This window comes from Mercenaria mercenaria, chromosome 5 (assembly GCF_021730395.1).
Source record: "Mercenaria mercenaria strain notata chromosome 5, MADL_Memer_1, whole genome shotgun sequence".
NCBI lineage: Eukaryota > Metazoa > Mollusca > Bivalvia > Venerida > Veneridae > Mercenaria > Mercenaria mercenaria.
In genome coordinates this window covers 90,500,963-90,645,141 of record NC_069365.1, presented here as the reverse complement: position 1 = coordinate 90,645,141, position 144,179 = coordinate 90,500,963, and the positions used below count along the sequence as shown (strand labels likewise).

General features: G+C 33.1%; 1 protein-coding gene across 3 annotated transcripts; it reads right to left on the bottom strand.

Annotated features, from left to right (window-relative positions):
• Positions 1 to 51,973: 51,973 nt before the first annotated feature.
• Positions 51,974 to 127,723, bottom strand: LOC123557909 (glutamate receptor 1-like). Of its 3 annotated transcripts, XM_053544272.1 has the most exons (13): positions 127,284 to 127,722; positions 88,472 to 88,600; positions 87,905 to 88,144; positions 77,654 to 77,832; positions 73,210 to 73,263; positions 71,423 to 71,656; positions 70,879 to 70,983; positions 69,354 to 69,482; positions 64,548 to 64,751; positions 62,424 to 63,253; positions 61,941 to 62,118; positions 58,684 to 58,705; positions 55,741 to 56,261 (listed from the first exon to the last, which is right to left on the bottom strand). In XM_053544272.1, coding segments are annotated over exons 1-13 (2,409 nt in total). In that variant the 5' UTR covers positions 127,387 to 127,722; the 3' UTR covers positions 55,741 to 56,259. The 3 variants fall into 3 exon arrangements, with proteins under 3 accessions (XP_053400246.1, XP_053400247.1, XP_045205628.2); XM_053544271.1 differs by lacking the exons at positions 55,741 to 56,261; positions 58,684 to 58,705 and adding an exon at positions 51,974 to 55,312; XM_045349693.2 differs by lacking the exon at positions 58,684 to 58,705 and having other exon boundaries at positions 127,284 to 127,723.
• Positions 127,724 to 144,179: the final 16,456 nt, after the last annotated feature.

The window sequence follows — 144,179 nt, the reverse complement described above, 5'->3', positions numbered from 1 at the left end:
TAAAACCTTTCTACGATGATAAACCATATTAACCATTACAAGAATGTGTCTCAAACAACCGCCTGTAAGACAAAACTTATGTAAAATGGTCTACACAAAAAACCAGTCGTTTGTTGGCTTTCAGTATTAACGTTAGAAGAAAAGCTAACCAGGCGATTTTAATGATTCAGTTTATTACAAATAATGTACGCTTTTAACTGCCACAAAATGATGGATGAGAGAAATTGCGCGTTCACTTCTAACAAAACTGATGACATAGAGCTTAATTTGATCTTTTGCTTTGACACACACTGTCTTTAATTTTGTAGAAAAACGTGTTTTTACTTAAATTATGTCGGGTTGCTCTAACAAGCTGTACGTTGTTGAAAGCATGCATAGCAATTAAGTGTCCGCATTGACATTTAATTAAATTTTAACAATGCACATCGCAAATATTTAATCACAGTTCGTACACATTGCAAATGCTTACCAAAATATATCAAATAAATTAAAACACTTGACAATGTGATATTCGATATCTGAACAATGAGAATACAACATCAACTCAGTATTTTCAAGTTATATGTACATGCATTTTTGACAGGCTGTACTGAAAATTCTTTACCTGGCACATTGAATTAACATTTAAATTGAATAGAGATTTGTAATCATGCATCAGCGTGTACATGATGTTTACCTTTGACATTTCATGATAACTAACTTTTTTCCTCTCATTCTATTCCGAATTCTCAAGAAAAAACAACCTAACAACCTTTATTGAATTTAAACAAAGCTAAAATTAATCAAAGTAGTTTTTAAATTTCAAATGCCTAATTGAACAGTATTGATTAAACGATTTTGCTTAGCGCTCAGAATTGTTAGGACGCATTTGCAAAAACAAATGAATTATGATCCAATGAAAATATGGCTCTAATGATAATAAATGGCACCTTGAACAGAACAAACTCTCGGCACTACACACAGTCATTAATCATGATAATGCAAACGTGGCTTGTGTATGTTAAGTTATTAACATGACCGTTACAAGGAATATCTATACACTTAATAACTGGTAAGGGTAGATTTCCCGGAAGCACAGAGCAGACCAAACACAGCCAAATCAATGTTCAGTATATATTAGCCCAGACTAAAATTGATCTATTGGACACATTATTTTGTACAGACCCTAATTGCATCCTTATTAATAAGATACTGTAAAAATTGAAACTCAGAACGAGTAATACTAAGACCACTTTGGAACGGTAAAACTCTTAATCAAATATGTAAGTATACCTACATTACAAATATCAAAGCCCTAGGCTTTGTGGTTTTTGACAAGAAGATTTTTAAAGTTTTTTTTCATATATAAGTTTATGTAAACCATGTGACCCCCAGGGCGGGGCCATATTTGATTCTATTTGAATAATTTGAACCATCTTAGTAGAGGACCACTAGATGATGTCACATACAAAATATCAAAGCCCTAGGCCCTGTGGTTTTGAACAAGAAGATTTTCAAATTTTTTCCCTATATAAAACATGTGACCCCCGGGGCGGGGCCATATTTGAACCTAGGGAAATAATTTGAACAATCTTGGTAGAGGACCACTAGATGATGCTACTTACTAAATATCAAAGCCCTAGGCCCTGTGGTTTTGGACAAGAAGATTTTTCCCCTATTTTCCCCTATATAAATCTATGTAAACCATGTGAACCCGTCTCCCCCCACACACACACACACCAGGGCGGAGCCATATTTGACCCTAGGGGGATAATTTGAACAAACTTGGTAGAGGACCATTAGATGATGCCACATACCAAATATCAAAGCCCTAGCTACTGCGGTTCTGGACAAGAAGATTTTTAAAGTTTTTCCTTTCGGTTGCCATGGCAACCAGAGTTCTGTATGATATTCATTTCTTTGACTAATTTTAATTAATATCGTGCAAAGAACATTCCTTTGAAGTTTAATCAAAATTGGACTGGTGGTTTAGGCTGGGACGTGTTGAAGGACGACGGACGGACGACGACAGACACCGGACAATCACTGACCACAAAGCTCACAATAAAATAATTATATTCGGACCCATAAATAGTTAAAGTAAGAGATTGGAAGCAATATTTAAAACACTAAGATATAACCAAAGCCCTAGGAAAGGACTTGGACTGATAGCTAGAGCTTACTGAGTGATATTTCTACCGATACACCTGAAGAATCAACATTTCATTGTGCATAGACCGGTCATGATTTGATGTTGATAAAGGCCCACTATACAATGCTACATGCCAACTATCTAAGCTGTGAATTGTGGTTCAAGACAAGAAGATTGTTAAAGGTTTCCCCTATACAACTCTATGTAAAACTAAGTTTGCCCTAGGGTGGGGCCAATATCAACTCTAACCTAAACCTAAACCCTAAATATTAAATCCTAACCCTAACCTCTAACCCTCGAGCGGAGTGATTCCGAATATTTCGAATTTTAATATAAAGTTAATAATTGTTCTAGAATCCGTTGCTGCTTGTTGTTTAAAACAGTAGTCCTCAGTTGCTCACACACTTACACAAAACCAATATTATAAAAAATAAATATGGGACTATTTTGTACACGTCCAGAATATTTGTGTAATGCGGTCACATAGAAATAGAAGAAAAACTCAAACAACGAGAGGTTGAAACTTGGCAATTGATTTATAGCTATAGCCAGTTGCTAAAACACTGGCTAAAATACTTCCCCGTTGCAAACAAACAGGCAAAATTGGCAAAGCTGATTATCAATATACATACAATACAAATGTGCCGGTCAGTCCTTGTTTTTTGTTCTGTCATATACCGAGATTCATGTGGCATGAACATGTCTGCAAGCAGTGTTTTTGTACGTAATGTAACTGCACATAATTTAGGATGATAAATATTAAGTAGATATGGTACCTACCCAATAAAATCTAAGGTGAACAATTATTATTGACCAATAAACTGAAGCCAACATAAAACAGTGCTCAAAAGTGAAAAGAAAACTAAATAATTTAGATAATATACCTAAACGCCTTTTTTACCTGGATCTCTGGAATTCAAACTTCCTTGCTGTTGAAACAAATAATACAACATGGATTGACCGGAGTACATTAAACTATCTTTTATACAAGTTAAAGCATAGCAAAAGTTCCTTCTAGGGCATATCTATATAAATATAAAATGATCATCTTGTAAAGTTTTGGTTGCAATGTTTTATACTGCCAAAAAATTTCAAGTAAGTATTTACGCTGTTATTTAACATAAATTGTTAAATCCAACAACAAATTAAATCTGTTACCACTTTCAGTAGAGTAAATACGGCAATAAGACATTGACCCGGTCAATCCATTACGATTTGATGCGTGAATTTGTTGCGCATAATTAGAGGGTCGCAATGGGGTTTGTTTTCATATATGTACTGTGCATTTCAAGGTAACGATAATATTTAGTTGTTTACATTTAAATTTGCTGATATATGTCTGTCTGGTCGACTGAATGTATGTTATGTTCTTCAAGAATGGAGGAAATAACATATTCGGGTTTAGTAATATGTATTCCACGGAACGCGTTCAGTCAGAGTCGCCTCAATTAGAAAAGAATAGTCTAATTTCAGAGGTTATTTCTAAGGTCACGGAGTTTTATTGGCCAGCTTGTAATGACAACAGCTTTCGGTATCAGTAGCTCAGTCAAGTGTGACTTATTGAACTATAATATTCCTTCTCGAGAGAAGGAATTATAATAAAGCTACAAACAAAACTAGAATATACCATTCAGGGTAAGGACTGAACATATCATAGCATATCGAGAAAATGTAGGATGAGTCTATAGTATTCCTGCTTGTGTAAGACGTTTAGCTTAGATCTTTTGGTTTATTTACATATAAAGTCTAGAAAATATCTTTTATCTGAGAGTAATTAATCTAATCGGCAAATAAACATACTTGCTAAATAGTCCGTAAAATGATGTAGCAGAAAAGAGACACATACCTTTTGCTCAAGTAAATTTAATTTTCATACCTGCGACGAGGCAAATCAGAAATAATATGATTTGCAGAGTACATTTGTCGATGCTTTTCTTCAACTACAGCATTTTTTAATGGACAAATAAAATATTAATTGTCTGCCTATCAAAAATATGTATGTTAATTGGTAAAATTATCAACGGAAGGACAAATACGTATTGATTAGTATACAAAAATGACGCAAGCAAGACTTAAAATGAACTTAATCAACACAACGAATTCAATAACGCAAATATTGAACCAGTCTCAAGCTTTTGTTATAAATATGATGCAATATTATAATAGTGAATACGTGCATTAAGGTAGTTATGCACATTTGAATCAAACTTGTTTCTACAATGTAGAGTTTGATTAAACCCTCATTTTTGTTTTAACCTTCAGCATATGCTAAGACAATTCGGCAAATAAAAAAAGATAGGGTAGTGTGCTTGACTGTTTTGCTAGACTGTTTTGAAAAAAAAAGGACCTCAAATAAGTTTTCATACATTGTAACAGGCACAATATTGATAACGTTACGCGATTAAATTTGTTTCTACACTGTATATTTTAATGAAACTTCTCACAGTCATAAGTAAACCTATAGTATGACTGATTTTAACATAGAGTTTTGAAAGTTGTTACAAAACGGACTTTTGTGTATGTCTGCAGGAATATTGAACTAGTCAACGACTGATCTGATGAACTTCACAATTCTCTTAATATGAATGAGTTATGCGAGATATCATCAGTTTGTTACTTTTTATTTGAGAAATGTTCGGGATTGAAAACTGTAGATTAAAAACTTTCTAACATATTCTCTATCGTGCATCGCAGCATATTTTTGTACCAATCCTAGCGGCAGGAGACATTTGATAAACTGTGCCAACATCGTATTACAATAAGAAACATGTTCCATGAAAGTCCCTTGATTGTTATACGCTGTTCTCAATTATGTTTTGAAAACCTACTTTGTAGAAATTAATAATATTTGTGAATCCAATTGCCCGGGGAACAATTACCAAAGACATCTTTTCGAATTGCTAAAACAACAAGTAGAAGTACAGACAATAAGCTGTAATGGCCTCCTCCATATTCCTGTTGTAGATATCACTTTGTTTTCCGCCTGTTTGTTTTCATGTTTTTCAAAGAGAGTTAGTATATGAACGGGATTTGCATACAGAAGTAGTACAGTTATTCTTGGTGTTACAGAAGAATTCCAAATATACACTAATCTTTCCTATTATTTAAAGATATGATGGTACCATGGAAATCTGTAAGAATCAATTTTGGTGAGGACGAGCGGCGGTCGGAATCTATCCGGACTTTTCATGTTCCTGTCTTTCCACGTGCAGCTACCTACACATAGTATACATGAGAGAAAACTGCATTTTATCACATATAAATTGGTGAGCTTATATTCAGTGAAGAGAGGCATACATAAAGTTTTGAGCATTTAAACAAGGAAGGTGTTAGGGCTACCATGGAATCTGAGCTTGAGGGACAAAGATTTGCAATGAAATTCATGTTTTTAGCGGGTGAAAAAACTTGCTACATTTTTTAAAGGTTGCAGTTAAGTTTTTCTAAAGCCTGCATATCCCGTTCAACCATTTATTTTTCATTGGATATCACAGTTTATGGAGGGCAGGCCAAGTGTAAGGGACAAGCCTATTCAAAAGTAATTTTGAAAGAGAAACTTCATACCCCTCATCTACAGAAAAACTTATCAACTCCTCCTAGCGGCAATTGTTGTCAACCCTCCGTACAGCCCAGATCTTCCTACTTGAAACTTTTATTATTTGTTTCCAGAACTGAGAAAAGCCTCGCTGGAAACAAATATGAGACCCGATCGGCTTTGATTTCAGCTGTAAATCGGAACCTCAGCATTAGGTCTATTTCATGTTTTGCAATGGGAAAACAATAGCTCACAAGAAGACGGCAAATATGTATAGATTAAGGTAGGGAACATTTTGAAGAAGAATGAAAAGTCTTTAAAAAAATTAAACGTTTTCTTTTTAGAAAGGGCGAAATGCCCGCCCTTCGTAAATTTCGCTTCGCGATAAATATGAGCTGATGAGTAGATAATTGTAGCACCTATATTCAAAATACAGTTCATGTGATTGCCAAAATTGATTTAGACTATCGGAGCGTGCAATAGACTTTACTTTATAGGACACTATCTAATAATATTATGAGTCAGGCAAGTTTTAAAAAGGTATCGCTGGGGCGAAGACAATATAATATTGCAGACACGCACGATATATAGAAAAGATCACAAAGCGCTATCCTAAGGATACATTCATCATAGCCAAACAAAATCTTCATTTTTCAGTTAAAAATTTCGGTTAAACTTTCTACGATGATAAAACATATTACTTTTCAAATGAGTGTGTAACAAACCCGCCTGTAATACAAAACTTATGTTAAAGGGTCTACATAGACAACTCGTAGTTTGTCTAACACAGATATGTTGACGTTCTGCATTAACATTTGAAAAAGAGCTAAAAAAGGCGGATTTAATGATTCAATTTATTAAAATAATTTGCTCCTTTTTAACTGCCACAAAATGATGGATGCGAAATATTGCGCGTTCATTTCTTACAAAACCAATGATATACAGCTTAAATTGATCATTTTCTGCCACAAGCAGATAAAAGTTGGGTTGTAGAAAGACAACTCGCACAGTGTTGAAAACATGCTTAGCTAGAAAACATAATCGCGATAAATAGATATTAACATTAAATTAAGTTTTAACAATGCTTTAATTACACAGATCGTACACATTGCAAATGTTTAATCAAAATACATCGAAAGTATTAAAACGTAACAATCTGATTATTCAACCGACTAACTGAACAATTATAATGCAACGTCAGCTCAGTTTTATAAAGTAATTTGTGTAAGCATTTTGACAGGCTTTACTGATTTTTCAAGTTGCACATTGAATTAACATTTAATTTCAATAGAAATTTGTAATGAAACGTCAACGTGTATATGATGTTTTCAATTTTATATCTTGTGATAACTGAAATGTGTGAGTTTTTTGTTTCGTTCAATTTATTCCGAATTCTCAAGAAAAACAACATTTTTTTTTGTATTTGAACATGCAACAAAGATAGTATTAATCAAAGAATTTTTAAGCTTCAAATGTCTAATTGAATTCACTTGATAAGGCCTTTTTGCTTAGCACTCAAAACTGTTATGACGCATCTGCAAACACATGAAATATGATCCAACGTAAATATGGCTCAAACATTCAGTACTTGACACAGGCATTAGTTATGACAGACATATTGCCTACATTTAGTTAAGAGGTTAAATAAAACACTGTTTACATAACAGAAATCAACATTTCTCAGGTACGCGATCAATGGGTTATATTGATTTAAGAGAACAGTCATATTCTGTCCTTGTCGTCAAAATATACAATTACCATACAGTGATCATTTGTACATTATATTAACAAAACACACACATCTATAGCTGATAAGCCTTAATACTTTCATAATTAATTAAGCTATGACACATGTAACCAACCTGCCAAAATAAGAAACTACATTGTTCCTAAACTGAACAACTAAACATTGGTTGGCTAAAGAGTCTCTTAAACGTTAAAATGCCACCTCTTGTGTCAAAAAACTACCGAAGACAACAACACTTCACTCATATAACTGAAATCAATAGTTCTAAAAGTAAAATGTCAATGAACAAATTAATAAAAACGTAAATGGGGCTTGTGTTTGTTTAGTTAAGTGCATACTTGCTTGTTATCTGTTTTATTGTAAATACAACGAATGTCCATACACGAGAGAAAACATGTCTTAATTCTTTAAATATTATCATTAAATTCAGGTTTTATCATGAACACGATATTGACGTAATTTAGGGACCGTACAAGAGCTCTTTGCGAACGTTTATTGTTGTAAATATAATGTGAGTTAAAACTGCACCAGTAACAAGTAAATATGTAAACAATAGACTTTATGGAATGAATGAATTATAGTAGATCGCGGTCATAATAATAATTGACAGCGAAGTTGTGATGTAGAGAGGTAACTGGTTTGTAACTTTAATTTCACATTGATTGAAATCCTCTCGAACTTTGTAAATTCATTGCAGAAATTTGGACAAAGCACGCTGTCTGTGCCGTTCGCCTGCTGCTAAAAGAAAAAATATAAAAGATTCGATGTAAGTCATATTTTTTACTGGTACTGCCAGTTAGTAAGTTCATACTCTTAACAGGTCAGATAAATTTTGTTGGTACTGTAGGAAAAATATAGACATTTTTCTTAACACGAAAATTGCCTTCAGCTATCAAAATTTATACACCGATAACCCGGAATACTCCGAACATGTCATTGTCATAAAATTGTTCCATTTCAGTCGGGTAGAGAATAAGGGTGCATTTACACTTCTAAGTTATAGACCGCTGTAATAGTGAAGCGGTAGAGTGTCTGCTTTAAGTGTGAGAGGTCCTGGGGTCGAGTCCTGGCCAGAGCTGAAATATTTTCATGCCGTTTCACCATACAGAGTTACATTTCCTTGATCACTAAATTTTATGTTATATGAAAATATTAAATGCTCATAACTATGCGTTTTGGTTAAAATATTATTATTCCTTCTCTTGAGAAGGAATATCTTAATTCAATAAGACACACTTGACTGAGCTACTGATGCCGAAAGCTGTTGTAATTACAAGCTGGCCAATGAAACTCCGTGACCTTAGAAATAACCTCTAAGTTAAACTATTCTTTCTCAATCTTACCTACTTATTGGCACATGTGTTTGTGTGAAGAAATCTGACCTTCCTAATTAACCATGAAGTTGCTGTTGTCAAACAAATTTGTGTCTTTAGAGGTATGCTGAGAGTGAATTACATCATTTATTTGGAAAAGTCTAGCAAAATGATGGACCGTTTTCAGTTTGTTTCAAAGGATTATGTTGATCGAAGAATTAAATGTTTTATTAAATATTTTCACACTTAATAATATCAGTATGTCACTTCATTCCTGTAAAGTACGCCACAATAAATTAGCTACTCTGATAAATAAATTGCCTTTATCATCTGATTGTGGTCTTACCATGACCTTCCCAATTAAACCTGTCAGTTAAAAATTATGAAATAAGAATCGGGTTCTTACTGATTTTTTTTGGAATTATGAAGAATGCACCATTAAGAGGCAGTTTGCCAATAACAGATTTAATTTGTTGTTGGATTTAACAATTTATGTTAAATAACTAGCGTAAATACTTACCTGATATTTTTTGGCAGTATAAAACAGACATTGCAACCAAAATTTTACAAGATGGTCATTTTATATTTATATAGATGTGCCCTAGAAGGAACTTTTGGTATGCTTTAACTTGTAAATATATCTATTTTTGAGAAATAATTGGACATTTGCAATCATTTCAAAGCTTTTTTACTTCATACTTAAGTTTTGAAAAATTTAGATACTATCTCTACCTTATTAATAAGTCATGCAGAACAACAACAGCAAGCGGTTGTAAATGTCAAGCAATAAGCCTGTAAACTTAATCTAAGTGGTGGGAAACATAAAAAAAAATGTAAAGTACAAAGAAATTTTCCTTTCCGTGTCGACACCTTCTGATGCAAACCAAAATCGCAATATTGGCAAAGCTGAACTGTGTATCATTAACAAATATAATCTCCTTTTTATTTGACTCTGAAACTTAAACTTCTCTGCTGTTGAAACAAATAAAACATGGATTGACCGAAGGACATTAAACTATTTTTGATATAAAATTAAATCTAGAACTAAAAATACTATTTGGGGTAAGGACTGAACATACCATAACATCTCGAATGTTTCTACTGTGTTCTTGCTTGTATGAGATCTTTTGCTTTGGTCTTTTTTTTTGTTTATCTATATCATTCTAGAGTCTTGACACTCTCAGTTACCAGATTCCAATTAAAGGTCCAATACTAAGGAAAGTGAACATTTCAATTTCTTTTAAAAAGCACAGAAACTATTTCATTTTATTGGAAAATGAAAGTTGGTATGTAGAAATTCGAAATAAATCGCAGTATATGTACAATTATTTTTCTATGAAGTATGAAGAAAGTTAAAAAGACCTGGGGGGTCATTCTGTCGATTCATCTAAATTTCAACATAATACACATACATTTCTTTGAGTTCCAAAGACCTTCTGTAAATTTTGACCTGCCAATCTTCATTATTTAGTGTCTTGCAGAGGTCTATGCACTGGCTATGAAAAAAATTGCCAACTCACTTTCCCTTAGTAATGGACCTTTTAGAAAAATCAGAACATAAACACACTTGCTTAATAGTCCATAAAATGATGGAGCAGAAAAGGGGCACATGTTTTTTGCTCAAGTAAATTTCATTTTTATACCTGTGACGGGGCAAACCAGAAATAATATGATTTGCAGAAAAAATTGTCGATGTTTGTCGTCAACTTAGAATATGTTTAATGGACAAGTAAAACTTATCAAAATTATGTCAATTAATTTGTAAAATAATCTACGGGAGGACAAATCTATATCGATTAGTATACAAAAATGACGCAAGCAGGACTAAACTGAAATAAATCAACAGTACATTCAATAACGGGAGTATTGAACTGTCCGAAGCTTTTGTTAGAAAATATGGTGTAACATCATAATGTCCATTATAGCCAAAGTTTTAAACCTGACTACTCAACTCACAATGGCGAGTCACACAAAACTTTAATTTTGCATTTGTTTTGTGAAAGTAACCGCTTGTATTTACTTATGGACGAATGATTTGTGTAATATACCTATGTAAAGTAACAAAACAATGTCTCAACAAGTATTTTAAACGCTTTTGAAATTGCTTGAATTTATTTGGTCGGCCTGTCCGCGACATTTCATACAAAAAATTCAAATATAACCTGTTAAACAAAATTAAAATACAACTTTATACTTTCAGTAGAACGTAAAACTTTATTTATAATAACTCCTATCTTGCTTTTATATAATTGACATGTTTCATCATAACATGGTACAATAAGATTTTTGTTGAATGTAAATGTGGAAATAACTATTTTGTTTTGTTAGAGACTCGATTGTGTATTTAGCAGTAAAGCTATGACGAACCAAATTGCTACCCTGCAGCTATTATTTCCAACATGTAGTTGTGTGAAATGAGATTTAATATCATTAAAAATTAAGAAAACAGTCACAATTTCTTACACTCTGTAGAATACTTTGCTTATGTTTTAAAAAGCCATAATAAAATAGGAAACATCAATGGTGTTAATTCAGTATACACTTGTATGAAATTTAAAAAGAAAAACACACGTTATTCTTTCCAAACGCTATTGGAAATTATTAGCAAAGACAACCTAGTGTATTACAAGCTTTTTACATTTTGTGCTCTCATTTAGGACAATTTATCACTTGCAATTCTGGCGTATTAATGAGCTATCCCAGAAGTCCTATATTATAACAGCAGCTTTACAAATAAAAGGTTTGATTTATTATGACGAATCCAAGAAGTTGTTATGCTTGTCTGAGCATATGATAGAACATAACCGGTCAATTGCTTTAATGACTAACTCAGACATTTTGATTGTTTGTTTTCAGTCTGACGCAAATTCTTTTACACTGTCTATCGCTGGGGTATGCACTTTGCAACATTATCAACGTTAAGCGAAAAAATAATTCGCTAGAGCGTTTACGATTTTATATACTAGACTAAGTGTAGTCCCATGTTTTAACACGGGAATATTTCTCAATTGAATATCATGGGATGAGGGTTCTAAAATAATGCCTAACTAAGATTCTAAATATACCGGGTCCATCGAAAGCATGTAGACGGTACAGAGTCAACGAGATCATGAAATGAGTTAGTATTAATATAATTGTTATGTGACATGAAATATTCGTATACTAGTAACATGATTCATCATGACATGAATTGTCCATATATCGCTCATTGATCCGAATATTTGTTGATGACAGATATCATTATTTTCTGGACTTTTTTTTTGTTTCCATTGTAAAAACAATTTGTATGTTGGAACCTTGGTCGAAGTTGATGTTGAAAGATGAGTGCATTATCATCTACATACAACCAATAACTTAATTGCAGATATATCTGTACTAATATAGTAATTTGAATCTTCTATAAGACATTGCTCAACTCGGGTTTTCTGAGTTTTAAGAACACAAGATTACTACCTTCATAAATATTATAAATCATATAGGTGAATGCGACAAGATATATATTTAACACGGCTAATGAATCAATATAACTTAGTGTTCTAATTTTTGTAAGTGGGCTATGATTGAAAATTAAACTTTTCGCTTTTATTTTCACTCTTAGTACAACATCAAAACATTTATCACATAGAATTGGGAACAACTTCTGTAAGTTTACGACAAAATATAAGTCTCTCCGTTCTATGTACAAGCTTATGGAATGGTGTGCTTCTTATCGCTGAATAACTCTCATCAAGTAGCAGAAGATTTTATCAGGTTTCCGAGACTAAGATTCACATAGAAATATGCTGTTAAAATTAATTTTCTGCGCAATGGTGTCTGATGACATAGTTAAACTGTTCTTAAAGGGAAAGGCAACATTTTTCTTATTAAATAAGTTAACTTTGTCTGCTATAAATTTTTTAATAATTTAAGAAAGCAGAAGAATTTTCAAAATTTGCTAAATTACTTAGCTCTTAAGTACAACTGACAATAACCTAATGGAATAAAGAAGGATAGTTTAAAATTGTTGGTGGCCTTTTGGAAGTCATCTTGGATTTTTTCAGACCAAACTATGATGCGACACCATCATGTTCGATTTTCTTGCACCTAAGATGTCCTGTAATCATTTCTAAAATAAATTTATCTCGACCTTTCTTTCGTTCAAATAGACACCCCTTCAGACATTGAACTATAACTTTTTTGCATGTTGTCAAACGTGATGCCGTAAGACTGACAGTATATCCGTTAAAGCATTATTGCATTATGAAGGTAATTCTATAAACTTGAATATACGAGTATATTTATATATATACAATACAAAGAAAATTTTAATCATATAATTTATTATTAGACTTATTGTGTTAAATTATCTTAAAATCTAACATGTATCTTTTTCCTCACAACATGAGTCTTTAAACTTTATGACTGCCCCTCGTTGTACAGTTGTTAGGCGAAAGTCTACATTACATTGCATATAAGTAACTACATTGTAACAGAACAGCACTTATAACACGTTGCGTTTTGAATGAGTAACAACACTTTCTGCTCATTTATTTAAACATTTCTTTAAATGGTTGATCAATTGGATACAAGTATAAACTGAGATAAGTCAATAATATCAATTGATCATTCGCCTAGATTAATCTGACCTTATGTCATCGGATGCAATTTAGCTTATAATGCACCCTATGAAACTATTAATCTTCATTAGCGTGACTCCGGTGACTACTGAATCTAATCTAGTCCCGGAAATCAAACGTCCAATCTGTGATGAAAATGTATCAAAATAAATAGCCGTCACACATTTTTCATCAAGTTTCATCCGATACTGATCAATCTTCTCTATACGTCTATTCATGTAGACCGAACTCGTTAGCATACCGGCACTGTCTTGTTGTCAATGACAACTAGCGATTCGTGCGTTACTGTTTATGTAAAGTTCGTGAAATATAAATACCTTTATAATTGCTAATGTTTTTCGGCGACGCCGTCTAAATTCGTTTTCGTTACCTATGCCACGTGACTTCAGTTTGCAAATCAAACTACTTGATAACGCATTATAGATAATTTATCAAAATGGAAGATTTATGCAACACTCTGCCTGATTGGACGAGAGTGTCAATTTCTTCCACTCTGTTGATTGTGCTACGCTGAGTGAAATGTAGACAAAGCGTTTATCCTAAACGACGCTGTTCACAGTTTTAAAGCTAACTTTGGCTCAGTATACTTAGCAAGAATATTGATATATCTCAAAATGATAAGTAAGTTTAATAAATATGATAAAAACCTGTTCAAATACCAACAAATATCAAATTAAAGCTGAATACGGTCTGCGTATCACATGAATAAGTGTGTGATAAGAGTCTTTTATGTAGAGAAGTGCTTTTTAAAAGATGTTTTCTTGTTACAATTGTCGTCTGTATATGAAAAGGTTTCTTGCTTTTGTGACTTATTCAGATTGCATATTAAAATGAGTACTTGTTTGCTTTGATATATTTGTTATAAATTATTTAACTGATTTATTATAATTGAATATTTTTCTTTAGTATGGTAAAAACTATGCAAATATTGAACTCAGTTGAAATCTGTTTCATTATATATATGCTATATAATGACTGAATCTCATTACACTGAAATGAAGGTACGCTGCATACAGTGATATGACTACGGTCAAACTTTGCTTATTATGAAACAGAAATATTGAAATAATTACAATTGTATGTTTTGCTTGACCTTCACTTTTTTATAGGTGTGAAGTCAATGTCCAAAGATTCATGAATAGCGAATATGCATTTGTTAAAGCGGGATCAGTTGGCCTATTTTAGGAATAAATAAAAATAATAAATAAAAAAAAATCCTTTGATTTTTTCTCATGTATTCTAATCAAACTTGATTTGTAGCATCTTTATTAGGCCCGCAGCCAACTTTGTTCAGCTGGGACATTTGACCCCTTTTAGGGGCTACTAGAGCTAAAACTAGAAATGCCTTTATACAGCGTCTCATGAACAGCTTGGTGGATCTTTGTCATACTTGGTCTGGAGCATTATAAGGTCCTCTTCCAAATTTATTTATATAGGAACTTGGGCCCTATTAGTGACCACTATAGCCAAAAGTAGATATGCCTTTCTTCGCATTAACCACTAAAATGTAATGGATTTTTTATCAAACTCGATGTGTAACAATATCGTAAGGTCTCCTGCTATTTTGTTACAAATGGGGATAGGGACCAATTTAGCTAAAATATAAACACGTTTAATGACCTCTTCTCATAAACCGCTTCATGAATCTTCATCAAAGTACTGCTGTAATTATTCGTCTAAGGATAAACGAAACAAAATTGCAACCCTACGAAACCTTTGCGAAAAATTAAAAGAGAACCATTTAAATTATTAAAGTGCGGTGTTTAGTTTTGCAATTTGAAAAATGTTAGATGAAAGATGAATGTTAGATGAAAAATTCATAAACTTCTTTCCTTATTACAATTCGCCGACTATCATTTTTAAAGATATTTCTTGTTCTTATAATATGATTCACGATTCAAAATAAAATACGTTGCATCATTTAAACGGCATGACGTTATTAACATGAATTAACATGATTCCTGCTCTGTTTAAATACGATGGAATAAGAAATAGTCCTAAATAGAAAGTATTTTCATTTTACTTTATCTATACTATAACTTATAAATTATAGTTTGCAAGAAAAGTAAACATTCACTTGTTGTAAATACAGATGGGAATATTCGGCTGTCGATAAAATGTTTGGCGGTAGCTTGGCATCTACAACTGTGGCAATTTTTATGTAAATTAATCAATATAGGCTTGGAAACAAACTGAACCTGTGGAATGCACATTTGCATTTGTTATATAAATTCAGACATGGAGTCCACATGGCACTATCATCCAGAAATAATTATCAAGTGAAACAGCATTTGGGAGAAATTAATTATTTATATGTGTTCGAGGGAGGTGGGATTGGTAGTTTGATTTTCAGAATTTCGAATTTCTACTGTACACTTTCTTGTCAAATATTCTATGATGAGTTGACTAACTAAAAAAAAACCACAATGATTCAATGTTTCTTCAATTTTACATAACCAATCTGAGTGGAATATATAAGAATTCTGTAAATGCCACAGTACTTTATAAAAAAATAGCAGATATTTTATCATGTTAACCATTAATTTTATCATTCTTTTCCAAAAACCAATCATTCTGGTTTTGATTATAATTTCAGCGGGATATCTACCCAACTCGCTATGCAATATACAGGTCGGTGTGTTTTTCTTAAAATTGTTTATAAAACTGAATAAACTCAGTGACTCAGCCATATTATATATATTCAAATCCATAAACTTAAGAACCATATAAAACTGTTGGAGCAACCGTACTGTCAAATAACTGAAGCTGCATATCTCATGGTCAACTTTCTGGCTTTTTGAAGAACGCTAAACATGGCTTTCCTAGCTCGTTCTATCAATACACTGTTCACCTTATCAAAGTTATCATTTCTAGCAAAAGTCATACTTAAGTATACAAAATCATTAACGACTGACACAATTTCCTTATTGCAGCTTAAGTCAGTGCTAGGGGGCGTGAGAGGTGTTGCACCTTTCATTACCCCTCATAAACAGATTCAATCAAACCGAGTCTGCTATTATTCTTCTTTGTTGCATTCTTTGCTTCCAAAGGACCTTTTTACAGATTTTATTGTTATTTTGCTTCTCCTTGTTGAATACAAGGACCTTTGTTATAAATGGAAATTCCGAGTCAAAATGCGCGTAATTTTGTGATTTTATCTCTTAGTGACTCGTTTGATTTTTCTGGTGAATTAGCAGAAATTCCCAAGCTCGGAGAAATATGAAAAGTCAAATTCCGCCAGTATCTGCGTTCTCTGTCTCTGACGACAGCTTTTACGAAAATAATTTAATATTAGGAACCATTTAGCCTGCTAACCATGCATAAGTGGATATTGATGTCCGTTCCCACACTAATCAAGCTCAGTCTCCTGGCGACTTGGGACGTTTAAAATTTGCATCTTGTGCTTATCGTCTATTCATCAGCGTAGCAAGTATGGTTGCAATGTTAACAAATAGTCAAAAAATCGGACAAAAAATATTCTGCGATAATATGGACAACAGTTCTTTTTCCGTGAAACCTGGGGCATGCATTAAAGGAAATGTGTTAAATATGCCCAAGAATTGATTTAGTTCTTCTTTTTGGTCGTTCGTTGGTCTATCTGTCCATCCATCGCATCAGTCGCAAAACTTTAGATCTTGTATTAACTTAGTTTTCAATATAATAATGTTTCCGGTGGCAGCAGATAGCAAACAATATACCTCCCGGTTGTGGAATGTTATTGCTTGGTTGCAGTCACATGTATAAATGAACAGCATAAAATGACACTTTACATACATGACATAGCTTATTTTTATAATAAGGTTGCTGACTTCACATCGCTTGCCCCTCATCGATGTAGGTTCGAGCCTCACTCGGGACATTGAATTCTTCATGTGAGGAAGCCATCCAGCTGGCTTACGGAAGATCGGTGGTTCTACTAAGGTGCCCGCTCGTGATGAAATAATGCTCGAAGGGGCACCTGGGGTCCTCCTCCACTATCAAACCTGGAAAGTCGCCATATGACCTATAACTGTGTCGGTGAGACGTTAAACCCAACAAAAATAAATAAAATAAAATATATTTATACTTCATTCAAGCTAACGCCAGTTAAAGATACTATAATACCCGACAAAAGAATTTGTTTTATTTTTTTTTGTTTTAATTTGAATATTTCTTTTTCCTATTATTTGAAAGTTAAAATGTTTCATGCTTAATTTAACACGAGTTTTATCTGACGAATTAATTGTCACAACCACAACGTCAAACGATCCAATATAAATTTTGTAACAATGCGATTGTAATACTTTCCTCAAACACTACACAAATATTTCCCTTAAAAGTTAATGGTCAGCATTATATATAACAACCAATGATTGTAACAGGGTCATGTACAGAGATACTGATATATCACATTAAATTTTATTAAGACAATTTAAGCGTAGAAAGCTATTTTTCGACAATGCTGAGAACACTTTTCAAGAGATAAATAAGTAAACTGAATCAGTTTGAATTCCAATTAACTCAATTTTAATGGAAATCAAACAATATTTGAGTGAAAATCTATTGCTGAAGAGGCGACGCGTCTACATAAATCCCCAGCATATCAAACGTAATCTTTGAAGCATTTCATTTGAACTTCTGCTTATTTGCTCAAAACATTCTACTTGTTTGCAAATGGCGACAAGAAGAGCTAAATAAGTACAAGACCAGACCTATTTGCCCTTGGTAGAATGGTTTGATGATGAATATTGATGAAGCATTGAGTGAAAAACCTGCAACAAATGGCATAATTTATTAAATGAAAATAGTAGGTACATGTACCATTCGACAGAATGAGAAAGTCAGAATGAGTATAACTTACGTTTTTGATAGAGCCGGTTTTCCCTGTTTGCGATCTTTTAGAGATTAATCTTCATACTCATGTTATTTGGTTCAAGATGGTGGAAAACAGAGTTGGTCAAACCAATGTTAAACCTACCCTTACCTATTATCTTTTATTATCGCTGATTGTTTTTCCTTTTGAGTAGTTTTATTTAGTACAGGTATTTTTTGGTTTAAAAATGCATTCAAAAATACAATATTGTACAATGACTATATTGAACGTATAGGAAAGATAACTGTATTTTTAGGCAAGTTATAGAACACTTTTCAAACAAAACAATGCCGCTAGGTGGTATGGTCATTTTTATCTATATGTATGTTCAATATTTTTACAGTTTCAAAACATTTCGTTTCATCATAAGAACATGACTGTCGGATCGCTTCCTAAAACGCTTGAACGGTTTACAAAATACGTTCTAACAAATGTTTTTGTTGTTACCCTTTAAAAAGAGTGTTTAAATTATTTCGAGTCGTCAAAGAACTGTCATGCAGTGACATAAGTGTTAAACAACGGTTAAATTATTTGTTTTAAAATGTTTAAAAATAGTTGTATATGTAAAAACTCGAATTTTATGAATAATCTTAAAAGAACAAAAAAAAAAAAAAAACAAAAAAAAAAAACATGCTGTCATTATAGAAATGTTTTATTTCTTACTAGATTGATAAAATCTTGCAGTGCCAAAGTAATTGCTTTTAAATGTCTGTTAATGGACTTATTGCATTTTATTACATAATCTTTATATCTGTTTAGTAAGATAATAATCTTTTGACACGCAGACAAAGGTCCCTGGCCACGTGAAATCACGTGAAATCTCACTAGGTATCGCGGTATGCGAGAGTTTGTTGCTAGGGGACATGTAGGTTTCCTGCAATATTATTGGTTGATTTTATTGTTGTCATGAACATCATAAAAAGTCAATGATAACAGTGGACAGAAGAATTTTAACTACGAAATAAGAAGGACATACACTTCTGTTGTTTCATGTCGAGATATCCGACTAGATAATTAAAAAGTTTTAATTAATTCAATTGTGTTTATAGAAATTATTGTTATTATGTGGACATCCTTATATTGCTGTTGAAAACTGAATAAAAGAAGAAACAGAATCTGGATTTTGCTAATTCCCTCAATTAAGCGGACTTAAGCTAAACAAATAATAAATACTCGAAAAACTGAATTTGAGCTAAAAAAGATATTCCCCAAAGAAACTTCACGTTACACGCGCAGCGTAACAGAACGTTGATACCAGAGAGCGTACGTGGTCACTTTTTCAAATATACAAAATATGTAAATATAACTAAAAGTTTATCAAAATGCGCATAAACCGCTTACCAAAATTCTATTAACTTCATAGAAATGAATCCTTTTGACACTGTACAAAAATCAGAATTGTTATTAGCAATAGACGAAGGAAATATTTAAACATTAGTAATTTCATATACAATGAAATTATTGTTCTCATATACTATTTAGAAAAAAGACTACATATTTTGAAAACCTTTTTGAAATACCTGTAATGTAACAAATGTTCAGTCATATTTTGTCACACATTATATACATGTATATTTTCTTTTATACTGCTTTTTATATTGTATATGTTAATTTGAAAAATAAACGGGTCGTTCTACAGTTGTAAGACGATTCCTAAAAGACAAAATCAGAAGTGTCTACATAGGACTGAGAAAAAGTACCAAACATAGGAATAGACACGAACAAAGACACGGCCTCCTCCTCAACACTGCCAATTCAGCAGCGTATGTTTGTGTAAACGATAAGAATTAACATTCACACATAAATCATAGATAAATTTAAACAAATAAAAAAAAAACAAGACCAAAACAATTTATGAAGACAGTGGGACGTAACCGTGAAAGGCTGGTGGCAGGAATCACCACTGGTAGCTTTAATCGGTCAATTCTTAATCAAGTTATCGTCATTCACAAGATAGTGTGATTTGCCCTTAGCGTCTTAATTTAGAACGGAACAGGTATTCAATCTTCTATGAGTATATGTAATGAATTGGCATGTAATCCAGACTCAATGAAATATGAGAAATTAACTGACTTCATTTTCCTTAGGACGACTGTCATCTAAACAAATTTAATAACTGAAACCATTTAGCACTATAATCATGCGTAAGTAGCTATTGATGTTCGCTTATGTTCTCATCAAATTGCTTCTATTTACGGCTTTGGTCAATTGAAAATTGCATTTCGCTTTTATGAAAACCCCGTAAGGACGGAGATGTCTGGGCCACATATAGGAAATTTAAGATGAACTTTGTGTGAATCTATAATAACGATTGTGTTGACAATCCTCCTGGTTGAATGATTGACCAATCAGCTTCTGAGCAGATATTTTGAATGTCTATCTAATATGTTCAGGCCTAAGCGTTTTTGTTCTACCGATATTTTCAAACGATATTTGTAAACCCTCACGATCTAATGTTATGGAGCTCGTCTACAATATCGAATGAAATATTTTCTATATGTATTGATTCAAAACTTAGAAATCAACAGATTAAAGATAAAAGTCTTTAATTTTGAAATGGTTTATTGTTCACCAAGATTTATATTACTCTTTAATTTCGATGTAGCATTTTAATGGAAGTGTATTGTTTAAAACATCTAACTATTGGCAGTAATTTTATTTTAATCTTCTAATTAAAATGTACTTGTTACATTTTTGAAGCAACCCGTCTACAATATTTTTCCGTGACAGCATCTTTTTGTTGTTGGCCTACTTTGCGATGTATGGCTCTATGGCTGGTTTTGGGGTGTTCTGTGCTTCCGGGAAATCTACCTCTACCGTTTGTCTTTCATGTGCATTTTCCATTCAGATTCGAGGCAGGTTATTAAGTATCTTGATATTCATAATGTAAACGTGTGTTTCTAGAGGGATTCTCGTGCTCACGTTGTCTTTACACTCAGTTTTTCATGGAGAAACTTAAATATTTAACAATCTTAAAATGCATATTTCGATATGAAATGGTGTACATTATTAGAAAACACTGATATTATCGCGCTTTTCTCCTATACTCGTATTGATCTTCAAAAGCGCAACTCGATGAATGAATAATTTTATATAGTCAAATCATAGTTTCGTCATGTGACAATGAACAACCATCACGTACTTTTATGTCAGTTTTTATCCAAAACTATGAATCATTTCTATAGATGTCTGATAATTGCAAAAGCATGACAACATTATTCAAACTTCTAGGAAACATAGAGAGCCTGTTGAGTGTATCTACGTTTGTAATAAAAGAAGTAATTAATAATTCTGGACAAACAGTCCTTAGGGATTTAAGTTTCAGGAAATCATTGTCAAAAGTATCTGTTATCAATTACATTTGCAATAATTGGATTGTGAATGTTTTCCTAAAATATCAGCGTTGCCAAAATATGATAGTACTGCCAGGCGTAAACATTAAGTCCAGGGGTTGCGTTCATTTCTAATAATGTTAGGGTATGCTGAAGAGTTCAATCAGCGTAATGCAACATTTCTTAAATCAAGAAATCATGACAGTCCCCTATAACATTAAAACAGAACATAATATTTGAGTAAGATTAAATTTGGTGAATACACATAATACAATAACTGTTATAAATGGAGATTTGAACGCATTTTCAGTTAGTCTTTGTAAATCAATTTACTGATAAAACGTTATAGAGCGATACCTCTCTTTGATCATTATTAAGGTTCAAAATTCATAGTTACTAACTGCTTTGTCATTCAAACGTCATGTATGTTATTAAAATGTGTGTTCAAAGTGTTACCTGTAAAATACTGGACTTGTAAAGACATATAAGACCCAAATTCGTGTTTGAAAATACGAATTATTACTTCTTAGTACCTATGTAAACCGAAAACTAACATGCTTGTATGTCAGCTTTAAAATAGTACACTAGCTACGCAGAGTATAAATGTGTACTACTTCTAAAAAGCTTGAAGTTTGTTTAACAAATGACTGTTCTTCGTGACATCTAATCGTGAATTTATCTAACCAACAGAGTAATATAGTATGTTCATATATTTCGTCAAGCTAAATTCATTGGAGAAAATTTAAACATTTATTAATAAAGTACCGTATCTAAAATAAGCCACTCTAGTGAAAGATACCGATTGGATATTTCAACATCTCTCGAGAAAATATATGAACAAAGAAATTCTTGTTAAAGGTATATTAGATCCATATTTCATATTTCAGTTATGTCATATCGTTTATGTAAACATGAAATTAACATATTTATGTGTATAGACAGAACTATGCATTAGGTTTAATATAGTACACACTGTTTACATGTTTAGATAAACACAGTATAAATGTGTACTAACACTAAAAAAACTGGCTGCTTTTAACAATCATCTGATACTGAATAACAATTATGAATGTAACTTTTTACATTTGAAGCAAATATCGAGCTATAAAGTATTTTATTGAAATATGGCCATGGATTATCTTTAACAATTTTAACGGAGAAAGTCGTTACACTCTAAAAAATTCAGTGACACGTACCAGGGCAAAACATTTTCATTAATCTTATGCTCATCCATTCCAAATATACTTCAAGAAAATCAAATATGCGGCTTTTATACAATGTGGAAATGTTTCATTCATTGAGTAATAAACAACCTTCGACAGACAAGTGAAAGCTACTTGTTCATATAATGCGTGCACTAATATGTCTAGCTATTTAGGCGCCGAAAGCCTCAATGGGTATTGACCATAGCTTATCTGAACAGAAAAGAAAATCACCGAAATTACCCCTAACGGCATCTTTGAAACAGCTGATTACTTTGCTTCTGTTGCACTTGCTTTCAGGCCTTGGCTTAACTCCTTTAATCTTGCAACTATTTGAAACTTTGCGTTCGTGTTTTCTGACGATTAATTCTCTTGCTAGAGAGGAAAGGATTCGATCATTGCATGCACGTTGCGTCATATTTAATTCTTCTTTTGTGCATAGAATAAAAATGAGAATTAAAGATATACCTCAAATTAATGTCTGAGTATTGTCTGCCTTTTACTTAGATTACATTAAATGCTAATTACTATATCGAGACAAAGCAGAGAATGTCTAACTGAATACTGATACATTTCGATTACACCTCCCTGTCGAAAAATAGTAAGAAGGTAAGAAACTGAAGAAACATTTGGCTCTTTTACTTATTCATCTGTCTAAAATGTATATTTTACGGTGCCCAGTTACCACAAGCAAGAGAATAAAAGATTTTACAAAATGATATAAAATCAAACAGCAGTGACACAAACGTGCTGCAGGAATAAAAATTGTGTTCCATTTCGTGTTTTTCAACAGAGCGTTGTCCTATACGACGGAGTTATGTCCCTTGATCATATTGGTGTGAAGTCTAGTTTGTGCATATTATCGTCATTATCAGATTTAATGATTTTAAGCGGAGTCTTGGCCCTTGATTTGCCTAATTCTTTGATATGTACTACTTTTACTATACCACTGGATGGAATTCCACCAAATTGCAGAAGAGTCACAACTCCCAAGCCTGACTGTGTGTATCGTTGGAATGTATGGTTTAGAGATTTTGCATGTAATTATGTTTCATAATTTGTGGCGTTTTACAACTTTTGCATGGTAAATTTTGGTAGGCATAAGTTTTTCGTGAAAGACTCTAATTATCTTTTGGATTTATGAACCACTAAAGGGTCATACAGTGTTTACTCGTCAGACAAAATGCCACTTTATATGCCATAATGACTTTTGCCTAGATACTTTTTTAAGTATAACTATGAATATTGCTTAATTTATTCAACGTGTAATCTAACCGTGTGTAAATATTGCAATTATCTTCACAACATAGACGAATATCGCATTAAATAATTGGGAATTAAGTCGAAACCGAGTCGAAGTCTGACTTTGAATTTACTCTAGTTGCTTTAACAAAACCATGAAAAGATGTAAAATTAGAACAAAAGTTATATAATTTCCTCCGTCTTCCGTCTTATCAACCTCACTTACGTTTACAAAATTGTGGCACAACCTTGGAAAAGTCAGGGAAACTAGCACGACCGGGGAAATCCAAACGGTTTATTGCGCATTGAATCTCACGCTTAATATTCACAGTGTTCATAAGTAACAGGACAGTATTAAGTGCATATCATATTTGCCTTGCGAAACACTTAAATACATTTACACAATGGTAACAGAAAGCAGGGTGTTTAAATCACAAAAAAAGTGAGGTCAAGTCTGAAGTAACCGTTTAAGTACGTAATTAATGCTTTAAAGCTTTTTAAAGACGGATCTTCGAGAAAAAAAAAACATTGTAGATTCAACGAAACGTACCAGAAGGTGAATAACAAAATAGCTCAATCCCAGTGGGCTTGATGAACTGCCTATCATATAGATTTCCACATATTTAAAGTAAAGAATATGTCCTACTGTAAATATGTCAAAAACTAAACGGTTTGTCACAAAACAGGCAAGCCAAATTTAGTTTTTAATCAACCTTTTTTTAAAAATTTATTTCCAAATATAACTGGAACAATGTCATGACCATAAGCTTAACGAATTTTGTAAACCATATATCCATAAAAATAAAAATATTTTTGAATTACATTTGATTTTTAAAATGGAAATTTCAATATTCAATGAAGCTAGATGTACAATAATGTTAACTTTACCGTAAATGTTTATCACTTACTAATTTTTTTATTGCCAAATGTAGGAAAAATAACATATATACATTTAGTATTAGCAGGTTATACTGAGAACTATGTTAAGGAGTTGCAATATTGAATTCCGAAAAAAGTACTGTATATGATACAGACACGTGAGGTTCTGCATTTCTCATGGCGTTTTGATAAAAATTCGAATTTGACACAAGAAACAACTTTAACCAGAAAGTGATATTCTAATATTTTTCATTACCATAAATATATATAATTCATTTTAATACTGTATTGACTGCTCATATTGCCCAACTGTGTTAATTTCAGTACAAGAGTGATGCTATTGAGTAGGAATAAAAAACACAAATAACGTCGTATTCGCCATTGTGCGATTCGATAATAAGTTTCTCTTCTTATAAATGTACTGCTGTTTGCGCAATGGCTACAAAATTGACGTCAAATGTAAAGTAAATTGACATCTATGGAAACAAAAAACAACCTTTTTACCAAAATGATGACGCGTCAAACTGTAAGTATCATTGACAGGCTCATTAAGAATGGAAAATTGGTATGAAACATATCGATCTTTGTGACAGTAATAATGATGTAACACTGGGACCGAAAATGATGTTGATGAATATTTAATAGAGAGATTCTATTACGGGTTATATGTTGTCTAGATGAAGCGACCATTCATTAAAATATAGAAACGATTTTAGGTACGGATAATAATACATTAAATGTTTGCATGTGTCACATTCTTAATATAATTACTGAATAACTCGTTTTCATATTCTATAATTAAGAAGAAATGGAAGTACTTTAAGTGTTCAAAAAAGTCCATAATGTAGCAATATAGAATTTCAGCTGAGTGGATGTTTTTAAATATATACTGTGATTTAAAAGAAATACTTATATAGATGAACATTCATTCATGTCTGTTAAAAATACAGTTAAACTGAAACTCTTATAGCAAAGCCAATGGCTTTGTGGTAACCTAAATATTCTAAATAAAATACCGAGTAAATTGAAATGAAGACTGCCTCATTATAAAGACCGCGTTTCTCCAGAACGAATTGCCTCCTACATCTAAGGTTTCACAAACTCCTTGAAAAAGACCAACTAAATTCTCGCTAATATATCACCTACTGTTTCAATCATAAGTGATCCCATTACTCCCGTAATTAAACTTTTTTCCAAACTTTTAGCATTTGTGTGTGTGTGTGTTATTTCTATTTAATTACAGGGAAAACATCCTATCTAAAGAAATGTCACAATTTTTTTTGTTTACTGCTAGAAAAGACTTCTCATGTAGAGCATAAAATAAAAAAAGTAATAGAGTAAGAATATTATTGACAATCAGATTATAGATTATAACAGAATAAAATTGGTTTATAATTAATCTCATGAAACGCACTACAAGGTGTTTTTGTCACAAATACATATGTCCCCCCCTATGTATACCTTTAGCTCTGGCGGCCATTTTGTGCAGTGAAGCGGAACGTGTTGGCGATATGCACAACTAGGCTTGGTACTAATCACTCCTGTGAAGTTTCGTCGAAATCTGTCCAGCAATTTGACCTGTGAAAGCCGGACAAGATATTTTTATCTTTAGCTCTTGCGGCCATTTTGTGCAGCGAAGCAGAACGTATCGGCGAAATGTCCGACTCGGCTTAGTACTGATCACTCCTGTGAAGTTTCGTCGAAATCCAGCAAGCAGTTTGACCTGTGAAAGCCGGACAACTTTATTTTATTTTTAGCTCTTGCGGCCATTTTGTGCAGCGAAGCGGAACGTGCCGGCGATATGCACAACTAGGGTTGGTACTGATCACCGCTGTGAAGTTTCGTCGAAATCCGGCAAGCCGTTTGACCTGTGAAAGCCAGACATGATATTTTATCTTTAGCTCTTGCGGCCATTTTGTGCAGTGAAGCAGAACGTGTCGGCGAAATGTCCAACTAGGCTTAGTACTGATCACTCATGTGAAATTTCGTCGAAATCCAGCAAGCAGTTTGACCTGTGAAAGCCGGACAATTTTATTCTATTTTTACCTCTTGCGGCCATTTTGTGCAGCGAAGCGGAACGTGCCGGCGATATGCACAACTAGGGTTGGTACTGATCACCGCTGTGAAGTTTCGTCGAAATCCGGCCAGCAGTTTGACCTGTGAAAACCGGAAAAGCTTAATGCGGACGGACGGACAGACGGACGGACAGACAAACGGCGAAGGCAAAAACAGTATGTCTCCCCCACCTATGGGAGACATAACTGCGGCGAAAAGTCAAAAAGTTATTTCCTGCGCAGGGAGTATATTGTGACAATTTGGCACTCTTGTTTCAAAGTGTTTTAATTCATATCAAGCCTTAAAATTTTTAGAACTGTAATTTGCATTTAAGATGTAGTATGTTTGAAAAATATGTCTATATTTTATTATTTCATAGACAATGTTGCGTAGTGTTTTTGTAAGAGATTAGCAGATAATTCATCAAAGATTAAAAAGCAAAAGACTACTCGTAAGGTAACGTCTCTAATCTCTCTGTAATAGACAATGTAACATATTCAGCAAAGAAATCTTAGATATGGTTGAAATAATCTCTTCCGAGCTACCATTAATATGACAGATTTGACAACGAATACAAAAAAAATACCTGACACACCACAGTAAACAGATGACTTGAAAATAAGGTCTGGTTTCGCTATTTTGTGCCTGAAATGGCGGAAATATTTATACCTTGGATTGTCCGAAACCGATTTATATTTATAAGATTTTAATGCTTTATATGAAATTTATTGGGTTAGACGTCAATGTCATTAAAGGATGTTATCATTTGTTTTAAATTACCGACACTTTAGAGTCTTTTTTTCAAATTTAGATCATACGTTATCATTTAGGTCTAGGAAAAGGATCTTACATGATATTTTATAATAAAGAAATAAGAACGACGTATTTGAAAAAAATGTAAATTACAGGAACAAAATGATATATTGTATTACGATTAGAAATGAAGCTTAATATACAATATAGTGGTTTATGTTTAAACTCGATAATATAAACATCCTGTCAGTAAAAGGAGCGTCAGTGGTCTCTTTCGCAGGATTCTACCGTATTTATATATGTATTAATCATAAGCATTTTTACAGAACACACCTGTACCAAATGTTATGATTTGTAAGAAGTAGGTTACCGATTAAAGTATATTTTGCGAATATGTCATTTGTAGTTCTATATATGTTAAATGTATAAATGTTTGCCACTCTTCAGGAAAGGTTAATTTTATTTAATTAACGTTAACATAGATATGACTGACCAGGATTGTCCAGTATGAAATACAACTGTTTCAATGGAATGACTTTTGTCGACAGAAAAGTTTTCCGCTATGATATACACTGCGGTATTCGCTGTTGCCGATAGCAACCTTTCAACATAACTTTGTTGTCTTTTTTATATTAAAAATATTGTATCATTATTCTATGAATACCGTTGGAATAAAATACGTACTGCTTTACGCGAAGTCTATGTCATTTATCTAGGCTAAGCGAACAGTCGTTATAAAACAGAATTAATTGGAGTTCCAATATATCTTCCGACATTTCTTAAAAATATTGTGAACATGAAAAAAGAGAAGCTGATTGATAAAGTAGCATGCTTTATAAATACAATTTAACAACTCTCTATGAAATGAGTGGCTAGCGTGTAACAAAGAGAATATAGTTTAAAAAGGTAACGTCAACACGCATGTCAAGTAACTTTATTGACCAGTTAGAATAATTTTAAGGTCTGTTAGTACAATGACAGGTGCTTAACCTCTTATTATCCCGGTTGAACCTTTGTCAAAGTTAATAATTCAACTTTTCGTACTCTTGGCATTTTTTTGTCCTGCAAAGTTTTCGTGACCGTTTGATGTAGAATTTTCATGATGAAAACAAACATGTAGAGCCAAAAGTGACATGAGTTCTTTTGAATTTTTTATATGAATTGATGCGACTGCAAGTCTTCAGGTATCGTGTAATGGCTGTAAAAAGACTCCCCGTACTTGGATTCAACGTTAGTATATTTTCTGGTCCTTTGGGATCATACTTATTGAATAGAATTCCTTTTAAGCCGGTGTTTGGGGGCGTGAAAGGTGTTGCATATTTCATTACCTGTCATGAACAGACTCAACCTGCTATTACTTTGATAGGTTGCGTTCTCTGCTCCCAAAAGATTTTCTTACAGGTCTTATTTACTATCACAACAGCAATCGAAGTGCCGTGTGGTGACCGTATTAAGTATTTCCGTACTTGGACTCAGTATTGTTATATTTTCTGGTCCTTTGGGATCATGGTGTCCACTCAATACCTAATTAATAGAATTCTGTTTAAGCCGGTGCTAGGGGACGTCAGAGGTGTTCTTTTATCTCCTCTCATGGTCAAACTCAGTCAAACCAAGTCTTCAATTATTTTGCTTGGTTACATTCTAGATTTTCTAACAGAATTTGTTCATACCATCTGATAAATTGATAATATCAGATATTCATTTTTACAATCTTTAAATTCATACTTGAGCATTTTGATCAAACCATTTCCGTCATTTGATTTAATCAAACAAGTAAATTTATCTTTCTATACCTTCTTTAAAACAGCAGTCTTCCAAATATCTTGCAGAAAACTGTTTGCAAATTTATTGTCTGATAATCGTGTAACCATTTTACTGCACCTCACGACGATTTAATTTTTAGATCTTAGATATGTTAAAATATTATCATTATTTCGTTTGTATTTCATTTTACTCACTCATCAGTATCTATTAACCTATTACTATCAGGAGATTACATGGAAAAGTTAAATCGGTTTGACTTAACACATACCGCGTGAGCGCCAGTGCGACCAAACGCAATTATGAGTTACTATCAACGGGCCACAAAGCTACAAAGAACAGACTACATCAACAAATATTTCCAGTTGGCGAACACGCCATTAACAAAGATTTTGTTTTGGTGCGAGAGCAAAGACTAAATAATATATTTCGTTATTTCGTGTTGGCGTGAAATTGGCTTGTGCAGCACATGGTTCGAGTCGTCTGTCATGTACGCCATTGCGAGACAACAAAACACTTAATTTTGTCATGTTGCGCGTGCCAAAGCGCCATCATAAACATTTTGTCGATGGCCTCTTTGGCAGCGCGAAATTAAATGTTTCGTTCTTTTGCGGACAATGTTTCATTGTGGTCCGTATGCAGTTTGTTTTAGCAACATTTATCGCGCGCAGTTTAAAATGCCCTTAATCAGGCACCACACAATATATAAATACTCCGTATCATATGTTCATTTATTTACCAAATAATATGTACCTTCCTTCTGTGATTACACAAAAGATGTGATAATAGTGACGAGGCGACAGCTTGTATGGAACGTCCTTGAACGATGATATGATAATTCATTTTTACACCTTTTGTGATAGACATTTAGAAAGTAACGAAAGAAAAATATCAATAAAAACTATGTATACTATAAAAATATTGTTTCAATGATAAATACGAGGGTTGTTTAAAATCAATGTTGACTTTTGCAGTCATAAGCCGTCTCTTGTTTATAGTGCAATGTAAAATATATCATTGTGTTTTGCAGTATTTGTATAATTAGGTCATTTTTGCTGATAGATGAAGCCCGTAGAACATTTCAATTACTAATCCTACGTATAACCAGCACAATCGCTTTTTAATGTGTCATTTTTTCAATACAACCACTTATTTTCTCTTTAATTGCCCGCTTGTTTACCAGAAAATACGCGAGTGCAGCAACAGGTCAAGGCAATATGTACCGAAAGTATGGCGTCATCAGGACATGGGAGGCGGTGGTTTACAACGTTTAAACAAATTGAGAAGTGCTGTTTTCAGCGCACGTTCTGTCGTCATTGATTTGCAAAGGTAATGGGTCAGTTGTTTTGTAGATATTTTAGGAAAAAAAACAACACAGAATTGTAAATCAATCAAGCCGGCGCCATACGAGTGTTTGGTCATCTGTGTTTCGTGGTACAAACGATACGCAAAGGGCCAAGAATTGCTAATTTCCTCTGTCAAATGTAATAAAAATATAGTATTTATCATCCTAATTTAACGAACATGTACCTAGTTCCTTTAACACGTAAATCATGTTTTTTGTCAGCTTCAGTCGCTGTATCCTGTGATGAAACACACCAGAATGATATGTGTATTCCATAGGGATATTATTGTGTTTTGTACTGCACTATGAGAGAATTTGTACATTGTATTTGTAGATTACGTTGAGATATTGCACGATATTTCTTAGATTAAAATGATGTAAACTTAATCAAGTAATGTTTGTACAAATTGGACGGTCAGTTGTGCAGCTCAGAACATGGCATTTTTGTTGCCAAGCAATGTAATACAAAGCCATTTAGTTGAACATTTTTGAAGACCGTTTGCATATATGTTAAGCGTCCTTAAAGCCGATCGATAAAATAACTTGAGACCTTGCAAGTGCAACAGTACGCGTTTAACCACTACCCCTCGCTCTCCATTCCCTCATATTAATTTTAATGTATATAGATCGTTTCAGGGCCAATCTTCACTTCTTTTTCCTTGCATCTTTTTTTGTTTGTCCTTAGAAGCAGTTCTTTATAATGTTATTAAAATGACTTATTTTTATAGGCCCCTTCTTCATCGGGAGCCCTACCCCTTTTTTAATGGAAAAATTGTTCAAGTTTCAAGAAAATAAAATGAAATAAAAAGGTGTCTGTTGTAAAACTGACTGTATATTGTTCTATTTTTCTCACAGGACTTCTTCTATTTACGTTACTAAATTTCTCCAAACGCGGCTCTTCCTCTCCCATAGGTACCACCGCGTCTCCCATCTCTGCTTGTTCTCATATCGTACCTTCTATATTCTCTCTTATTTCTCTCTGAAAGAAATCGCATACCATGAATTTTGATTCTCCGTTGTTTTAATTAAAGATTTTATCCGCCTAGCAATATATCCTCTCTTTGTTAAGCCTTCCCTTTTACTAATTGCTTTTTAGATTAAAAAAAAATAAGCATAAAAACATTTACAAAGGTCGGACATATTTAAATAATAACTAACATTAGAAAGTTAATGGCTACATTTGACCTTTGATTTCGTACAAACTGGACATGCAGTCACAATCTGACATACTTTCTGAGTTATAATGACCTTCAATACGTCCTCTACTCCCATCAAGTAAGTTTGTGCCGTGGATGTTCAAATCCGTTTCACTTATCTCTCTCCCGTTTCTTCTCAGAAGTTTGTTAGTATTGCGTTCGTCATATTTCATGTATCTTTCAGAAATGTCAAATTATGCATTTCTAAACTAGTAGATATGTATATGTATTTCTAAAGATGTAATGCTTTTTGAAACTGGGAGAACCTAGAAATCATCACTCTACATATCGTTCATACTATAGCATATTGTTGATGGTTTATAATGATAACCTTATTACAACTGAAACCCGGAGTCTCGAATTCCAAGGGATCGAGCGCATTACTTGGCGATTACCGAAATTTGACTTAAAATGATATTATGTGCTCGTGTTTCCAGGATGGGACTTGAAAATATCCGGAATAGCCGGAATTCTGAGATAAACGAGTTGTACATATTGAGCTTCGATTGTATTATTGTAATTATACCAAAACGCAACATATTCATTTCAGGAAACTGTGAAGTTTTACATATTGGTGTGTGATTTTGAAAAATAACAACAGAATCTCGATCGATTGCTGTCACGTTATTCGCAAAGTAATCAGTTTTCTGCAATAACGATAAAAATTAAAACAGTTGCCATCCAAAGAAACTCTCATAAATCTGCATTTATTATGTTGAAGATTATGGAAGGTGCTATCAATAATAAATATAAATAAAAAGAATTTCGTGTCAAATTATTACTTTTCTATATATACTGAAGAAAATAAAACATAATGTCTCATGAAAATATTGCAGATATTTGTACTCTTGAAACGTATTTGCAAATATTTTGAAACCCAGTATAATACGATGGTGAAGCATACCTCTTCTCACTAGTGCAAGTGTACTCTCAACTATATTCCCAACTTCATTGACAAATATTTAATCTTATAGATATGTATGTGCTGGTATGTTCTTTTAACAGTTTAAATTAAAATACGAAATAAATTTCAGCCGACTTCACTTAAACGATATGATAATAAATATGTGTTTTTAAACGTTTTCGAATATGTCGTAAGCATATACATCATTGCATTAACTAGACAAAATATTGCACATTTTACTTACAGGTAATTAGGACATCCAATATTCAAAGGCCTAGTGGGCCAACTAGGGATTTATGTCTCAGTTTCGAAATAAATTTTCCTTTGCTTAAATCATAACACTTTTAACTCAGTTAGGACGAAATCAGAGACCGAAAAAATGTCACTCTGTCTTATTATAATTAAAGGAAATTTGTGTTTATGGGACTCATATACTGCACTGTTGACTCATTTGAAGTACTGGTGAGAGAGTTTTACATATTTCGTTATCTTAACAGAATCATGATGCATCTCTCTCTCTCTCTCTCTCTCTCCCTCTCTCGCTCACGGCTTAGTGTGTCCTTAAATGAGTTAGTTTAGAACGGAAACACGCAATATTCCTTACACAGGCACATAGAAAAACAACTTAAAATAATGATGCAATCAGGGGAATATCTGGTTATTTACATATTTATCCCTCCATGTGCAACCTTGTAATTCTACTTACTTCTATGTACATCTTAACGTAAATATACTTGTATGCAATATTTCAGTGGTAAACGGTATTTAACATACATATATATATACATACTCATAGTTGTCGATGATAATTTTGTTCATTCTAGTCTCATCAATAACGAGGAGTGTTCACAAACCTCTAATAGGCAATTTATTTCGTCTCTTAAATGATATAAATGCGGGTACTTTGAAAATGACCACTTTTTGACATACGATTTTTGCAAGATATCCTAGTTAACTGGCAAACATATTATTCAGAAAAATAAACAGGAGAAAACATTACGAATACTTACTTTCATTCACAATAAAATTTTTGCATGTCATATGCACATTTTTTATCGAACTTGATGAAAGTTCACAACATTATCATGACTCTTGGCGAGTTGCTTTATGCCATTTGAAGCCAGTTGAAATACGGTATACACACTAACATTGTTATCATAAAGATATAACATTCATATAAAAAAAACAATATAAACAAAATAAAAACAATAAAAAAGAAAGGACTTTGATTTACAACCTAAAAAGATATAGAATATTAGATTTGAAAATTTAATCTTTATTGCAAACGCTTTGTGAGAATATTATGGTATTTTAAAGCATGTTGCATTAGCAGTTGGTACTTCTTCAATTAACTTAATAAAATAACTTTATATGACATGAATAATATTTTTATTTTTTTTATTTCACCTGTAATCGGTGTGACGATAAATTAAAGTTTACACACAAATATTCTTTATTTTTATAGCAATACAGAAATACTATTTTTGCGTCCCTGAAGCGTTGTGACGTATGTTAGTTCACGAGCATTATGTTCTCGCGCCTTGTTTAAACACGCCATTATAACAAAGAGTGCTTCTAAGAAAGTCGTTTCGCTTTATTAATGTTATAATTTGCAAATCATGATATGCGAGAAAAATTATAGTGCACCACTGGTTGCAGTTGCAGATGAGAACATCTGGCTCTCGAGTAACAGTCAGTAACAGTAACGATGCTTTTCAATGCAGTAACAAACCTTGAACCGGATATTCCTATCTGCATTTACAATCAGTGGCAGATTATTATGGGTTCAACTGATGTTTTTATTTATTTGATTGACTCTTGCAAGCTTGGTTATATACATTCGTACTCGCAGTTAAAATAAACTATTAAAAGATCATGCAGCATAAAACACGAGTTTACAACGGAGATTTGACTAGGCTTATTTGGATGGAAAGTTTAGTATGATTTCATTATAAAAGCGATAAATCTTTTGCTTGATTGTTTAAAGGTAATTTTAATCACGCTTCTTGTTCATATCATTCTGGTATTTGCTTTTTCACCGTTTAAATGTAATCATCGTGCAGTACAATTTCAAGATTAAAAGTATACAGTGCAACTTCTCTAGAGCGAACACCACTGGGAAGACTGCAATGTGTTTATTGTAGAGGCTGTTGATCCAGAAAGTTTAATTTACTACAAATTTCTCCAAATAGGAAAGACATTATTTATCTTTGTAGACAAGTATTTGCTCCTCAGATCTGACTTTGACAGAGCTAAGATTTTAATATCACACATTTCGCCTTACTTACGATAAAGAATGCACCTCAACACTCGTCTGGACTTATGTCTCGATTAGCGAATAAACAGTTGAAAATGTCAAGACAAAACAGATAAGCATAATCGAGTGTCAAAAGCAGTATTAAGTGACATTAACATGGAAACGAATATATTACAGCCACACCCAACAATTAAAGCATTGAAAATTATAGATATTATGTAGAATGGTTACTTAGTTAAACAATCAAAATGAAATGTACTTACTACAGCAGACTTCTTGTACTGCCAGAGCCAAGAGAAGAATAATTATTATGTCAAAATCTTTCATCCTCATTTTGTACCTTCAACACTTTATAATGAAATTTCCACTGGGAGATATATTTAATTCATCGACTGTGAACAATTCATTCATAAAGTATCTGTCACGTGCATTTCTATTTGCGGACTTGCAAAACCTGTTTAGCCAGTTGTGATCCTCGTGAGCGTTGAATGGAAAGAGGGAACTGAAGGATATGAGAGGGGCTATGCGAAAAGAAATAGAGGTTTAGACATCAAAATGGCTGGTGACTCTAACAAGTGGTATGTTTATATTGATCTTTCTGTCCGCGTCCACTCGTTTGAATTCATAATTCTAAAATTTTCATTTCGCGCATGCATCCGCTAATAAGAAGATTTTACACCATCTATACCTGTAGCCTTAATGCTAATAGAGAAAATCATAAGTAAATGTAAAACATTTACATGCTTATTAAGTTTCGATATCCCACTTTGCTGTAAGATTATTTCCAGAAAGCTATACTTCAGATTCAAACTATTTGAACAAACGAATTGCCAGCGAAACAGGTGAAGTATAATGAAATATTTTTGCAACCATATATTCAAATGGCTCTTGGATGTTATACGATAGATACCAGGAATTTTATCCAGAAAAAGTAAGGACAAACAAGTTTTTATGTATGTATGTAATATAGTTTGAATCACTGATTTCAAATGTATTCAGTTGTGCCATTTGAAATGCAAGAGTAGATTTGCAAAGTGTTTGTTAGGGTTGTATAGAATACTCCGATGAATAATATACAATTATTGACTCTTGAGCTATTGGATATGATTTGATATTCATCGGAAGAGGCGATAGCCGAGGTCAATATTGTCCTCTTCCGGTGAATATCACATCATATCCATTGGCTCAAGAGTCAACAACTGTTTTATTATATGGGTTTATGAATAAGTAACAAATATTTGTTGCAACATTCATATTGAACGTTTGAAAGTAACAATAAATAACTTCCATTGTATTTTTAGAAATTCATGTTTAATGGGGAAACCCCACTAACCATTAAACATGAAATATATTTTGAAAGATGGTGAGCGGTTTCGGCCAATGAAATTAAGGTTATTTATATAACATATAATAAATGTAAATATTTCATTTTATCCAAAGTTGTAATCAACGGTTGATGTGGGAAGAATGTACTGCCAGAAAAAAAGCATTATCTGTACATTGTATTTGTATAAGACCATAATTTAATGCTTCGGTCAATTTTTGTTTTTATTTTGGAACAAATGCTTTAATATAGTCTCGTCACCAGGAGTGTTGCATAGATTGTTGCAATAAATGCATATATTTACCTTTATTGAAGGCGGCTGTACATATCATATTTACATATCAGAGTAGAATGCACGTCACTCTAAACGTTTTTAGTTGATGACGACAAATGCGTCCTCTACTTTTGATACACGTGGAGAAGTTGTCAAAACTACAGGTTGAGAAAAATGTTTTGTTTTTGGTTTATTATGTTATGCTATTGATATATAGGATCCAGTGAAGCTATATATTCCAAGTATAAAAGGTAACTGGATCTCGAGGATGAAGTGAATATATAGAAAAACTATGTGTAAAGGGAAATAATTAAATTCCGTGCAGTGAGCTGTCCCATACGCTAGAACCTTCCGAATACAAGTTTGTAATAAAATAAATATACGTATACATTCGGAATATTTAGAACTTGATTAACATCTGCAGTTTAAAAGAGGTGGTTTCATTTCTCTTTAGTTTGTTCAAACCAAACCATGCGTGTGCCCCCTGGATTATATAAAATATCGTATATACATGATTGACAGGTGTTTACCGCTTCAACACCAAACGATACAATCAAAGGATGATCGTTTCCACTAGTGCATTCAACAATTTGAATTTATTTGCACGCAGTTAAACGTTGCGAAATTATAGATATTAGCAGTGAAAAGATAAATCTGTTTGTTCACACATAAAATGGTTTTTGTCTTCCTAAATGAATAGTACATTTTAATTCTGCATGTCCGATTCAGATAAATGTTTCCTCTTTATATACAATTTATTAAAGTGTACCTGAATGGACATCAATAAATTAAATCATTCATCTGTTTTACTAAAGTATTAAAATTAATGATTTTCAATCTATCCGTTTTAGACTGAAATGCGGGACAATTTCAGTATCACCAGAAAACTTGATATCTGCAATAAAAAATTGACATATTATAACTTCGCTTACAAATTATTTTACATGTGTTTTCTCTTATTTTCTAAACGATTTTCACCCCTGGCATAATTAATTTACGGGGAAAAAAATCGGACAAAATGCCATTTGTTATATTTCATATGTCATAATCTCACTGGATAGTTCGTAAAGTACTGTATAACTATTGAAATATTGCTTTGTTATAAAACGAATCGTGATCACACTGTTATTACATATAAACCTCCATTTGAAGAATTCATGGGAACACAATGACACTCAGTGGTTATAAGACGTTTATCACATCAAATCATCTGATCTAAATACACTAGAAATGTGTACAGTTTGTGTATTTTATACTTTTAGATTTCTTTCAATACATTTATTTGCTCAAAAACAAAAGAAATCCTGGGATCTGTTTGTCAAAAAATAGTTAGGACAAAAGCTTTTTTACGAAAGTCCTTTGAAAGAATTATTTTTCAGTTTTAACGAGAGGCGGTCGGAAAATATCTGGACTTTTCATACTCTTGTCTTTCAACGAGCAGCTATCTACACATGATATACATGAGCAAAATCTATACTTTATCGCTTATAAATCGATTAGTTTATTTTAATGGGAAGTGTTTATGCACAAAATTTTGAGCATTTAAACATGGTAAGTGTTAGGGATATCATGGACTCTTAAGCTTAAGGAACAGGGATCTGGAATTAAATTCCTGCTTTTAGAGGGTGAAAACCCTTGCCACATTTTTCAAAGGTTGCAGAATTGTTTTTCTAAAGCCTACATAACCCGTTCAACTTTTTATAGCTGGGTTTCGCAGTTTAGGGAAGACAGGACAAGCATGAGGGACATGCCTAGGCCAGGGAGGTCCGCTAAGGCAGTGACTGGTGGCGAATGTTGAGGTTTTTGTCAACAAAGATCGCAGAGTGGCATTGCAGGTAGTAATTAATAGCGTCGATAAAGCGTCTGACCATCAGATTTTACAAGCAAAACTAGGTATGAGCAAAGTAAGGTCTAGGTGAGTGCCAAAACAGCTGACAGAAGACCACAAGGCACCCAGGGTGACCATAGCAATAGAACATTTTTTAACTGTGGAAATAAGTTTTTGAACTGTATTATTACTGGGGATGAAATATGGGTCCTTTATGCTGAACCTGAAACAAAAGCTCAGTCAAAGCAGTGGAAATGAGCTGGTTCCCAACCTCTCAAGACGTTTAAGCTGTCAAAAAGTTCAGATATTTTCCAACCGCCCCTCGTATACAAGCTTTTGGAATTTAGATACTATATCTTCGAATACGTGAAATGATTATCAATACAAATGTCTTTATAGGTGTGTCAAATCGGAATATTTTGTTCGGAATGAAAGATACTACAAATTCTGATTTTAAGACAGACATTATGATCAAACTTGTAAACATATTTTGGTGAAAGCTTTATCACTGCATTATTTGAGATTGGTTTGTGAGGCGTGAGAGGAGTTGCAAATACATGTAATTTCAGTACCTCTCATGAACAGACGCTAACAAAATTAGCCTACTTCTGTTTTGCTTGGCTGATTTATATGCTTCTAAAGAATCGTCTAGTAGATTTTGTTGGTAAAACTAAAACTAAATAATTAATAAGACCTTGTTATTGGTTTTCCAGGTAAACAAGTCCCATTGTCAAGTTTTTTACAGTTGTTAAAATTGTGTCTTACTTCTAGCATGTACAACGATTTGTAACAATTTGATCTGTTAACATTTGCTTTCCATATGATGTAGGCGTTAGATTATATATTTATAAACCATTCTGAGGATAATAACGTTATTTAAGAGATAATGATTATATCCCAAACAGTTATTTTTCATTGAATAAAATCATTTTTTGGAGTTTAGATGCGAAGGAATTATATCACGAGGGCTGCGCATCTAAACGATAAACAATGAATTTATTCATGAGCAAATCACTGTTTGAGATATATTATTTCGATTTTAACACGTTATTATGTACGTCCTTGACGATATCCATCAAATATTGCCTGGTTTCTGTTGATTTCTTTTCCAGCGCGTCGCTATGACGTCTAACCCTATGACGTAATAACTGTGTCGTTAGAAAAATTAATTGTTTAATAAAAACACACAGTTTCAGCCTTCTTTGTTTAATAGAAAAACAATCGGGTCGTGTTAGAATATTCAATATAAGCACGTTTTATCTTCTGCAACATTCTGTTACAAACAAATATCTATAATGGTATCCGTAAAATAGAAAAAATACGAATATCAAGTTTTCCAACACGACACAAATGAAAATGTTACAGGCTCGGTTCGATTGAACATGTTCATGGACGGTAGTGGAAAATGCATGTTACCGTTCGCACCCTCTAGCCGTGGGTTGAGTAGAACTCACAATTTGCACATATTGTAAGTTCTAAAATACAATTTAGACATCCGCTGATGTGTTCCGAAGGCTGTGTATATGGTACCTTAAATGATACACTAGAGATCATTAAAAACTGGTTAAAGGTTTGTGTATGCATGTAGAATGTAAGATGAAACCATTAATTTTAAAAATCAAAATATAACAATACCGATGTCTACTATACATACTATACATATGTTCAGTTTCTGTTTAATATATTTTAATACACAAGGTTTATGCATGCACTAAAAATTTGGATAAATTAAGCTTTCTTCGCCGAAGTAATAACAAAAATTCAAGACAGTTGCAATGATAAACGGTAAGAAATATTCTCGCCCCATCGAATGCCGCCCCGCCGAACATAGCCTCGTCAAACGTAATGTTTGCTGTTAAACAAGAGTGTGCAAAATGTAAAGACTGCCGTCATGACTTTAAACATACGGAACATGCAAAGTGCTGAAAATCAATTTCTAATATAAAAAATAATGCTGTATAAAACACCACAATATGATGTCACGTCGGCATATTACCTGGCGCCATACAGTGCTACCACATTGCATCTACTATTTTATAGAGAAGACGCTTCGGAATCAAAATAGATTTAACAGAACAGTGTGTAACACTTAATTCACATGCACCTTATCAATCATTAAGCGCGCGGAATAATTTACTGGAGATCTACGCACTCCTTGACGATTCTGCGGGACGTGTTTTTCCCCGTTTCTCAACACTGTTAAAACACGGTTAAAGCCTTACCCGCACGTCGAAATAACTTATTTGGCGGTATAAATTTGCCATGAAATTGTGCCTCCCTATCTAATCCAGTTGCTGACATAAAGGGTATATTAGAATCGAATTAATAAAGCAAAACATGTTTTAATATTTCTCCAACATACAACTATACGCCACATGTATAATTCACTCGGGCTTCGACTCCTCTTGAAATTTTTCCACAAGCGTACCTTTTTGTACTGTGTCGATCTATTTAAGCATGTTTCTGCTTTATATTATTTGTTAAATAATTCAAAGTAATTATGAAAACGTTCTTGTCTGTTTCTGTTTGTATCTGATAATTAATGAATAAGAAAACATAATACCATATGCATTTGTACATATTCCACCTATCGAATATTTCTAGGTGGCGCAATATGCAAGAGTTCTGCCCGACCTTAGGAGCTTTTAGGACTTTTAGGATATATTTCTCGACGCAAAACAAATAATCTCTTTATTACGTACGTATGTGCACTATCATGTTGATTTAATACTATAATTAAAAAGAACCAAAAGAAAGACATGTTAATTTTCAAACTCTGTGGAGTTTCATTAAAATATTCAATAATTTGTTTTCTGTACGCGAAAACTTTGAAAATTGTGATTTGCCCATATTTTTTCAAATCAGTCTACCAAACGATCAAACACTATTAGTTATAAAGGTTTTTGACGGGATATACGGTGGGCATATAGCCTGACTGTGATTCATATAACCCGAGGCGATAGCCGAGGGTTATATGAATCTCAGCAGGCTATATGCCCACCGTATATCCCGTCAGAAACCTTTATAACGAATTTATAATACTGCAAATTTGCGTATTTGGTCTCAATAGCAACGATTTTCCTTAGTTTGACAAATATTACTATTTTTTTCAATTCCCCATTTGGTGCCTCAATCCGCACCTTGATTTTCGTGCGTTTCCGTAAAAGACGCGGAAACATACGAAGATAACGGTAGGTTTGTGTTTTTTTGGTTGCGGAAGAAATTGGATTTACAAATGGAATTATAAATGTTTTAAGGAAATTTACAGCTAGTTTCGAGTTTCTCGAGTAAGAACTTGGATTGTAGTAAAGGAGAACTAAAGTAAAACTTGCTTATCCGTTTAATCTTCTATCTAAGCTGTTCAGCCTCGGGTCGCGTGTACTTTTAGCCTGAACACGGAAGTAGAGTGAATATGTCATGATGTGCCAAAGAAGTACCAGTACTCACAGTAGCTCTTTGGATGTTCATATAACGTGGAAATCTAGGAAAAATCAAATGTTAGATGTCAGGTCATCTAAGTGCAATCAGATGAAGTTATTCAACATGCTGTGGCTGCATTGAACTAGAAGTCATTTCAGGAACAGAATCCAGGGATCATAAGAGAAATTTATGTAGGTATTTCAGATTATGGCAGATGTTTTAAAATATTCCTTTTCAAAGAGTGGTTCAATTGCTATTCACAGCTAATATTTAAATGATTACACCCGAATATAAACTTAGCTATTCATAGCTAACACTCGAATATAAACTTAGCTAATATTTAAATGAGAACGCCCAGCTATAAATAATGAGCAGTGTCAGTGTCCAGCCATCCGTAAACTGGAAGTTTAACCTGTGTCTTAGATGTCCAGTAACCGGACACATAGCCTGACCTATAGGTTTTTTTTAACCGACCGATAACAAATTTATTGATGACTTTTGTATTGTTCTGTTAAGATATTTTACTATAATTAAAATTAATTTAGATAATAATGTGATACGTTCATCTAACCGATATTTGTGTAAAAATGGTGCTGCTCATAAATTTCTGCCATTGATTTAAAGCGTTCCATTTGTGCTGTTGTTGTTTTAATGTTATGTCGAGAAAATTTGACAAATACACGGTTCAGAATAATGTAAAGTTTCATGCCAATCCCTCTGAAATTTGATTAATTTTATAGAATATCTATGCACTTCAGTCGCATTTAAAAGTAATTTTGGAAAAACATACTTTGTGTGGTCTTTGGAATAAAAAATTCTTTTTATATTTAATTGCAGGTATGTATAGCCAATGATGATGATACCTGCTGGCCAATCACTGCCAAAGAATAACCTATTCACAGAAATATGGCATCTTTCACACATATGGAATGGAACATTTTTGCCAAGATGCTACATAAACTCTGACACCGAGAATATGGCACCTTTCCCACATATGGAATGGAAAATTTTTGCCAAGACGCTACATAAACTCTGACACCGAGAATATGGCACCTTTCACACATATGGAATGGAACATTTTTGCCAAGACGCTACATAAACTCTGACACCGAGAATATGGCACCTTTCACACAGTCATATGGAATGGAACATCTTTGCAAAGACGCAACATAAACTCTGACACCGAACGTACATTACGACTAGTAGGACAATAATGGTAACATAAATTACACCATGTTAAAAACTCTTGTCTTCGGTATTGCTGCAGCCGGTCAGATTTTGGATTTAAAAAAAGTATTTCATGAAGTCACTTACAGGACAGTACCTATTGTCAAATTAACTGTGTCATATGACATAAGCCCTGCTAAGTCATTACTAACACTAAGTATTGTCAACAAATATATTTATTGCTTAGACTTTATGATTTGATTTTTGTCGAAAAACATATGCATAATTTCTGCAGCAGATCCTAGACTAGTGCAATATTATTCTGAGAAAGAACAAATTCATATTTCTGGATGCAAAGCTAATTTTCATTACATACACAGAGTTAGATCTAATCTTAGAATTATTCTGGTAGATGAAATAAATAAGTTCTTTAACCAAAGTAAAATTGAAAATTTTGATATTAAAAGATCGAAACAGTGGTGTCGGTCACACATTAAACCGGAATCCACCTAAAAACCGGAATACACCGGAATACACTTTGCATAACCGGAATACACCTGTATTTTTTAATTTAAAGGTATTTCTGAAGTGTTTTTGATATAATTCAATCATATTTATCATAAATAATTAAAATACGAAAGGAAAATAAAATACGTTCACGCAAAATAATTTTATACGAGATTGAAGTTCGGCGTCCGCGCCGGAAATTTCCATAACCGAAATACACCCATATTCAATAATAAATGGTATTTTTGTAGGGGCTATTGCAGAAAACATTCAAGTATAATATAAAATAATTAGTTTACAAAAGGAAAATGAAATACTTTAACGCAAAACGATTTTATACGAGATTGAAATTCGGCGAGCTTACGTCGCTATGACTAGATACCGGAATGTTGATTATTGGAAATTATTTAATAGTTTCTTCACATTTCATGATGTAACAAATGACGTCACGTACCCGATACGAAAATTGCATGCCAGTACTGTAAAACCTGCTTAAGCGGTCACCTCTAATTAGCAGCCAACCTGTCTTAAGCAGCCTGTGTCTCAATCATTTCCCAAAATGGTCATTTATTCTATAAATTACCTGCATTAAGCAGCCACCTGCTGTAAACCGCCACTTTTCCCAACACCCTTGGCTGGCTGTTTAAGACAGGTTTTACTGTATGGAAAAATGTTGATGTATGTAATTCGCATTCGCCACTTGGAAGAGTATAAACATGAGTATGTAATTCAAGTATTGATGTTTTCAAGCTTCTGTTTGATTTGTCAGTTTGTAATATCTTTACTTTTCAAATATTACACATCATTCTAAAATTCTTGAGTTGAGGTAGTAGGAACTTTTATTCTGGAATTCACTTTTAGACTGGTGTATCCAGTGCCTGGCTTATTTTCATGTTGAATGATTCTATACAGATATTTATGTCGGAACAATGCTGAATTACCTGATATTAGTTGACAAGCGAGTGGGGATATTGCCCATATGAAAAAATTATCTCAATATTTCCTAGGATGGCGTCAAATCAGTTGGACTACTGACTATTATAATCACACGGAAATGGCAGTCATTCCGTGTGTACTACATTATGACACAGTTGTAAATGATGATGATTATTGTTGTTTGAACTTGCTGTAAAATTGGAGCACTTGCACTTTAGCGGTCCCTATAATAATAGTAGTTTAATAATGTCTTAAATATTAAAAGAGGTAACTTTATTTTGAGATGAATATGTTTGGGGGCTGCCGCCCCCACATCTCTGCTTTGCCCCACATCCCCAACTTGCTGCGCATGCGCAATGTAAACTTCCAGGGACCACTAAAGTGCATTCTACCCGTAAAATTTATTATTCTAACACGATCCGATTCATTTTCCTATTAAACAAAGAAGACAGAAAACAGTGAATTATTATACAACAAATCACTGTTCTGATGTCACAGTTATTACGTCATGGCGTCAAACGGCATAGCGGCGCACTGGAAAAGAAACCGATTGAAAACGGGCAAATATTTAATGAATGTCAGCAAGAATCCTTGGTAATGTGTTAGAATTGAAATAATACATCTCAATTAGTGATTTGCTCTTGAATAAATCATTGTTTGTCGTTCAGATGCGTATTATTATATCATTCGGGCTGCGCCCTCGTGATACAATTCCTTCGCATCTGAACTCCAAACAATGATTTATTCAACGACAAATCACTGGATGAGATATATTATTTCTTAATTATTTTTTATTATATTGATTTATTTCAAATTTACAACATTTCACCGAGCACTGGAATACACCTCGCGGCAAGTGCTGGTTTGACCGCTCTTAGTTGAATTAATTTTGTATTTTAAATTTGTTTTTAAAGAAAACTCCTGTTAAAATTTTTTGCTGTTATATTCATTTTTAAAAAAACAATTGTTGTTGTCAATGTTTTTTAATCCAGTCTTGAAATTTGCTCACTGCAGTACAGTAGGCTACTGTATTGTTATTATTAGAAATAAATTTATGAAGTGATACCATTTAGTTATTTGAATTTGTAATGATAGTAAATCGTTTTGTTTATTTAATTAGTTTATACAGACTAAGCAGACTTATCTGCAGTGACCAGTCGTTCAGTTCCTGTTGACAGTGTTGTACACAAGATTAAGTGCTTGTTTAGTCAACTGGTGAATATTTGCCATTATTGGCAAGAAAAATATGACTCGTACTGCTTTGTCTCCTATGAATAACAACAAAATGATGAGCTTTCCAGAAAATAAACTTTATTAAATGTATAGAATAACTCCATGATAGATATGAAACCATCTCAAAGAAGGCTAATCATTGAATTAATTTTCGAATCGAGAGACGTCCGCCATTTTGTTTCTAATGTAAACTGAAAAATGGCCTTACGCAACGGCCAATCAAAATCGATATTCACTTTCCGTATATACCGTCAGTGTAGAGGGGCCCGCTGAAGGGGAAATTCGCTCACGGGGTATACGGTTTTATATAACGTGCATGTTAACCAATGAAAATCTGAGAAATTCATTTGCAGTATTATAATAGACCGTATCTTTTGTATTGGCTAAATGTGTATAGAACTACCTTACGTGAAGGATTTGATTTCATACGTTTACGTGCATGATTTAGACGTCTGATGAAATCATGAATACTAGTTACGGTTATAAACTGCGTATCATTTTAAATTGGATTTTAAAATTGGTCTTTTTTTTTTGTATCGCTTCACTTCCTATGACAATATTGCAATTTTATTACTTTAACATTTTAGCGGCTGTTAGTTTCATTATTTTACTTAGACACTGAACTTTCAAATATAACGGTTTACTGTATTTTATCAGCCCACCTTAAGCAATGACATTGCATACAATCATGAAGATTAAATACATTTTCTTCCGCTTTCAATCATGGCTCAATAAGTTAAATATATCTTTTAAGAGAGGGTGTACATATTTTGTTGCAGATGAGTGCAGATGTTTCAAAATGTGCATTTGATTGAAGTCTGATTATTAGCAGATGTGTTATCTTTTGATTTTAGCAAGTGTTCAAATTAGTTTAAAATGGCCGCCAATTTTAATTTGCCACGCCAATATGTGGCAAAAACAGCAAGTACTTCTGTACATGCTATCTTAAAAATTCTTTCGCAAAAGTAAAGTACTTCAAATTCTCATGCACGCCATACTTTTCAATTTGATTTTATGCCATCAACAAAGCAGCAGTCAACATTAAAAACTTAACTTTCCCATGGGAAATCCTATTTTCCCATAGGAATGCGGTCTTTTCCCATGGGAATGCGGTCTTTCCCATGGGAAAATAACTTTCCCATGGGAAGAACATGTGATAAATTTCCCATGGGAAATCCATTTTCCCATTGGAATTGGAATTTCCCATTGGAAATATATTTGTTTCTTAAAATGATAAATCATTATCTTTTAAACTTATTTCTTCACTAGGCACATCATAACATGACTTTGGAATAAGTTATTTGTCATTTTATCATTTTACAAATTTTCCCATGGGAAACCGTTCCCATATTTTGGCCATGGGAGGACGTTCCTATGGGAATCATTTCCTATGGGAAATATTTCCGATGGGAAGACTTTTAAAATATTCCCATGGGAAATATTTCCTACAGGATATATTTCCCATGGGAAATATTTCCGACGGGAATGAATTCCGGTGGGAATATTTGATATAAAATAAGTCATGTGTACAATTTTCCACAGAAAATACTTTATAAGAAACTGAATATTCTAAACTGAATAATACCTTTTTTAGATATGGAAGTCGTCGATACTATCGTTTAAATTGGCATCAAATTGGAATTCTAACACGGTCCGATTTATTTTCCTTTTAAACAAAGAAGGCAGAAAACAGTTATACAAAAATCACTGTTCTGACGTCACAATTATTACGTCATGGCGTCAAACGGCATAGCGGCGCGCTGGAAAAGAAACCGATTGACGTGCAAATATTTAATGAATTTCGTCAAGGATGTACTTAAAAATCCTTTGTAACGTGTTAGAATCGAAATAATGTATCTCATTCAGTGATTTGCTCTTGAATAAATCATTGTTTGTCGTTCAGATGCGTATTATCACTCGGGCTGAGCCCTCATGATATAATGCCTTCGCGTCTGAATTACAAACAATGATTTATTCAGCGACAAATCACTGAATGAGATATATTTTTTCTTAAATAGAGTATGTCAAATGGGAAATAGAGAATGGTCTTGAGTCTTCTACAGGCGATATTTCTTTTCACATTTAATTTAAATACAGTAATGCAAAATTACATCTCAACCACACTGCTGTAATCTGGAGTTACTACTCATACTAACCCTAATAATGCTGGACACGACTGAGTCTACCTTTGCGGCCAGTGTAAATCATGATGAACTTGCACATCCGTGCAGTCTGATCATGATCTGCACTGTTCGCCATTCAGTCGGTATCCTTTTGTAAGCACCCCGTTTAACAGTTCATTGTACTGTCCAAACTAAAAGATGGACAAGTTCATTACAGAAATTCAGCAGGGTAAGGGCTAAAATAGAGTTTAATATTCTCTCTCTTCTTTGTACGTTCTAATGTCAAAAAATCTCAAAAAAGTGAATAAAAAAACACTAGCTTTAATTTAAATCCTAAAGTGAAAAAAGTGTTCATTAATCGTTCTGTCTCATGACGCTACTTCATCAAATAGCTCCTGCAATAGCTTCTGCGCTGGTACTAGAGTGGTTTTCTAATCATATTCATTATGCATATTTCCTATAACCCCTTTTTGTGTTTAGCATACAATTAAAACAGGGTGAAACTACAAAAAAAAAAAAAAAAAAAAAAAAAAACTGACAAAGGCTCTGTTGAGTATCATCAGTCATCAAACCCCTGTTCAATTTTTTTTATCGTAGTAGTGGCCGAGTCTGCACTGTGAAAAGAAAAGGTCGTGCAACAACACAGTCACGATTAAAACAAATTCACATTAATGCTGGTTTGCTGTCATTATCACATAATAAACATAATTTCAGCAATTCATGAAAAAAAAATTCAAATAATTAGCCGAGGAAATGGACATCATCTTTCGGTTGTTCTCTCCTTCAGAAGGCGTTTATGTAGAATTTCATTAATTGTACTCAACAATTTTCATAACCATATCATCTTTATTGTTTACACTAAAGTTTCGTTTGTGATACACTCAGAAAATACGGCTATTAGTATACAGCAATTATATATATCCGCGCAGTCTGGTCAGGGTCCATGCTGTTCGCTAACGGTTTCTCTAATTGCAATTGGCTTTGAAATATAATAGCATGGATCCTGACCATGCACAGTCTGGTCTGGATCCATGCTGGCCGCAAATGCACTTTGTTGGTTTTCTCATGGTGCGGCTCATACAGTCGACATCGTACTTGCGACCACCTCTATTAAGCGATTTTTTTATTAAACGACCAGTCAAAATCCCTCCCGAACGTTTTCAGTATATAAATTCATTCCATTAAGCGACCTTTTTATTAAACGACTAGCGACCACATTAATGTAGTCCCGACAGGTAAAATATTCGACAAAAGTATCTATTTAGCGACCGGGTACCAAAATTCTACCAGGCATTTCTTCATCTGTGTAAATAGCGAGTATGTTTTGCACGTGACTGAATGCAATTAACCTTTGTATCAGCCAAACTGACAAACAATGTAGCCATAATTTTCACGATTTGTGGACTTGGACAAGTGTTCACGATGATAAAACAGATTTTAAAATCATACATGTATGTTCATAATAAATACAGTTGCATTAGCAGTTAAAAATAACTTTCCTTTTCATCTGACTGAAATTCATTAAGAGACCATTCCATTAAGAGACCACTTCTTAGCAGTCCCTTGGGTGGTCTCTTAATACAATGTCGACTGTATATGTTCCTCTCTTATTAAAATTTTACTGAATTCAAACAATGAATATGGTAAAAATTATATTTGTTTAATTAGAATTTTTTACTTCTATAATATGACTAAAACTCTGTCTAATGAATACTAAAACACTGGGCTATGGTTTATGTGTTGATATCTCAAATTCTAAGTTAATGACTAACTGGCAAATCAAATCTATTTAACTAAATGGTGTACGTATTTGTACATTTCGACGACAAGGGTTTGATACAACTGTACTTGTAAAAGGTTAAATCACAAAACAATTTATCTGTCTTCATGTATATATAATAAAATTTAAATAACACGACTTCAAAATAAGTACATCAAGATCGCCTCGGCTGACATTTATTTTTTCATAACCAATGTGTCCCAAATTTGATTTGGTGGAAAAGAAGACAATACTTTTTTGGTCAAAGTAACCTTTAAGTACGTATGATGAAACACCACGGACATTATAAAAGTTGAAAATATCTTATTCATGAACTTCATATTTCTCTTAATTTTACCTGTTATAACAAGATAACAATTATTTCCCATGTATTTTATTTGTAATATTCGTTATCAATGTAATAATAATAGAATTGATTATCTTTCACAATAAACACTTTGCTTAACCCGAAATTGGAATTTCCATCTGCAAGGTAATAAAAACAACAATGTTACACCTCCTGTTACTCATACTATATTTTAGGAGATCACAAAGGTTAAGTTGAGAAATAACGTCCGGTATCTTGAAGAAGTTTGAGAATTTGGGTTAGCACAGAAGTGCGTGGGAAGTTGTTGAATAATTAAATTTTAATGTGAATGAAAGAGTTTCTGTTTGTATTTCCGACAATTCACAAATTTACTAATTCATATACTTTGAAATCATGTTAAATACCAACATTATGTAAAAATGTAATTGTCAAATGCAGAATCTATCAGCCGTATGCCACTACTTGAATTTAAACTAATTGATCATTACACCTTAAAGTACAGTAAAACGCTGGTAAGAAATCGGAATTCTTGAGAGTAAACGTTTGGTAGCAGAAATGACCATGCATACCTGTAATTATTTCATTTATTTTTTCTTGCTATATGTTTGTAATTAGAACGCCATTTTGGCGCCAATATGGACATTAAGATCAATGTCAAGATCACCAACTAAAAGTTTGTGGAATACTTGCATCCTTGATTCAGAGATTTATCGTTCCAAAGTGATTTTAGTACTACTCGTTCTGAGTTTCAAATTTTACAGTATTTTGTGTAATAAGAAACGTGTTGTTAAGACGCCATTGGGGTCTGTACAAAACAATGTGTCCAATAAATCAATTTTAGTTTGGGCTTATATATACTAAAATGTGATTTGGCTGTGTTTTGGGTTGCTCTGTGCTTCCGGGAAATTTACACTAAACTTTATCATTTTTTTGGTTTACTCAATTCATTACCTCTTATGACCAAACGCAATCAATCCGATTCTACTATCATTTGGCTCAGTTGCTAACTATTGCAGCAGCAGTCTGTAAGTGCCGCTCACAGGCGTTCGCTCGAACCCCCGCTTTGGTTGTAGATTTCTGTTGTAAAGAAGCCATTCAAATGGCTTAAAGAAAGATGTTTCTGCTATTCATATGCACGCCTGTGTAGAGGAGCGCCAGAAGTCTTCCGCAACCTTTATAAAACTTGAATGTTGCTCTGTGTTTGACATAAAATTGTATCGATGTTACCTAAAGCTCAATAAACGAGCCAATATACCAAGCTTAGTAAGAATGAATATGTTTAATCCATGCAATAGGAAAGCAATTGTTCAAGTGAAGTCAGCACAACTATACAAGGATACTAATTAATGTTGACGTTACTGAGTGTACATGAAATACCATTATATCATCCTCTTGGTGTAACATTTCCTGGTTTGATTTCTCAATGTGAGAATATGAAAATGTAATTTGTTACAATAACCATACATAAAGTGACAGTAAATGGTGTCAACTGTGTCCTATAGACATAATCATGTTTAATCTATTTTGTGTAAATTAATCTGTTTACTAGATATGGGATTAAATATGACCGCTTCAAAACCAGGAATGTGTGGTTAAAAATCCTCCCCCTGACCTGACTGCGATACGAATTTCTTATACAGTATTGGTGTGTTTATAGCAGGTCATGAAACACACAACACTCCTTACCCTCCTAGCACAGGCAAGCGGATTTTTATTAAACAGATACATTTGATGGACTTCATAATCACGAAGAAGCAGTATGCATAGCCACACTTATTCCCATAAATGAAATATTGTCTATGACCAACTCATGGCAGTTAAATTATGGCCGTTAAAATAATTGATAAAACATATTGAATATACCAAAGACATCAATAAAGAGATTATGGCTGACAGTTCTTCTTACAGACTAGCTTTCATTGGCTTCAGAAAACAACAATATAACAAAAACAGTCCAGATCATTCAATATTTATTTTGTCATCACTTAGTTTCAGATGTGTAGTATAAATTCCAGATATGTAAAACAAAATGAAATGTTACTTGTATCGGACTAAACAATAATTATATGTACAGTATATACTAGGTCTTACAGATCAAAGATCAACTAAGTGCATTGTTTAATGGTGAGAAGAGTTTTGGATGCTCTAAGACAATTTGTTTAACACAAAATTATAGATTTAAATATAAATGACAAACAAAATTGAAAATGGTGTAAATGATAAAAGAACACAGCGGTTATGTACAGAAAAAAAAGATGCAACAAGGGGTGATCATTTTGTGAAGCATTGGATCGTGTCACAAATCTGCCGTATGATTTTCAGACCATTAAAAGTAGTATTTTAATTAGATATGTCGGTATTTTGCAGACTGTCTGATTCCATTTTACATGGGAATTTGTAGTATGAAGGGCATATTTATCGGACATTCGAGCCGCTGTACAATAGGGATTGATAGCTATGATAAGTTGATATTTGTCAATGTCTGCATTATTTATTTTGCACTTAAATTATTTAGATAAAAGTAATATTTTATACAATAAAAATACTGAATCCGTATTATAAAAATGACATTCGTCTTCCGACATGAAATTCAGACATTCTTTTGTACTTTAAATAATTTATAATCAATTAGTTTTCAAAGGATATCCAAAATGTTTCTTCCCCTATGAAAAAGACGAAGCTGATCTTAGCTCCGTCAAACCTTTTCGTTATAACAAAGTAATTTATCTTCGTTTCGATTAAAAGACAGATGAACGGTGTATATGTGACTTACAATTGAATAAGATAACAAACACGATAATAACTTAAAATTCAGACTGAAGTTTATTAGTAACAGCTGAACTTTTGTTTTTATTTTAGAAAATCAGTGTTTTGTTTCAATACATTTCCCCCGAAATTTTAGAAATGTTTATAGTATTCAAATGAAACATGCACACAAAATTATAGTATTGAAAAAGACATCAAGAAAAACAAGACAGACACGCGTACTTTACAATCAATTCAAACAGCAAACTATAGTCCGCATTTAAAAAAAAAATACAGGCCTATTGTTGACATGAAGTACTGATATTTTATCACGCACATCAAATTTGGTTTTATGGAAGCTGCGTGTTTGGATTGTAGTTATTTCTATCAGTTGGTTAAAGTTGACAAAAATCATCTTAAATTAAGTACTGTATGTATTGCTGTATACTCCCCACCCCCTCTTGAAAATTCTCCCGATTTTCTACTTCAACAATGGTACATTTAAGAAAATGTGTGATGAATTATTTCCAAAGCAATCTGAAAAACTTACAGAGCACAGCATAAACCAAGGAATGTCTGACCTTGCGAAAACTTAAAATGAACCGCGCCATGAGAAAACCAACATAGTGGCTTTGCGACCAGCATGGATCCAACCCAGCCTGCGCATCCGCGCAGTCTGGTCAGGATCCATGCTGTTCGCTAACAGTTTCTCCAATTCCAATAGGCTTTAAAAGCGAACAGCATGGAGCCTGACCAGACTGCGCGGATGCGCAGGCTGGTCTGGATCCATGCTGGACGCAAATCCACTATGTTGGTTTTCTCATGGCGCGGCTCAAATAATAAAAACAATAAATCAGAAAATTACAAAACTACCCCTGTTAGAATCCTGAATTCAAATTAAATACAACCAATTATTACTATAAGACAGGCTTAACGTCAGTTTTCAACTGTATACTACTTCAGAACGGAAAACATTCTAAGTGTGCGTTTTGTGTCGTTGTGTGTCTCCCACCGATCCCCAATCCTCACCTCGATATGCTCTGCGTAATATGATTTATAAATATTTGTTTTGGGATCGGACGAAAAAGGTAGGATGATGAACAATAGAGTAACGTGCACTGTTGCAATAATGGTAATCAAAATATCACAGAACTTCCTAAAGAATCATGGAAAATGACAACCATACAACAGCCATAATGCATTATAAGGTGCAGATAAATGACATGCAATGTCTTTTACTTTGTCTTCTGCTAATAATAACATATGCTCAAAATATACGTCATTGAAAACGAAGCTGGCGATTGAGGTGCGTTTAATGGTTAAGTGAATTTGCAGATATCAATAATCGCATGCCTTTTTAGTTGTTCTACTGCATAGTAAAATTTCGCCACGTTTTACAAGTAGTGTATAAGTGAAAATCAATACGATCGCAAAATATTTTCCTACAAACACAATGCAAACACATTCACTGAATTATTTAACTCAACTCAGTGAGATGTTTCATACCTGATTCGGACATGGACCAAACCCAAGCGTGGTGATAAAAGTTATAAAAAGAGATATAATGACAAATATGTGCATGCTCTCTTCTCATCAGTTTCATAAGGCTGTCTATATAAATGTTCACAATAGCTGTATCATACACTAAAAGTAATATCTAGATGCCAAATACAAGTAATACACCTAATTTTGTTACATAGTTCCAATATACCGTTGTTTCTGTCTAGTTTTGAGCATAATATTTAAATCAAAAAATTTAAATTAAAGAAACCATCGTTTGGAAAATATATACAAGCAACCTACATCTTAAAGTTTATTTCCACAACACAATTACCGCTGTAGTATATTTGTTAATTATACGAATACTTCCAGTGACTTTGTACACTTCACTGAGAAATCAAATAGCTTTACCTCTTTGTAAATCCCGACTGACTGTAGAAAAAGCTGTTAAAAGTGGTTAATTTTATTTCCTTGACTTTTACCTCTATTACAAAACACAGATACCGTATTACCTATCCAAACTACACAGGCAATCGAATAGAGTTAACATTAACTTAGTTTAATTTCAATTTTAATTAAAATTTCAATGTATACACATTCCTCAATTATACCTCCTGTATGCTTTACGTTATTACATTATATTCATAACAAGACTGAAACAAAAACGTATATTTATAGAGAAAAAAAGACGTCAAAAAACAATGTTTCGTTTAAATCCAATCGAGACGAAGTAATTAATATTGTAAAAATATTAATTAAATACCAGTACCATTTTACTTTCGCGTATAGTTTCAAAATATGTGCACAACTTAATAAATTATCTACAAACTATCCAAGATCAATGCAAGTTTCCATCAAAAATACTTCTAATTCACACAAAATACATGATACATGAATTATATAGAAATAAAAAAAGAATATATATAGATAGAAAATGGTCACATGATCAAGGAAAGCTAGTTGGCGAAAGTTCATGCATGACAATACTGATCATTCCATGCCTTCAGAGGAAACTCTCCCTTTCTTTGTCAGTCACACGGGCATGCTTCTCCTATAAATAGAAATATGAATGTATTTTAAGTAGATTATGGTTCAGTAATCAGAGAGGAGTTCATGCACGACAATACTGGTGAGTTCATGCTTTCGCGGGGAAACGTTTACAAGAGCAAGCTTCTCTTTTAAATCATGTTCAAAGAGTTAAAGATATGAATTATATTATGTTGTTAAGTGCCTTGTCTGTTTGTATTCACATATTAAACGTACAAAAGATGTCATTTAAACGCTGAGCAGCAAGGTAGAGCCTGCTTTTATAGATTTTAAACATGCAGAGCTAAAATATTCAGTGGTGACACAAGCGGTTGTAAAATGTATTCATTATGTAAGCAGAACAGGAGAAACGATAAACTTGATATTCTTCATTTGTTATAATAAATGAAAGGCTCAGTTCCAAAGATATACATGTAAATGCAATAAGGTTGATTTATATCAATGTGTATTTATTTATTCAATAACAGCAGCTACATGTACGATGTACAAGCAAACTGAAAATAATGTCTCTCCAAAGCAAGGTTTTAGAAAGACATATACTTGTGTTTTAATTCAATAAAACATAACCAGAATGCAACTATAACATGTAACGTGTCATTAAAGGGTACTCCCAGATTAACAATTCTCTCCTTTATCTGTATTTGACAATAAGTTAATATTAAAAAAAAACAAAACGATGCAAAAGTATTTCCAAACTTATCAAGCTAAAGTCAAAAACATTATCTTTTCAAACTCAACTGGAAATATAATGTTTGAACTACAACAAAATAGAACAAATACGTTTCCATTAATTTTGAATCAACAGTTGAAATAAAGTCGAAATAGCAATAGACATATCGGTAGGATTATAATTGTCATTGAGGAGGGGGTCTATTTTGTTCTTCAGTGCTCATTGTTCGACCAATATTTTGAAGAATATCCATTGCAACGAGCGATCCTCGCACTAATGCCCTCTGAAATATTAAACATTAGTACATCAGTCTTTGGAAAAGCATTCCTGTTAAATGTAAACATATCTAATAAAAGCGGTTGCTGAACAAGCAAACGTAATTATATCTATTTTTTTCTAAACACCATCCATTTTATATGTCTTGAAGACATGTCCTGCTGATTTAAAATCTAGAAACTATAGCGCACAAGGGAATGCTAAATTAGAACTGAACAGAAAACTGCTTAACTCGCAGTGTTTTAGTGTTCTAAAGTAAAAACAAACCCTTCTTATACAATGTTTTATTAAAGCTAACAAAAATTCGAACTTGTCATTTTCCCGAACGATATGCAATAAAGGACTTTTTAGGCGACCTGTGGTTTTCCACTTTTTTATCTTACTTATTTTTATATCAGGAAACAATTCTATAATTGAACTTATGATATCGTCTTTGGAAAAAAAAACAGAAAAAAAAAACAATAGCAATTCAAAGGGTGAACTAGAAAATGCTTTTGTAAAAAAGCGCATGTCTCCCCCAATGCAAAGTCCTATAGGCAAGAAGTCAATAGGAGTCAGGAGCGAAAGTCAAAGAGACACTGATGGTTGGCTGCAATACGGATCATCTACTTGGCATGTCCAGTCATCCCGCTAAATTTCAACACTCGTGGCCTAGTGGTTCTCAAGTCACTGTTCAGGCTCCTGTGACCCTGACCTTTGATCAAGTGACCTCAAATTAAATAGGGGTATTGTACTCTGCATGTCCAATCATCCTATTAAGTTTCAACATTGTAGGTCAAGTGGTTCTCAAGTTATTTCCAAAAAATGATTTTACATGAACAGGCCACTGTGACCTTGACCTTTAATAGACTGACCCCAAAATCAATAGGGGTCATCTACTCTGCATGTTCAATCATCCTATGAAGTTTCAACATTCTGGGTCAAGTGGTTCTCAATTGATCGGAACTGGTTATCAATGTTCAGGCCCCTGTGACCTTGACCTTTATCGGAGTGACCCCAAAAACAATAAGGGTCATTTACTCTGCATGAACAATCATCCTATGAAGTTTCAACATTCTGGGTCGAGAGGTTCTCAAGTTATTGATTGGAAATGGTTTTCCATGTTCAGGCCCCTGTGGCCTTGACCTTTAACAGAGTGATCCTAAAATCGTTAGGGGTCATCTACTCTGCATGACCAATCATCCTACAAAGTTTCATCATTCTGGGTCAAGTGGTTCTCAAGTTACTGACCGGAAATGGTTTTCAATGTGCGGGCCCCTGTGACCTTGACCTTTCACAGAGTGACCCCAAAATCGTTAGGGGTCATCTACTCTTTATGACCAATCATCCTATTAAGTTTCAACATTCTGGGTCAAGTGGTTCTCAAGTTACTGACCAGAAATGGTTTTCAATGTTCAGGCCCCTGTGACCTTGACCTTTAATGAAGTGAGCCCAAAATCGATAGGGGTCATTTACTTTGCATGTACAATCATCCTATGAAGTTTCAACATTCTGGGTCAAGTGGTTCTTTAGTTATTGATCAGAAATGGTTTTCAATGTTCAGGCCCCTGTGACCTTGACCTTTGATGGAGTGATCCCATAATCAATAAGGGTCATCTACTCTTTATGACCAATCATCCTATCAAGTTTCAACATTCTGGGTCAGGTGGTTCTCTAGTTATTGATTGGAAATTGTTTAATGTTCAGGCCCCTGTGACCTTGACCTTTGACGGAGTGACCCCAAAATCAATACGGGCCATTTACTCTTCATGACCAATCATCCTATGAAGTTTCAACATTCTGAGTCAAGTGGTTCTCTAGTTATTGATCGGAAAGTGTTTTCAATGTTCAGGCCCCTGTGACCTTGACCTTTCACGGAGTGACCCCAAAATCAATAGGGGTCATTTACTCTTCATGACCAGTCATCCTATGAAGTTTCAACATTCTGGGTCAAGTGGTTCTCTAGTTATTGATCGGAAATGGTTTTCAATGTTCATGCCCCTGTGACCTTGACCTTTGATGGAATGACCCCAAAAACAATAGGGGTCGTCTACTCCAGCAGCCCTACAACCCTATGAAGTTTGAAGGTTCTAGGTCAAATGGTTCTCCAGTTATTGCTCGGAAATGAAGTGTGACGTACGGACGGACGGACGGACGGAAGATCAGACGGACGGACAGACGGACAGGGTAAAAACAATATGTCTCCTGGGGGAGACATAATAAGCGAATTAAATCAAATGTTAGTGAAATTATTCATTTGAAGCATTGTAATATAAAACTTAATAGTCTTATGAATAACGAGGAATTATTAATTTAGAATCAATTGCTGCATTAAGTGTTATTTAAATATTGCATGCAAAGCTTGAGCATTGTTATGCAATGATTTATTGCAACTGCTTTGGTGTGTTATTTCCTACAACATACACTCGTGATTGTAATCTAAAACTTACATATTTTGTTTCTTTTATAAACCTGTATTAAAATCAAGAAATATGAGAACAAAATAAATCGTCAAAACATATTATTGGAAACGGTATATGTATTTTATACAGTTTTCTCTGTGGTTGATTAAGAGAAATCGGAGCAGACGACACCTGGTATAATGACAATTAGTGCTGTAAACCTGATGTTACGATATAAACGTCTTACTGACATTATGTTATCACCACTGCTAGCCTAAATATTTCGATGTAGTTTACACAATTAATTGTTATTTTGCAGTATGAAGTACTCGAAGTGAATTACAAAACAAATTACAAAGGCATTATCGTTGCAATATATATTAAATAAATAAAAATATTTGTTGCAATAGATATTCCATTATGACATGTGGTTGGCATTATCTGACACTATCTGTTGCAATTCAGGTTGTATTGTCTAACAGATTTTAACATTGACCCCAGAAGCCAATACTTGCGAACATTTGTGCACAATCTTTTTTAAGTGACATGAAGCGGACACCGTTTATTGTCTGTATCTGTAGTGACAGAAATTCATCAAACAGTGGGATATTAATTTAAGAAGCAAGTATATGGCCGTTGCGAAAATAGTCAACGTCAATTCAACGCACGTGTCTTCCTTGTCTATTTTCAATATTATTTCCATATCATGTGTAATATATTACCAACATTCGCTCGTAATATAAATGAACACGCTGCATATGGAGCAGAAATAAAGCAAAATGTGTGTAACACTACTGGATGCACATGCCATTAGAGGGGTCATGAAATTGGCCTTAATTTTTTCAAACGTTTCTAACAGAGTTTTAACAGGTCACCATTAAAAATTCACCCATTACTTCTTACTATATAATGGGATTTTCGTGACCATAGTTTTAATGTCATACATTAAAATGACTTTGATGGCCATGAAAAGCTGCTTAAAATAAACCATTAAAATAAGTTAACAGGCTCCTTAAAACTCCATGAAAAAATTTAATTGATATGAAATTAATGTACCATTAAAAAAGTACCCCTTAAGTCCACATTAATTGGTAAGAACTAATGGGGCCATTAATTTTTTAATACTCTGTTAATGGCCGTTAATTATTAAAAAAATGATTAAAGGTCTCATTAAATATGTCAGATTCAATTTTAATGGGTTCATAATAGTTTAATTGCTATCAAATTAAGGGCCATGGAAATTTGCCATCAGAATAAGACATCTTAAGATAATCAACTTCATATTAATATTTGCCGTATTGATTTAAACTATGTATTACTACACATGTAATAGTATCTATACATATGTACTGTTTTGTAAAATGCTAGAAGAATATTTGTTTTTTTTCTTTTTTCTCTTACTATTTTGTAATGTAAACACATGTAACAGCCACGTACAAACATATGTTATATTGTATCCTTTTCTGTCATCTGTTCATATGAAATGAGAAAATAAATGGATATTGTATTGTATTGAGTTGTACTGAGAAGGGTTTACAGGTACCGGTTTAATAGATCAAGTGACCATGTGGGTAGTTTTAATTATTCAACATTTTAAAATTGACAAACATTCTGACTGGGTTTTTATTGGTACAGACATTGGACATCAGGTGTATTCAAAAAGCAACTGTTGATGACAATGTCAGCGCACAATGGGCAATCACAATTTAGCTCTACTTAGTAGTTTGTGCTCACGTGCATGCACTTAAACAGCTAAGAGCAAATGTTTGAGGGATTGCATCACAAGTAGCTAAACAGCTAAGAGCAAAAGTTTGATGGATTGCATCACAAGTAGCTTCTCCCATCTCCAATCAAGCGTATCGCACTCTTTGATTCATTGAAACGAAGAAGCGCTTGATCTGCCCATGCCCTAAATGAATTTGAATCAGACTGTAAATCTTCACAATTATGTGTACTGTTCACTTCTCTATAAACCTTAGTTTCTACTCAAGGATTGGAAAATTTGAAAATCTAAACTAGTCTGAACACATTTTAAAATGTAAATTCCTTACCCCACCCATTTTCTTATACAAATGCTGATTATTTGGACAAGAAAAACAAAGAACAGAAAAAGTGGCATGCATCAATACGTATTTACCCTTACCAAAATTGTAGATTGATGTTATCAAATAAATTAATACGTTTTCATCCGACTTTCATTGAAATAAATCCGATTTTTGTAGGAACACAATTTGGCAAACATTTGAAAAAAAATGGCGTAACTGCACCAAGGGGAAATAACTTTAATGCAACTAAATATAACATCATGATATATTATAGACGATGTGTGCGTAGTATGTATTTATTATGATTAAAGTCCATTTTAGAACAATATGAGACTGGCATTATAAGCATTCAATAGGAGAGCAAGCCAAAAACCAAAAAGAGAATATATACGAATCACATTTTACAGAATGTAGGATTTAATTGGCATTACATTGCTGTTAAGGGCCATTAAGTTTACTCTTAAATGAAATCGTACACAACCTGAACATTTAATGGGCATTAAGTCAAATTTAAGGGCCATGAATAATCCTGTAAAATTCAAAATATACAGAATTTCACTATTTTTTCAAAGCCATTAACTACTTTAGCTACCAAAGTAAATTTTCAATGGCATGATTCATGGTCAAAAATGGGTATTTTAATGGTATTTTAACACGTAACCCATTAATATTGTGAAACCTGTTAAATAAAGTGATGCAAGAATTAATGGGGTTAAGTAACTTTTTTTCCTATTTTAATGGATATTTTACAGGGTTTAAACCATGTTTAATGGTATGTGCATCCAGTCCTGTAAGGTCTGGCGTGATTAAGAATTAGAAAGTAAGAGAATGTCAACGTTAAGAATCAGAGGCAATACAACGGAAACGAAAGCATTCGATAATTATAAATATACTAGTGTAAAATAATTGATATCTCGTTTAGACCAATGCAGTTCCATTTCCTTCAAACTAATCAAGAAGAGACCGTGTGTTTTGACGTAAGAATTTTGCTCTGTTGGAACCTGACAATAACATTACTTAGGAATAATAAAGTTGTACACGCGTCAAGTTAATTGTTAAGTTCGAAGATTCAAGCTAGATATTTTATGACCCAAACCACGAAAACGTAAACAACATTAAATGGATCCAAGTCTAAACTGTAACTAAGACACTGTTTCTTATTTGATAAAATATTTTCCTCAATATCCACCACCTAAGACATATAGTTTGGTATTGTCAAACACACAGCTGATGAAGTTAATTGATTTTTATATATATTACCTTTTTGACACTGTTTGAAATTTGTTTGGCAAAATATTCACCAAGGCACACAACAGCAGCAACAGCCACACCGCCAACAAGTATGAAGAAAACGCCAGCAACGTTATCAATCTGCAGTTCCGACGTCTCGTCGGTAGATGGCTTACCATGATCCGGACAATTGCGTCGACCCCACCACCTAAGGCATTCAAACAAAAGTTATTCAAATACGATTTACACTTTTACATTCTTTTCTAAAGCCTTAGCAAGTGTCTTAATAACATAAAGTTTACTTAGATCTATTTATTGTACAAACAGAAATTATGTGTTTTTAACTATTATTATAATTCTAAGATCTATTTTATCGATAAATTGCCTTAGCAATAATTGCAAATCAGAAAATGCTATCATAATTGTGTCATTTAATTGAATTTATAATCTACATAGCTCTATCAAAATTACAATTCATTTAAAACATATTTATTTTCAGTCACAACATTTTACCTGTTTTCGAGTTCGTGCAATCGTCCAATATCACTCAGTTTCAAAATCGCCATAGACAGTTCCTCTCTATAAGTGGCGCCAGGTGGTACACCAATACCAAAACCTTTAGGGTCAAATGGTGGTCCGACTTCCATAAAATCACAGTTTTCGATTGTCTTGTATTTATTGACTGTAGTATCCCAGAAAAAAGCGTATAATTCTTCTTTAACCTTTTTAAATCCCTCCTCTGTCGATTTTACCATTGAAGATGGCTCAATTTCAGACATTTGAGCCCACATTTTTGAAAAATGCTCTATATCGGTGTTTTTGAAGAAGGACATAATTCCACTGCTTTGAACAGTTCCATATTTAATTTTTGTTTGGGAGGCTAAGTCAGTTACAGTTTTTATCGGTGTGTTTATTTTTTTGACTGTCAGAAAAGCTGCTAAATTTGCAGTATATGATGAAATAAGAATAAGTGCAAAAAACCACCAAGAAGATGTCAATATTCTTCCAGGAAGAGTCGACGGGGAGGAATCAGTACTTCCTTGTAGTAAAGAGCCAAATACAAACCAAAAGCTCTCTTTAAAGCTTATCGATGGACATTCCTTTCTGTCTATAGTCCCAATTCGTTCAAGAATATATAACACAATACTAACGAAGACAAAGGCACCTAAGGTACAAAACCAGACGGTTGGATGAAGTGGATTAAGAAACTCAAAATAAGATGTTTCGGAGCGCGGCACTTTCATGAGGACACTTATATACCTAGTCATAAATGGCTTAGTGAAGTCAACGGCCGCCTCTCGTTCTGAATTAATACTTAAAGGTGCCACCGACATTGTTGCGTTCTGAAAAGAAGAAAAATCATGTCACTCTCATGAATCGCCGCATCGATTAGAGTACGATTTAATACACAAAATTTTTATGCGTTTATATACGCATTAAAGGACTGCGTTATGAAACGGAAATGACAAATAAAACGGTACACACGAATTAAAGGTCTTCAGGAACTGTCAGTTAACTTGCATGCAGAATACATAAATTCATAAGTCAGTGTCGCCTCACTATGATATTTCTAGTACTGTTATGTTTTATGTCTTTAATGATTTAGCAGTTAAATGCAGTTTCAACAGATAATAATACACATGTTGGTCTTTTATTTTTTAGCATTATTATTCTTAGCGATTCAGTGACGATGAAAAATTTATAATTATATAATTATATGCCTTCAAGGAAACTTATCTCCAATAAAATCTGTAAAATGATCCTCTGGAGGCATAGAAATAATAGCAGACTCTGTTTAATTGAGTATGCTCATGAGAGGTAATGAAATGGGCAACACCTCTCGCGTCCGCTAGCACCGGCTTAAGCGGACCTATATTATACATATTATTTTGAACAGACTCCATGATCCAAAAGGACCAGAACATATAACAACACTGAATCCAAGTACGTGGAGACCAGTTAATACATTTCATTGAACAGGATAATAATCTTAATAAATTAATAAAACATTGATGTAAACAATTACCCTTATTTCAACCCTCAGTTCGAAAACGTTCCCTTGCTATCAACGGGACAACTCTAGTAGTAAGACCATAAACATAAACATTTAATAAACCTTCAGAGAGCTATAGATTCCTGCTAACCATTTAAACGTTCAAGTATGCACAATTGCCATATACTGAATTGATTTATATTCAAATTCATGACCGAAATAAACTCTCATCGAAGAAATTTATTTGGCTGCTAAAATGTTTTTAGAAATTGTTAAGGTGACTCTCTTTGGAATAATGAAAAATATCTGTAAATTATTTTTAAAATGATAATATATAAAGACATTCAGTCCGACTGATTAGATCAATTGTCAGATCATATGTTTGCATATATTTTACATTGGGTTTTTACTAAAAATCCATTCAGCAGAGTAAGCTTACATTGTAACTATAATTCTTGTATAAATTTTGACTTAAAATAACAAAAAAAAATGTTAAGCTGAACAAGAATCTCTATTTTAATTTTTCGTTTTGAAATCAGGAACGCTATATATATATATATATATATCCCTGAAAACAATGCCTCAAAGTGAAAAAGGTATCACTTTATGCATTCAGTTTTGATCTTCTATCTAATTTCACTTACGCCTTGCAAAAGTTCCCCTATCATTCCGTTCCAACTACCGTCCGACATTTTGGTTCCAAAGTTACCATCATGAACCAGATAAATTTGATACTCAAAGTTAAGCATATCTGCCACTTCACGAATCAGATCAACAGCGAAACCTTCGAATCTGTCATTACCGTGGCGCACTTTGTGATCTCTTTTGTACATACAAAATGGCTTTTCCTGCAAAGATAATGTCAAGTTTCATTTCCTTTCAAATTAGATTTGATGGCAACAGCATGCAAATAATGAACCATAAATCATTTTTAAAAAGTCCCTACTGCTTCTATGTCAGAGTTAATGCATTAACATAGAAAAACGAATTTTAATGAAAACCAGCATCTCCCAATGCATTGCTTTTTCATGTGGCGTTATTATTCTCTGGGGTTTATTGAATATTGAGAGCATGACCCGTAATGCATGTCATGAGTTAAAATAATGCATTTTCTATTTAAATGACATCGAAAATTATCTGTCCTGAAGTCATCGTGTATCCGCAGCCTCGCTCGCGAGCGTGTAAGTGTGTGTATTTGAGTTGGCGTGTGTGTGTTCTTTAGCATTCAAAATATGCATTTTTCTTTCAAATAAAATTTCAAAACTCAATTTTGAATAAAATACCTGACATCTCTTTCTCACACCTACGCACAGACTACTACTTTTATCATTCTTACATTTCTATGTTTAGGGATTATGATAATAACTATGATAAAAAAAATTATTTGAAAAGGGCAAAATTCATTATTTTTTATAAACAAACATATATATATATAGTAGAGAGAATTTATACGAACTAAATCACCACCACAATATACCAGACTAATTACGACAAAGCGCCTAGCAGTACAAACGAACTCGCACATGCCACAGCAGTCCACTAACCCAATAAGTTTAGTTTCGGTGCTGCTTTATATACGAGCCCGAATTGTACTACACATTCGTACTGGTTCAATATTTGCATATATATACTCAAATCTCTGTTTTCATGTCTCACAAATCAGTAATGACATTTTAGTCTTTTTAACTGATTGGGACCAGAGAAGCTATATTTTCTCTCTCTGAAAGTTAACTGGATCTCGAGAATACATTGAATATATTGAGATAGTTTGCATTAAGGGATATGATTATATTCAGGACAGTTGACTTTCCCATACGTGAGATCCGCTAGGATACAAGTGTACAAACGAACTCGCACATGCCACAGCAAGTCCACTACCCAATAAGATTAGTTTCGGTGCTGCTTTACATACGAGCCCGAATTGTACTACACATTCGTACTGGTTCAATATTTGCATATATATACTCAAATCTCTGTTTTCATGTCTCACAAATCAGTAATGACATTTTAGTCTTTTTAACTGATTGGGACCAGAGAAGCTTAATATTTTCTCCCTCTGAAAGTTAACTGGATCTCGAGGATACATTGAATATACTGAGATAGTTTGCATTAAGGGACATGATTATATTCAGTACAGTTGACTTTCCCATACGTGAGGTCCGCTAGGATACAAGTTCGCATTATAAATTATTATATAGTAGAGAGAATTTATACGAACTAAATCACCACCACAATATACCAGACCAATTACGACAAACCGCCTAGCAGTACAAACGAACTCGCACATGCCACAGCATATATAAAAGAAATATTCACATAGAAATCAAACCAATTCAAATCAAAGTCATTTCATACAACAGACTTGTAAGTGAACACATATATACGATTTGCATCACTACATTGTATTAATTCAAAGAAAGGAAAAATTTAAAACACTTATCAAAATAAATTTACAGTGCTAGTATTTATCAATACAGTAGAGTCAGTGTACCCGGTTTCGCACTGTACGCGGTTTCGCACACCCAGCAAATTCATGTGCTTTGTGAGAATAAAGCAGAAAATTCAACAATTCTTTGTTATTATTTCACAAAATTGAGTTATTCCCTACATAAATTGACACAAGGGGTTCATCCCCGCTTTAGCCTCGTTCTGGTAGGTGCAGACGAAAACAATAACAATACTAATGGAGACCAGTAGGTTAGCTGAAAAATATTAAATTTTATGAAAATAATGACTAAGCAAACAACAACAAGGTGTAAAATAAATTGAAAAATCACTTTTCCTTCATACATGTAGGTATTTACCTATTACTTTACCGAAATGAAAAATATTTCAACAGATATTGAAGTTCTCCCAACCTGCAAAATGACTTCAACTTGATTGTTTGCTTTACGTTTTTATTAAAACAGAGAACTTAATCGAATGACAAGACTTGTTGGGGTCTTTTGTGATTCAGCAGCTTCTATTGTTTATTTTTGTTTCATGTATTCAGCTGTTTTAGCCTTTTCTGCTTTAAGCAGTAAAAACAGGGTTTGGTCCCCATATTTCACTTTCATAACTGCTTTTTAATTTCACTTTCAGATGTTTTATTGGAAAATACATGTTTAAATTGAATAGAATACATACTTAAAAAGTTAATTGAAATTTTTCTTTTGGGTAAATGCATTACTATCACTGAATTCTATAAATAGCATGGTGTGCGAAACCGGGTACACTTAAATGCAAAAACTGGTCAAAATATGTTATCCGAATCAAGTTCACCAAGAGGTATGACGTCATTGAAGTGGGAAAGGAAAGTAAGCGTGTTTTAAACCAAAATAAGTGTATTTATTAAAGCATGTAGAGGTAAATTCAAATTTAATCATTTTTGACTAAATAGGAAAGTATTCTTAGGAAATGTGTGCGAAACCGGGTACACTGACTCTAAACATGTCTGACGCCAATTTGGTTTGAAGCATGCAAGTTGCGTTCAAGACATTGTGTGCAGTTGAGACTACCTTCAAAATGAATGATAATATGAATAAATGTTTTGTTTTCTTTCCGTTTCCTCTTAGAAAAATATTTATATATTTAACATATTATTCTTCATTTTTGTGAAACAAACAACGTGAAAAAAGGAAAGCATGTATAAGATTAGTGCCAATAAGGTTTACACGCAGAGCTTAATTACATTATATTGCCTAAGGATCCAAGAAATTGCACTGATAATTTAATACTCTACTCATTTCGCAGAAAATTAACGCCTTAAGCTGAGACCGTGATTACTACAGAGTACAATTAAAATATAATCTCATTTAACGTCGTAAAACGTGTGACAGTTCGTAAGAAATGATTGCAAACAATGCAGTGCCATATCACTTCCTTGTTAGCTCAGTATATTTTAACAATATTTTGCTTATAATGCATGTGACTACCTTTATCAATACCCGCACTTCTGATAATAAACACATGGGGCAATCCGAGAGCCGACAACAAATTGTTAGGAATAAACATTTGTGAATCTCCATAAATTCGTACTGCTAGACGCGGTACAAATTACAGCATATTGTTTAATGAAAACTATTGGGATTTGCCTTTAGGGTCAGACACCTATATAAGTATTGGAAAAGGGTTTCCTTACATTGTAATTTTGAAAATTATTCTACACGTGTTAGTATATACAGAAGTGATCGAACTATTATGTTATTGTCATGTAACTATAAAAGGCATCGGTTTAATTTCAAGGAATTTACTTTTCGATCAGAGCATTTTGTATTCTACTACCTTATTAAATAAGTAACTTCGCTTTTAGTTTATATATGGTTTGTATATTACCATTTATTCATAAAGGGTTCCAACTAAGACATATTGTTTTATGTCAAATCAACACATTAATTCAATTCCTTCAAAAATATTACTCTGTTTTATGTGTTTGTTTCATACAACTGTCAGAAATCAATTATAGATATCGGTTTAGCGTATGCACAAAGTTCAGACAAGCGTTTTGATGACAATAGAATATATTCAATGTATGATGCATTGAAAGTTTATACTAATGAACGCTTGTATTCAGGTTCTATTTAAGTGGCAATCGTCTCTTAAAAATCTCTTTGAATCTAAAACCAAAAATGACCGATGGAATTTAACTGATAGCCTCTCGCAATTTTCTCAAATTACTGTCAAGTTCCAGGCTAAACGAGCTAACAGTCTGTAGGAAATAAATTTTAGCCCCTTGGATTGATATAAATGGCAAGTAACCCTTTTCATTGAGCAAAATATTTGTCTTTAAGCGAGATAAGTATTAAATTCGTGATCATTGAGAAGATAGTAAATAATTTGTTTACGAATAGTTGACAGTTTTCTGTCTTGCAAAATTGTTATTACGATAATACACGTGCCCTTCACACAAGTGTTTTGAATATTAACAGACAAAGGTTAAATGTTCGTTTTCCCTAATTAGGAACAAGTCAAACCGTAATACTGTATATTGTACAGTCTTAATTTATTTCTGTTGACTAACAGGCGCACGTACTTGGTTGTGTTTAACGCAATATTGTTTTTCTTAATAAGTTATTTACAAATTTTGATTTTTTTCTTCTTAGATATTTGTCGACGAAGCTCATGACATTGACATATTTATTTGATATTTCCATCTGATATACGAGAATGAAGGGTAAATGATCCAATTTCATCCTTAGTTGAAACAAAGCCAACTTTTACGATGACATAGTTACTAATCCCTTTGTTAACAGGCTTCTCTCAAATTCTATAGGTAAATAAACAAAATTATATTAGCCATGTAGCGTTTAAGAAATAAGAGTCTTCCTAACCTCAATCTGACAATTCAATCAACATAATTGAAGACGTCTTAAAGTTATCCTCAATAGAAACAAATAATCCTAACTGTTAAAGAGTGGAATTCCATGACATGTAGACATGGGAAGTGATAATAATATGTATAAATAACTTACCAGAATTGTCACAACTCTTGCTGTTCTTCCAACCAAGGGGAAAGGATGGGAAATATTACTAGAACTAAACCGTGAAGCAATTTGGAGTCTAGTGTCAAACATTTCAACATCTGAATGCCATTCACCAATCTGTGGAGAAGGAAATAATGCAACCTATATGATGATGGAATGATAGAATGCTCTTTAATTCGTATGGACACTTTTTTCTATCATTAGTAAGTTTTGATTTTGTATTTGTTGGGTTTAACGTCACCCCGACACAATTCAGGTCATATGGTGACTTTGGTGGTGAAGGAAGACCCCAGGTGTCCTTCCCTGCATTATTTCATCACGGGCGGACACCTGGGTAGAACCACCGACCTTCCGTAAGCCGGCTGTATGGCTGCCCCACTGTGTTCCTTTGTTTATTCGTTTTGTCGTCATGTGTTGGTTTTGTGTGTGTGTGTGTGTGTGTGTGCGTGCGTGTGTGTGCGTGCGTGTGCACGTTTGCGTACTGTGGGTTTCGTTTTGGGGAGGCTGCGTTTTTGGTGCGTGGCATTCCCTGTTTGATACTTATCTTTGTTTTTTTTCCTGACATGAAAAATTCAACGCTCCGAGTGAGGCTCGAACCCACATCGGCGAGGAGCAAGTGATTTGAAGTCAGTGACCTTAACAACTCGGCCACGGAATGCCCGCTATCAGTAAGTGGATAGTAAGCACATTTGATTAGGGCGCGACCTCTTACGCATTAATGATCTCTTTGAATTCATTAAGGTAAAAACAAGGATAATTATCCAACAATTTCCATAAACGCAGCCTTCTCAAACACCAACCCAGCACGCGGACGCACACATGACCAACACACACACTCTCACAAAGCTAACATACTAGGACAAAACGAAAAATAAAGGAACACAGTGGTTTGAAGTCTTCAGCATGACTACACGCTGTTGCAAAACGAATTAATTGAAAAAATATATACCCCGTAAGATACTGCTTGGGATACATCCCCATCCAAATGGGGGAAATTTTACAATACTAAAATTAAAATCATCCCTTTTGTCGTAAATAGAGAGATGTAAATCTAGAAATGAAGCAGTAGTATCCGAATTGTTAGTTTTATTTACTCAGAGCTCTCAGGGATGAATAGTATACACCAATTGAGCAAAAAAAGGATTATCCGTATTAAGAATACCATACAGGTAGCGTGATGTGTTATTAAATGCAGTAATAATGTCTGCCTGTGTATCTGGAGAAAAGCCGAACATAAAATCCCTTTCATAACATTATAAAAACAAATTTGCGACAATGGATGCCCAATTTGTTCCAACGGGAATACCAGTTACTTGTCTAAAAACGGCATTCACAAACCTGACGTAAATATTGTTCAATAAAAAGGAAAGGGCTTTACAAACTTTGTCATAGGTTCAAATAGTATAATATAAGTAAGTATAATACTAGTATAATACTAGTATAATACTAGTTAGCTGTTTATATTACGACACGAATAGCTAGCCACCCACTATTCAGTGAATCTGCAATTTACCTGATGTGTTGCATAGCCAGACATTTCAGTCAGGATAATTGACAAATTAATTCTTTTCCCATGTTCATCAAATTGAATCGAACCTGATTTTCCATTGAAGTCGATCTAAATAAGAATATCAATATACAACGTGGTTTTCAAATGAAATTAGTTTTATTATTAATAAGACAAATTGCAAATATATATATATTAATATCTGTTGAGCAGTTACAAATGCATGAATATCTATTGAACTATTACACGAGAAGGATATGTGTTTACTTTATAATGACGTAATAAAAAGAAGAATGCGTCATCGACTGCTTTAAAAAATGATGACATTGAATTAGTTACGACTCACAACTAGAATTTGATGAATTTCTTCCTGCTGAAGTTCTAGTTTGTTTACCGATGTTTGGTTCTATCACGATATGAACTCAATGTAGAATTAGTACACTAAGACACACTCTCTGCTTTTCTAACAATTCAGACGCTGAACATTTTATGTGATATTAATAAAAAACAATCTGTCAAAATGTTAAATATTTTCTCTGTATTTACTTACTGATAAAATCCTTTCAGCCAAACTATTTCTGACGAACTCAGTGGTATTTTTTTCAAATGGCTTATTAACAGCTTCCTGAAGAAGTGAAACAGCATCTTGCGCGAGTGTCTTGTTAAAACTGTCCCTTGTAGGTTGGCCTTTTGGTACTGTGCTATTGAAAGGCATCATGGTAAATACAGTGAAGTTCACATGGATATCTGGAAAATTGTTCATTACGTCTGCGAGTTCGTCACCCTGTGAGAAAAGATATATTTTCTGACATGCAAAGGCATTTAAATATTAAATTGGTGATAAATAGAAAAAGTGGAAAGTCCACTGGTCGTTCAACACGACAAAAACAAAATTGTGGCGGGCTCGGATTGAGCCTGTTCATGGACGGTAGTGGATATGGATGCTACCGCCCAATCCCTCTAGCCCCGGGTTGAGCAGAACTCAACATTTACTCTTGCTACAAGTACAAAAACAATTTAGAGACATTCGCAGATGTGTTCATATGGCGGTGCACATGTCTTGCTTTATAGAATAGAGAAAAGTGGAAGCTTCACAGGTCGCCCAACACGACAAAAACGAAAATGGTGCAGGCTCGGTTTGATTGAGCCTGTTCATGGACGGTAGTGGAAATGCATGCTACCGTCCACGCCCTCTAGCCCCGGGTGGAGCAGAACTCAACATTTGCACATGCTAAAAAGTACAAAAATCAATTTAGAGACATCCGCAGATGTATTCAAACGGCGGTGAACATGAAGCCATATAAAGAAACTTTTTCACATTTCCACTGTTGACAGTTCAAGTAGAAATACAAAACATTGAGGGGTTTGGAAGTAATTACCAAAAGCAGTTTCGTGGTTGAAACATTGTTGCTCACTGATTCAATAAATACAGCAAACAAGTTGTTTTGGCTTCTACGGTTTCCAGGCTTGATACGATTGTAACTTAAATGTTTTCATGTCCTTGCAAGCTAAGCTTGAACATCTTTGGAATTTGCATTCGGTTGTAGTATATAACATTATTCCTGTTACTACAGAACTATTTTAGCTTTGCGGGTATTTTTCATAACGTTTTTCGTGTATATTAGAAACATGCTATAATGCGGGACGGCTAAATAGCAAATTTTTGTAGTAAATATTTGAAGTTCAAGAGGAATGTGATATTACAACAAGTACCTATATAAAATAGTAATAATACTTTTGAGCAATCACCAACGAAAACTACACAAAATCTATGTAGAACATTAAAAGGTGCATTTTCCTTACTTTACTGTACACTTTTTAATTAAATTATAAACCAGATGAAAATATAAACCATTAATAAATTCAGATACATTCTTCAAAAACATCAAGAAATTAACCAGCTAATAAATTATGGACACTGCGCCATGTGACATGTTGAAAAGAATAAGTCTCGAAAATACGACTCTTAGACATAACTTATGTTCAACTGCCTTCGACATTTCCTACACATCCATTTTCACTACCGTCCATGAAAAGGCGCAATCAAACTGAACCTGCAACATTTTCGTTTTTGTCGTGTTGAGCGACCTGTGGAGTTTCCACTTTTTCTATTTTAGCATAAGCATTCGGCGTAAAATTTAATTCATTTGAAATAATGTGCGCTTTTAAACTGTCACAAACTGACGGATGAGAAAAGTTTTGCCTTCACTGCTCTTAAATATGTTGATATAATGAATAATGTGATCGTCTGCTTGATTATACTGATTTTAATGTTTTGAACATTTTTTTCTAGGTAAGATTATTTTGCTTTAAATTATTCTATTGAAATTAGCTTACCGGATCGTAGAAAAACCACTCATACGGCGTTGAAAGCATGGCCAATGAACGTGCCTGCAATAAAAGACTGTATAATTCTATTGAATTTTCACAAAAAAATAGTCATAGATATTTAATCAGACCACTTCGTACCCATTGCACGAGTTATCTCAATTTATTTCAGTTTTGACACAACTAAGTTATTACAAATATAAGATCTAAGGAAAAAGCACACAGCATGAAGTTTTATGAAGTCATCTGCTACGTTAAAGTTTTGCTTGCAGTTTTGCTACGCTTAATTGAGATTTTTTTCCCCAATAATTCAAACTCGTTTTAAGATTCTTGTAGACATTAGCAAAAAAAAAACAACAACAAAACATACGACTTCAATGCATTCATAATGATAAAATCTATAACAATATCCTTTAGAGCGGAGTGAGTTTGTTCATGCGAGGTAATGAATTACACAACACATCACGCCCCTCCCCCACAAGGCACGCCTCTCCCACCACAAGGTGTCCAAGTACATACGCGCATTTTACAGCCTCCATAAGGCACATGATTTCAATGTTTTACTTTAGATATCTCATGAAAAATTGAAACTTAGTTTGGATTCTATATTTCCTTTTTGTTTTCTTAGTTTTCAAAAAAATCTTTCATCTTTAAGTGGTAAAAAAGCAAATGAAGATGTTCAAATGAATGATATTCTAAACTCAATAAAATACAGTGATATATGATACTCTAGTTAAGCTAGACATGACGCCTGTACGCAGATCATCAAATATGCGTTAATCAAAATATTTACGCACCAGAGCTCAAACATCCGCTATTGTGTGATCAATGATCAATAGTAGAGTGCGAGAACTTTTAAAAAATTTGTTAAACAACACACTTCTTTCAACGGTTTATTTATTATTTCGTATTTACGTGAGAAATATTATCAATTTTTCAATATAATTTTATTGTATTAATTAGACAAAAGATAAAAGGAGTTTCATACCGCATCACTAGCAAACAGTTTACTAAAGATATCTGCACCACAGAGTGTGATTTTTGAAATTATCACCAAACCGTTACAATTTGTATGTACATGATGCAAAAAAACGATGATTCTTTTCTTAAGAAATTACATATCTCGCGCAATTTATTTTTAGAACAACGGGCCTAACAAGAAAACATAAAGTGGCAAAGATGTTTTATCAATCAACTTTGGGAAGGGGAGGTCAGATTTCATGTTTCACTATCGGTCTAACAATTGTTATTTGAATCGAATTTAAGTGAAACAGGAAATAAAATAAACGTAAAATTGCCGAAAACAAGCAACGAATTATCAAACATCTATTAACAAACTTATAACGTGGTTAACTTGGAATACCAGTGCTTCCATAGTATTTTCCTTATTGTTAGAGAGAATTGCAAATACTGTTTTGTAAAATTAGCTTGTCACATATTGTTAATTAATTTCTATACTGATCAATTGAAAGACAAAGACGAATTCATTAGTTTACATAAATGGCGCAATCAAATATCAATATTGTATTGCTCAAATATTGAACAATTCTCAGTCTTTTGTGAGACATTGTGATGTAATATTTTAATATTCAATACATCCGCTCAGGATAAAGAGCTATACTGTTTACAGAGGAAATTAATGTGAACGATCAACTTTGAATGTATGAGCGTTTGATCGTATGAGATTATTTACAGTTGGCAAGATTATATAAACCGATAATAATATTTCAATATGTAGTCATTAACCAACCACAAATAATCGCAGATTTAGATTATTTGTTCATACAGACAAATGGCACCAGACCAGAAAGAAAAAAAAAAGATTAAAAATTAAAGGCAATGAAGATTAATACTGTGTACATTTCGAACACAGCTCTAATGTTAGAAAATAGACAATGGTCGTGAATGCTATGTTAACCTTTAGCCCGCTAATTAATTTCTAAAATGGACTGATCTATCATTCAATTTGGGCAGTACCATTTATTATTAGAAGGGGTGTTCACTGAAAATTTACTGACTGAAAAGCGAACAGTGCAGACAATGATCAGCCTGCTCGGACGTGCAGGCTGTCATCTTAGTCTGCACTGTTCGCAAAGGCAAAATCACTTGCCACCAGCAGGCTAAAGGTTACACTAACTCATTTATAAATAAAACGCTGTCCGTCACATTGATTAATTTATCGTGCACATAAACTTACCTCAGACATTTAGAGTATTTTATGTTTTAACCAACACTATAGACCTCTTTGGAATGAACAACCCTTAAAACATCTGATTAAGACGACAACAGGCATGACTGACATGAAAATGTGCGTCACTCGCCGTTGCATCTACACGTATTCGCTGAATGTATACGGTCAAGCGTACCGTTTCATTTTAACAAACATTTAGATAATCATCTGTATTATTACGGTGTTTCTTTTTCGGCTACATGTGCCTAAGGCTACATACTGAACCTGTGTTAGTGACTTTAAAGATGCATAGTACCAATAGTAAACCTTAATGCTTTACAAAAAAGATCGCTTGGAAATGACCATAAAGTTGTCGGTAGTGGCCTAGATTATACATAGGGGTAGAGTATGACATGTCAAACGATTAATTTCGATAATATTTTTTGGTCTTGTGCCAGCGATGCAGACTGAAACCGAGAATTCCTCTAAGGAAGTATGTTTTTTTATATTTCTATTGGATTTTTATTCAGTATAATTATAAAGGAAATGGCAATGCTGTTAAACAAAATAGGATTTAAAGTAAAAGGGACATTTAAATATCTAGTGAAAGGCCTGAATGGCCTGAGTCGGTTAATGATTGATGTACTGACAGTATAGTCTACCAGTTTCAGTTTGTTTTTAGTTTTTTTCTTAAAATTTCATAACACAGCTCGATATTTACCCAAAATATTATATCCGGATACGATTACACTTTTCTCCAGTTTGAACAATATATTTTACAAATTGTGATGATACGAAGACATTTAGCAGCAATTGGCAGTATCTGACATTGAAGTTTACGGTTAAATTACCTCTTATTTAAATCTTTTCATAAAAAAGTTGTTTCGTTTCGCCAAACATAGACGATCTACTTTCGATTTCAAAAACTACAAGAAAATACAATTTAATGTTTCGCCGATTTGTTTATTTCTCGAAAAATAAGAATTAAAATCATTTTTAATATCAGTAGTAACTAAACAAACCAGTAACAGCTTCTTCTTCCGATAATTTATCCGTTTACTGACTGCAAAATTCAACCCACGCAAAGTTTATAGAAATCATACGATGCGTGTTTACGTTCAATGTGGGAGAATTAAGGCTGATCGGCTATGTTACCTAACGCATCCAGACGATTCAGATTTTGTTTTTAAAAAAGCATTGTGTGCGTTTCTGTAATTTTATATACGTTTTTATACGCTTAGAAATTATTAGACATGCGTATTTGCATTATTTCTATACGTACTTTACGCTAATACGCATCTTATCTGGAGCCCTGCTGGAACTATTTTTTGTCTTTCGCTGGATGTTATCCAAGCTTTGTAAGCCTGCGCAATTCTTAAAATGCACATTTATGCTTAATGAGTTACATTCGAGAATTGCACAATTACGTATACAAGTCATAAATATGACAGATTACATCGTATATTGGTCATAGCAAAGGGAATTGACACAACTTAACTTCATTCATGCAGTGAACTGTTTGAAATTTGAGAAATCTAATGGAACTACATCCCTTCACATGTTATTCGGTCCATTTAGAGAATCGTTGGATAGCAAGGACTCGTCAAAAGGCTTTCAGCCTTTAGCCGACTCAATAAAAATGAAAGCCATTTTGTTGACACTGGAAGGAATAACAAACGAAACACGAAATAGTGTATTGAAAAGCTGTATTATTCTGAAAATGAATTTCTCTACTTTTTTCAAAACTAGAAATGAGGAAGGTATCATGATTTACATCTGAAATTTTGACAGAGTATTTGTTTTCAGTAAAAAAATATTTTCAGTATGTAAACGACGTCATAAACACGAAAATGGCTGCCTCTGTCATTTTCCTTTAATTTTAACATTTTTTTCCAATTTTATTTACTTCTAGTTTGGCATTTTACCCGTTATGTTTATATTTTCCGTACGAAATAGTTTATGCAGAAAGCTGGGTGAATTACAATGCATATTAAACAAATTTCAAAAGCACATCAACAAATTTGTTGATTTACATTTGTTTTATTGAATCGCTTCGTCAAGAAGTTAAACAAACGTTCTATACTCAACAAATTGGCAATCTATTTAATTACACTCTATTGTAAGTAACCCCCTACCCCTTCCCGGAAAAAAGGGCGTTAGCTGCATTGCAGCAAGCTTTTATCAGTATATTCAAGTTAAATGACTTATGATATAAATGTTATAATATAAAAATGATCTTGCAAAAACAGAGGATATTTCTTATAATAAAGGCAACATACATACTGTTTCAAGTAAAGTTCCGATATTTCTTTTCTGACAAAAGACTATAGACCTTTGCATGAATACCCGTCGCATATGCACGAGATGATCTCGAACTTGTTTCTCGTCTGCTTTCTTGACAAGGCGCCAGGATTTAATCATCAAATTATGATCCGTGAGAAGCTTTTCTACTACAGATATACCTGTAATGATAAGTTACTTACTTTTGAACAGTGATCAAGCTTTCAGTTTTAATATATTCATTCCCAAGAGGATATGATATATATCTTAACTATATTTGTATATAAATTCTGTAAACAATTCACAAGTAGAAAACAATTCTTCTTTTTTTACCGTGCTTAAATCCACTCCAGTACGAGACTACACAAATGAGAGGCAGGCTTTATTTCTCCGTAACAGACAGTCTAAAAAGCATACTAGATGAAATAGCTCTAGTATAAATCATAATCTGTAATCATGGGTAAGATGTAATGTTATTTGTAAAATATTTCAGTGCATGGAGGTATTTTATAAAAAGGTCATTTAAACATTAGTTTGACCTAGGATGTCGTTCTAGTAGATTTTACAACATGGGATAACACTCTGCGCTTGCAGGCCTTGGATGACCCATGTCTTGCAAAATCCTTTCCAAAAGTAACATCAAAGATCAAGCTACTGTCATAATAGTTGTAAGTATACCAACATAATCTTAGTTTAGAAATGAGTTTTGAACTGGCACTGATATATTAAGTCTTAGCAGAAAAGTTATCTGCATTTAAATTCGTTTTCAGTTGTAATTTGAAACCTCGTTGTTGTTTTCCTGTAAATACAGTGGCAGCACTTTCAACATTGACAGGAAAAAAGTGTGTTGTTTTCTTTTTTTCTAAATGTATATTTTAATTCAAGGAAGTCCACATAAGACAAAAATAGTTGAAGACGTAGACAATTTTCAGAAGTTCTAACACCCCTTCGAATCATTTACTACATTTTGAAGCAGATGTAATTTGACATAATTTTATTTTGTATGCTGGAATGAATGTATACGTCTGTATTTGGATTTCAACTGAGAAATCATAAAACTGACATTTGGTACATTAAACTTGAACGACAATAAAATTAATGATACATGTAGGTAACGAAGATTGAAAGACAAATTCCTTCTATTTAAGTCTTATTACGTATTTCAAATGGAGGGAAATACTGCAATATTTCCTTGGTCATTAATTTTACTACTTAATCGTTATTTCAATTTGTTCACGAAAACGCAAACAAATTCACAACATTGCCTATTACAAGCTTTTTGAATTTATGCTCATCTGAGATAATTTATCACTTTCATTTCTGGCCTTCAATGACAATTATTTATTTATTTTTTATTAGTAAGTCAATATTTACCAGCTCTCGCGGAGACTCTAAAATATGATATCGCCTTTTACAGATAAATGGTTATGAAACATTGATCAATAAAACAAATAGTAGCTAGTAATAATGTATGACTAAGCATACACAGTTTAACAAATCTTTCAAGAGTGAACTTCAGATGCAATATTTTGTACGAATGGCATAGCAATGAGTGAAAATGAAAGATATATTACACTGAAACAAACAAATATCCTCTATGCATGCTTATTTTTATCTTACATGTAAAACAATCAAATTTTCTGTTTGTTTCATGGTTAACAAATTTTATTATTTTACTTCATTTTACCATAACAGTTTCTAACTACTAGACATATTTCTTTCGAATATTTCGGTAATTCACTGAAAAAAACAAACTGATATATCATATGAGTTGCCCATCTTTCATCCGGTTGGAATGTTCATGTAGGTCTTTCTATTTTCGTCCTTGTTTTCAATTACTAGAAATTAATCTGACCTTGTATCATCGGATACAATTAAGCTAAAAACGCTTCCGATAAAATTATTAATCTTAATTAGCGTAACTTTAGTGAATACAGAATCTAATCTAGTCCCGGAAATCAAAATATCGGTCCTTGTTGAAAATTGTATCAAAATAAATAGCCTTCACACATTTATTATGCGATGTTGATCAGTCTCTTCCGAGGCTTCTCATTTTAATTAACACATGGAGTTTTACATTTGATTTGCTACAAACTGTCCGGACATAAAGTCCTTTAAAATAGCATGCCTCCAGATTTGGCTAAAATAATCTTTCTTTCAAATTGAAGTTTTGGTCATATTATGAACATTAGAAAATGAATTTTTGTTTCTAATTTTTTTTTTTTAAATCCAAATCAAGAAAAAAAGATGACAGCGTCGGGAATCGAACCCCGGACCGCCACGGCAATAAAGACATATTCCCGTCCGCTATAGCTGAAATAGTGAATAATGACTTCACGATTTGATATTCATAATCGAGACAGTTTACCTGAAGTAAAAGCGTGAAAAACGTTTTTCGATTTTCATCGTAAAAAGTAGTAAAACCAGCAAATTCTCATTTGTTTCCGTAACATAAAGTTTGTCAGTAATTAAGTTTTAAAGCCTTCTTAAGAAAAATAGCATTTATTTCAATATATCTAAAAAAATATTTTTTTTTGTTGTTGTCGAACGATCTGGAGGCATGCCGCTTTAAAAACTATTTTCCTGGAAGAAGATATTAGACTATTTATAAGCTAAAGGAAAAGAAGTTAACATGTCAAAAATGGAAACCGCACTAATCATAATCCGTTTTAAAAATCATTTCATATCTAAATTGTGAATGTATTCTAAAAGATTTATGGAAACTGAGGTGTTCCCTGATAAATATTCCTCTCCAGAATGGGAAGATCGGAAGAGTACTTGGCTTTGAAAACATATCGATTATTTTCGTTTTACGTTTCAATACATCCATTATTAGCCAGATTTCGTAGGCAAAATGTTTTGTCAGTTTGGCATGTATTATTAATCTATGTCAAACCTTGATCGCTCGTATGTAATATTTCATATTTAAATATGAAAGCAGAATATACTTAATATTATTATCAATAAGATATCGTATAAAAAATCAATTTCATGCTCGCTTTTGCTAATCTTATCAAACAATTGCAGAAGTACAAATATCAAAACAAATCATAATGAGGTCAATAATAGACAGCGTCAATATACATCTGTCAAGGATGTGACGCAATTACTTTTTTTCAACTCTATCTGAGTTACTGTATCCGGGACGATACGATTATGTAGTTGGTATAGTGGTCCTGCACGAGTTGCTTGTGTTTATGATGAGTTACCCTTAATGACCCTCGTCAATTTCCGTACGTACTCTTCGTTCCATATTTAGTCATTCTGCGGCTGTCACAATCATGTGCATTTCGGGAAATACCGGAAGTCCTAATCGGAGAATACATACCCAAACGGATATTACTGATTTTCATTACGGGTCAACAACCTTTATTCAATGATGGCAATCTGAATTTAATTATCCTACATGATTGCGTTAACACTTATGACATGCTCTAACTTATAATAAGTATGTAGTACTGATATGCGAAATACTGATTTGATACTTCTGGTGAAGTAAATAAAATCTGGAAAGTAGATCCCTCGGAAGCACCGAGAACAAGGCAAACAGCGAAAATTGCAGACTCGGTTTGATTGAGTCTGTTCATGAGCAGTAATGGAAAATGCAACACTGCCCACGCCCCCTAGCACCGGCTTAAGCAGTATTCAATCTTCAAATCTAAATGAATTGAAATCAATGATCCCGAAGGACCAGAAAATATAACAACACTGAGATGAAGTCGGGGCGACTTTTTACGGTCGCCACACAGCACTTAACACCCGCTGTTGTGAAGTAAATAAAATCTGGAAAGTAGATCCCTCAGAAGCACCGAGAACAAGGCAAACAGCGAAAATTGCAGACTCGGTTTGATTGAGTCTGTTCATGAGCAGTAATGGAAAATGCAACACTGCCCACGCCCCCTAGCACCGGCTTAAGCAGTATTCAATCTTCAAATCTAAATGAGCTGAAACCCATTTCCAGCATTAAACGGTAAATGAAATATTAAATCTGACATGTGTCAGCATTCTCCGTTTCTGACGACAGCTTCTATCAAAACAAATTTAATAAATGAATCAACTTGGCCCGATATTCATGCGTATAAGTGGATATTGATGTTCGATTTTATACTCATCAAGCTACGTCTCTTGACGACTTGAGACTACATAAATACAATTCTTGTTTGTATATAAAATTGTCAAGTATTTATTCATATTGACATGGATGTATGGTGAACACGTAAAGCCTTTCAAGAATATAACTGTATGCATATTTTAAAGATAAGCTTGCGTAAATCTGAAGTTCAGTATGACTTATTTCTGTTACAGTATCACTCTGAGGCTAAAATAGAAAATGTAGAAACTCCACAGGTCGCTCAACACGACAAAAACGAACATGTTGCAGGTTCGGTTTGATTGAGCCTGTTCACGGACGGTAGTGGAAATGCGTGCTACCGTCCACGTCCTCTAGTCCCGGGTTGAGCAGAACAAAACATTTACACACGCTAAAAGTACAAAAACAATTTAGATACATCCGCAGAAGACTCGTCAGTGTGGTATTCTCTGCGGTTGGTAGCATGGCAGTAGGACATTCTATACAAACAAAACGCAAATTAATGGTGCTCTATTTCTTATTTTTATCCAGATACTACAAATTTCTAATGGTATAAAGCACCTTGTATTATATTGTATATAAATTATAATTAACTTACGGGATAAAGTCACTTTTTGATACAGTATATTTTGATGCCTATTTCACTTCAGCCATGAAAGATTCCTTCTGGTAGAATAAATATAAAAATGATGATGAATTATCGATAGAAAGAGTTTTTCTTTAAATTTAATAGAAGAAAATATCTCTTGGCAGCTTGGGACAAAACATTTAGCTATACAAAACATGCGGTTTGTCAAATAGCGTTCTTACAAAAACGCCCGAGTTCTATTGCTCCAATAAATGATCCAATAAAATGTTGATTGGTCCTGCTATTCCATCAATGATTTTGTATTTGTCTACATGCACGACATGCCCGAAGATTAATAGAAATCGACAAAAGGAGGATAAATTAGCTATAACATGCCAGGAAATCAGCTTTTGTCTATGAGAACAATTTTTGCTTGATTTGTTTCGATGATCAATAGAAACGAAGTTGGTCATGTTAATAAAGAGAAAAACACTTTTCCGAAAATAAGATTTCGAATACTAGCGATAAATTGAACTAATTTTGGATTATAAGAAGTAGTTAATAACTGTAGACACAAAATCTTAAGGGAATTAACTTTCAGAAAACAAATGTCAAACTATGCTTCAACAGATACATTTTCAGTAACAAGATTGTAATGTTCCCCTCAAACGTCAGCAATATAACTAATAATATTAATGTGATAGCCTAATATACCATGCTTGTTTCGATTTATGACATTACTGATTGTTTAGTTGAGGCGTGGGACGCTTATTTCCGACTAGGCTAAATCGCATGACATACTGTCAATTTCCTCAGACCAAAGATGGTATCAAATAGTTATCACCGATAAAAATAGAACGGGTCCTGTTTCTTCCCATAAGTGTGCTGTTAGTTCAAATTCCCAGCTACAACTTATGAGTGACTAAGAAAAGAATGAAAAGCTGGGTATCAGTTTATACCTATTAACACAGAAAATGTTCACAAGAAAAAAAAGTCGAGGGAATATTAATAGATTTCTGTCAAGAACGAGAAGTCGTACAGAAAATTACAACTAATTTCCGTAATCGAAATAAGAAATATTTGAAGCCAAAACATTGAAAAAATGCTAACGGTCTTGACCTACCCCTTAAGTGTATTATATAAAATATAAATTTCCAAACTTATTTGAAAGAAAATGACTGAATATTTATCATGAAAAATATAACATGTACCATCTTGAATAACAAATGTTTCGCTACATCTGCCATCGGCTCAATAACATTTTTTGTCAGACTTAAGTTTGTAAAGTGGATTTTTTTGAGAAGTCATTGAACCCAGTATGAAACTTTTATTATTTATTATTTCGTTATTAGACATAATAATTTACCCGAATCATGTATTTGTTGACAGGAAGAACTGACTCAGTAGCTAAATCAAAACGAGATTTGAAGACATTTTTTTCTGGTGAATTAGTATCTATTACAAGACTCCAGAAAGTATAAACAATCAAAATTGGCAAGTGGCTGCATTTCAAGTTGCAATAAAAATATATAAATATATATTTATATATAAATTATAGACCGAAACCATTTTCCCTCATAGGGCATAATAATATCATTTACATGAAACTTGTCTATAATGTCATCAATTACCCATTTTATACTTTGGGAACATATTGTATTAAAACCTATTTGTTGTCACATAGTAGTCATTCAGTTCGTAAGCCGTAACATTACCATCGTAGGTCGTATCACTTACACTAATCCAATGTTATACTAATTATCTCCCTTGGTCCTTCAGAAGAAAACTCTGTTCTGTCATACGCTATCATTGTATTGTATCAAAAAGAAACATACATGATTGCCATTCAGTTTATTATTATATATACTTACAGCGCCAATCTCATATGAGAGCCCACATAAATCAAGAAGCTTCCCCATCATTATTATTGTATCAACAATAAACATAATTGACATTATCAAGCTCACTCTCTGGACGAATTGGAACGATGACGATTTGATATTTTGTAGTTAACACAATTGTACGCTGTTTAGACTTGTTTATGAGATTATATGAAGCACGCTCAGTGGCCTTTGAGGACAGATATATCCGGGGTATTAAAAGCTGTTAAAAAAGTAACCTTTGTGTGAAACTAAATTTCAGTATGACGCATTTTTAAACACTATTCTGGATGAAACTGCTGTTGTGTTGTATAGAAAATAGCAATCAAATGGATGTTTTAAAATATTGCACTTTAAGCAGTTCAATATGGACATCGTGGTTATGCAATAACACTTACTGAACACTTATAAATCACTCCTTTTAATGTATCTATCAATATCAGAATTTATCTTGGTTGACTTTGAGGGTTTTTCACAAGGCATATTTACCGAGGTCATCTCCGCGATTAAAACGAGGGGCATGGTAAGCATGATATTGTTCATAATAAGTAAAAACAAGAGCACCGCCTACGGGTGTCATCGCTCGTTTGCAAGTGCTGGTCAGAATGTAAGAAAAGTGTTATAGTTCAGAATTTCTAAGTACAAAAAGGGTCATAATTCAGACAAAATGCAGGTAAGAGTTATGGTTCTTGGCCTAGATAGTAACCTAATAATGATTAACATGTGTACAAAGTTTAAAGGCTGTAGATTCTATAGTTTTTGAGATAAGGTGGACCTAAACAAACAAAAAATAACCAAGAAACTCATGATTTTCTAAGTACAAAAAGGGCCATAATTCTGATAAAATGCAAATCAGAGTTATGGGTTTTGGCCTACACAGTAACTCGATGATGATAAACAAGTGTCTAAGTTTCAAAGCTGTAGCTCTTATAGTTTTTGAGACAGGTGGACTTAAACAAAAACTTAAACCCAGAAACTCAAAGTTTCTAAGTATAAAAAGGGCCATAATTTTGATAAAATGCATATCAGAGCTATGGTTCTTGGCCTACTAGGTTAACTAATAATGACAAACAAGTGTACAAAGTTTCAAAGTTGTAGCTCTAATGGTTTTTGAGAAAAGGTGGACTTAAACAAAAAAATTGACCGACGCCGACGATCATATGACGACAATTCCTCGAAGATTTTTTTTTCAAAAATCAGATGTGCTAAAAATGACATTAAGTTACTTATTTTTTATCTTTTAGATATCTATTCCCCTTTTGAACACCAGATAAATTATGTAAATTTGCAATGCAGTTTCTATAGACCATTAGCTTTGTATCGGGAAATACGCACGAGTTCTGCAGCGGAAATATTGCGCGACATTAGGAACGTAATATCATTCCGCTAAAGAACGAGTGCATATTTCCCGATGCAAAGATAATAAATAAACTTTTTATTACATACGTATCTACACGTATAAATGTGATGTAAATATTATGGATTTATTCAATGGCATAAATAAGATTGACAATACTGAACTAAATAAAAGAATTAATGCATCGACACGCATTAAATTACGTCACGCACCCGACGTCACAGTATGGAAAAATATTGACGTTTCTAGTACCATTGTAATTTACGATGAATAGAAAAGAGTATCAAATAACATGGATTACGGCCGCATTTTTAATTGTATAGTTTTAATGTCAATACATACAGTCAATCATTTGCTAATAGCAACCTCTGGACGAAAACCATATGGTTTTTAAGACGAAACATTTTATTTCCAACTTGCATTTGTTTAGTTTATATAAACTTGTGATTAAAGTGTTGCACAGAAATACCTGTGCAAAATACCATCTGTGAACAGCAACAACTGACTCTAATGATTACAAGTTTTGTTCCTTCATTGAATACCTTTGTGCATGTATCATGTAAATAAAACCAGGCATATATATAAAGATTTCATTTTTGTGCTTTCAGTCACGGTTGTACTTAAAACCACCAATGAACTGGGACTACGAGACGCTTCTGACAGCTAGATTCATTTACAAAACATGCATTTTCGGTCTATTATAACGACCATTTGCGCATTAAGGTGACTCATTGGCGTTTCTCGAGTTTGCTCTTTAGAACTACTCGGGATTTTACTTGACAGCGTATTTTTGGAGAAAATAGTTTGCTAGTTCAGATGTTTTACTCAATATGCAAATAGAATGACAATGTGTTTTCATGCTTTTTTAATTAAATTGCTAATTAACCAGCTTAAAAAACAATATAATAAAGATGTTGAATGGGGATACGTAGCACATCTATATATATCTGCACTGTATTATCTAGTCCTGTGTGTGACCGTAATTATCATGTTGAAAATATCAAAGGAAAATTGCCGAACGATGTAGACAGAAATAAAACTACTAGGCGCCTCACTGCTTCAAACAAAAACAGCATAGTTAATGTCATAACATATATTTTTCTGTACAGCTTAATAAATAGTTTCTTATTATGCGTAAGATTTGTAACATTTTACGATTATGTAGAACTTGCAAGTTACAAATGATTTAATGTGCACACGCAAAAATAATTTTATCTTTCTCTGGATCTTATCAAACGTTGTGTCAACCTTATTGACTTGTTTTTTTTATCGCTTCGCGATAAAACGATTCAATCAAACGGTGAACGTCTCTGCTGTTACATACAAGATTTTGTACTTTTTTGCACGCAAAACATTGTTGAAAGTTAATTGAAATCAGCAGGAGAAAGATTAATGAGTTTGTACTTGTTTTGAAATGTGTTTTCGTCTACCTTTATTAAAATTCTTGTTTACGTCTGCATATTCATTACTCGACGCAGCTTTACAAAACGACAGTTAGATATTTAAGTTTTCCATTAAGATAAATATTTATTTGTTAAAAATGCTCTAAATATTTATGTCTGTCTAAGGAAAGCGGTTCCTTCTAAATACTGTCTGAGTTAGTTTAAAACACTTGAAATTTAGGTTCAAACGTACATGTATACGTGTTAACGGCCTACTTTAGAAATATCTGAAAAAGACATTTCTTGTGATTTGTTTCACTTCAGTATAAAGTTAATGTTCGTATCACACAGTGGGACTACATTTCTGATCCGTTTCAGTAATTCAGAAAAAAAATCATGATAAACGTTATATATCATTGGATGCATTCTACCCATTTAATGCGGATAGGAAAGCCATAGTAAAGTTCCTATCATCATCACTTCATCACACTAAATTTCAAGGTATATACTAATTGCTTTAATTGCCAATAGGTCATTCATATTTTTAAGAACAGTAAAGGGATTTTGTAAATGTACAATTTTCACGTAATTATACAAGCGAAATGTGAATAATATCAGACGAGACAGTAGATTCGGCGAACTCTTTCCCTAAGAAAAGATATTAAATCCAGAAAATTCATTGAAATATAGCAGAGTAGTAAATTCTGACACATTTCACGTTCATTCATTCCAAAGTAATTTCAAGCAAATCAAGCGTGCACCTTTTCATACAAATGTAAATAATTCTTCAATCACTTAGTAATATAAAACTTCAACAGACGAGTGAAAGCGAATAAAAAAGTTTACTTAATACTCATATTAGCGCATAGCTAGAAATCATTCCATGGAATGCGTGCAATCTTAAGTCTAGATATTTTGGCGCCGAAAGTCAAAACGTGTATTGACCATAGATCATTTGAAAAGAAAACTTGAATTACCTTTATCATCATCAAAGAAAATACTGACTTCGTTCCAGCCATATCTTTTTACCATGTCCAGTAAGGCTTGGCTGAAATCATCTAATCTTGGAATCATTTGGAAAGTTGAGTTCATGTTTTTTGTCGTAACCCCAGTTGTAGCTAAGTAAGTTATATTTAGTGATTCTGTTGCAAGGGATATTGGTACATCAAAAGGTCCGATTACCGCATGTGTGTTATGATCTTTCAGGTTTTGTATGGCTGCAAAAATAAATGATAATATTACAAATGCTTGATAAACGAGATATATCCGGCATTTGCCTATTCAAATTTCATTGAATGAGAGTATTGAAGGTCAAGGCAGGAAATGCCTAGGTCACATCAATTAAGATGGTCACCTTTTTGTTTTTTGTTGTTGTTTTCCCTTCCTTAATTTACTTATGACCTGTTTTTTAAACTACCCAATAAAATTCAATATAAACTCCTTACTTAACGGGTTATGAGTCGTAAAGATTTCTGACTAAATGTGAAAAAAATACACTACACGAAAACAAATGAAATTTAATTTAAGGTGGAAAATTACATTACCTTTCTTAATTTTGTCGTAGTCCGATCTGGTTTTGCCGAGGTCAAATGTGTTAAGATTGACTGGCACAGAGCCGAGATGTTTTGATGCCATTATAGGATTGATGATATCTTTCCATTGAGCTAAAACAGCTGAAAAATAAAGTGGAATCTATGTCGGACATTTGTAAATCAAAAACCAACCGGATCACTGATAATGAAACTATTAATGTTCTATGTGCTTTGTTTACTTTCCTGAGATGATTTGTTATTAATTAATTTACTGTTGTTTATGTATATTATATAAACAAACAATTAGCACAAAATGACTTATGCAATATGCTTTTCAAATTTACTTTTACTGTTCGTTTGCGGTTCATGTTTGATCAGTTTGAACAAATAAAACTAACACAGTTCTGATTTATATGTGTATAATTATATTCGTTGATATAGTTTGACGCGTTGTTTTCCCTTTATAAAGCATGGATGCTTAAAGTCTGGACAAACACCACGAGACCTAATCAGGTCGATATGCAAGGTCGCCTGTAAGTCAGGTTTATTAACATGTATTTCTGGGGCAGTCTCAAATATCTAATTTAGCTAAATATCATTTGTACCTGGCAATTCAAAGTAGGATCATGATAGTTTTTGTCCGTGAAATCGAATAGTTTGTTAATGTTTAATTCCTCTTGTCAAATATTACTTTCGTTTTAACAACCACATTGACAGTTCACCCATATACTAATAGAACAAGAAAAACAAATCATAAAATACAACCTATCTAAACAATATAAGTATTATTCTAAAAAAGTCTTTATTCTGCAAATAAACCCAAAATATGTAAATATGTAGTCATAACATCTTTTGGAACCCTTCAATTGATCAATGTTTGTAACACTTATTTCTTCATAATGGTTTTCACATCATTGTAACCAAAATTATTCAAGAAAAGAAACTGAAATTTACCAATAATAATAAGCAGTGAAACTACTCCAACGTGAAAGAAGTCTTATATTTGTAATTTAATTAAATTATTTAACAACAATAATTTTAAACATTGAGGCATAAATGGTAGATTATCATAATTAGATATTAACTTAATATGATTATAATATCAATTAAGGCGCCAGATCACTGAGTGCCGCTGCATGACACTTTTCAAATCAAAGACGATAGAAAAACTGACATTCAGGGGTACGAACGGTTTACTTTATAGTCGTAGCAGATATTTACCGCTACATATAAATATTAGAGCCCACCCGTTTAGCTCAGTAGGGAGAGTGCAGATCTATGGAACGCGGGGCGTATATTCTCTGTGACGATTTGATAGAAGACATTCTGTCTGAAATCATCCGTGCTCCGCCTCTGATACAAGTGTGGAAGTTGGCAGTTACTTGCGGAGAAAAGTTTTGTGCTGGTACCGAATTCAAGAACACTAGTTATGTTAACTGCTCGCCGTTACATAACTGAAATACTGTTAAAAACGGCGTTAAACCCACACAAGCATATAGATATTAAGAGGCTATTGGTTTTCTTGCATTTTCCCCGACTTGTTCAAAGAGACCAGTCGCATGGGGTTTGCATCCAGAAGTAGAATTAGGGTAACATTCGAACTAAAACGAAAAGTGTTTTGAAAGGTCAATTGAAGTGGACTCTCTATAAGATTTAGTACCAGTAACAGCTCTTCTAGAGCATACAGATTCAATATTAATTAATAACTGTTCAAGCAGGCGGGAATGTTCTGTGTTGTAAGCTTTCAAATTAGGCACTTCACAATTTCAATTCGATGTCGGACACCCTAAATGAAGATGCGAGTTTATGAAACAGACCACCCAGGAATCAATGCATAGGTTTGAATGCGCACACCCTCTGGAAGGATTTCCAGCACAAATTTTAGTAGAAAATTTCGCAAAAATTGTATATTAGTTGTTTCTTTACAAACCTAATTCGAAGTGGTTCCTGGTTTACCAAGTGAACCGCATTGTCGTGATTTACGTATTTAAGGATGTTAAAATCCGGGTTTGATACATTTCAATCAACAACGTGATTACTATTCTCATAAACATGTTTATTGTAGCGGTTTGAACGTTGCCACTAATTTTGCTCTCCGTATGTTTTATGTTATATTACTTATTGCTGAAACATTTATTTATAAACGGTATTAAGGATTATATCGTAATTATTTAATATTAGAAGGCTGTCTGGAGCGATGTTTCTGTAGTGTTCAAAGAAGTTATGCTTGAATATCACATTTCATTTTCCCTGTTCAGATCCTGAACGTTTTCAAGTTGTTACATCACTTTACGTTTTCTCTTCTACAACAAAATACCTGCATATTCCTGAATACACACATATGCTGTATTTGAAATATCTCAAGTGTGATTGAGATATCATTGTGGAAACCCAAATTTGACATCAAAGTGATATTAGAACTTCAAAGCGATATATCAATTTAACATCATATTATAATCATAAACATTTTGGTATAATAGTAATTATGACAACTATGAAAACCTCACAGTTTTTTTAATTAAATACTGAATGTTGAAGTAATCAAACATAATATAATGTAATATACATGTAAACTTTACTCATAATGGACTTATACAGTCTCTACAAGATTACGCATTTGGAGGAGACTAAGTTCTGAGTTAATTTACATCCATGAAATTTGATTAATTTCTTCTTGGAGTGCAACTATGTTATTGGATCCTTGTTTTTAATGTTAACTTTCTTTATCATGTCTAAAAATACTAAAACTGACAAGCCAATATATTACATGCATTGCCACTATATGACCCTCTGCGACACGTTTTCTCTTATATGTTTGTGCTTATGCGTACATGATGAAATAGTGATGTCAAACATAAAGTAAATAGATGTTGCGAAAAGTAATAAAACTTTTCAAAGTTTAAATCGATGCATCAAGCTATTAGCATACACACATACTAGACAGAGAAAGCAAAACAGTTAGATAACATAGTCCAAACAAACACACTAAAGAACACAGCGTGGCACCACCTTGGAACATTAAAAATACTACTGCAAATTTCGTAGCTTAATATATTATTTATGTTACAGATAATGTTTCACACAATGTCTAGTTCGATAACTTTTTCACAGGTATTATAATTATACCCTACACGAGATTTTTCCGCTGACACTGTTTGACATAAATAAAGCAACCTGAAACAGTTTTAAAATGTAACACAGATAGAAGCACATGTCTCTTTTAACCACATTTATAATTTATAGGAATATTTTGTATGTATTGGAATTGCAATGAAACGATCTCAGTATATGTTAGTATACTCGTTTTAATTTATGTATATGTCTGTTACAAAATTCAGACAAAGTGAAAATAATATGTAAATCTATACCTATGACCTTTTAACAAGTTATTCAGAACTTTCTAATATTTCTAAGTGCGCCTCAAAAGATAATGTCTACCAGAGAATTTTACCAAACACTCTTCCTATAAATCGTACTTTATTAAAGAATGAATCCTTTACAATTTTGTGATAGCAAATGAGATACTTTTATATTAAGGTTTTTTTTTTCTTCTCAAAATATGAAAGTCGACTATGCTTTTGATATTGAGAGAATTTCCTCTAATAAAGGTCACGTAAATTGTGTTGAGTCAAAGTAGATTTAGATAATCTTTATTCCGCTTGACATTAATAATTTCCTTAGATTGAAGCAATACATAATCTTTTCGTCAAAGATTGTTTTCAATTTAGAGTTCAGACATTCAAAACGCATTGCGTCATATGACATAGCATTTCATTTATAAGCAACCACAAGCAATAAAATCTGACTCGGCCTATTTATTTTAATGATTTTGTCTGACTTATGTGATATTATTTAACAGCAGTCTAGCAGACAAGAATATATAGGATGATGTACTATTGACCTCATTTCGTTGCTCTATACTAGACAGAAATGTAAAAGAAAATGTTTAGTACGTATTTATATTCGAAAATGTATTTATGAAACCTGAAAATATTTACATAATCCATTAAATGATACAACGCATTATACGTTCGTTACGTACTGTGTGTAAAAGCGTTGAGTGACTAAGTAAAGATCATGGACGGAGTGTGAGGAAGGGCGAGAGACTCTAATCTCATCAGAGAAACTGATACCCCTACAATATCTAATCAGGTTGAATCAACGGCAAGAGCAGACACTCTTGAAGCATTTAGCACATCAAACACTGACGAACTTATAACGTTTTACGAATTTAGTCATACATAATCCTGGTAGAAAGGAAATATATATTTTCTTTATTTTTCTGTTATTTATGTAATATATTCGTATTGCAACTGTTACATTTGGCACATAAGCTTGATACAGAGATAAGCAATTGTTAGCTCTAAGGAGTTTATGATGAATATTTCGCAACAACAGGAAGCTTAATAAAACAAAGCGGATACAATTATTATAGTAAAAATGGGCATTTACCAGTTAGCATAATTTCCATATGACAGCTGTTAGAATGACATGACTGGTTTTCTGTTGGTACCGCCAAACGAAGGACCGATATTTACAACGCTTCTCTTAAGTCGAGTAGGTAAATGAAGAAGCATTCAATACACTAAAGAACCGTAAGCTGCTAAAATAACATGGTCGTATTCTATAAAAAGTATTTTACAGCCATAATGGACATTTCTACAACATGCCGAACCAACAATACTTTCTTATGTCAGTTATCCCTAGCTATCAAATAAAGAACGGTTTGTGTCTCTTTTCCGTTCTATTTTGACTTCGTTAACCACAACTATTGAAATATCACGATCTGTTGGAAAAATGAGTAAGCAATTGTCCTCATACAAGCGCTGTCTTAAATTTCATTCATATAAAACGTCTCATTTTGAGCATTTATGATAATATTTCAGTTGAATAAGAGAAAGAATGAAACTTGTCTCCTTTTTAAGTCAATGGGGAGAAAGGAAAAGATAAAAAGCATAATTTCTTACTGTTAACATAGGGTTGAACACGTTATTGGCGTAACTCATAATGAAGACATCATTGCGTTCAATCCTTGGAGTGTTTAGCAATTCCGGAATATGGAACATAAGTTTTGCCGATATTTAATAGCCATTTGTGTTTGAATAGGAATTTCGAATACTATTCACAGAAGGGTTTAAAAGAAGTTGTGTAACAATGTTTGGTTTGTTCTTTATCCTCAGTGTATGTAATTTATCCTCAAGATATGGAACTAAAGTGGTTGATAATAACGATCCAATCTTTTTCTTGATGTATGTATGTTTGTTAAATGTCTAAAAATGTAAAGAATGAAATCAATACGTTTAAAATAATTTTATTTATGTATTTATAACATGTGAATGTACGTTTAGAAACGTTCCGTCTTTCTTTGCTACACAAAGGGACTTAAGGAGCAAGCCTCTTTAAAATACAACATATGTGTGCTTAAATTAATTATTAACATAAAAGTATACAGTTTCTTTTTTTGAATATTTTCAAATGTCGAAATAGTAAATAGCGTCAGTCGTAGCACCAATATTTGAAATGAATACTGTATTACAAATGTGCCGATGAGCCGTTGTTTTCTGTTCTGTCATATACTGATATTCTTGTGGCATGAACATGTCTGCAAGCACGTACGTCATGTAACTGCACATAATATTAAGTACAGATGGTAACTTTCCAATAAAAGGGGAACAACTCTAATTGACCAATAAACTGAAACCAACATAAAACAGTGCTCAGAAGTTAAAGGAAAACTAAATAAGTCCTTTTCCCAACAACTGATCAGGCAGGCAAAATATGACCTACATTTGTTTCAAACTCTTTGTATTCGATATACAACATGTACACTTTCCCCATGACTTACACTAACAATTATTTTATAACTTGTGCTGAGGCCCTGCTAGAAAGTTTAGTAGTGTATTAACCTAAAACAAAATAAGCTAAAGTTTTGTTGTTCTAAATGATGATAGCTTGAAATTGGATATATTAAAATGTAAAATGTATATCAAACAATGAGAGATTATCAAAGAGATAAATTGGTATCATATATGTGTAACAACATAGGTAGACTGTTGTTATATTTTTCATTTCAATTAATCATTTTGACAGGGTTTAGTATGCTTTACTCATTTTGAAGCATTTCTCTGACTGTTCAGGAGAACTTTGCTGCAAATAGTGTAACACTAAAAGTCACTTTCATCAAATGTAACTGCAATATTTTAAGGTAGTAGATATGTATGGAGATACTCGTGTAATTATGTACTTATTAGCAATTCGACATTCTCATGACGTAACTATAGCTTAACACGATCATTGCTTTACGTAAAAAAGAAGAATATGTAATTTGATGATTTTCATTACTGGTCAATTACCTTAAACAAACCACAAGGTGTTTTATGTATTGTTGTAAACATTGATTTACAACTGAAACTGTTTACACAACTCGAAAAAAATTTTGATGGGGCCTCTCTCTACAATTGTATCAACAATAATCACTTGACTCGATTGCATTTATGAGTGGTAAAATGTTGTAGGGGTTTGTTTACATTATAAAATCCTTAATAACTTCCATCACCGGGGATTTAAAGCAGTTATTTCAGTTACAAAGTGACATCAAATGATACAGAATATACGAGACAATCCGACAAATTAAGCATGTTATGACCTTTTGATCTGTGAAAATGTTTTATTAATCAGGATGGATTGATCACAAGCCCAAGGGAAACCATTAACTCGCAAAACCTTTTCGCTAGAGCAACGATATAGTTTGTCCCATTACGGTATATTTGCGTCTATACAAAAGGCAACAGTTGCCATCAAATCGTCAATAATAAGTCATGGAAAAGCATCATAAGTAGTACTGAATTTCAGTTGACCACTTACAGTATGTTTGCTATCTTTCGGGGTCATATTTGCACAACGGTATCTCACTTCTGTTCAAATAGATCTATATATTATGGTTCATAAATTGCCTGACTTGTTGTTTTTGACAAGATATATTTGATCGTCAACTTGTGGTAATGGTATGCAGACATTTCCCAATATGTAAACTATTATATCTTGACTCACTGACATCCAACTGATTCGATTAAGTTTGTAAACGGATGCTTTTAGGTATGGTTTATTACTGTTTGTTTCTCAGTTTGAATATCTACGTACGGTCGTGAACTTAAATGGTGAATACGTTCTTAGAAATGATGCCTACATTTTCTTACATTCGTTATCCTTGCTTTTGCTCTGCCTTTACCTGATTTCCATATACTACATGACTCTTATATACAAACTACAGTAATACGTGTTTGCAAGAGCTGACTAAATTATGTTATCTAACAAATACCTAACAAAATTTCGTTTTACGTTTCATCAAAATCACGTGCTCTGTCAATAAAATGTTTAAATGTATCATGGTCGTAGGTATTTGTAAGGTTTGACCACGTGCTAGTAAAAATATTTGATTTTTACGATTAGCGGTGTAATCAATCGCATGCTCAGGACTTGCTCTTGGTTTGTATGATCAATGCTGTACATGAAACAGAAGAAAACACTTTGTCGTAGAAAAAACTCTTATCTATTGAATATACTGACCGAAAGGACACTTTTCTAAAAGTCATACGGCATTCTTTTTTACTTTCCTATATTACTTTGTGTATGTGTATGTTTGTGTTTAATATATAAAAATATACACACATAAACTGCAGAAGGGTATTGTGTGATTCTGTTTTCCTTGTTTATTCTAATAAATGAAAAACAAATATTTCTATGTAATGCTGCACGTCTGCTTTATCAAGACTTTTTATGCATGCTGTAACTGAAATCGTGATCAAATATTTATAAAAGTTCTTGTTTGATCCGATACTCATCATTGCTATTGTACAATAAATCGATATGCTTTCATACAAGACTCTGTTGTATAATGAGTTTATCAATCATGCATAACATATAATGCATTTCCTCTATTAGAGAAAGCAGTCCCATGCTAGGAAAACACTGATAAATGGCATGTTTATGACCTTTTCTTGTATCCTAAATACACATCAGTTAAATTATTGTAGATCTTAAAAGGTTCATTAATTTAGGAAATAATACCGAATAAATGGTACAAACATTTCATTCTAAATATGAGTCGCATGTTGTTTGTGTTATGACAATTTAGTCAATGCTGCGTGACATTATTCATTTCTACAAATACTAAGATTTTGGCAGCATTTGTTTGTTTTTTCGTACATGTATCAGTATACAATATACTGCATAATTTCATCGGTCTATTATTTATTGTCTACAGGTGGTTTACAATATATTGGAGTCAATCAACCGTTGTCTAGACATAAATGACATGCACTTGAAGGTAACTTCCGGTTATGTATAAACAAAACTAAGCACTGCTGGGAAAAACGCAAACTCTATCAAAGATTACTTTAAAACTATATGTGTTATAACAACTGTTATTTCAGCACTTTTATGATTCCCGTCTTTTTAATTTACAGTTACTGTAATTTTTGAAGAGAAAACATTGTGTTAAAGCAAGATATTAAAAAAATAGAAAACAAAATCAATATACAATTTGATTTAAGTCATTTGTTTCATGTTGCCACTGGATTTCCAATCATTTCTATGGCAAAAAGTACATTATTATATGAACTTTAATAGAGATGCACCATGGTTCTCAGGATTCGTCTCTGGATTATGACAAATTTCTGTTTAAGAGATGCGTTTTCAGAACGTTGCACCCCCTCTCCCACTTTTGATCTTGCCTCGTAGTATATTTATATAAAATAATAATAAAATACGTGCTTATATTATACCGGCCTTAAGGACGCATAACTTTTGCGGACAGTTTTCGGTAAATTTGCCTGTCGTAACGGCACGGTGTGGTATATTTCCAATTTGTTCAAACATTATTGGAACTCTCCTGAACATTCAGTTTTTATATTAATCTGAGGAAATCGTGCAGTTTCTAAACCTAATCTCCGAATGCCGTGTATAACCTCTCATTGTACAGTAAAAATCTCGCCATGATATCCCTGTGGGATAGTCGCTTCTCTCGAGTATTTTATCAAATCCGTTTTCCCGCCATGTAATCCAGTCATATTCGATGTTATATCAAAGAATACACCGCTTGAAAATGAAACTGTAGGATTATCCTAAAGATATTGTACAGAAACATGAAACAATTAAAAATGTTTTAAAAAAAGCAGCTGTTTTCAGTAAACGCTTGATGTCCCCAGTGGCATCCTTGTCGATAGATTTTGCACCTAAGTCCAAAACGAGGTCAAGGTCAAGGTCAAACTGAGGTCAGGTGATGTTTGAAGATGAGGAATGGTCACAGTTTACATCTGTATTAGTATCAATTCATTCATGTAAGGGGTATTGATGCTAGACGAAACGGTCCCATTTGGTTAACCAAGAGATGGCCCATATAAAGCAACCTAAGTCCAACATGAGGTCAAGGTCAAGGTCTACTGGGATCAGGTGATGTCTGAAGATGAGGAATTGTCACAGGTTTCATCTGCATTAGTATCAAATCATTTTAGGAAGGGGTATTGATGCTAGACGAAACGGTCCCATTTGGTTAACCTCGTACGGACGGACGGACGGACAGGACAATCACTATATGCCTCCCGCATCAGTAGATGCCGGGGCATAAAAAGAGTCAAAATATTTGTTGTTGTTGCAAACGAAATTGAAATCTTCAGAAACTGGTAACAAATTGCAATCTTTTTTTATGTAAGGACTGATTATATATTTAATCATTTCTGAAGCAATGCTGTTTTAAAGACGTACACAGAAGTTTTGTAGTTATACGATAACAAACATGGGGTGCATCAAGTTCATATAGAACAAGTATATAAGGAAATGGTATACTAATATTGTTAAATGTAATATGCTTAATGATAATCATGAAATCATGCTGATAACTAATCATCTCGATTTTGCAAGAAATGACAAATCATCTTCACATCTTCACAACCAGTGGTAATGTAAACAACGACTTTGTTACGATCATTTAATTTATACATCGGAACATCAATAAAATCAAGGATAGAATTCCTGCATGAAAACTAACGTTCCAAGATAGCAGCCTACTCAAACAGGAAAGCAATTATCTATACTGTATATTTGTAAATGATTAAACTGACAAAATAAAACATACATGTAAAACTTTGGGGCTTCCTCCTTGAACGGCTTAACGATAATTAATAATTATTTATTTAGACAAAAACATACTTAAAATGCAAATACGCGGGAAGTGATTTAAAAAAAAATCTATTCTATAACATGGCTCTTGCCTCTTATGATCTATAGCATTTTCATTGTGTCTCGGACATGTATAATGTATAAAGAAAAACGTAGTACTACTACTACGTTTGCACATCCTTTCATCAAATAGTGTTTAAATTAGTTAAAAGTTACCTTCATTTTGAAGACAATATTACCGTAAACCTAATGCGATTTTTTTAAATCCCACCAAACCGATACCAAAAATCAACGCATTCAGACATAAGACTGTTTGTATGTTTATGTGGATAAAATGCTTATATTGATAGGAGATGTACTTTTGAGCAAAACTAATATAATATTTATATAGTGTCAGCTTTTTACAAAACTTGATGGCAACAGTTGTAATAACAATGAACGCTGGGATCACCGTGGTATATCTATGTTAATATTAAAAACAATTTTACCTGTAAACTGTCAATAACGTAATAATAAGCCACGTGCCAGCTTTGTAAATTGATATTGAGAATATGTTCTCGTTCAGAGTAGATCATAATACATGTTTGCTAGCTTATTACCATTCCATTTATAATTTAAAATAATTATATTAACTAATTTATAGAACAGAACAGAACAGAAAGTTTATTCAACGAGTACACTACAGGTACATTGTTAAACATGATTTACATAATACAATTTTAGAGGTCACGCATAAAATGAAATTGGCTAATATTATGACAACACATATGGAAAACTTTTGCAATACAAAATAGAGACATAATTCCATCAAAGCAATACAAATGTGCTGAGCTGAAAAAGAAGAAGTATTTAGAAGTTATTAACTTAATCCTTAATTCAACATACAAAGTGGAAAATGAACAGAATTAAAGCGAGAGTGAGATGTGTTTTCCAATTTAAACTCTGTGAGATGCTTAATCGTACAGGAAATATAAAAGTTCTCTTAAGATACATTTACTCTATTTGCTAACTGGTAATCTACAGGTGAGTAGATAGTTCATTTCGACTATTATTTGCTTTTACAATAAATTTACATAAATGAAGTAACATGGACTTGTTTTTGGACTGTAACAATAGCGTAAACTTGAACATGCTAGGGCGGGTATAATAATAACGTTTAATAAGCTGACTTCTTAATTGCTCATAAGCTTTGCACTTTAAAATGAAGTGGTACTCGTTTTCGACATCGTTTACATCACAAAACTGACATATTCTTTCATGACGTTCTAGACGGTTTCTACCATACCTCCCAGACTCAATACGGAGCCTGTGAGCAGATGCACGAAGTCGCGTCAAAGCAGACCTGAAAGTTTTACTTTGAAATAGTTTGAGGTATTTTTCAAAGCAGAAATCTTCTTTAATATAAAAATATAAATGTGTTAACACGCTATTGTTTCTTATGTCAGTACGCCACTGCTGCAAGTAACAATCTATTAATCTTTGCTTGAATATCGGTAAAAATAAATTTATTTCAACACTTTGGGGGAAATTCCATACTTCAGCAAATCCTTGATTATGCAAAAACTTTTTTTACCTTACTGGCCCAGTTATTAACACCGTTATCACATTTACTACAGGCATTCAGATATATACTTTTCAATATGATATTATTGGTGGTGATCAGTTTGAACCGGTACTTTATTATTTGTATATATCTAGTTATGAATAACGGGTACATCCCTAATTCCCTGTATACAGCAGCATTACTTGTACTTAGCTTAACACCTAATATGGCTTTGCAGAATTTTAGGTGTACTCGTTTTATCTCCTTTGATTTAGTAAAACCCCAGACCGGACATGCGTAATTTAGAATGGATCCTAAAAAGGAGTCAAATAATTGTAGTGATATTGACGGGTTAAGGTCATATTTGTTGATATTTCTTAAAAGAATATTTAAGGCTTTTAGCGCTTTACCGACAACATACTGGTTGTTAAGATTAAAAGATCCCGTATAATTGAACACTACGCCTAAGTAATTGAAATCGTTCACTATTTCGAGTGGCTCATTATTGTAATGCCATATTTCATTTTGTTTGACCGGGCCCCTTCTACGAAATACTACAATTTTAGTTTTACTTGTATTAACATGAAGTCCCCAGTACTGACAATACTCATATAACTTATTCAAACTTGTCTGTAAATCTTCTACCGAATTACCAAAAATAACCATGTCATCGGCGAATAAAAGTATAATAGCGCACATGTCATATAGAGATAAACCTGATGTATTGGTGCCCTGTAAAAACAGTTCAAGATCTTCCAGGAATAGGGCAAACAACACCGGCGAATTATTTAGACCTTGCCTTAAGCCAATCGATATATTGAAAAAATCAGAATATAAATCGCAGTGCTTTACACACGATTTGACTGTAGAATACATTGCTTTTAACATTTTCAACACTTTTCCATCTAGTCCTAAATGATATAATTTAAATCAAAGCGCTTGTCGATAGACAGAATCGAATGCCTTTTGTAGATCTACGAACACGCATGGTAAACGGAAACCTTGTGAAAGTGTATGCTCGATTAGATTATGTAACGCAAAAATAGCGTCGACTGTGCTGCAACCTTTACGAAAGCCAAACTGGGAATCCGACAATATAATGTATTTTTCAAACCATTTTTCAACTCGTTTTGTTAAAATTCCTGTGAACAATTTTCCCAGGTTACTCAACAGTGTAATACCCCTGTAGTTATTCGCGTTGTTTTTATCCCCTTTCTTGTGGATAGGTATAATAAACCCCTCAGCCCATACATCCGGGAAATACCCAGCATCTAAAATTTTATTAAAAAGATCCGTAATATGCCCTCCCAGTATATCAACAGATTCGATCAAGTATTCATTCAGGAGGTTATCATTGGGGCACGGAGACTTGTTACGCTTAAGCCGCTTAATAGCTGCAACTACCTCGGTTTGTGTAATAGGCAAATTAAGTTCCACGAAAGCGGGGTCGTTTATGTTAATATCATTGTTACTGAATTCCTCAACTTCATTTATGACAGTAGTCGGAAAATTACTAAATAAATCAGAAAAATATGTTTTAAACGCTTGAACTGATATATTTGTATCGTCTTTTTGGCTTTTAGCTTTAAAATGTTTCCAAAAATCACGCGGTTTACTTTTTCTTAGTTCAGTTAGTTCCCTACTTTTCCTTAATTTGTAGGCACGCTTTTCTTGCGCACAGTATACTTATAATGCTTACGCTGGTTACATACTTGTATTCTATTTTATTCGGACAAACAACTATTATACTGCTTTAACGCATTTTTAAACATGTTTTTTAGCATGGCGCATTCTTCATCATACCACGCGTTAGATTTACACGTTTTCAGATTAGAAGTTTCATTACTTCTGTATTCACGCTTGAAAAGTGGAGTGGCGACTTCGCATATAATATTTGAAAAATCCTTTACTAAACGGTCGATGCACACCTGTTCATCGTTGTTGTTACTGTCCACGATAACGGTATTAAAGACAGATGATTTACCTATAAGGCCGCGCCTAAAAAGTTCTTTACGTTCATCGTCCCATTTATAAAACGAATGAGATATATTCGTGCCAGTAATTTTAGATCTTGTCTCGAGTTGTGGTTTCTTTGCCCGTAAAACAAAATTTATTGGGGCGTGGTCACTATACATGTTAAAAGGACAAATTTTAAACTTACTTATGCTGTGAAAATCTGATTCTTTTAGCAATAGATAATCATTTAATTTATATCATTGCGTGCATGACCAATTGGACAGTTTGGGCTTTCGAAATAAAGCAAATCATCTTACTAACACCCCTTTTCTGTATTTTTATATATTAAAAATGTAGCTGTTGTTGGAGTTTCAGCAACCCGTCGTTACAGCTTCTTTTCGTTGTAGACGAAGCATGGCTGTATGGTGCATACGTAAAAATAATACAGTTAAACTAAATCTATCATTTATTATGCACAGGAAAGGTATCAGGTAACAACGCAAATTCTGCTGTTACAAAAGTACTGAATGCATATGATATTAATCATTGATACATTTAAAAAATGCAAGTATTACAGCTGAAACATTCTGCCATGAAGGAAATACATAGCACTTTTCATTTAATCTATCTGTTAAATTAAGATAAATGCATTTAATGCGTAAGTACAAATATCTTAGCTTTGAACTTCTATTAATTATGGCACACGTTGAACGTGCACCGCACACGTTGAATGTGCATCGCAAGATATATCTTTTAAAGACTTTGTAAGATAGCAAAAAAAATGTGTGTTTAAGTATTTTATACAAAAATAAGCATAAAATGCACCATTTGTTTTAAAATGTTAAATTTTACATAAACGAGAACATTCCAAAAGGGATTGTACGTGTACCGCCGATCTCATCATTGTGCAATTTAGTGTAATCATACATTTGTAATGAAATATATGCGATAGGTATTTCAACAACAACACGTATTATGTATAGTTTTTTTTTATCTCGTCAACGTTTCGGCTAACGCCTTCATCAGGATAATACACATACAAATATAAACAACGGACGTGACGTAAAACTGATAACGTAACGTCAAATGGCGGGAAAACGTTAATCAAAATATCAAAATGCAAATACATATAAATATATACATATAATTAGTACAAGGTACTATCTCGGATATGAAAATACCAAAAATTTCCTATAGTAAGATTACATAAAAAAGCGGCGATAGGAAAAAACGGAATAGTACCCAGAATATGTGTGTAAATGCACAACTGCACATGCATAATATTCATGAATTTAATCTATTGTAAATAGCAGTTTTGAATTTAATCCTTCCGGACTTTTTGTTTTTAGTTTATGGATCCAGAAAGTTTCTTTACAGAGACGGTCAATATTATTTTTCACAATATCAATCGGCATAAATGAGAAGTCATTCATACAATGATTATTTGCATTAAAGTGTGTAGCAACATTGGAAGAGAATGCAGAGTCAATGAAATTACATATATCAAATTTGTGGCTGTTCATACGTTTGGAGACAGGTTGCATAGTTTGTCCAACATACTGCAAGTTGCACTTTTTGCATGTTATTAAGTACACTACGTTTTTAGTTTGACAGTTCATGTTGTGACGTAAATTGAATGTCTCCTTTGTAACGTGACTCGTAAATGATGTCCCAGTATTAATACGCGGGCAATGTGAACAACGGTTTCTTTTACAACTTTCAGATGCGCAAATGTTCGTACTGTTAGTCGTAAACTCTGAGCTTATCAAAAAGTCTTGCAGATTCTTAGGCCGATTACACGCTACAGTAAGTTTGTACGTATTATGCACAAAATTAACACCTTTGTTATTTGATAACTTCAAAAGATCCCAGTATTTATTAATTGAACGGCCAATATTTGGTAACGACGGATTATATACCACTGTAAATGGGAGTACATTTTTCTTGTCTCTGGTTGAGGAATTTAGTGCGTCACTTTGTGTCATATGTGATACTTTTTCAAAAGCTGCATCTATCACAGATTTAGGATAATTTCTGTCTAAAAAGAAGTCACGTAATTCATGAAGTGACGAATTAAATGAATCGTCGTCCGATATAATTCTCCTATAACGTTTGGCCTGGCTGTAAGGAATTCCGTCCTTGCACATTTTCGGATGACATGAAGTGTAGTCGAGATACTGATGGTTGCTTGTTTCTTTCACATAAATATCTGTTTCAATTTGAAGCGAATCGCTTTTCGATACTTGAACATCCAAGAAGGAAACGAATTTATTCGATATGGTGTGAGTAAACTTAATATTCGGGTGGAAACTATTTATTTCATTGATGAATGAATGCAGCTCGTCAAGCGAATGATCCCATATCATAAACACATCATCAAGAAACCTTAACCACAGTGTTGGTTTGATGTCCCGAGTTTGGAAGAAGTCATGTTCAAACTTGCCCATGAACAGGGAAGCATAAGTTGGTGCCATAGAACTACCCATGGCCGTGCCCATCCTTTGGAGGTAATAATTGTCGCCAAATTTAAAGTAGTTATTTTCGAGTACAAGTTTCAGCAAATGGGAAATTTCTTCTGTCGATAATTTGCTGTTATGGTTGTCCTGTTGTAGAAAATACTTGCAGGCGTCAATTCCGTCATTATGTGGAATGTTAGTATAAAGAGATGATACATCTAGTGTTACCAGATATGTGTTTTTACTTTTAATTTTCATATTTTTCACTTTATTAATAAAGTCAGTAGTGTCTTTCACGTATGACGGCAAGTTAATCATATGCGGTTTAAGTACAAAGTCCATATACTTAGAAATGTTTTCAGTTGGCGAATTACACGCTGAGACGATAGGTCTGCCAGGGTACTGTATAGGTAAATTGATGTCTGGACTTTTATGAATTTTTGGCAGGACATAGAAACAAGGGGTACGAATGTCCACTGGAAATGTATCGAATTCATTATGAATATGGCTATTTGTCTTTTCCAAGTCCTCCAAACAGTCGGAAATATTACGCTGTACTGCATCTGTAGGATCATCCGTGCATTTCTCGTAATATGTGTCGTTATTTAATTGTCTCAACACCTCATTTCGGTAGTCTTCTGTGTTCATAATTACGACAGTATTTGATTTATCTGCCTTTTTTATAATAATATCTTTATCTTGTGAAAGATTTCGCAGGGAATCCAATTCAGCCTTGGTATGTTACTATAACGTTTGGTATTTTTCTGAGACTGTAATATTTCTTCAGTTACTGCAGTTATGTAAAAATCTAAATATGTATCCCGCCCGGCGGGTGGGGTAAATGTTGATTCAGTTTTATTGAAAAAGGGAAATCGCGATAGTTAATGTTTTTTTCTTTTTTTGTTTTTTTTTAATGAAATATATCGCACAATCTTTAGCATCAGAATTGTCTTGCAATCATATTGGCAAAGGGCTGTATTAGAAGTTTTCTTATACATGTTAAAGAACCGATCTATTTATTTGGTCAAATTAAACAGTGAAACATCTGTTCTCAAAGAAGGGACAGTTTAAAGCTTAGATTATATCCATCATCAATATTTTTGTTAATTCATGTGTAAATCAAAAACTGATTTTCTAATGTTTGACTAAAAATTCTGTTAGGCTGTAGGTTTTATGTTAATCATAGTGAATATCAATTACAGTTGTTAATTTAACAGATTAAACAGACGAGTGCAAGCTGTTACCTTATCAGCGTTTATTTAATATTGCATGAGTGATAATCGTTATATAACGACACAGCTGGTTGTTATGTAAACAGTGTTTGATATACTATCAAACATGTTTTATATGATTGTTGTGTATCAAGATTGGTATCAAAATGTAATCGACAATCAAATATGTATGATATTTTGTTTCGTCCACTACTCAATAGCGTTCATGATACGCACATACGTATACACTAGTTTGAAGTAAATTCAGTATTGTAACAAATATGATTTTCATACAGCTCATATGTAACTGCACTGCGTATATAGCGTTTTATTAGGTAGAGGCTGAAAAATCGGTATGTCTATTGACTTATACAATTCTTCAGGCTTCTCACAAGCAGATACGAGAATGACCTGAACTCGCAACCGCTAGAAGCAATTCGAAGACCTAGATCTATTTTAAACAAGTAAATAAAGTATTGCCATGCAATACAAAGTCCGCTACTGAATAGCAATTAATTTTCTTGCAGAACAGCATAATGATCTGATATTTGTCAATGATGTATAAACAATATTATATTATATACGATATATACAATATGTTATAACACAAAGATTTGATTAAACTTTACATACAAAAAACTAGTTATCGATTGGTCCTAACATCTTTAAATATAAACAGTATTTAATTTCAATTTTGAAAACATTTCATCTTTAAGATTGAGGAAAAATACCGGTATAAGTTAAAAATGTAAGAAATCATCATATTAAAGGCAGTTATTCTGAAGGAAATACACCAATATTTCTTAATTGGGTCCAAATGGCACATGGGCTTATTCTAGAATATCTTACAGAGTGGACAGGAAAAAATCAATGTTTACCTTTGACCTTCATGTTTTGACCTTGGCCTTTGACATTTGACATCCGAATGTGACCTTGACCTTTGAGGTCGGGATATTATAATAATAATGAATAATGAACACATGCATGCAAAGCGAACCTAAAATTGCATGTTTTCAGTTTTAAGTTGCACAGGAATATTACCCACATGAATAATCATTTTGCTACTCGAATAGATTTGTTTTGCTTTGTTTTGTTATTGCTAATTGATGTTATTTTCATTTGAAAATAGAGAGAGCATAACATCTTTGTATGATTTAGCTGAATATCGCCCCTATGTTATTAGTTATACTGAATGATTATTCTAGAAGGAAGCGAAAAGAGCTTTTATCATGCTGTTATATTTCAAATTTTGTACATTAGTTACACTTATTACATGATTTACGAGTTAAGCGTGCAGAATACTTTTATGTCTTGTGCCCCTCCATGACTCCGCAACTGGCATAGTTGGATACCACGTCCGACACCCACTCGTTTGATTACTCAGCCAGCATGCAATGGATATTCTGGCAATTTCTTTGTCAGTTTGACTGATGACAATGAAATATAATGTATATAGTTATTAGATACTGACTGAGAGATTCACTTTAGATAATTGTCGTGTCATTTCAACAGCTTTTTTCCTATCGGCATGGAATAGTTTTGCTACCGATATCACCTGATTAATTAAACTCAATGTAACTCGCCCATCCTCTTAATCTTAAAATATACCCTGAAATCATACAAATCATATGTTAAATCTCAAATTAGAATGTAAATATCAAAAGCAAAAGGTAAGGATAGATTTCCTGGAAGCACAAAGCACCCCAAACAGACATACAGCCGTGCATCGCAAATAAGGCCCGCAACAAAAATGAAACGGTTGCCATGCAATATGAAACACCTTCAAGGATGACATTGTTATTGACCGAACAGGAACAAACAGTACTAACATTTGACTTCAAATATTGGCATTGACCTTTAAGCTTGAGATGTATATAATAAAATCCCTTCAAGAATGACAGTGTTATGGACCAAACAGTGAAAAACAGTACTGACTTTTGACCTCAAAAATTGGCCGTGCTTTTAAGCTTGAGGTCTGGATGTATCAGCTGTATCATAGCAAACTGATTAACACAATTGCAGTGTGACGTAATAAATACCATTGAAAATCCTTAAGTCATTGCAGTTTTTTGAAGTGTAATGTAAACCATTTAAAAAATTTGCGCGTGTATTTTATGTTAATAACAAAGATGTTTTAAACTATTACAAACTTTGTATAAACTTTAAGACTACAGACCAATGTTAAATTGAAATGATTCCACAATTAACCCATTTTTGTAATATACACTCCAAACACAAAAGAGATGAAATCATTTGACCTTTTGGTTTGTATGAATGTATTATCAATTTATTCTTATTGTTTATGAACCCAGAGGAATACATTAATCAACTAAATATTAGATATTGGCAAATCGACTCAGTGACCTAGGTTCAAACAATCAACCGTGAATAATTAGTCGTCTATTATATTTACCAATTGTGCTAAATTTTAGTTTAGAAATCAGTTTTAGAAGAAACACTGTGCTGCTTTCGAATATTGAACGAAACATACAAGACCACCAATCTTGGTTTTGTTACAACGATATTTCTATATCAAAAACATTTTATATCATGTCAGATTTATATAGCGCCATTTTCATGATTAACACGTTCAAAGGCGTTCTATGTAAGACAATGAACGATTTAATCTTGAGTATGATCATTCTGATTGGTACTACGTTTCATTTCTTTTATTTTTTACAAAATTTACCATTTTTATTTTGAAATGTCAACGTTAATAGCCGAATTTCCATTCGTTTAGTTTCACAACGGACGTCTTTGTACTTCACAGATGACAGGCCGTAAATTACTTTTAGGGTTTCTTTCATGGTATCTGGAAAAGAACACCATGTAAGAACAGTATAGAAAAAAGAAAAAGACCAACTTCAGCACTGTTTATCACAATGGAAATATATTCCCATTTTCAAAACATTCAATTTATATTATGTTTTATATTCAAAATTGCATGCTCATTATCATTTCCGTACAATAATATAAAATATGCGTTTTTTTCTGGTTGAACGTAAAATAAATTCCAGTTTTTACTGTTAAAAGATTAAGAAACTGACCAAGAATAAAAATCAAGGAGTGTTTATTGCATTCCTTTGACTGATACTACCGTTTGCAAATTATTGAATAGCTTGAAGAGAAGTCTGAAGAATTTATTTCACAGATGCTGCAGGGAAGACTGTATCTGCCATATTATTTGACTTTTGTAACGTGCATATACATACATCTAATTAATGAATATGTATATTAAACATGTCAATAAAATTTCGTTTTAATTTACAATGTTATTTTAAGGACATTCCTATGTGTAGCTTGCATCTATACACACGTTTATTTACACAGCTGTTAAAAGCACCTTATTTATAATCAAGCATTAGTCAAACGTAAAAATATAGTGATTTTGTTTTTGCTTGCCATCCAGCTTTTGATGGAGAAAAAAATATTTTAGGTGAACCTTCATGTATCATTGAATCACGGACCGGCACCTTGGTAGAACTACTGACCTTTCGTAAGCCAGCTGGATGGCTTCCTACCATGAAGAATTCAACGCCCTGAGGGAAGCTCGAACCCACATAGGCGAGGGAATGATAAGGAGAATCAGAAGGCTCTAGAAACATTTAATTGAGGAAACCTTTTGTATAGACTCTACGACATATGTAACAAATTAATGACTTTAACGTATGTTGCATTATGTGTGATTTAGATAACATTAATAAGATACGAACATGTAATTTAATAAAATTTAGTTTTGAATTTGTATACATTATGTACGTTTCTCTCTGGGATATTTTTATTTGCTTAAAGAGGCAACCCACTTTCACAAAACATTTAAACAACGCCGTATACTTTATCTTGATGTTGTAATGGAATTTTCTATCAAATATTCATCAACATTATTTTGTCCCAGTACTGTGTTGTTACTGTCACAAAGATCGAATTTTCCTACCAATTATCCATTTCAAATAGTCTACCCTTTTTTCGTTTAGCTGTTTGTTTCCCATTTCCTAAAAAAATAATTTATTGTTTTGTAACATATATTGACTTAACGTTTGACGTTACTGTTGTATTGAATGCCCATGATACACCAACATAATACAGAGAAAGTGTACCATTACTGCATCGATCAAAGTTTACTTTGTTTTAAAGCTATCGTCCAATGACATACGCGAACAAAGTGCACTGTGTAAAGTGTACAGGAACCTGTGATATTTTTTAATTTTACTGTTGTTAACATTCTGCTCTTCATTGACAATAACATTATGATTATATTTTTCTGTGTAACAAAAAACATATCAATCCTGAGAGGGTAATATATAAAATGTTTTCTCCTCGAATTCTGAATACAGACCTAAAGCGTCAGTCATATTTCCAAGGATGAATATTTGGTGCTTCGGTCTATATTTATATTTCTTCGGGTGAAAGTTTTTCATATAACATCTAGGAAATTTACTGTTGTCATAATAACATCATTTGAATACCACGAGAACATTTAAGGATTACCGTTTTATCTTCACACGTCATTCAGTTGTAAGTAGTATAACATTTGAAACATATGGAAAACAAATGGTCATATAAGAAACAGATAATTGAAACATTTCCAAAACATTTTTATGCTTGAAATATAATACTGTGAATGAAACCTGCACAAATACATTTTTTCTGGGTTGTGACACCTCGGCACGGCCGTTCATTTATGAAAACAGAAACATTTTCTTATTAGATTGTGTAACCATAAATCACAAATAAAGTTCGTCATACAACTGGAAGTTCCTATCGACAAGTTATATGATATCGTTTGTTTATAGTATATAAAGACATATTTTAGGTCGGATTGTACAAAGTAAGCTCTCATTTTCTCCTTGTAAAACATTATTAAGAATGGTGATGAGACATTTTATATCTACTAATTGAAGACAGAATTAATATGAGGTCTTTTGTTCATTCTTCATTCCAGCATGTCTATATATATTTCAGAAATTGCAGTTAATGGAAATTCCATTAAAAGAGAAAAGAAACTCAAATCTCCCGCAATTTGACAGCAATGAAATATTGTCATAAGAAATTATTTTGCGTTCAGAATGAGATAGAAAAATGCTTATACATTAAACGAAGATATAATTTCAGTCGCACCCAAGTTAAGTAATACTGCTTGTTAATCCAATTACGTAATCAATTGCTTTGTAAATATCTATGTCCTTTTTGACAATACCAGCAAGGAAACCCCTTGAAGTCGTATAAAACGGACACGAAAACAAAGCCATTTGTTTCCTTTCCACTTTAAAGTTTGAATCGGATTGCAAAGACAGATTGGCTATCCGAGTGTACTCACGCACCTTGGAAAGGAATTCTTCGGTAAATTCGGTTAGTACCAGTTACCTCTTACAAATTACGTCAAAACTATCTACACTACTAGCGAAAAGATCTAAGGCTCGTACAAAATGATAAAAACAGTGCTTCAGTGCTATATAAAAGCATTTACAAATAATTTCCTAAACTTTATCTATAATTGGTTTAAAAGGATAAGTAGAAATTTATTGAGAAAACGCAGAATTATCAATGACATTTATCAGAGTTTTGCAATTAATGGCTTGTGTTTGGCTTATAGTACATTCCACGCCTATTTATTAATATCTTTCAAGTTGAAAAAAAAACGTTATTTTTCTTCACAACTGCTTGGAAAAGAATGAGGTTGTACGATTATTTTTGCATTTCTAACACCTGCATGATAATCATTAACGTGCCCTCTATATATTCTTGTATATTTTATCTGTCTAACCTAACATATGCTAACTTGTATTGTTGCATTCCAAAGAGTTATATTACTTCGTTCGAGATAACTGAAATCTAGCCGACTTTCCTTAAGTTAGTTTGAAGCGCAGCTATTTACGGACCCTATCATTAGTGCAAGATCGAACAACGTAAATTTTCTAACTTTTATTGTTTTATTACACATTACGATATGTTTATAGCAGTGTCCAAACAGACGTTGTCTTTGACATAAGTACTAAATATGACGCATTTTGATCAATGAGTATGTGAACATATGTACAAGCTTCTACTACTCAAGTTTAGGCATTTAATTTGTATTTGCAAAAGCGCTATAAACCAGTCCAATGAAAGCCATAGTTATTAAGGGAACATTTAGAGGTTAGTGAAGTGATAAACGTATTGCGAGAAAAAATAACATTTTTAATGATTTTATACTTTGAAGAATTGAATTTTAGGTAGTATTACAAGATGATGGATTTGCTTTTTCTGGTTTGAATTCAAATTCAGTAAAACACACTGCAGCTGTCCCAATCAAACACATTCGTCCTAAAGCTGCGTTTAAAAAGCTTTACCTCTCCAGTATATATTAATCTATTAAAGACCTTCGAATGAAATATATTGCAATATATAAGACGTCACGAATGAAAAGTACATTGGCAAAAATTAAACTTGACAGGATTTATTGGTTTTTATTCTATAAAATACAAGCGCTACAATTTCGCGGCAATGTCAACATTTTATTTGTATAAACATCTCTTTAGGTGCCGTTGAACTGAATTATATAAATGAGTACTTGAAATGATTAAGGAACGCATACCGAGATTATTTTCCATGTGTTTGGTTTTGAATCAGACCAACATTGAAGCATCAATATTTCTCAAATTAATTGCTCCTACCACTTTGTATGAGCCCACAACGACGAGTCTTTGAAACTCATCGTCCTGGAATGAACAACGATGCACTACAAATGGCCGTGTTGATTGACAAGGAGGTTTAATGATATAGCATTTTTGCCTTAAATTTGTCTACAGTATTGTTAAGGCTGATTTTGCAATTTTTTTGTATCAACTATATTCAATCAAAGTACTGAAAGTACAGAAAGGCTGGCTACAACAAAACACTGGTACATTATTACGGGTACGTTTACGGGAGTAAACCAGGGTTCACGAGTGTAAACCATAGTTTACGAACGTGAACATATGTTAACGATCGAGAACTTACGTTTACGACCGTGAACATGGGTTTACGACCGTAAACATAGGTTTACGCTCGTGAACATAGGATAATGACCAAAAATCATAGTTTTGTTCGAGAAACCAAGTTTTTCGAACGTAAACCTAGGTTCAAGTTCGTAAACTATGGTTCACGCTCGTAAACCCAAGTTCATGGCCGTAAACATAGGTTCACGTCCGTAAACAATGGTTCTCGGCAATCAAATTATCAAATAATTACATTCTTGGTCGAAAAACTAGGATTATCGAATACTAACATAAATTTTCGAGCGAACACACAGGATAACGTCCGATAAACTAGGTTTCTAGATTGAACTTTTACTTTGATGCACAAGTTAATCAAGATGGTTCATCACAACAATACTCTATGCTCGCCTTAGTTTGATATGGAAAACCCATAATATCTAAGATTTTGCAAACATCTTTCCCGCACAATTTTCATTCAGTGTTTTGTGGTAGCCAGCCTTGCTGTACTTTCAGTACTTTGATTCGATCATGAATCTGGGTTCACGTTATAATTGGGCAACTTGCGTGGCATAACCGTTTATATATGTTTATAAAGAAGCAATAATAAACATTGAGGGACATAATATCAGATAAAGTATAAAGGTAGCAAACACAACATCTATACTTCGATATGCAACCCCCTCCCCACCCACACACATACATAAACACATTTATGAATGTATGAACACTGATCAGATGGGGTGATTTTCTTGTCGGTATGAGGGAGTACCACTATAAACCGGACTGTTAATGATTATGGTCTAGTCCTGTTCCTTCCCTAATACGATAATTAGGAAAATTGCCGGACCCGTAATAATGTACCTCCTTTTTTTGAAAAGTATTCCATTCCTACCATAGGCTGCTTTAACTAATTTTTCAGGGAGGCGTAGGTTCAAGCCCCACTAGGACCAATCTTTGTTCATTATATTTCTTCTTTCTAGTAAGAAAAACTGGTTTTTTTTACAATACTTATTATCATTGATTTGTCGTACAAAAGCGGACATTTTTCATTTGATTAGCCATTTCTTGCTGTTTAAATTGAATTTAACCTGAAGGGTGAATGTTTAGACATCTTTGAAAATACATTGTTACATTTTGCATAAGTTCTTGATTTTGCATCTGTTCTTTAGTTTACAAAGTTTGGAAGAAATGTAGGTAGGTCTTACTTCTGCCCTATGGTTCTTTTTGAATGTAGAGAGCAAGGCTATAATTCTTAAGAGTTGGAGCTTAATTTCTGTCCGATTAAATTCTCTTACTCGAGGCTCCCAAGAAAAATTGTTATCGACAATTTTATTTTGTGTTTTATAATTGTTACGCAATACTATGAGGTTTCATTTAGAAAAATATGAGGTAAAATGACTTCTCTGCGATCGTTTTGCGCAAAGCCTATCACTCTGAAACTTGTCTCTGTTTCAGCTGGAGGAAAAAACATAATTTATACAAGATTTACAAATAAAAAAACAATCAAACAACAACGACACAGTAAAAGTCGTTTAAAGATGCAACACAGTGCGAAACAGTGTTAACTTCAGGACTGTATCAATTAATGCATTTGTTAAACATTACCATTACGGGTCCACTATCTTAAAATAACCTGAAATACAGCTGAAAACGTGTGTTTAAACAAAAATCGCTTACATCTACGCCCTTTAAACAAAATGGTGACAAGGCATTTTTTTGCAATATATCTTTCAGCATTCGCCAGAATGTTTCTAAAATGAATTTAATATAGAAATAGCAAAAAAGAAAGAAAGAAAGAAAGAAAAAAAGAATATAGCATGGTCACTCTTTAGATATACAACTCGTAGAAAGTGGTCATTTGTTTCTTCTCACGTTACTGTGGCAATTCCACGCAGCGATTACGTCCCTTAGTACCTATAGCAAATGATCTGAAAGAATAGATTCTTACAACTTTAGCCGTAAATATAAGACCTGACATAACTCGTATCACTATAAGTTCATTTTAATTGATATTTCATATTTCTCATTTTCCATGTTATGTCAGGTCGTCGAATAATGTGCAGTGTAACTCAAATCGACAATTGTTTCTTGGAACCAGCGTTTGTTTAATTAGCTATTTACAGACCGGGTCATAATCCATAACGAAACGGTCAACAGTTTTGAGTTATGAAAAAGTTCCATTCATACAGACATTTCATTCATAGGGGCGAATTAATTTACCATCATTATGTAATATATTCTAATATTATCTTTCTAGTATTTACCGTTAGAAAAATAAAACATTAATATAACATGTTAAAGCAAATAGATTTACTGAAACAGGTAAGTTTAACAATCTTTATACAACTCTGTGGCAAAACTGATAAACGTGGCGAACTATTTGAATTGCGCATGAAATGGTTTTGTGTTGTCAGTCTCAGCACCTTTGAACTTTTGTTGAACTTTGCAGAATTTCGATTTATGGTTATAATAGTCTGGCGAATAAATTCGCCAGCCTAAAAATCAATACCTATTCATGTATGCAGAGTATATGATATTCATACAAAACATTCATACTCGTTTGGTTTCTGTCTGATACAGTATATATAGAAACGTCATAGCGGCCAATGGTGCTTCATCCTTGATTATGTTGTCCTGTAGATTGTTCCAGAACAAAAGGCAGACAAATTGATCATTTATGTGTCAGACAAAAGCCATCCAGAAACGATTAAAGCAAATGGGTCGAGTCAGACTGTATCATTTGCGGCTGTTCGTAACAATGCTTTAATCATTTACGCATTGCATTTTGAATGAGATAACTTTTAGGAGTAGGCTTCATTTTTGTAAGATCTGTATTGATGTAAAAATATGTATTGCTCTTGTTGTAGTTGTTGTAATCACAAGGAATAACAATGACCTTATACTGTTCTAAGTTCATTCACATGACCTGTATTCCATGCAAACTATTCCAGCAATTTCCCTAGATATCAAAAACAGCATGCACATGACTGACACAAATTGTTTAAATCTTCATATGGTTATCAATTATGATTATTGTCTTGCCTTTAGACGGGAGTCAAATTTGTTTGGAACATTGCCGATCGTTACTGTTCATACAATGGCGTCTACTCTTAGCTCGGTCATATTGTTTTTGCACTCCCGCCTTTTATTCGCTGTATAACAGCAGTATATATTGAAAATTGTTACTACAGATACGTAAGGGAATACGCTATTCAAATATGTGCATTTAAGGCGGCAGAGGGTTCTACGTATTTATAAGTATTAAGATGCTTTTAAATTTAGTTGAAAACAGAAAACATTTCTAATGTTTTAAGCACTTCTACTTTGCACTTAGTCAATAATCGCCTACATTTCAAGAACCAGTTGTCTAAATAACGAATGTTAAGCTTGGAATATTAGTAACTGTAACAACTTATGAATGTGTAATAGACCGGTTGCATGAATAATATTACAAAAGCCGAACTTAAGTGTGAAACAGTAGTTCATATACTGACTTAACAATTATAGCGTAACTGTATCTAAATATTTAATATTATTGTATTTAATGTATTAGTTTAAGTCGAAGAAGAAAGCCAAACCAAATATACATGCGCATGGACTATACATATTAAGTCATATTTATAAATGCCAAAGTGATGATCACTTAACAATTATGATACATTTTATGTTTTATGTAAAATAAACAAGTCTAACGGTGCAACATTTTCACTGCGAAAGAAACCAGAACATATATCTACAACAAAATCCAAATCTAAACAGACATAGTGCTCCAAACCTTATTTTTTGGTGCATTCCTTCCCAATAACTAACATTGAAATTAATCAAATAGGAATATCAAGCAATATCAGTTTAAGCAGTGGAAGTTTATTTTGCAAATTGCATGTGTGTTGATAGAAGAAGGGTTTCCAAGCCAGCAATTGATAGAAGTATCGTTTCAAAGCCAACGATCGCATAATAATGATCCTCTAAAATAACAACGCATGTTCAATATTCACGTTATTATTGATAACACACATTGCTGTCTACGTCTGTCTTCTGAATAGGGACAAGTGCTGTTATTGGTAAGTGGAAATTGCTGCTTATGAGTTATGCGCTGCAAATTAATGTTTTCCACTGGGCTCAAGATCAATTACTCACAACAGATGAAACGTCGTAACAGATCAAAAGGTCATATATATTTTGCTTGTTTTGCAATTAGTCGTTTGATTAATTTATTGATAACAGAACGCCACATTCAGGATTTCAGTTCTGGAAGTTGTTTCCTGTTCTTGCGAGTGGGCGCAGTTTGTAAATTTTGTAAATATTTTGTCCAGTGTAAAAAAAGAATACTGTTATATTTATACATGCCATACCAAACATAGCCATATATTTTGTTGTCGATTCGTCGTAAGTCTAGAAACAAACATTTTTACAATTCATACACGATATTAAGTTATAAGTTAATTGCTATCATTCAAGCACTGAGTATTACCAGAACTTACATGTCCTACTGAAATGTATTATTTCTACTTCTGTTCTGCAAACATAATATTACACTTTGTTTTGCCAGCTGCCGTAGGTACAGTTTTTACATTCAAATATAATCAAATATGAATCATCAAAATTCATACTATATTGTAATTCCAGACCACGTTTCTACAGACGAAGCAACACTCAGAATTTGAGTGTTGGGACTGAATTGATATAACTGGGGTGAAACCTCTATCCTACCGGGAATGTTTATTTTACAGGACGGCAAACTGCTATATTACACGCTGTAAAAAGAAAATAATACCATCCCCACCTACAAAAACGTGAACCAGATAACATTAGCAGACTACAACAGTGACTGTTACAAATGGCTTTCACACATACGTCCGTTTTTTTTTCTATCCAACACTGAAAGAGTGGATAGTATTTACTTGTATTGATATTAATGCGTACAATCATCTAAAGTGATATTGAAAAATCCTTCTGTGCACAATTATATGCACTGTATGTTTCAAAGTCAGGCCTGGCTATACGGAGGTCAGAGTTTAAAAAGGGACTTGGTAGATCATCTGATATGTAAATCATTGTGGTCAGAGCTAGGCCAATCTGCCAATATTGAATAATTTACTTTACCAGCATGACACATGGCTTATACAAGACTCAGCAAAATGTTATTATTAAATCTAGATCGACCTAGCCATGTGGGGTGACATTGTTTCGGGACGTTATGAGACGTGTAAGATAAGCACTCTTGATTCTTATCGTAACACAATATTTCACCATTAACTGGCTTTCTTAAAATTTGAATGACATATATTTATTATAACTGATAATGTTTCCTTGCTACTTTTTATCGTCGGCCATAAATGGTTGTGGCAGAAACAGCAGTTCGCGACATTGGTGGTAATGTATAGGGTATAAGATAAATGGAACTGCATTCAAGTCAAAAATTTTGTTTGTCATTTTCTCATTCAACATCGACATTTTACACTATTTACACGCTATTATTTCATATCAGACTGGGATTTCTGGTGATTTCACCGGTGCTGGAAAACTCCATCTTGCACCCCGGGGAATCTTATAACGTTTGTTTTCATCATAGGAGATATTCTGCTCATTGTGTATTTTTATGTTATCTCAGGTTAGTAAGTTATGTTTTCTTTCTTTATAAACTGCCTTTAAAGGTCAGCTAAAAAGACTCAAAAGAAGTAAAGAGCGATATTCTTTTAGCATTAATGGATAATTATAATGTAGACGCAATCTGTAAAGAGTTGACAAAAAATATAAACGTGGACCTTGATGATAATTTGGATACTGGGTCAGTAAATTCTTTTATACAGATTATTGAAACAGCTTGATCCCCTTGGAGCAACCAAGCAAAATGTCAGCAGACTCGACTTGGTTAAGTCTGTTCATGACAGGTAACAAAATGTGCAATACCAGTCGCAGTTTAAACTTTTGAACATTCTGGAGTTACGTAAACACTATATGAATACTTAATAAACCTTCATGCTGTATGAACAAAAGATATTGAGCTCTGATAACATTAAGATGATAAAGTACTTGAACTAACATAACAATGTTTATAAATAATTGATAGTAAAACAGTTACAGCGTTCAGGGGAATATAAAATGAGCCGTGCCATGGGAAAACCAACATAGTGGGTTTGCGACCAGCATGGATCCAGACCAGCCTGCGCATCCGCGCAGTCTGGTCAGGCTCCATGCTGTTCGCTTTTAAAGCCTATTGGAATTGGAGAAACTGTTAGCGAACAGCATGGAGCCTGACCAGACTGCGCGGATGTGCAGGCTGGTCTGGATCCATGCTGGTCGCAAACCCACTATGTTGGTTTTCTCATGGCACGGCTCAAATATCTTTGGAGTAAGCTTCGTACAAAGAGATGTGTATCATTTTTAATTGACTAAATCCCCATGCATCGATAGCTTTTATATAACATTTCAAAACTTTTCTGGCCGTCTGTTTCTCACAGAATCTTTGAATTATGAGATCGCAATATTTACTTCTAGCGATGAGAGGACTATATTTATTCTAAATAAATACATACTCGAACGCAAGTATTTATATCACTTATTGATAAAATAGAGAAAAGTAGAAACTTCACAGGTCGCTCAACACGACAAAAACGAAAATGTTGCAGGCTCGGTTTGATTGAGCCTGTTCATGGACGGTAGTGGAAATGCATGCTACCGCCCACGCCCTCTAGCCCCGGGTTGAGCAGAACTCAACATTTACACATGCTAAAAATACAAAAAGCAATTTAGAGACACCCGCAGCTGAATTCAAACGGTGTTGTAAGTAATGTATCGCTTTTGTTCGGGTAAAAAGATTTTGTATAGTAATTTTGAAATGATATTTCACCATTGCACTTTAAAGTTTGTTCATTTGGATATAAGTACTTAACTTTTCGAAATTGTTTTTATGGAACAGTTATATTTTTTCTTTTGTTCACCTATGTGTCTGACGAAATTTTACAAATAAATACATAATGTCCGTTAACTAGTACATGGCTGATGCACTTTGTTCAAGCATTAAACACGAGTTTCGGTTTGAAACACACTCTACAAGAATTTTTTGTTTGTACTTACTTGCCATGACTCCACTTGAAGATATCTAAGTAAGATAACTGCAATCGTAAAGATATGTTCAGCCGCTTTTGAAATGCAAGTAATATAATGTTATATACTCAGCAAGGGTTGCAAAAACATGAAATAATAAGGACCCGAGTATTTTTAAAGATTCTATGTATTGAACAAATCATGACATGAGCTTTGTTTTGGACTAAGATTAACCTTTCATATTTACGGGCAACATTATAAGTAGACACGTTTATACTAGTACTTATATCTGTATGTAAATGTGTCTACTTATGTTTTTATACTTATATTTGTATGTAGCCCGCCCGCTTAGCTCAGTAGGGAGAGCGTTGGTCTACGGATCGCGGAGACGCGAGTTCGATCCCCGGGCGGGGCGTATGTTCTCCGTGACGATTTGATAAAAGACATTGTGTCTGAAATCATTCGTCCTCCACCTCTTATAATTCATGTGGGGAATTTGGCAGTTACTTGCGGAGAACAGGTTTGTACTGGTACAGAATCCAGGAACACTGGTTAGGTTAACTGCCCGCCGTTACATGACTGACATACTGTCTAAAACGGCGTTAAACCCAGAACAAACAAATACATCTGTATGTATTATTAGCAATTAGGAGTGACCTGTCGCTTTTATTTTAAGATTTGGATTTTCCAGACTGTTCCATTTATTAAATAAGGGTTTGAAAGATATTTTACTTATCTAAAACTAGAAATATATTTCAAATACCGAGCAGATTGACATTGCATTGATAGTTTAGTTGGTAGAGTTGAGGAATCTTGCTAGTGATTTAACTTTTGCGATTAAGAGGCTGTGGGTTCGAAACCCATACAATAGAGATAGTACCTAAGTTTTTTAAAACATAGGTTTGAAGTTAAAAAGCTTTGAAATGAAGACAAGTGTCCATATATTTCTCAAAAACAGAAATATAGACAATATTTTAACCAGAAGTGCGGAGTTATGAGCATTTAATATTTTCATGTTAACGAAAATTTTGTGATCAAGGAAATGTAACTCATTTTAAACATGGAGAGCATAAACATCAAAGGGACATAATATAGTCAATATTTTCTAATTGGGTGCATTTGATTTAACATTCAACTTTGATCTGGATTGCTAAATACAGATCCATGATACTGTGTGCTAAAAATTTAGAACATCTGGAACAGTCTATTAACAGCAAAACTATGCTTTAGCAGAATCTAAATAGTTAAGCTCTAACTGGGACTCGAACCCAGGACCTCTCACACCTAAGGCAGACACTCTACCACTTCGCTATAACAGCAGTAGCTAATAGCTATGCAGTTCAATTGCTGGATTACATTGCGTGAACTGGAACAATAATCGGTGAACTCCGGATTATCGGCGTATTCGCTTTGTTACCTAACGGCAATTTTTGTGTAAAGAAAAAATGTAATCTAATGATGCCAACGTCATAATCGGTCAAAACTGCCCAAATTTCTCTGACGTGTTGTTTAGAGTATGAACTTACTAACTGGTAGTACCAGTAAAATATTACTTACACTGAATCTTTTATATTTGCCCTTTTTGCAGCTGTCGAACGGCAAAGACGGTGAGTTTTGTCCAAATATAAGTAATTATTTTACCAGTTTTGAGAGGATTTCAGTTGATGGGAAATTACAGTTACAGACTAAATACCTTTCTGCAACACATGGAGTCATTAGCATTCACTGTCAATCAGTATTATGACTAAGATCGACTGTCATTCATTCATTTCAAGGTTTCATAGACAGAGTCCAATGTTTACATTTTTATCGTAACCGGTGCACTTGTAAAAATCACTTTTGTTTGAAAAATCAAAGTATGCGAAGAGCTATGGTACGGTCTCTACATAGAAGACGACTTTTTTATGACTGAATTTGTTTTATTTTATTTTTCATGTTTTTTTTTATTTCATTTTATTTCATCATTTCAATTTCGTTTTTAATTTCATTCAAACAATTTCAATACATTCAATACATTTCAAACACACGCGCCAAATGGAGCATCCTCACACTCGCTGGCGGCGTCGGTTTCCTCCTAATAAGTGTCATCAGCTAGATGAATGACTAAATCGTCAAGAGCTATGTCAACCATGTTGAATAATTCACAATCATAAAGAAATTTGAAAAACCTGTGTTATATGCGAAAATAGCAAAATGATACAAGTAATGCAATTCAAATACATCTTTAACATTATTATCATTTTAAATGTATGTTACCAAAATATAAAATGAAACAAAAAAATTAAATGTAATATATATATATATATTGATCTCCGCTGGAATTCGAACTCACAAAAGTTAGATTCTAGAGGCGTCACGCTTACCACTGCACCACGGCGTCTAATTGTCGAAGAGGCAGTCATTTAAATATTTATTATAAAAATATGTTATATAAAGGTAGGGTACCCCTTTACTGAAGTGGTTTATTCCAGTAACCTTTCAAATCTATTAATAAAAGCGACAGGTCACTCCTAAATGCTAGTACACGGGGAATATCTAGCTATGAAATAATAATACTGTGGAATCAAGGTCAGGAGTAATATAGAAAGTAATTTTAAATATTAACAATCTCTCAGAAGCGACTATGGATATTTACTTAATCTTTCAACACTGGACATTATTTTTGACAAAAGAAATTGTGTAAATTTAATGCACCATACAATAATTAAGCAAATATTAACGGCCATGCTTGTTGGAAGAACAACGGAAGTTCTACGACGGTATATATAGTTTAACTGTGTTTAAACAAATTGAAAATAAATTGCGAATGTAGCCTTTCGCGTGGAAAAGATTACGTAAAATAATTGCAAGCCACACGTGGTTATTCACGTTTTAACTTCACATTTTGATTCTTTCTAGCATGTAGTTTGCAAAATATGATAATTGCATGCAACTCCCATAATTGTAGAAAAATAAATACCATTGATTTTTTTTCACACAAAAATTAATAATATGCCGCATAATTTACAATCGTCTAATTATTATATTGCATACTTGAAACTGCACAAAACAATTATAGTTTTATCTCAATTTGTACGACATTGATGCCTTATTTCAATTATTGTTAAGCTCAACATGTCACTTTTTACATGTTACGTTACGTTACAAGCAGTATAAAGTAAGAGCGAAACTGTCTGAACTAATTTATATCTATTTAATGGAAATATTTGTATTTGTTCGGGATTTGTATGCAGACAAACACATTGATCTTTTCTAATTGCCTCATTCACTTATGGTTTTGTTTTTCGTGGTGTAGAAGCCTTGATGTCACAAAAGACATGAAGTAGCATTAAGAACACAAATCAAATTGGTGTAGACTACTTATGTACCGGCTGTATTCTCATGGAAAGCCGTAGTGGATAAATCAAACGCATTAAGCAATACATGTACTAATGTGAGAAACGATACAGTAAAGATACATCATGCAAGAAGTAGCAGGAGTTCCACATTTTAATAAGTACAACATATAGGGTACTTCGAACTTTTTGAATTATTAACAACAGTGTTTACAGAAAGATGTCCCTAGTGAGACAAAGTGTGTCCTGGGAAACACTGGCAGCAATAGGTCTCTATCTAAATTACTAACATTAAAGATGACAAACGTTTAACAACGCAATTGAAAATCTCATGATGACAGATTGTGTTTATCCTACTGTGTTTGTATTAAATGTGGAAGCATTTTCGGATGCATATGGGAAATATTTGATACATTCAATGCTACTTAAAGGGTTAACATTACAATTGTTTTGAATTTTATTCAAACTGAAACGAAACATGCCATATCAGAACATACTTCATACCATCTGAAAAAAAATAATAATAAGACCTTTCACTTCAGCAATATCTTCACTGTATGGTGAAACTTATATTTTTTTTAAAATTTCATTTCGTCATAAATAAGTCAGTAATTAAGATATACTCCGCAGGAAGAAATTATAGGTATTTTTAATGATATATGTCCAGTATATGTAACAACTATACTGAAGTATTTATTCAATGCCCCATTTTAAAGAAAAATTTATTTCGAAAAACTGATGAGTTTTTACATGAAACCGCAATCTATACATATACAGCATATTTTGGGTGTTCAGTAATAATATTGAGACACTGTACCATATAACATGTAGTAAGTTTTTCTGGAGATGGTCAAACCATAGACAGCTTTTATATTTATCTTTGGGTTTTACGGCGCACCAACACAGTATATGTTATATGGCGCCAAACAGGACTACAAATTTTGGTCTCACATCTCATTTACATTGAAATAAAAGCATGAGGTATGGAATCAAAATTTGCATACCTGCGGGATTCACAGAACCAAGTGTTAAGACCCTATTAGTCGCCTCTTACGATCATGCAAGGGTACAACCCTGTGTATGTACATGTATTATGCTACAGAAAATCATGGTTTAATTCTAGCTGTGAAACACCGTAATTGCATTGATAAAATCACCTTTGTACAACTGACGCTTAATTACAATGAATGTTCACCTGATGCAAAGAAATCAGTACCACTGTCGCGTTAAAATCTATGTTACAGATACATTTTTTTTTGGATTTAATGAGGTTCTGAAGACAACCTTTATTGGACTAATACGTTGTGAACCTGTCAACAGACAGAGTTAATGCTACGTTATGTTATGTTTTAGTATCCAATAATTTATGTAAGCTTTCACGATATTATCTAAATTTACAAGACATTTACACGTCCTTAAAGCCGTTACATTTGGCTCTCCAGATACATTCATGTCACAGCTACCACATTTAGTATCATTGTATTGATATGAAGGTATTAACGCTTAGAATTAGAGCAATTTTTTGCGATTACTTACATTTAGTATAAACGCATTTATTTGAGATTATTTACGTTTAGTATTAGAGTATCTATATGTAACTTGCTACTCAAAAATGTATCGGGTTAGTTAAGTGTATGTAATTATCCTGAATCTTAGATCTTAAATATATTATGATTGTTTGATATTTAATTATAGCTGACCGAAGTAAAGCACACGTTTCATACATATGTACATGAAGGGAGGACGTTAGGGCATAAATGTCATGAGCAAGATAGTATGAGATCAAACGCCGTAGATTTATGGAAATGGTTACAACAGCATGTGTACTGTATGCCAATATTAAAAAGGGCAAACATCTGATAACATAACTGAAAGTCTCCGAAGTATCAAATGAAACATAATATATATCATAACAAAGTAAGTTTGTACGAACAGAGTATTAACTAAACGAGTTTATTAATTCACAATAGTTAAAATGAGAAATTAAAAGAAAATATGTGATGAGTATATAATCATCCATGGCAACCAACTCGGTGGAAACGAGTTTGATCAAACTTAAATATCAGTATAAGTTGACTGGATACAAAACGACTTTCTGTTACCTGTATAATCATTGTGACAGTTCAGTATAATAATTATGTTCTAGATCTCGCGTTAGTAAAACTATTAAAATGGTTATAGTTCTTAGGGCCGAATAAAAAAGAAGTAAACGAATGATATCTGAAATATTGTCATTAAAGTGCAATTATTTACGTAGCAAATTTACAGTTCCAATACCAAAACAATTAATCCATTAATGTCACCTCTTGAGACATTCAACAACGTGATAACAATAAAACAAAAACATTTCAAACAGCACTGAAAATACCATGCAACATGTTTTATTTATATGAGAAACTAATAGTTGCACTTGTTCTCTTCATTTGCATATTAGAACCACGCAGTATTTTTGATAGAATACAAACATATATGTGTAGTAGATGTTAAAAATGAAACTAATATAATTCCTTCTATTATTCAATTAATTCCATCGTCGCAGACATTACAGTTATGGTGTCATTAAGCTTTGAAAATACAAGAAAAATATGTCATCGATTCAGAGCTTTAATAGTTACCCCGGTAACCTATTACAAGGAGAACTGAACACGATTTCACACAAACAAAAAACAATAAATATGTAACTCAAGGCAAGTCAAAATCCTATTTCCGTCGTCTTCTTTGTAATAAAGTATTTATATTAAACCTTAACTAAGTAATATTAGATGAAATGAGACAGCCTGTAATTAATGTTTTTGATTAGATCCACATCTTTTTAAAGACTTTTATTCAAACGGCTTAAGGCTGGATGGCAAATAAAGGAATCTGATTGAAAACAGAGTTTGCTAAAGGTCAAAGCTATTAATAATATTCAATTTCGTTTATATTATGATACCGTATGTATTAGCCGATTGTATAAATAATTCTCTTTCAAATGCAACTATTTCTCGTTGCAATGTATCACATGTTTCTTTTATTTAGTATAATGAAACGCAGCAGTATATCATATTTTGGTTGTTAACATTCTTCAAGTTGACCGAATTGACTTTGGTGAACAGGAGGTTGTGAACTTGATAAAACGTGATACAACGTGATATAAATCAATAAATATCTTTTGTTTGGAAATTTTAGACCATATAGTGAAGTAACTATTATGCATAAAATGAAATACCAGTGTTGATAACAGTAATTAAAAAACTGTTCGTTATTATCATTTATTTCAGAACATTTGTAAAGAAAATATACGATGTGAAACCAATTCAAAATATGGACCACAACTGCAGCGAATAATGTAAAGGTATTCTCAATTAATCATGACACAATTTACCCCAAAAACGATAAAGAATACGAAATATGGAAGCCTACTAAATTTAAGCAACTTTATTCAAAATATTTCTTACTAAAAACTCAAACACGTGACTTTTTAAACCACATCCTATTCTTATCAGTCTTTCATTTCAAGCGTCTAAGATCACAACTAATATCATGTTTTTCACATCATAATCGCTACCTTTAGATAACAAACATATGCAGCATACCGATTGCAAGAGTTTATCAATAGATATTAAAACGTACTGAATTACTAGAATAAACATTCAGAATGGATCGGAAAGAAAACATATTGATATTTATTCAAATATTTGCAAAATTGAATTTTTAATATAAAAGCAAAGCATTTTCTCCTCGTAAAAATATAAAATATATAAAAATTCTAGAAAACCAAAAATACAATCACCGTCTTCATTTTTTATGCTTCATGTGTATTTCAAAGTTCTGTTTTTGTTTCTCATACAATATTTAGCCTACATTACTTTCTTTAGCGTATATCCAAAAACATATAAGTGAGTTTTAAATCGCGAGTTAATAAGATTCAATAACAAACAAATGGACAATAAAAATTCAACAATTAAACGTGGGTGTTTAAATAAAATTAGTAAAATTAGGAACGAATAGTTTTAAACATATAATCAACACATAATCTTTTACTATACTCGATACAAATATCATAGCCTTGAAACATTAAGTAAAACTGTTTCTAACCATAACAAAAATATTGCAATTGTTAATATCAGTAATGTACAGAAAGTTAAGATCAATGAATACTTACCGATATTTAGTTCAAAGTTCGTCTGAGCAGCACGTGCAGGGGAAAAAAGCACGATGATCACTAATATTACTCCTGCACACCCTTTATCCGCCATGATTTTCATTTGTCATACTGTACCCATTATAAATGAATAAATTTACTGCCACCTTGTCTTTTATACTCTAAAATCCCTGCCGCTGTATCTATGACGTCACATTGTCCTCGAGTGTCAATTGTACTTCATTAAATGTACCATTAACCATGTGTACTCAAAAATCCAATTAACAAAAAAAAATGTTTAATTTACGGTCACCAGTGTCTGTTTGAAAACAATACGAAAATTGCTCTAAACATAATGTTCAGCGTTTTATAGCGAATCTCGCTGATTTTTTGTTTGCCATGTTATTACAGAGAGTAGTTCTCTATAGTTTATTCAATAGAATAGGTATGCAGTGGAGTCATGCAATTGGCTTTCCAGTGGTCGATAGAGTGAAGCTCTATTATACCATTATACTATAAGCTCTGTCAATTTCACAGATTTTTTGCGAAGATAACGCTGTAATACTTTAATATTTTAGTGATTTGTTTCGTTTGCCATTTCATATGCAATAAAAGAAATATTACGTACACAAACGTAAATGGCTATCACTCAGTAGCTTTTATTGACAAGACATAATATATAGGAGTTCTCTCTTGAAAAGACGATTCTAAGCCATTTATTACAATATCGTGAGACATATGCAATATGGAAAAATATCTAGAAAAATATATTTAGAAATTTTCTAATCGATTTTGGGTTTCATTATTTTTCCAGTTATGTATAATATCCGCCAAAAACTGTTTCATGAATTATGCGCGTTTCAACCGCCGACATAACTCTGGATACATACACATGGCGATGTCTGTAGTGTATAGCATTGATATGCAATAAACATTAAAACTTATAGATAGTATACATTATATATATCGATTTTTCAAAATTTTCTTTTTTTTTTGGTAATGGTAGTGTAGATCTACCAATCTACTTTACTTTATAAATATTAAACTGACACTGACACTACAAATCTGTCACTGATACTGCACATCTGTTATAATTCGATCTTACTACGCAAACAAAAATAATAACTAAATGTAGAGTTCAAAGTTTGTTTGGTCATAATTTCAGCCGACTTTAATATCTTTCGTGAAACATTTTATTTCCAGCTAGATGGTCATAAACATTTAAGGCAAGCGTCTTTTTTCCAGTGAACGTTAAAATGTTATGTCAAAATATCCATTAATGGCAATTAGGACTCTTCATGCTGTGTGGTAACCTAATTGCTAATTGACGTCTCTTTATTAAGTTAGATGTTAAACCTAAGCATGTTTACAGCTCGGTTTATCTCAGTGGTTATCATCTCGTTTCCTATGATTGCTGAGACTCTTGTACATTTTTCACATTCATAGCTTTAAGCGGTAGGCTTTGCGCCCATTTATATAACATAGTCAAAACATCTAAACACTTAAACACAAACACTCATTTAAAAAGGTCATGCACTCTTTGAGAAAATATACGCGAGGATCTTTTTGTCTTAAAATGTTTCCTAAGTAAAATAATTATCCAATCGTGATTTTTTTTTAAAAAACATTTTTAATATTATCTATATGCTTAGTGTAAATTCTTCACGTGTCATTTGAATATTCCTGAGCCACGGCATGGTTTACACGTGCGAAATGAAATGTGTAATTTTGGCACGTAGTATTGCAGCTGACGTTATTATTACTAAAAATGTCTATGTTTTTTGAAAGTATAGATCAAAACCAAGCAAGGTAATAGCGGACACACTTTAACTGAGCATCTTTACAAGAGTTAAGTCATAAACACTTCAAATGTAAAACATCACCATGCCGCTTTAAAAGCAAGTGATTGTGCACTTTGGACGATATATGCCGAAATGTCTCACAGAAGAGTTTAATGAAATTATCCAAAATTACCAGGTGTATCAGGTGATCAAGAATTTTCTGTTTTTAATGTGTTGTTATTTATTTTGGGACAATTACTGTTAGAACCGTTCTTTTTTGCACGAACCCTTTGCCACTACACCACCACTACTTTCACCTCGGACAGTTGAATGGATTGTCTTTCTACAGGAATTATATAAAGTCTGTACCAAACAGAATGCGTACCTCAGTACATGGTGGTCAATGATGAAATGCAATATTATCTAATAGCCTATTAAGTCAATCATAAAACCTGTCTACTAACGTTTCAGAAGAATATTTTGCAGAAATACAAACGAAGAATATGTATTTTGCTAATCGCTATCTATGCCTTTAAGATCACTATAGGTTTCTATTTTTCACTTTACCATTTGGACAAAAGCAAGTGTATAAAGTAGATAATGTTAATCTAAAAATATTTTGAAAACAATATTTACCTTAGTGATGTAAAGATTGGTCATGTGCAGATGAATTTGACGTTATTTTGCTTAATTGTGAATACAAGCTAATGTTACATTAATATTCCCAATGATTACCTCTCTTGCACTATAGACGATTCAGTTATGCTTGACAAGTACATGATCAATTTCACCTGTGACAAGAGTTATATATTTTTTTTACAATCGAGGGTTTAGCAACCGTTTTTTCTAAAATCATTTAGTGATATATAAAATGCATGCACAAAGTAATTGACAATCATTTTTTGGACATTTGGACTTAGAAGCCTATTGTTTTGAATGGCAACATTTATTCAATAGAAAAGATTTCGCCTTTTTATATCTCTAATCCATTTTGATCTCATTTGAATGAGTTTGTGATATTGGTTATCCCACAATTGAATTTGTGTACATGTACATAAATTAATTAAGGATATTTATAAATAAATGTAGGATATAAATCGAAATACCAAGCTGATCTACATACACACTAATTTAAAAATGTAAACTCGTTACAGTTAACTAGGTACAAATTATCAAAGGTCTTAATTTGAGATAATAAAGAAAGAACATCAACGAAATGCCTTTCAAACACACTGGATCCCGGAAGGATACAAGAACATAAAGATAAAATTATAGAGTATGAGAGAATATATGTTCAAACAGTGTCAAAAGTTTAATTGTAAACCCGAGCGCTTTCGGCTTTTTAAAAAAGCCTTTTTCAAGGGTAGCATAAATCAAAACAATACAATAACGGCGTAAATACCGCCTGTGACAAGAGTTATATTTTTTTTTTACAATCGAGGGTTTAGCAACCGATGTTTTCTAAAATATATATAAATGCTAAATGAACATATCGATCAGCCTTGATTGTTGATCGATATGTTCATTTAGCATTTATATATCGAACTATACAGGCGGTATTTACGCCGTTATTGTATTGTTTTGATTTATGCTACCCTTGAAAAAGGCTTTTTTAAAAAGCCGAAAGCGCTCGGGTTTATAATTAAACTTTTGACACTGTTTGAACATGTACTCTCTCTCTCTCTCTCTCTCTCTCTCTCTCTCTCTATATATATATGTATATATATATATATATATATATATCTTAACGATGGCAAGTTTTGCAGATTGAAACCGAATGTAGTGCTTTAATGCGCGGACAGGAACCTTTATACGTCTTTGTTTAAGGCAGCAGACCACCAGCGACTAGAAATTTTCTAGAAACTTTTCATAAAGAAACCCCATATTTGCTTTCTTTGTGACAAGACTCATAAAAAGGTAGTATAGGTGGAGCAGAAAATTATGATCTGTGAAAATACGTAAATCATATCTGAAAATGACCATTTGTATTGAAACAAGGGTCATCATCAACTTAGGTTTTAGTATCAGTCCAAGCAAACAGCAATTCAGACAGTGGACATATTTTTTAAAAATGGTTGAGTTTGCTCAAGTCCGTTGTATTGTCAAAGTTTAAAACTACAAAATACTTTTAAACATGTATCTCGAGTTGTGCATTTTGTAATTTCACCTTTTTTATAGACCATGAACTTCACAAAAGGTACCAATATTATTATCTGCATGCATTAAAATAACATATAATGTATCATATTTACACATTTTGTAAATAGTATCTATCATCCTTTGTAATATAGTTTTGCCTCTTGGCAGTAATTTGTGTGGATTACGTATTTTGTAACTTGTTTGGTTAACAAGTAGAACAAACATAATTTTGTAAAATGACTGGTTCATAATTAAATCTCAAATAATTTATGTAATCCGTGCAAATTGCATATTTAAACGTTATAAATTATTAGTTTTGTATCGAGAAATATTCACGAGCTCTGCAGCGGAAATATTGTGCGACTTGAAGACCGCAATGTTATTACGCTAAAGAACGACTGAACAATTCTCGATGAAAAGCTAATACACAATGTAATCTTAACATACATATCTGCACTCTTTATATTATATATAAAAAAGAATTCGTTTATTATATACAATAACTTGAATAAAATTCGTAATAAAATGACGCAATGACATGTGTTAAAATGACGCTACGCAACAAAAATGACTTTCAGACATCAATATAGAAAAATATTGACGTTTCCGATTCTACTGTTTCTTAACAGAGAGAGCATGTAATAAAACTTGATACAGGCCTCGTACAAAAATTATCTACAAATTTCAAAATGTTTCCTATGACGTGTAGCGAAGTTACAGACATGGTGAGCCGCGCCGTGAGAAACCAACATAGTGGCTTTGCGACCAGCATGGATCCAGACCAGCCTGCAAAGCCTATTGCAAGTAGAGAAACTGTTAGCGAACAGCATGGATCCTGACCAGACTACGCGGACGCACAGGCTGGTCTGGATCCATGTTGGTCGCAAAGCCACTATGTTGGTTTTCTCATGGCGCGACTCATGGTATCGTTTGTAATGTATGCACATGTATTTGCGCTACGCATAAATATCAAAGCTGTAACAACTCAACTGTATATGTTATTGTATTTATAACTTTAAAGATTTATAAATCTTTAATTATTCAATAACAAAATCAACTGTTGTATAACTGAAATTGAATTGAAAGCTTTAAGATATCATCCTGTATGAATTATTTAGATAAAAAACAAATGTGTTTTCTTTTTAAGGAAGTGCACTGTTTTATGATCACAAGTTACTCGTCTACCAAAACTGCCCTTTTACACGATATTGTAAGTCTCCTTCAGAAATGACTATACCACAGTCAGCACTTTTGCTTTCATACTAATTCTGCTGAAAGCTTAGAGAATGTTACGGAAAACTTAAAAGCTAGTCATTAAGACACTACAAGTGACTTTTGCTTCATTATTTTTCAAAACATTTCTATGGTATTGACTCTACAAGTAAGTAATGAACTTGATAAATTATTCCAATTCTAGATGTATTATACGGTGTTCCGTTTGGACAATCGTGACTTTTTATTCAATAATAAACCGCAATGCACGATGGTATAATGACGAAAACGCAATGGCGCGATGGTACGATGGTGAAAACGCGTTGGCACGATGATGAAAACGCGATGGTGCGATGGTACGATGGTGAAATGTCGATGTAATATCGCGTTTTCATCATCGTGCCATCGCGTTTTCACCATCGTGCCATCGCGTTATCATCATCGTACCATCGTGGTTTCACCATCGTACCATCGCATTTTCACCATCGTACCATCGAGTTTTTACCATTGTACCATCGCGTTTTCACCATCGTGCCATTGCGTTATCATCATCGTACCATCGTGGTTTCACCATCGTACCATCGCGTTTTCACCACCGTACCATCGCCTTCCGGTTAGAAATGCGTAATCCCGTGCACTTGTATTTTTGTCAACAATCGATGAATGTTTCTCAATGTATTTTGTGAGACGAAATTTACCATTTAGATTCTGCTAATGTTTTACAAAATGTTCAGTGCTCAGTTCATTAAAACTGTAAAATCTTCAAGGCCACGTCCTTTGTATTTTATGTGTGCATGGAAGGAAATAAAAAGCTGGGTGTAACAGTCAACTCAGCTTATTCTTGTTAGGATGTAGAAGGTACATAGTGCAATGTGAAAGTGAGATTGTATCAAGCCTATTTTACTGACACATATACTGTACCACTGCACATGACCACCGGAAGGCGATGGTACGATGGTGAAAATGCGATGATACGATGGTGATAACGCGATGGTACGATGGTGATAACGCGATGGTACGATGACGAAAACGCGATGACACGATGGTGAAAACGCGATGGTAAGATGATGAAAACGCGATGGTACGATGATACTATGGTGAAAACGCGATGGTACGATGGTGAAAACGCGATATTACATCGACATTTCACCATCGTACCATCGCACCATCGCGATTTCATCATCGTGCCATCGCGTTTTCACCATCGTTGTTTCATCATCGTGCCATCACGCCATCGTGTTTTCGTCATCGTTCCATCGTGCATCGCGGTTTAGTATTAAATAAAAAGTCACGATTGTCCAAACGGAACACCGTAGTATTATATCAAAACATATTTTAATTTGTTCTACATATAAATGCTTAACATAAACTTTACAAATTATTATTTGTATAGATACCATACAATAAAGACCGAATGTACTTTACCTTTTACCGGAAGCATTTACATTAACATATCGATCTGTAACATACACTAAATCACAAAACGAGCTTTTATATCAGACAAACTTCAATAAACACAGTCATATTATATTAATTAAATGCAATAGAAACAACTATAAACAGACATTAGCTAATCAAATGACGGTCAATGAAGGTATGGTTGAATTCCTAAGTAGAGCGCAGAAAACGAACATTTTGCGCGTTTACTATATTTATCTTTGTGAAATACTGCGAAGACGATAACATAAATAATATACATATTCATATTTTTTATACTTCTAACAAGCTTTGTTACTAACACTTAACCTAGAACAGACCAGTCATAGAAAACTAAAATATCCTTACAATATTATCATTTGTGTTATACCTGAGCATTAAAGTACTATATCACATTTCACTCGTGTGTGTCATTTGATAACACATCCCATGTGTTATCTATCTTTTATCGATAAATTAAACAACAGACGTAAGCTGGCATTAGAAAGCCGAGTTATAACATATAGCAAGAATGTCATACAAAACGAAATGCTTGTTAAAATAGCATGATGCAAGTTTGGGTTGAAAAAAAAACATTCACCAGCTTAATACAAAATAATACAGTAACTATATAAGAAAATACTTTCAATGTTGAATGCGGATTATGTGCATAATATTAATAATTATGTGTCACGAATTAACAACTCGCATTGCAAACCATACACATATCTCTATAATACAACACAGAGAATACGAGTTTGTTGACTGGCTCAATCGCCATCAAATATCAAATACTATATACTATAATGTATGTTAAACGTGTCAGACGCAGTTGAACACGCTATTTTTACTATTTGTGATAAAAACATTAAATACATACACTAACAAATGTTTGTATACTTTTACCAGTCCGTCTTGTAATATATCATAACTACTGTGAAAATCTGCATATTGTTGCGAGATACAGTATATTGTCTGCTCTATTACAGTTATATCCTATTTTTCTCCCAGTTAAAGAAACAAACAAGTATTGATGCTGCAGCATTCTTTTAATTTATTGGTGGGTGCTAGGGTATTTATATATATATACAGTCAAACCCGGCTGCAGAACCTCCCTTGGGGACTGAAAAATGCCGGTATTTGTGAAAACATATATTTTCTCAAGACAGGTGACGTGTGACCATAGTAAGCAGGTTATATTTTTTGGAGGCTGTCTACAGTACGGGTCCGACTGCATAAGGGAGTTCATCGGTTCTAAGACAAAGGTGAATGTACCAAGTAATATAGCAAAAACAAAACAAAATTATGTGGGATAAGGCCGTGACTTTATTGTAAATTTTCAAATGAAAATTATGGCATATTGTAAATATATAGCATGGTATATATGAAAATTATGAGAAAATATGAAAGACAAAGCTCCAGCTAAAATGCCTGGAAGCAACATAGCAGCGCGAAGGTGCAGAAAACTATGAAAATAAGCGCAGAACATACCAGACCTAATAGGAAATTGTAGGTTCTAGTACTTCGCACTAATGAGAAACGAGACAAAGATGCTCTCACCGATCTCTATGATACAAGATGATAACTATAGATTTCAACGAATGTAATGCATTTAGATTTTAGTACTAATAAGATTTACAATATGCCATACCGAAATGCACATTACGTGTATTGAGGGCCACTCAACATTTTATGAAAATAAAATTCGCCAAAACGAAGTATGCAGTGAATACACGTTTACTCAATAAGTACAGCAGGTCATTGACAAACAGTTAAAGTCTAGAGCTAGAAATTACCTTTTGCTATGTACCTTAATTTTTAAGATGTATCAAAATCTATGAAACTCGCTGCATATTTTACATATTGTATATCTTTAAATGTTACAATGTCATTCAGGTACATGTACATATTATCCAATAGTTCGATTACTATAAGCCAGGGTCATCATGAAGCCTTTTGCTGAGGTTTCAGTCAAAATGTATTATCTATTTATTTTGAACGAACATCAGACGAACGGACGGACGGGCGGACGAATAGGAAAGCAGTAGCCATAAGACTTTCAATTAGAAGAGTCCCACTGCCACTGACTTGTTACGTCATAAACAGAATATGCTTGAACAGTTTCCTGTGACGTCTTCTTTGCATTCATATTATTGAAATTATTATTCGTATCATTATTGTTATTATAATTATTATTATTATTAACATTATTCTCATAAATGATTCACTTATGTTTTACACCTATTTTCGATATTTCTTGATTATTTCGTTTTCCATATCAATGCATTTTTATAACTTATTCTTTTACATGCAGGCAGTTAAGTAATGCATGCAACGGACCTAGATAAATCGGATCTAATAAATTAACCAGGTACAGCAGTTACCTTTCAACACAAGGTGCCCCAATAGCTGCCGATCCCGACCATGCCACGCCGCTCCTATAGCTAAACTGTTTAAAGACATTAGGAGAATAGCCGGTTGACGACATTAGTTTTCTGCAGCTCCTTATACCAGAGATTGACCGTGTTAATGCTGGTGTTACAGTTGCTGACGTAATAGATTATCCGCATCAAAGCGTGCAGGCTAGAACTGCGTCAATTTTCCTATGTGCAGTCTCTACGAACACTTCAACCATCTGACTGAAATACTGCCGAAAACGGCATGGAACCAATTAATTGTATGTCGCTCCTTTCTCATCGGATCTGTTAAGCTGTAACTAGACTATGCAGCATGCCTTTTATCATTTGAAGCAAGATATTTAAAGTATGATTTTGACAATTGGTAAGAAACAACCAAATGTATATTTCTATTTGATTTAATGACATAATAGTTTGTAAATTTATTTATTTTTTATTTTTTTTTTTTTTTTGAAATTATATTAGGCTACAAAGCAAAATTCTTTGATTAATCCCAGCGATACTAAATCATGTTACAAAATATTTCCGCAACAATGTACGTTAGAAATGCATAAACCTCAATACACCTCGGGTGAAACCAGTACATGCATATTGTACATATTAAAGTCCATAAATAATAATGACCGAGAATAATGTACAGGAACTAACGTACTGCATTTTTGCGCATGTACATGCAAACATAAAAAAACGCTCGACCACACCCATGTTTTACCTGTGAGTGTTTGTCAGCTCACTATATCTGTTAATTTTATTTATTTATTTATTTTTTTTTTATAACTAAAATTCACTTCAGACTGATTCAGTCAGTGATTGAATAAAAACAAATAACCAATATCTTGCTGATTGTACGATGAACACGTGTCTCCATTACTTTCCAGAGGACATATTCAAATGCCGTATAAACAGAAAGTTCAGCAATCAAAATTATAAGCGCAGACATCTAAAGGAAATATATAATGTATACTCATCTCAATTGTGAATTCTCAAAACGGTAGCGCTGCAGTTTTCCGTCGTAATCTTCTTTAAATTTTTGTAAACGATCTGTCCTCTACAGATTTCCGATAAAGAATGTACTTGTCACTGCACTAAATTTGCCCATGAAAATCCCGTGGGATTAAAACTTGTCAGACTAGTATTTGAACTGATACGACTATAAATACAAATACAGGTGCGGATTAGCAGTGATGCGTTATGTTAGACAAGACGATACCCACCAAAATTAAAACAATTTATTTCATAAGAGAACATAAATTTACTTAATTCTGTGAGCATGAAAGTCTCCGGTTTGGGCCAGAACAGCTGTTTCATGAAGATATGAAATAATAGATTTAGTTTTCTGAATGGAAAATTTATATGTTCGTTTGAATTTATCAGTCAAACGAATAGTAATGGTGTCAGCTTTCCCCCATTTCTGTTATTGCTTACACTTACATAAGTATACATTATTGATGCATGATATTTAAGAATAAATATTTTAAACCACATTTGGACTTCTTGCAATCCATGAAACTAAATGTTCAAAATGTATATTGAATGTAAAGAGACCTGAATTATGTCGATGCAACGTTAAGCCAAAGAAAATCGCGGTCACAGGGTTAACACCTTCACAACAAATGCGATATAAAAACTCTTCCATAGAACCAGTACTTGTAAAATCTGAAAAATTGAATAAATTGCTACTTTTTATAATTGGTTCTAGAACGAAACTTATGGTGCTAGGCCTTTCATTGTTTATCAGTACTGTTTATCATAACTATAAAGTATATTGTTCAAGATGAGTGACACAGTGCTTTACAGATTGCATATGCGGTTTGTATATTTCAAACCGGCGTTAGTCTGACAGCTGCTTTTATTGTCTGCTCACTTATTATTACAAGTTAGGTTTATCAGCCAAATACTTTTTGTGGATGTGCTGTTTGGTTATGTTGTCTGCTTCATAAAATGTTTGCTTTGAAGTGAATAATGTAGTTTTATTTTGCAAGCACTGTACCTTCTTTACAAATGACATAGTCGGGCTCTTTGTTGTTATATTCGCTGTTCCTTTAGATTATAGAGTGAAATCCGGCGCTTTGATGCCTAGGTGATGTGCACATTCTCATTTATGTACACGTAGATATAATTAAACTCTCCACAAATGTAGTTAATTACAATTGAAAAGATAGTTTAATTGATCAAACAAATTGCCCTATCAAAATACTTGGTAATGGAATAATTAATTTCAACGTACTTGAGATATTTAGAACTTGGTTTAATTCCGTTTTGTTCACACGAATGTCAATAATGCAAACAAGGACAAATGGAATATGTGAATCGGACGCTAGGCTGCATTTAATTGGAACATTGTGAAAATGAATATTAAATACTCTTTTGATAATTTAAAATTGCTTATCATCGTACACTAATCCCAAGTTGGAAAATAGTATTAAAAAAGACTTAACATGTTGCTTAGATAATCAGAAGTAATTCCAGTATCTAGTTAATAAATAGTGTACAATCGAGAGTTTATAACCTGAAGTATAACTGTATAGGTTATAGGCAATATAGGCAATGACATGGCGTATCATTTTTGACTTTTTTCCAGAACACAGCTAAAGTTTAGTAGCAGCAAAATTCCTGTTACTTTATCAACTGCTGAAATGCTCATTTCTTTTTAATTTTTATGCCGATTTCAACAATACTTTGACAGATTCAGTAATGATCCCAAAAAGACAAAATGAATATGGAACTACATTGTTGAATTCAGTCGATTACTCTAATTACTATATTTTTCAAGCAGGGAGACGGTATTAGAGACTTCGTAGAATTAACTGTATACATAAAGATTGTTGATTCCTAAAAAGACTTTTTGTATGGTTTGTATGTCATAAATAAAACATAAATGAAACGGTAATAATGCAGATGAAGGGCGTGAGACAAAGGCTGGGAGAAAAGGTGAATCTATTTTGATAAGGAAGTGCCAGTTAAGGTTTACATCGTACGAAAACGAGTAACTTAAACCGAGGATTGGATTGCATTATGTGGAGTTATAAAAACAGTCAGTTATTAATATACTAAAAACGATTTAAGGGCGAAGGAACATTGCAGCTATCGAATCTTAAACGTTTTATTAATTACCTGTAATGTTTTAGTTTAAGTTCGTCCATATTAAATGTTTTGTTGTGTTGTATAATCTTGTATTATATAAAGTACCTTACAGACGAATAATCTCTTTGGTAATATTTTGTCTGATGGTCACACACTACACTTTTAGTTCTGAATTTTGCCCTCCCTGAGGAATGATTTCACGGCTGAATGTTCATATTTCATAAATCCAATAATCCATCTTTAATATAAGAGTTTCGAAATACGTTTTATAATGCTCTCGTTTGTAGTTTTAAGAATTAACAATAGCTCTCTTGAAGAAAATATTGTATTTTGAAATATATTCAGATATCTGGTATGTTATGTATGCAATGTTTTACCATTGTAACGCGAATGAAATCATTCTCGTATGTAATATCTACTGCCGCTTAGAGACGTTAACGGTTTCAAGTTGGCACTATAAGTTACAAGATTTTATAAAACTGTTACTGAATAAATATATATTAAGTTTAAAAAAAAACGTTGGATGATATGCAATGACGAGATATGAAAACGCAACAAACATATGCCTGAATATATTTTTAATACAAAAAGCACCACCTTGAAATGGCCAACACATATACATCTCGGTACTCTATACCCATTGTGTTAATTTAACAGTCTGCTGTGCTGATTAAATTTGAACACAATGAGTACAGAGTATCGAGATGTGTATGTGTTGAACATTTCAAGGTGATGCTTTTTGTAGTCAAAAGTATATTCAGGCGTATGTTTGTTTAGATTTCATATCTCGTCAGTGTAGAATATTACGATTACCATACGTTCCAGTATTTAGTTGTTTTCATTTTCAGTTTCTGTCAATGTGTTTATGCAATGTGATCAAATTTTATTAACCTAGCGAAAACCCCAGCAGCTGACAAATCCGTCTTGAAATTTCTTTATATATACACTGTTCGTCACTTGCACCAGTTCAGTGCATGATCTGTTGCAACTAGATCATTCAGAACAAAACAAAATGATATAGAATTCTAACGATTGTTGAACAAAACTATCATAGTCGTCTTACATTTAGGGAGCATTATATTTCCGACAAGATTATTATAACTTTCCAATAAATGTTGTTTTGTAATTCAAAACACCCTTAAAAGGCACTTAGAACATTTTATGTTATGTTGTCAACTAATTGCTACTTGGTGCCTTATTATTAAGTTAGATATTCAAACGAGAATGTTACTTCAACGACGGCCGACTGAATCTTAAATGTTTGTTGTTACAAAACAAAAGATTGTCTAGACATGCTTTGAAATATTTTCTGATAATTATCTGGGTACAGTTTGGAAATGAATATTTTATTAACTGTTTACATGTATATTTCAATATAACCTAAAACGAACATTATATGATAAATAAACAGATGAGTTTATGAATTATTTATCTGTTTCAATTTTTGATTATAATTAATGACATTTACGTTTTTCTGTGAAATATCATTGTGGAAACGTTAATAGGAATGTACTTTGGTAAGCTAAAGATATATTGTTATGCTATACAAATTCAGTGTTTTTATTAATTTTATTATTCATTTATTATTGGCTTTATTATTCATTTATCTTTTGGCTGGACTGGCTATTTTCAGAAAAGGCATTTTTCTATTTTTCTTAATATAAAACATTTGTAAAATTTTGAACACTTTTAGGAATAAATTCTTTTCCAAGCCTACTTCAATAATCTCTTAAAAGCCATTTCTTTAGTATCTTTGTTCTACAAGCTAGGCATCTGATAAGTTAGTTCCTGGTTTTACTCAAAATGTCTCAAACCAGTGACATTTAATCACATAGCCATCTTAAGTGTGATAACAATCAAGGGATACAAAGAAAGTACAAAGTGCTTAGCCTTCTAACATCTTTCAAGTAGAATTCTTATGATAACGTTAGATTAAAAAATTATGTAAGGTATTTCACACTTTTTGAAGCCATAAACAGGTATTTTTTCAGTCCCGCCTCACCAGAAATGCTAAATTTCAATTGGTCAAAGAATGTTGTCCAATGGACAGTGAGAGAACCCCATAAAACATCCCTTTTCCAGCAGGCAGTATCATTCTGCCTTATTCTTTTATGACTTAGTGCATTAAAGCTGGAAAAAGAGGATATTATCTTTCTTATTATATTTTTATAGGTAAGTGATAATTTTTTGTGTTTGTTTCTGCATATAACATTTTAGTTTAGAATTTTTAGTTTAGAATTATGGTTAAGAAATTCATGTGTTTGTAGATATTATAAAAATTGACTATAGTTTAATAACTTACAGTTCTAATCAATTTGGTAGTCGTGTTAGAAATTCTTCTTTAAAACTTTGGACAGTTTAGAGTTATTGTCAAAACGTCTGTCAAGAGTAATTGAAAACTTCAGGTTTTGCCGAGGATTCTTAGATATCCGAAATTTTACTGAGGATTCTTAGATATCCGAAATTTTGCTGAGGATTCTTAAGATATCCAAAAAGAGTTATTCTGTGGAAATTTTACAAATCTTTCTTGATCTCAAATAAATCAATTTTTAATTTTATTTGATATATTCACGCTTGTTATAAGCATAAGCAAAAAGAAACAAAAACTGGGTTGTATTATGTATGATCATTCTGCCTTATACTTTTATGACTTTGTGCATTAAAGCTGGAAAAAGAGGATATAACCTTTCTTATTATATTTTTATAGATATTCCCCATTAAAACAATCTGCCCAAAGTCCGGAGCAGAACAATATGAAAAACTGATTGTTCTGTTTCTTTTATAACCAAGTCGCTTTCTAATATTCAATGATAGCAAGACTGCAACATCAGTTATAGTCCTTCTATGTCTTTCATGCCAGTCTGGGTGACAAAATGTACTTTTATCCTTCGAAAAAAATTAACAATATTCAGAATAAATGTCAAATTAAATGAACATTACACATGAACAAGAATTGTACAAATAACTGTATTTCAATCGTTGTTTGCAGCAATGTAAGTATTAATGGAGAGCTCAAATAAAAGATTTAATCTAACAGAAATCGTATTCCATCTTAAACATTTGGAAATAACACTGCATGAAAACAATGTAAAACAATTTACTTACAGTTACTGTAGTGTAAATTTTATTTTAAAAAAAGTTCGCCAAAAGCTCCTTCTTAAAAACGACTTGCTGTGGTAAACTGATAAGTGATTGAGATGAAAATTCTGTTGACAGGTTGTTTAGAATAGTTACAAATATATTAAACTGTTATGAAAGTGCTTGTATGATGAATAAGCTCATAATGTTTCATCCACTTAAACACAAAGACATTCTGTCTATTAAGATGATAACACGTGTCCCGAATGTATAAACAATGCAAATGATAAATATAACATATTTTCTGAGCTAGCCGCATTTATATTCATGCCATTAATTTATCAAATAATATATTACACAACATTTTATCTTTTATATTTCAATATAACCAAGTATATAGAACCATTTTTTTTGAAACATTGGTATCAAAATAAAAATTTAAAACTATCATCACTTATCGTTTTCATAATTCTTTTGTCACTCGAGGGATGTTGACCTAGTTTTTTCTATGCCACATTTTGCTCGAAAACTACAAACTCTTTACAAAATTATAAACTATAAATCCCCATTGGTACCAAATACATGTTTATACATGTATGATAGCTTTGTATTCAAATCTTACTGAACACGTATCTAGCAGTCTAGCAATTGACACTTAATTGAATAGTGGTTGGAAAAAGAAGTGTAAATCCGAATGAAATTTTGGGTGATATATAGAACAAGAGTAAATATCTTTCAGGCAAAGCCAAGTTCCACAGACGCAGCCTCTCCAAAGCTAAGAAACATTGTCTGCTTGGAGTATGTGTCAAAGAGATATATCAGGAAAGTCATGAGTAATGCATTTACTAGGCAGAATGGAGTGTCAAAAAAGAAGTTGTGAGAAGAAATTTAAATATCGGATCATCTCAGGAAATGATGAATCGAAGTCAGTGCATAGGTTCAAAGAAAGTAATGAAAGTGATATTTTTCAGCATACATGGTCCAGTTCTTCAAATGGCGGTGCCTAAGGGGGAAGCTTTTGGTATCAATATCACAATAAAAAGCAGTGTTTACTTTCAAAGATGATATAATTCAGTACGTAAAGTAGACTATTTTTCAATATTGAAATTGATATCTAAGTCGATGTGTAATGATTAGCATCGAAACATCTTGCCAATCATAAAACACTGAAACAGATCGCAGACTCAAACTCCGACAAACATCCGTTTCTTATATAGACGCCGTATGTTGGAAACATATCATACACAGGGGAATAGACAAATTATAATGAAAACATGAACTTGATTCATATATATCGTGAAGGGGTTCCTTTTAAGTTATATATGACTATAACGGTGTTTAATCATTTCCAACATCTAACAAGACTACGTCCGTTACGGTCGAATAATTGGGGATATTTGTCATTCAGTTGTATCTCCTTATGTCTCAAGACATTCTCGGATCAACAAAACACATTTTAGCAGGCGAATGTGTGACAATTTCATCGTTTTAGTATCGCTTTTCCAGAAAAAAACGTCTACATCACTTATATTTTTGCACATATGTTTGGCTCTGGCTCTGAAATTTTGCACAACATTATATCGTTTAAAGTTAACGTCCCAAAAGCAGCATTTATCATAATTCGATCGGTCTTTAAGTTCGTTTCCACTTCAAATTTTCAGCGCTGTGGACTTAATGGGAAGACCATAGTTGGGAAGTTTAATAATCTAGCAGTACCATTCTGTTTTCTTCCATACTGAAATGTTATTCGAAACCAACGGTACTCTTCTAACAGAAACTTATATGGTTTA

What these genes read in the sequence shown, in the direction of transcription:
- LOC123557909 (XM_045349693.2), bottom strand. Translation starts at nt 127,386, where the DNA reads ATGAAAATCATGGCGGATAAAGGGTGTGCAGGAGTAATATTAGTGATC. An exon ending in GAACTTTGAACTAAATATCG is followed by an intron (nt 88,601 to 127,283) that starts GTAAGTATTCAT and finishes TTTATTTTTCAG; the next exon opens with CTGTTTTAGCTCAATGGAAA. An exon ending in TGGCTGAAAGGATTTTATCA is followed by an intron (nt 70,984 to 71,422) that starts GTAAGTAAATAC and finishes ATTCTTATTTAG; the next exon opens with ATCGACTTCAATGGAAAATC.